Source organism: Gymnodraco acuticeps, unplaced genomic scaffold, assembly GCF_902827175.1.
Source record: "Gymnodraco acuticeps unplaced genomic scaffold, fGymAcu1.1, whole genome shotgun sequence".
Lineage (NCBI taxonomy): Eukaryota > Metazoa > Chordata > Actinopteri > Perciformes > Bathydraconidae > Gymnodraco > Gymnodraco acuticeps.
In genome coordinates this window covers 181708-325886 of record NW_022991397.1, presented here as the reverse complement: position 1 = coordinate 325886, position 144179 = coordinate 181708, and the positions used below count along the sequence as shown (strand labels likewise).

The window sequence follows — 144179 nt, the reverse complement described above, 5'->3', positions numbered from 1 at the left end:
AGGCATAATGTGGCGCCGGGCGTCCCCTTGCCCTCCATCTCCCCTCTTCACCTCCACTCTCAACTTCCTCGGCCCCGGATCCCCTTTCTGGAGGTCGAAGGTCGTTCATTAGGATGCCCTCCGATCCTGATAATACACACATACACACACATACACACAGAGGGTTAGAGACTCTGCCCGAGGTTGCAAGGGCCGGAGAGAGCTGACAGCTACCATCAGTCTTTAAACAACCCCCAAAACGATACCCAACACACACACACACACACACACACACACACACACACACACACACACACACACACACACACACACACACACACACACACAGACAAGACTTTGCCCCCAGGGGTATTAGTGTCCTCACGCTGCCCTGAAAGGGAGTTGCACTGACCGGTCACACTGATGACAGAAAACGTTACGCAGCATCGGTCCAGCGCCACCACCGTCTCAAACTGAAGCTTTTCACACTGATTGGGTGTTAATGTTTACATCTAACATTTCTATGTGGAGCGCTAATCAGTCTATGCAGGCTTGAAAATAAATAAAAATGATTCATACATTTTGGGCAAGCTGTTATTGCGATATCTTTCTGTGGACCAAAGCGTTGGTTAAGTATTTCATTGGAAGGCAAAAAGCAGATATTAAAAATCTGAAAGTATTTCTCTGGAAACGTCTGCAGTGGAAACGGTCACAGCTTTGCAACGCACATACAGAAGGTCATTACCAGCATGAAGAGGGATAACAACAGTTTATGTTTGCCCTGTTTACAGCATGTAAACATCTAATACAATCCCAAACACACACTTACAGTATTCTACTTAGTTTGAAACTTTCTCTTACTTTCTTTCGTCCAACACAAACACAAATGTGCCGGGATTTAGGAAGTTCCTTGGAACAAGTATTTACTCAAGTTCCAGTAAAAGTCCATCCGCAACTCTTGTTGGAGGGGAAATAGAAGTAAACACATACAATGAAAGTTAAACGTTACAGTATATAAACATTTAGAAAAGGGATGAGGGCAGTCTATAGTTTGGACAGTCCGCCCTGTGACCTTCCATTACACCCCACAAAGAAAGTGAAGGCACACAAAACATGATGTTTGTTATTCTTAAGAGTTCTCCCAGGTGTGGAGTTTGACTGAGGGCGTAAACGATCCCATCACATTTGCTCAAGGTAACATGTATTACTCTTGGGAGCATCTCTTCCCATTAAATGTACACATTCTCCGTTACAAACAGACCTTTTAAAAAGTACGTCCAAGGGCATCCGAATAAAAATATTGAATATATTCAAAGCAAATTCCATGGCAAGCTTTACTTTAAGCATGCTGGTGAGCTTTTGTTGAGATATCTCCCGTTGGACCAAAGTGAAAAACACTGAATGGTCCCAACTTCTCACTGGAAAAAGTTCAAGTTTGATTCTCATTTCAAACATGACATTTCCTGGCAATAAGAAACTAAATTGTTCAAATCCCACTCTGCTAAAAATGTACCAAACATTAACTTTGATTATATCTGTGAGAAGGCAGACAACTCTTCTTCTTCTGGCCTTTGTCTTTAGATCTCCCGCTCCATTGAGGTGAGCACGGTCAACTTGTCTATCTCCATCAGACCTTGGTATTCACAGACCGAAGACATCTCTATGGCCGATCTCCAACACTGGGAAACCTACAGTAAAACAATCTATATTGATGACTAAGATACGTTTTGTGTTGAACTGTTCCTTGGGCTTTAAGGTCATATCTCGTCACACCCCACCTACGCCTAGAACCTGCCATTAGTCAATTTAAGGATTTCCTGGCACGATTGAAAAAGATGAAAGTTGAAATATAGCCTCAAAACGTCCCTTCAGTGACACATGGTGACATCACTCTCAGTACGTCAATTTCACCCTTGACCTTGAGCCAGGTATTGAACCTCTCACAGCTCAACGGATAGTCAACATTCCAGGTAGCCAACTGCAGCCTCGGTAGTTAAACAATAACAGAAAAAGGAAAGTATTTACAGGGCAGTACGCTTCTAATCATCTTCCTCTGGTTATTTTATGAGCATTTCATCCAGCATTCACACACACACACACACACACACACACACACACACACACACACACACACACACACACACACACACACACACACACATACACACACATTAAACATCTGATTGGGACAGCGTGTACAGGTCATGCAACTTGTTGAGAAATCTTGAGTGACGTTGCACATCCGACAATTTAAGTATAGCCTTTCTGTTTCTCTCTGTGTCTTCTTTTTCTTCTTCTTCTTCTGTGGTTGCGGAGCGCTGCGTGCATTGTCTGGGATCATTGTGACAGTTTGATGAGCCATTAGTCCACATAATTTATCTGTGTGTTCGCTCTGGCTGCAGACTCTCTGTCTGCTACGGGACGGCGTGCCTATGTCCTGACTGCTGCAAGGGGCTGGGCCGGGGGTTTGTCACACACGCACACACACACACACACACACACACACACACACACACACACACACACACACACACACACACACACACACACACACACACACACACACACACACACACACACACACACACACACACACACACAACACACACAGTATATGTACAGACACAGTCATACACCTATGACGTAAATAATGTGATATGGCATGGTGTTACCAAAGTCTTAAAAGTTCAATATCATGTCCAACGATGACGAGTCAGTTCAATAAAAGACTCACTATCTTAAATGTGTCACACACTTTTACGACCAAAATAAACATGGGCAATCACTGTCAATGCTTTAGTTGTTCTCTTAATGACATTTTTCTGATCCGTGTGTTGGTTCAGTAAAGTCGTCGTAGATACCACTTTGGCCAAGGCTCAATAAAGACGGACAGTAGAAAGTTCTTTAGGTCAAAAATAAAACTTTGAGGAACAACTTTCACATAAAACAAACACTATGTCTCATTTTGCGAACGTCAATAGCTACACTGGATATTTTGAGTCCATAGGTGTCGAGAAAAATATGGCAAAATGCAGTTAAGTGTTCATAACGGTCAAAAAGCTGAGTTTAGAACTTGACAATTACATCTGTCAGATACCATAGGGTCCAGATAATTCATCCTGATGTTCTATATGAAAACATAAAACAAAGAGGTCTTACTTAGTCCTCAAGGTTCCAAGTCATCAAGATTCAATTATATTAATTATTTATATTAATTGTAACTTGGTCAATGTTTGGTCGATGGTTCTGTTTGTTGTCTTAGATCATAAATATGTGCATTCATGGTTTTGGGCTAGGGGTGTAATACCTGGACACACAATCAGCAAATGGAGTATAAAGGTAAAAAAGGTGACACTTCAGAAAAGAGACAATCAAACTTGTGAAAATGGGGCTGGAGGAAGGTGTTGCTGTAGTGGATGTTTATGGAGCATTTCCACTGCAGCGCGTAGCCCCGTTTAAGCATCCTTAATTGTCTTCAAGCGGCCAGGCCAGTTTTTGGTGGCCTTTCCATGTAGAGTAGCCCCGGCTAGCGGGTACTTTTTCCCTCTTTTTCCGGCCCCATAAAATCGTGGTTCTATCAGGCCAGGGCTGAACTAGTGACGTCAACACTCTCGACTGCTGATTTGTCAGAGAGAACCGTCACAAGATCGCGCGCGAGATCATCCCCAGCGTCGCAAAAATGGCAACGTCAAAGAAAAGCACACCGTGGTCGACCGAGGAGGTGACGACGTTCCTACATCTCATTGGGGATGATCAAATCCAGCGGGAGCTCGACGGAACAACTCGAAATGTGAAGCCGATCGCCCCGTCTACACTGCGTTGCTACCCCAGGTCCTAAACTGTAATGGAAATGCGCCACGGCCTCGGACGGCCAGCGAGGCAGCCCGAGGCCAGAGCGAGGACACTTAGGGACGCTTAAACGGGGCTACCCGTTAGTAAACTCTGAAATACACTTCTTATGATTAAGTGAGCAAGCAAAACGGAAGGTAATTTTGTCAAGTTACGGTAACACTTCATCCAGTTGGATTGTTTTCATTAAAAGAAGTGATCGGATGTTGACAATTTGATCAACCATAGATAGAAACATACTTCAAAGTGAAGCTTCACAGCTGAATGAATTGATTGTTTTTTGAGCAAACAGAGGGCAACAGTTACGCACATGTGGCCAGAAAAAGAACATGTGTACGGTCCTGAAAGGCAGCTTGTCCTGAAACATACATGATGCAGAAAGAGAGATGTGATGAAGGATAGTTGAAGGCAGGGGTGGAGGGGGGGCTGACTGTGCCCTGCGACCTCTGACCTTTAGGGGGGGATCGGACAGCGGTCATGGCGATGACAGATCTTCACAAAGGTTGTATGCTCTCAAAAAGGTGGAAACATGATCCAACATCTAAAAACTCCACCAGTTATTACGGTTAGGTATCATTTAATAAACTGTGATCATCCGCCAAGTTTATTCACCTCTGATAGTTTGGAGGTCTTCAAATATTAGTTGTACTCTTGGGGTTTTAGAGCTTCTGATTTTAACCAAATGTCATGCATTTTCTAGCCAGTTATTCACTATACAACAAGCATACTTAATGGACATCATACAACTAGTTTTGACATCTCTTCAATGTTGGTATTTCCTTTTGAATGACTCAAATTGAAAGGAAACGGTTGTATTCTCTCGCAGAATGTTGGTACACGTTATAACTTATATGAATCATGTCTAATAACCAAGCTTTTTACCTTCTGTCAGTTCAGAGATCTTAGAAAAAGTACTGTTCCTTTTTTCGAACCTCTGAATGTAACCACAGCTACTGACAGTAATAGACTTGATGTATATCCTGTTGAAGGTTAAACTTGTTTTGAATGACAAAGGAAAGACAAGAGGGGAACAGGCAGAAGGAGAGGAGAGAAGAACATAGGCTGTAAGTTACATTTAGCATTAGAGTACATTTTTCTGATCGGGGTCGCCAAGGCAACACATGTTCCCAAGCGATTGCCCTTCAGTCCCAGTCTCTGCCTGCTGTGGAGTTATCTGTAACGTCATTGGCGTCTTCTGTTTTGTGGTTTAGGTTTCATTTCATCTGTTTTAACTGGTCTGTTGTTGCCCTGAAGAGCAGCGAGGAAACACTGAGGGGAGCGGCGAGGGGCTTTCTGTCTGGGCGGAGGGCAAACTCCCAGCCCGATAAGAAAGGTGAGAGGTAAACATTTACTTCAGTCCTATCGCTGCTCGTCCAGGTCCATCTTTCACTGGAGAAACTGTGCAAACAGCAGGGATGCACTGATAACTCTCTTTCACTCCAAGCAGTAAACTTTAAGGTCTGATAACGAGGCGGCACAGATTCTACCTTTGCTTTAGGTTGTTAGCAAAAACAGTGTTTCCATCTTTCCAAGATTTCGTTAGTGATAACTAGGGCTGTCAGTCGATTACAATATTTAATCGCAATTAATACAATGTACAATGTCCCACTGTCTGGCTTCCTGCATAAAGTCAAGTGCTCGGCGCAGTTGTCGGCGAAATGTCGCTCCTCTGTTTTCATTGAAACAGCTCCTTATATCCGTTAGCGCAGCTAGCTAGCACCAGATGCTAACAACAACAATACACTTAAGGTGTGCCCGTTCTCTCTCTCTCGCTCGCTCGCTACACACACCCTCCCGGTAGGCCTACTCCCGATGGCCAGTCGGTGCCTGCCGGTGAGCGTGGAAGTGTGGTCTGCCACAAGCGGACGGCAGGAGCGGGGCTGTCAGCATCAGCTTGTAGATGGTATTTTAAACTCGATGCGCTCTGAAACTACGGGGCGGCCGAGGACAAAAAATACACATGCGTTAATTGCGTTAAAATAATTAGTGGCGTTAATTTTTTTTTTTTATTAACGCGTTAATTCAATTCAATTGAAAACCTTTATTTATCAGGTAAAATCCCATTGAGATCAATGATCTCTTTTTCAAGGGAGACCTGCAGCAGTAGGTTCCACAAGAAGACATAAAAACATAAACAACAGAACAACAAAAGGACATCATACAGCAAAATGTACAGGGATTACAATTTACATATCTAACCACATGTACAGGTACCAACAGCATCTGATTTTGTAGCATCCAACCGAGCTTTAAAAACATGTAGTGGTACTAGCTTGGTAATTTTCCATTCTTTTTGCAGACTGTTCCATGTTAGTGGAGCTGCACATCTAAAAGCTTTCTTCCCTAAGACAGTCCTAGCACTTGGCAAATTTAATAAAACCACAGCGTGCGATCTCAGGCAATAAGTACTTTCAATTCGCAGAGAGATCAGGGAGCAGATATAAGATGGTAGTTTATCCAACATGGCTTTGTAAATGAAAAAGTACCAGTGACTGAGCCTCCGTACAGTAAGTGATGGCATAACCACCTTGGTATACAAAGTACATTGATGCGTAAGTGCTTTACAATTTGTCAAAAATCTCAGTGCACTGTGATACGCAGCATCTAACTTGCTCAGGTAATTGGCAGGTGCATTCATATATAACAAATTACCATAGTCCAGCACAGGTAAAAAGGTCACAGAGCCTTTTCCTGGCCTCAAGCGAGAAACAGGACTTATTTCTGTAAAAGAAACCTAGCCTAACCCTCAGCTTTTTAAGCAGGTTATTGACATGAAGTTTAAAAGTGAGACAATCATCAAGCCAGATACCCAGGTATTTGTAACAGGTAACCATTTCAAGTTTTATTCCTTGCGTAGTTACAATATCCAAAGCAGTCTCCGGTGTATTTTTAGCTTTAGAAAAGAGCATTACCTTGGTTTTATCCACATTTAAAAGAAGCTTAAGTTCAGAGAGCTGAGTCTGAATAATGTTAAAAACAGCCTGTAATTTAACACCAGCCTCCTTAATCGAGGGACCTGCACAGTACATAACGGTATCGTCCGCATAAAAATGTAAGGTTGCTCCTTCGACATTTTTCACCTAAACTATTAATATAGATAGAGAATAATAGCGGACCTAAAACTGAACCTTGTGGTACACCATTAGTGATGTTTAACCACTCAGAAGACAGCCCATCAAACTGAACACATTGGGACCTTTCAGAGAGGTAGTTTACAAACCAACCACTGCATGGCTGGATATGCCTATACTGGCTAGCCTCTGCTTTAAAATGTGATGATCGACGGTATCAAAAGCTTTGGATAGGTCAACAAATAGAGCTGCACAACTCTGCTTATTATCTAAAATACTCGTAATATCATTCACCACTTTCATTGTGGCAGTGATGGTGCTGTGTTGCTTTCTGAAGCCTGACTGATGTTTAGACAGGATGTCATTGTTACATAAAAACACCTTTACCTGTTCACTCACTAGGCGTTCGAGCACCTTCGCCAGAACTGTCAATTTAGAGATGGGTCTATAATTGTTTAATAAGGTGGCCTCCCCTCCTTTTAGTAGTGGCAGGACATAAGCTGACTTCCATACTTTTGGGATTTTGTTCGTGCTGAGGGAGAGGTTAAAAAGAGTAGTAAGAGGTGGCGCAATAAAATCTGCAGCTATCTTTAAAAAGAAAGGTTCTACGTTGTCCGGACCAGCCGGTTTCTTAGGATCTAACTTGGTTAAAGTCACCGACTGTGGTGTTCACAGAAGCATAATTAGAAACAGAATGAAACAGAGAGCCACAGGACACAAAATGCTCATTAAAACAATTTAACATGGTAGCCCTATCCGATATAGTGCCAGATGCTGTGGTAAGGCACGGAGGTAGCTCATTACGGATATTACCGGTGGATATCGATTTTATGGCTTTCCAGAATTTTCTAGGGTTGTTCAGGTTCTTTGTGGTTAACTTGACGGCCCTAGTGATAAGCCATTACTGTTGTAACAATCTTTAATTGTGGGTCTTTTTTCAGCTTCTTCAATGTTTTTTGATCCCGAATTTCCATGCAATCATCATTCATTGTAGTCGTGTGAATCATGATTAGTCGTAGAGGCCGAAGAAGTGAGACGATGTTAAAACGTAGCTGGAAATAGGGGTCAATTTACTGTATATGTTTGGGTCCTCAAAGCATGTGACTTCGGCGTTGTCGACTGTGTTTTGCATCCCGTATTTACTTCCAAATTATGTTGGTTTCCCCTTGACAAAGATATTCCCCTACCCTTTATCAATAGTTATTGACAACGATAGCAGAGGTAGTGTTTGGACATGTCATGTGAAATTACTGCATGCACTATCATAATATTTGGTTAAGATACTCATGGATTTAGGTGATGAATACCCTGGATTGTCCGTTTGAAAACAGGACAAGAAGAGGTCTCCTAAGCCCTCAAGGGGTCCTAGTCATCAAGAGCCAACCCAGGACCTAAGTTGGCCAGGTCCAAATTGTATTTGTTGTGACTTGGCCTATGGTAAGGTTTTGCTTTGTTGCCTTTAGTCTTGCGTTTTTTTATGGGCTAAGGATATGGCTAGGGTTAGGGTTAGGGTTAGGGTTATGGGTTAGGGTTAGGGTTAGGGTTAGGGGTTAGGGTTAGGGTTAGGGTTAGGGTTAGGGTTAGGGTTAGGTTAGGGTTAGGGGTTAGGGTTAGGGTTAGGGTTAGGGGTTAGGGTTAGGGTTAGGGTTAGGGTTAGGGTTAGGGTTAGGTTAGGGTTAGGGTTAGGGTTAGGGTTAGGGTTAGGGTTAGGGGTTAGGGGGTTAGGGTTAGGGTTAGGGTTAGGGGTTAGGGTTAGGGTTAGGGTTAGGGTTAGGGTTAGGGTTAGGGTTAGGGGTTAGGGTTAGGGTTAGGGTTAGGGTTAGGGGGTTTAATACCTGAATGGACATACAATCAGCTATGATCATGAACTGTATAGGGACTTGTCCAAGTGAAATGTAGGATAGATGAGATGTATTGTTGCTCCTTCATATCTCTACTTGTCTGTCCAACACTTTCACAATCTTCTCTAATAGTCTTTACGGCTTCTTCAGAATTGTTGTCAACATTTCTGGAAAATGAATATTTTGCGTGTCTATTTTCATGGGTTAGTTTTGGACCTGTAATGATGTTTTACTTAAAATTGGTCCAAATTACCAAAAATCACTGATTTAAGTCTGTGCTGATTGTATACAGCCTTGTGTTGGATCAGTATGTTGATGTTTTTTCCCGATCAGCTCCAGTGGACAGACAAGTTGGAAGCAACTGGAAAACGAATAAAGTGGGAATGCAGTAAAAACCTCTGAAAAAGGTTTTACTTCAGTTCAAACAAAAAATAAAGGTAATACAAGACAACCCATCTGTTAATGTCTAACTGAATCAGTACACATGGCTTCATGCACGCCTGAAAGCAAACATATGGATGTGCACATAAAAAGGCATTTGTACACACATGCGTTTCCATAAGATTGAAATGGCCACTCCATAATAGCATTTTCCAATTAGGTCGGTTTAAATCAGTCTTTCTCTGAATGTTCACATTTATCAATTACATGTTACAAAGTGAAATATTTTCAGTTCACACATTTTCCAGATACAATTCAAATATTTGCAAGAAAAAGCAACGACTACCCTAAAGTATGTATGTGTGTAATTGGCCACAAGGTTGGTTTAACATACGACTCTTTAAGTACAGCTTTATTGCACCATAATATCAGAGAACACACATTCATGGATGCATGTGTGTAAACACTTTCTATCAATTGGCGCTGGGAACATGAGGTCAGGAAATTGAATCTCTCCTTGACTCTCACTGTTAATAAGATCCATACGGCACATTTCCTGTCCACCTCGGTCATAAACACACCGCCAGCCTGCTCACACACGGCATGGTCGTGTTTGACTATAGGTCTGTACATGATGCCAGCTATGTCCCATTTAATGGACCGGGACCCAGACAGCGAGTGGATGAAAGAGACACTTGTCATTTTAAAGGTCGCCTATTAAACTGTTTTTCATCAATATATCACAGGTCTCAGATATATACAGAACATGTCTCTGATTGGCTGAAACACCAAACAGATCATTGCAGCATTACCCATAATCCCCTCTGTTTCAGCCCTGTTTCCAAAGTGCTGATTCTCTGTCTGTTACTTTAGATGAAAATAAGGAGCCCCTCCCCACGCCCCACATTTGGTTACAAATAACTCAATGGTGCTCTAGGAGGAGATTCAGGTGATAAGGTGGGGGGGGGTTACCTTGGTTGCTGATTGGCTAATGGTTACACAAGACAAACAATCGTTATGACATCATAAAGTGGCCAAAATCTGATCAGCTCATTTTCAGACAGGTTTTTATAGAAATAGATCAAAAAGAGAGAGAATCTTTGTTCCTGAAACTTTCAGAGTCTCTTTCCACAGAGGGGACACATGTTGATGTAGAAGAGACATGAAGAAGAGGGGACACATGTTGATGTAGAAGAGACATGGAGAAGAGGGGACACATGTTGATGTAGAAGAGACATGAAGAAGAGGGGACACATGTTGATGTAGAAGAGACATGAAGAAGAGGGGACACATGTTGATGTAGAAGAGACATGAAGAAGAGGGGACACATGTTGATGTAGAAGAGACATGAAGAAGAGGGGACACATGTTGATGAAGAAGAGACATGGAGAAGAGGGGACACATGTTGATGTAGAAGAGACATGAAGAAGAGGGGACACATGTTGATGTAGAAGAGACATGAAGAAGAGGGGACACATGTTGATGTAGAAGAGACATGAAGAAGAGGGGACACATGTTGATGTAGAAGAGACATGAAGAAGAGGGGACACATGTTGATGTAGAAGAGACATGAAGAAGAGGGGACACATGTTGATGTAGAAGAGACATGAAGAAGAGGGGACACATGTTGATGGAGAAGAGACATGAAGAAGAGGAGACACATGTTGATGTAGAAGAGACATGAAGAAGAGGGGACACATGTTGATGTAGAAGAGACATGAAGAAGAGGGGACACATGTTGATGTAGAAGATACATGAAGAAGAGGGGACACATGTTGATGTAGAAGAGACATGAAGAAGAGGGGACACATGTTGATGTAGAAGATACATGAAGAAGAGGGGACACATGTTGATGTAGAAGAGACATGAAGAAGAGGGGACACATGTTGATGTAGAAGAGACATGAAGAAGAGGGGACACATGTTGATGAAGAAGAGACATGGAGAAGAGGGGACACATGTTGATGTAGAAGAGACATGAAGAAGAGGGGACACATGTTGATGTAGAAGAGACATGAAGAAGAGGGGACACATGTTGATGTAGAAGAGACATGAAGAAGAGGATTTTGCATAATAGGTGACCTTTAATACAAGTTTCAGAGAGATATGGACACATAGAAACACAACATGAGTATCCAAGAACCACAGGGGGCTTAAAGCCAGGTCCATGAGAGGGAATTATCATTAGTGTATGTGTATTAATTGGTGATACAAATGCAGCCACGCTGATATTAAACTTGTCTCATGCTGCTGCTAATCCCTGCGCTATCTTCCACTTCCACCAGAGGTCCCTACCTGCCTCTTTGCCTGACAGAAGTTCTCACTTTTCTTCAGACTCTGTCCATTTTGCATAATCATGTAATGACAGAGGTCTTGCTTTTAGTTTTGTCTTGGCTTGTCCTCAATTTAGTTTATTACAAATAGTTTTTGTGCTGTATCTTTACTTGCAACTGCTCAAATTAAACGTTTCGAATAACTGTCTGTTTCAGAAAATGTATTAAATAACATATTAATAACAAAAAGTGTCAATATGTGAAATGACACATCTCTAATGCACCAGACACACACACACACACACACACACACACACACACACACACACACACACACACACACACACACACACACACACACACACACACACCTGAAACAGTGACAAGGGTTTCACTTTGAAGTCTGTGTCTCCACCTGCTGCTCAGTTGCTGAACTGCATGTTATGTCGAGTCCGGGCTCAAGTAGTCCACACCGTTAAGGATGCAGTTTTAACCAGCTACAAGAAAATATGGCTTGATTGGTTTCCTCTTGCTACATGTCATTTGTAACATGCCACAGCCTCCCATGTGTGTGTGTGTGTGTGTGTGTGTGTGTGTGTGTGTGTGTGTGTGTGTGTGTGTGTGTGTGTGTGTGTGTGTGTGTGTGTGTGTGTGTGTGTGTGTGTGTGTGTGTGTGTGTGTGTGTGTGTGTGTGTGTGTGTGTGTGTGTGTAGCAGGAACTACCACGGAGAATACTTCAGCCATGTGCTTTTATTCACGTCTGTCCATGGAAAAGGAATTTTAGCGAGAAAGTGTCACAATTGTGCAAGAGCAGTTGGTTGACTGTTGCATTAAAACAGGGGGGTCAAACTCAATTTCATCGCGGGCCACATTAGAAGTATTGTTGCACTCAAAGGGCCGGTTGTAACTTTAAAACGATATAGATATGCATTTGCCTCTGCACTGGATTATTATCGGATATTTTAATAACTTCATAATTAACTACATCTGAAAGCAGAAGTCTAGGGGAAATACTTTGCAAGTCCCTTCAGTGTGCCTGTCACAAAATGAGATGCATTATGGGACATGTCGTTTATGGGCAACATGCTGCTTGAGTTTGACACCCCTGCATTAAAAGATGCGGCCTCCTTAATTCTGTGTTTTGAAGTATTCACAGGTTTTTTTAAAGAAATTATTTGAAAATTACATTGTTATGCATGTTTTAATAAATGTGTGACTCAAGCAACTGCAGGAATCTTTCTGTGAGGGTCAAGGAGAAAGATATTAAACACTTTTTTTGTAAGGCAACAAATCGTTTTCCATATATTACATTTAAAATGATGTTTTTTTTACTTTTTTCTCAAGACATTGGGAAGTCTTGAAACAGCATGATGTCAATATTTTTGGACAGGATGTGCTAATATATGAATAAATGGGTTACTGTGTAATCATGTAAACAGCTTCTTTAGGTTAATCAGTTAATGCATATATATTTAGGAAGAACAGACGTGGCACTGAAGGTCATTCAAAGATCTTTTTATTGACTCTCATCCGATCACATGCGGAGTCCCTCAAGGATCAATCTTAGGTCCAAAACGGTTCCTGATTTATATTAATGACATTATCAACACCTCAGACATGTTAAAATTCATTTTGTTTGCCGATGATACCACCATTCTCTGCTCCCATCATAACCTTGGTGATCTTGTTAAAATTGTTAATGCAGAATTAGAAATACTATGTAACTGGTTTGCAGTTAATAAATTATCCCTTAATGTGGCCAAAACAAATTACATGTTATTAGATACAAAGTCTGAGAGTAGAAATGACTGCATTATACAGATTTGCAATACTGAGATAGAGAAAGTTGGTGCATGTACATTTTTAGGACTCATTGTTGATGAAACTCAACTGGAAGCACCATATAAATTATGTACAAACTAAACTGACAAAAACAATAGGTATTTTGTATCGTACTAAGAACATTCTCGAGGAAAAAATACTCAGAACTCTTTATAACAGTCTATTCCTCCCTTACCTTTATTACTGCTCCGAAATATGGGGAAACACGTACGCAACAAATCTACAAAAAATAATAACATCTAAAAAAAAGTATTACGAATAGTCTGTGGTGTTGGTAAATATGAACACACAACTCCCATATTTAAAAAACTCAATCTACTCAAATGTGTTGATATAGTACAGCTTAAAACAGTACTGATTATGCACAACATTTACCATAACAAAATGCCTACTAACATTCAAAAGCAGTTCCAAACCACAGTCAGGAAATACCCAACCAGGCATCCTAACTGGTTGTGTAGCAAGCCCTGTAGAGCAACCATCAAATCACAGCTGATCCATGATCAGAGTTAGAACGTGGAATGGACTTCACCCAGACCTCTCAAGTATTACTAGTCATCAACAATTCAAAACTAAAGTAAAAACAATTATATTTGCAGATTACTCCAGCTAACAAGTATTTGATATTCCTAGTATTACTTATATATGCATTTACTTTTTTCCTGGCCCTAACTTTTTTTTTTTCCAGTTTTCTTTTTTTTTGTTGTACTCCTTAATTCTATACGTTTTTGACGAAATAAGTGCAATTTTTATATTGATGCTAATGATGATGCACGGGAGGGCTACTCCCCATAAGCTATGCTTCAGCCCTCCCACTTCTACTAATTTTGTTCATTTGTGTGTATGAATTATACGTTTTTGTTTTTGTATGATTTTAGTAGAATAAATAAAAAACTAAAAAAACTTTGGCATAACAAAAATGCATTCCATCATTTATTAAAGAGTTGAGACTTCTTGTTTAATATTCAGAGCAACCGTGTAATATTTTGGATAAGTCAATCATCTAAAGTACAGGATGCTTTCATTTCCCAAACGATTTCACCGAAACATTGAAGCGAAGAAGTAGGGGTGGCCGCACATCATGAGCTTAGCGGCCATGGAGACAAACTCCTGAAAGTCGACCCGGCCATCTTGATCTTCATCCTGACCCGTCATGATCTCCGCCAACTTGTGAGGGTCACCGGTTGCCTTTGAGGGGAAAATGAATAAAAGAGAGTGACAAATAATTATTTAGAGAAAACCATCATATTTTACCATTATATACCATTGTAGGGATTTTTAACTCTGAGCTCAGGATTAGCTAAAAAGAGTCCAGGAAGCTTATTTACAAGTTAACAGCATTTAATAAAACAATGATACGATGATACAAGGACATTGCAAAAATGGTGGCTCTCAATGGATCAGCTGGGAAAGAGACCGACTTCCAGCTGGCTTCTCCTTTTATATCTGTAGTCTTCTCCTATTGGCTTAGAGTTGACGGGGGCGGGTCCAAGGCATGTCCTGTCGTTTTCTGATGTTAGTTTTACAATATTCTAATATCTGTTGGTCATTTAAACATTCCCTAATAATAGTATTGCAGCGTTAATAAGTGAGGGTTAAAGACAGTGTGTTTAGTGTGCAACACCACTTGTCATTTATATTTTAATTCACGTACACAAAACGTAATATTAGCTACATGCTAATGCTAACCGGAAGTTGACGATATTTACTCGCAAATACCAGAAGTCGAGTGTGTGAACATCCAGTTTTCAGAATAAAGCAGCTTTAAATTAGAACAGTGTTTAAAACGACGCCATATTGATTTTATTCCTTACACCATTTAACTTATTTCAAAATCCCAGAGACTCTTGACGGTAAAGTTCCATCATCTCCCTCCGGCTCAGGTGAAGATTGTCTCCATCCTTATGAGCGCGTGTTTATAGAACACATCCAGAATGTGTTGCATGGCTGAATGCAGAGAGTTATATTTTACTCCGCACGACTGAGGATGGAAATGCAAAACAAATATATCTATCTATCCATCAAAGTTATTTATATAGCCCAATATAACACATTTTACATTGTCTCAGTGGACTTTACAGTTTGTGCAGAACATGAATATGACACACTCTGTCCTTGGACCCTCACATTGGACAACGAACAACTTCCAAAGAAACCTCCCAGTTAAAGAGGAAAGATTGAAGAAACCTCGAGGAGAGCCACAGAGGAGGATCCCTCTCTCAGGACAGACGGACGTGCAATAGATGTTGTGTGTAAATTAAAAAGATAAAACATTTACAACTTAGGCAGTCCAAATGCTTGAAAATGCATGTGTCTATAAATAAGAAGACTTTGAATCCAGGTGGATCATTTAGACACCAAAACAAGGTACAAATCCTAATCCTTTTTAAACTAATAACATCTTATGAAAATGTTTTAATGCATTTAAGGCTGTTACAGGGAGACAATGCAGTTTTGAACATTTGACACATTTTTGCTTAATTCTCTCAAAAGGTTACTGAAAGATACGCTTTTATGGATAAAAGCTTAAAACTAGAAAATGAAGTACTTTGTGAGAGTACATTTTTGTTAAGAATGTGACTCTTAATGGCACATTGTGATGTTGGCGCTATTTCATTGAAACAAAGCATTTTTTCAAATCTGGAGTTTTCATACAAAAGAATATTAAAATAAACTGTTAAATCACTCTAAACCCTCCTGTGAAGTAATGGCAAAAGGATATAGGACATTGGAACATTAAAATTGCCATTACATACACTGTTGCCCATACAGTTTAAATAATTTTGTTCGAAGACAAATTCCTGTTTATTATCAGGTGTAAGTAGTAGTGAATGAATGTTATCAAACACCTGTGCATATGTAAGCCCAGAGATCAAAGGTTACCATGGTGACAACGTTATCAAACACCCCCGTAGAACCGGGCCTGCACAGGTATGATCCTAAGTTAAAACATATGAGGTTATCATGATCAGGCCCGGTTCTATGGGGGTGCATAAGGGTGCATTGCACCCTCAGTTGAGTCGTTATGCACCCTCATTTGAAAAATGAGAAGTGAAAAGTGAAAAATATTACATATATAATAACAATAATAATAATAATAGGAGTAATAATAATAATAAGAAGAAGAAGAATATAGTTGAAATAAAATAAATTGTGGTTAAATAACATTGTCTGCTGCATTTATTTGGTCAATTTAAACGGTAAGTAACGTTATTATGTCAGGTGCAAAACTGCACGTTTCAGAGTGGCCTTTTATTGTGGCCAGCCTAAGGCACACCTGTGCAATAACCATGCTGTCTAATCAGCATCTTGATATGCCACACCTGTGAGGTGGGATGGATTATCTCGGCAAAGGAGAAGTGCTCACGATCACAGATCTTTTCAGATTTGTGAACAATATTTGAGAGAAATGGTTATTTTGTGTTTATAGAAAATGTTTTAGATCTTTGAGTTCATCTCATGAAAAATGGGAGCAAAAACAAAAGTGTTGCATTTATATTTTTGTTCAGTGTATTTAAGTGATGGTTTGACCTGTATTACGCAGAAGGATTATGTGTTAGCGGCGCCATGGTAACACCTAACCAGCACCGACATAAGAGATCAACTCTTGAAAAAGCAATGTCTACAGACCAATCAGAGCTTGTGCACTGAGTTTAAATCCATATGAGGTGATATTCCAGGCTAAAGGAAACACTGTTTGAATTGCTATATGTAGGAAGGACGTCTGTCAGCAATCGCCAACTGATAGAATATAATATAATATAATATAATATAATAATATAATAATATAATATATAATATAATAGAATATCAGCGTGCATCTCCAGAACATCTGACTTTAATTACATGTATAACAATGTAATTCAGAGCAATGCATATACTATATATATACATATCGGCACTGTAAGTGAACGACGCCAAGGTGTGGCACTTATCATTCATATCCCACCATCATCTTATATATTATGTTGTGCAGCACGTCGTATATCATACATTCGCTTGTCTGTGTTCCTGATCAGTTGCTGTGCATCACGCAGGAATGGCACTTATCTGCAGACTGTATGTATTTTACTACAGGTTACATACTTCTATGTCTCCAGTGAGTGATTATAAGATAGTAAAACGTTTTTTGCAAAGACAGACAGGTGCTGGACAGAATATTATTTAAATGGTTAGAAGAGATTTTATTCATAAAACACTGCTGTCTTTTAAGATATGAGAGTAAGCGTAAGCCCGCTTACCGTGTTTACTTATGTTTTTATATTCGTTTTGGGGGGTTAATAAAGTAAACTATATGCTGTTCTATACACATGTATCAAGTCAACAAGTTAAGTAGATGCAATAATCAAATGTAACTGAAGTCAGATCCATTGCTGTCTTAGATAGAAACGTAGGTATAAGCACTATCACATGATGAGAGCTCAATTTTCTTTATTTTTGTTCAATAAAGTCCAGGTTAAAAGTCCATTCTCCTAACTCACTAGTTGTTAGAAAGGCCCATCTTTTTGACTGGGTGAACGTACATATCATCACTATCCAGGGATTGATGTGCATATCCAAATGTACCACTAAACTAAATGGAAATCGAATGGGTTCATTGAAAAAGAAAAGCCCCTGAAATAAGAGATTATGAAACATGTGAACATCTTCACAAGACAAACGTCTGTTCCGATAAGATGCCTTTCTGAACAGTCTCGTGACTCCAGAAAAGTGTCAATCAAGACAGTAAGACCAGACCTGCCCTGATGTGTATCCATCACTTCCGTTTTATGCAAGATAGCCTACTGCCTTAAAAAATGTGGTTGAGTAGATAAGTATCAATAGACAACAACAAGTACAGCCAACCCAGGTGTTACCTTTGAACTTGGCTGAACCCTTTATAAAGATCAAAATGAGTTTAGAGGTAAGTGTACTGTACAGTATGAATGACATAGCCTCTTTTAGGAGAGTATTCAAAACCTCCAGTAAAATAAGCGATTCCACAGTCACGTGCCACATGCAAACACTAGATGGCACTGTGCATGCGTGGCTGGGAGCTGCTGATGTGTTGTTATGGCCGTTAGTTTTCCGCTTTGTATTGCCTCTCCTCTCTGTCTTGAACCAACAAACCATATCGCTGCTTGACATTTCACAGTCTCTGCTCCCGGCTGCAGTATCATGTCACCACAGCGCTGTCAGACAAGCTGCTGTTACATCATTTAATAAGTCTTTTTAAGAGCCCCTATTGAGTTTCCCCAGACTGCATTGTGCGCAGTTCTTTTGAGGGCCGCATTTAACCTAAAATGCTTTTCCTCTCATGTATGTGATAGTGAAAACCGTGGATGTAGGCTATGACATAGCAGTTTAACCTCTGCCTAATAGGAATGTGTGTAGTTTTTGATGTTTAGAGTATGTGAGCATCATTAGGCTCTCTCAGGAGGAACCCCAGATTAAAGAGGCCTTTTTTAGTTTATGGGGGTTGACCCTTTCCTCTAATGTGTTATGTACTTTTTTGTGAACGTAAATGGTCTCCAAAGGCTTTGTTTACTTCCGTGCACTTACGATTCTATTGGCTAGTGCTCCAACAGATCTTAAACTATAGGCTAGGGGGCGAGACATCTAAGCTGGTTGACCAATCACAACAGAGCCGGCCAGCTAACCAATCAGAGCAGACTGGGCTCTGGTTTCAGACAGAGGGTGAAAAGAGGTGCTGAGAAAAATAAAGGGCTTTTGGAACATTAAAGCATGGAGACAGTAGAGCAGGCATCCTCAAAGTCCGGACTCCGGTCCGGATCCGGACGGAACCACAACTGTCTCTGGACTCTGAGCAAATTATACTTTTCATATGTATTATCTGTGTTATCTGCGAGATATCGCCACAACGCAAAGAGTCCAAATGATCCGCTATGTCCATAGACTGCAAACTGTATTCCACTGTCTGTGTGTGTCTGTCAACGCATTGGTCCAATCACATTCAGCATCCCGTCAGCGTTTTCCCCCCCCAAACAATCTGCGAATCAGAGGCACAGTAGGGCGGGTCTTCGCGGAATGAGGGAGGGAAAAATGTGTGTCTCGTCTCTTTCAACCTGTCTGAGTCAGAGCGAGAGTTTAAAAAAAATAAATTCAGAGCGAGAGTTAACAGCTCATCTAGTTCCATCTGTACTGTAGCTAGTAGCCTAGTTTCACCTACCGGGGTGGCAACTGACACCCTAAAAATAGGCCTTGCCACCCCAGCTGCCACCCCAGTTGGCAGCTTTGTTTTGAAAGAAAAGTTGTGGCTCATCGGACATTTATGAGAGAAAGTCTCTAATGTCCGAGTGCAAGTGAATGCAGCACAAGATGCACGTCATGTAACCCCTCCCCCGGTCCTGGTGCGAGCGTGGACATACGATTGGCGGCGATTTCATTTGAACGGGACGGCGCAAAACGAGAAGCCTTTCGGACCCAAGCACTGAAGGAATGAGGTATTTGCGGTCTACAATGACAGAGAAGAGACTGTCAGTGTGGCTGTACTCAGCATTGAATCAAAACGCACTACAGCTGTTGATCTTAATACGTTTGTGAGGCGTTTTGCTGAACAACATGGTAATCGCCGCATTCAGCTGTAATAGACATGTCAACTTGATGCTCTGCTCACGGATGAGCATACACAACTGTTAAGATGATGACCTTACGTTTGTAAATATATTTTTTTCTTTGAGGGGGTCTGCCCCCAAAAAACTGTTTTAAGTCCTGAGAAAGTCAAATAAGACGGTGTGTAAAACTTCACTGCCCAGCCAAAATAAAGTAACCACTTTGATTTAACTAGGCCAGTAGGTAAGGACCTTCCACTGGATAATAACTGCAGTATAAAGAATGCATGACTGAAGTGATGGAGACCATGTTGAAGGCAAACAAAAAGAGGAAATAACAGGTCAAATCAAGCAAATCCCCTCTCAGATTCCACAGCAACCAGAAGAACATAAATACTGGCTGGTGATTTGATTAATCAGCTTTGTGATGGAATAAAAAATGCACAGTGCATTTCCTTAGCTGTGGGTGAGTCCACTGACACCACTGACAATGCTCAGTTGCTGGTGTTTGTGAGTTTGTATGATGAGGCAAAGGGGGAGTTTGTTGAAGATGTGTTGGGCCTGACGAACCTCAGTGGACACACAAGGGGGCAAGACATTTATAAAGCAATAATGGGAATGCTGAATGAAAGAGGGTGCAGCTGCCTTTATTCATAACTGTGCAGCTCTTACACTGCGACTCTGAGGGGTCAAGCACAGACACAATAACAATGAAAACTGCTGCATACAGATTATTTTTGTTTTTGCAACCTCGTGTTAAGAATCTTGTTGCAATTGTTTAAAAGTTTAAATGACCGTAATAAACGGACCTTTGTCTTATTGAAACATTTATTTTGGACCTTTAAGATTTGTATTTGAGTACCCCTGCAGTAGAGGCATCAAATACTAATATGAACCTGAAGACAAACATAGGGCCACTTAAAACCTCTCTCTCCTCTCTCATCTCTCTAATCTCTCATCATCACTCCCTCTCATCTCTCCTCTCTCCTCTCCTCTCTCTCTCTCTCTCTCTCCTCTCTCTCTCTCTCTCTCTCCTCTCTCTCTCTCTCTCTCTCTCTCCTCTCTCTCTCTCTCTCTCTCTCGTGTTTTTCTTTCTATTTTAGAGAGACCATCTTACCATCTGACCATCTCCCTTTACTGGAGATATTTTGGTTTCAAAGCGATATGGCAGATGGCTTGACTGTGACTGTACACTGTGACTGTGACAGGAGGGTGGCCCTCTCTCACTTTAGAGAATACAAGCCTAACAAAGCCTACTTCCCTTAGTATATATTTATAAAGCTCTTGTGAGAAAATTGTATACCAACCTTGAAGCTCTACTGCAGTATCTGGAAACTGCTTTAGATTTCAAGTTTGTCTCAACTCAGAGATCTCACAATTCAGACAAAAGTATTTTCACATTTCTTCCATGGCAGGTTATAAAGTCCATCACTAACTACCAATAACAGACCGATTTGGGTCAACTTCAGATCTTTAAGGTAAGCTTGGCCTTTGTCCTGTTTTTTTTAATGATTTGATCTGCAAATGAGAAAAAATACAGTTGCAAAAAGCAAACGTTATTACATTACATGTCACATGTTAGACGCTTTTATCCAAAGTGACTTACATATTCAATACTGTGGGCAATCCCCACAGGAGCAATTTGGGGTGAAGTGTCTCAGGGACACAACGACATGCTGACTGCAGTGGGGTTTGAACCTGTGACCCCCTGAACCCAACACCTACGGACTAGTCCACTGCCTCTGTTAGAATGGAAAGATTTATTGATTTTGGCAGGTAATAGACTGTGAGGGGAAACATTTTTGGTGCTGCATCGTTGATTTATACAACTTTTAAGAATATTCATTGTGACAGTGTTATGGAAGTACAAGGCTCATTCTTAATTAAAACAATTAGGAGAGTTTAACAATCTTCTCATAACTTAATGCAGGAAAGATTTATATCTAATTCACAATAGATCTTTGCATTACAGCCTCACTGAAGATGAATGAAAATTGCCCTAAAATGTGGAAACTGTGGATACGTTTTCTAGCTTTTGAATAAATGATAATATATCCACACTTTTTTTTTTAATGCTTCAAATATATTATTTATTCTGCATATCCTCATGTAATAATAATATATAAGGATATGCAGTATGAGTAAAGCATATATTTTTCACAAGATTCACATTACAGCTCTGTCATTTTGATCCTTTAAGTAGTGCATGCATGATTCAATCTGTAAAAAAGGTCAAATCAGTACATGTCGTGCAATTCTATCCACAGACCAAGAAAAGACCATTCAGAGAGCAATTCAATGCTCCTATAATCTCATTAAAGTCTGTGTTGCCTGCATTATGTTGCTTCAATTTCAGATGTATCTGCTTGTCAAGGTGACCGTACAGTTCTTCTTTCTCTGAAATGAAGAACCACGGAGAATCGGATGAAAGAAAGTGGATGTCTGAGAGCTTTTGAACTCACTTCCAGCATTGTTACCTCAGTACAAAACAGAAGGAGCACAGAATCAAACACAGGGACGTGCTCAAAGTTTTTTTCAAGTAGTAGGCCTAATAAGCCCTTCAGTGCTTTTCATCATTTTAGAGACATAACAAATATCTTCAAAATGTGCCTGGTAAATATGTTTTTTTCATTTGAAACCTGATGGATCTGCACAGCTTTGACGTATTAGAAGACAGGATACTGACAGGATGTCTATCGGATAAATACAAATACATAGTGTTGTGCAAAACATGCCTGATAGTTGCATCTACTCAAAGAACGTCTCCTTACAACCTATTACAAGTCGGTCAAGCATTGGTGCATTTTCACTTTACAAGTTTGAAATAAGACACAACCATTTTGTATCCATCGTGAATCTGCATACAGGGTGAGATCATGACATAAACAACTGTTAGACCAAAATAAAACATAACCTACAGTATCTTCCTCAAGCCTCTATTGCCGAAGCCGCGGCGGGGAGCTGTGGTCTCAAGGTCCTAGGTGCCTCAAGGGGCGGTTACCCTCGAACCTTCTGGTGGACACCGGTGGTCAGGGAAGCCGTCCGACTGAAGAAGGAGGCCTTCAGGGATTTGTTATCCCGGGGGACTCCCGAGGCAGTTGCAAGGTACCGACAGGCCCGAAGGGCAGCAGCCTCATCCGTGGCCGAGGCAAAGCAGCGGGTGTGGGAGAAGTTCGGAGAAGACATGGAGAAGGACTTTCGGGCGGCACCAAAGTTGTTCTGGAAAACTGTCCGACACCTCAGGAGGGGGAAGCAGGGAACCATCCAAGCTGTGTACAGTAAGGATGGGACGTTGTTGACCTCAACTGATGGAGTGTTAGGGCGTTGGAAGGAACACTTTGAGGAACTCCTGAACCCGACAACTCCGCCCTCTATGTTAGAGGCAGAGCTGGAGTATGACGGGGGATCAACACCAATCTCCACAGTGGCAAAGCCCCGGGGGTGGATGAGATCCGCCCGGAAATGCTGAAGGCTCTGGGTGTTGAGGGACTGTCATGGTTGACACGTCTCATCAACGTTGCGTGGAAGTCGGAAACAGTACCGAAGGAGTGGCAGACCGGAGTGGTGGTTCCCCTTTTTAAAAAGGGGGATCAGAGGGTGTGTGCCAATTACAGAGGCATCACACTACTCAGCCTCCCCGGGAAAGTTTACTCTAAGGTACTCGAAAGGAGGGTCAGGCCGATTGTCGAACCTCAGATTGAGGAGGAACAATGCGGATTCCGTCCTGGTCGTGGATCCTGGAGGGGGCCTGGGAGTACGCTTATCCGGTCTACATGTGTTTTGTAGACTTGGAGAAGGCGTATGACCGAGTTCCCAGGGAGTTACTGTGGGAGGTGCTGCGGGAGTATGGGGTGAGGGGGTCTCTACTCAGGGCCATCCAATCTCTGTACTCCCAAAGCGAGAGCCGTGTCCGGGTCCTCGGCAGTAAGTCGGACACATTTCCGGTGAGGGTTGGCCTCCGCCAGGGCTGCGCTTTGTCACCAATCCTGTTTGTAATATACATGGATCGGATTTCGAGGCGTAGTCGTGGGGGAGGGGGTCTGCAGTTCGGTGGACTAAGGATTGCACCACTGCTTTTTGCAGATGATGTGGTTCTAATGGCTTCATCGGTCTGCGACCTTCAGCACTCACTGGATCGGTTCGCAACCGAGTGTGAAGCGGCTGGGATGAGGATCAGCACCTCCAAATCTGAGGCCATGGTTCTCAGCAGGAAACCGATGGACTGTCCACTTCAAGTAGGGAATGAGTCCTTACCCCAAGTGAAGGAGTTCAAGTATCTCGGGGTCTTGTTCTCGAGTGAGGGAACAATGGAGCGTGAGATGGGCCGGAGAATCGGAGCAGCGGGAGCGGTACTGCAGTCGCTTTACCGCACCGTTGTGACGAAAAGGGAGCTGAGCCAGAAGGCAAAGCTCTCTGTCTACCGGGCCATTTTCGTTCCTACCCTCACCTATGGTCATGAAGGATGGGTCATGACCGAAAGAACGAGATCGCGGATACAAGCGGCCGAGATGGGTTTTCTCCGCAGGGTGGCTGGTGTCTCCCTTAGGGATAAGGTGAGAAGTTCGGTCATCAGGGAGGGACTCGGAGTTGAGCCGCTCCTCCTTCGCGTCGAAAGGAGCCAGTTGAGGTGGTTCGGGCACCTAGTTAGGATGCCACCTGGGCGCCTCCCTAGGGAGGTGTTCCAGGCACGTCCAGCTGGGAAGAGACCAAGGGGTAGACCTAGGACCAGGTGGAGGGATTATATCTCTTCGCTGGCCTGGGAGCGCCTTGGGATCCCCCAGTCAGAGCTGGTTGATGTCGCCAGGGAAAAGAAAGTTTGGGGCTCTCTGCTGGAACTGCTACCCCCGCGACCCGACCACGGATAAGCGGGAGAAGATGGATGGATGGATGGATCTTCCTCAGATTCTACTAACAGTTACTTTTGTTGGAAGCATGAACTGGATACTTTGGTTTGCATACTTTTTGATTAATATTGAAGCACCTTGAAAGACATGAATCAATACAGACAATGATAATGAGATGCTGCTTTAATTTGGGCTGAAAAGTTAAATGAAATGTGTGAAATTGTCAAAACATCTGGAAACATATGGGGAAACTTGTCGCGAAAGAGAAAGTGGTACATTCCAACAAAATGTCCTGTGTGTGAATAAACTGAATTTGTAGTTGTAATAAGTCGTATTCTTTCAAAACACAAACTCTATTTATAAAATGAATTACAATGAACGTAGATCAAAGGCAGGTCGATCCAGCTAGTAAGCATTACAGGAAATGCATCAGTATATCACACTTAAAGGGGAAAACATTCAAAGCATAACCTTGATAATTATAACCCAACCCTGAGACATATCCAGAGAGGAATTCAAATGGCTTGCAAATGCTCTCATAAATGCACAGAAGCCTCTGTCGTCTGCAGTGTGTTCATTCGATACCTGTCTGTTTGATCAAGTGACTGCAGTCTCTCTGAAATGCACAGCCAGAATGTTTCTGACTGACATCATTTATTGTGCCAATGTTTTCCATCAGATTAAAACAGAGCTGCTGGATGAGATGACGTCAGGCTGACATGATGAAGTACCTCCATCGGCCACTGGGTGGGGCTCAAGGTTGCCAGTAAGCTGGTGAAGTGTTTCAGTCTGGAGGGACTTCTTTTTGGATAAAAGAGCATTTCTGTTTTTTCTACTTTATTTAGAATTGTTCTTTTAGTTACAATAAAGCAAAGACATGCACAATATACAGTAAGTAGGCACCTGAAACCTTTACATGGCGTACAGGGAAAAAAAGGAGACGTTGGGTATTGTGTTTTTTCTTTTAATGTTTATTTTATTATCTTTGCTTTTTAATGACTGTTTTTAAATGTCATTTTCTTCATGTCTTTCATTTCTGTAAAGCACTTTGAATTGCCTTGTGTTGAAAGGTGCTATATCAATACACTTGCCTTATTGCCTGAGAATATTCTAAAGCTGCCAGTCGACAGCATCGTAGACAAACAAAAAGGTCAAGGCTAACCCACTCAAAATACAACAAAAAATACTGAAAGGAGGAAAAGAGAAAACAAAACAAAAAAAAACATTAAGAATTACGTAATCTTTACAGAGTAAGTAAAATACAAGCAGCAGCCGAGCTCTTTAATGAAATGAGACCTGTTCCCAAAAGAGAATGGCTTGATACATGCACAAGATGATAGAGAAGTCAATCATGTTTGATGGATGTATGACGGCAAAAGAGAGCAGAACAGATTCAAAGTTTGACGGCAATACGACGATTGGCTGTTGGAGATTGTGGCAAAATGTAGTTCAATCAGGAGAGACAGTTTTGATGTGATGATACATATTTAATGCGCAGATACACAAATGAATGTGACAGTAGTTTTGTCGATTAGACCCTGTTGTGCAGGAGTATCATTCGGGAGGGTAGAACCGATCCGATGAAAACCCCCCGGGGTCTAGACACTGGTGTAGTGATGTGTCGGTCGCGAACGAGCCGGCTCTTTTAAGTGAACGACGGGAGCCGGCTCTCGCCCGCGAACGAGCCATTTTTGCGGAGGGATCTAGATCGGCATGAAGGCATAATGCAATGTGCACATTATCCCGCTTATTACATGGCCACATTCTCAACAAAGTAACGACATGACTCCCAATATTAATAGAAATGCTTTTATGGATTTTGAAAATGATTTTATTGATTTAAATTGACATGCATCCGCTAAGAAAAGTAGTCCGTTGTTACTGTTTGAACTAACGTAGCAACGGCAGGAACTGCTTCGATAGTGTTTTTGAGGAGCTTTTTGATTACAGATTTGAAAACATCGTTGCTTGCTTTAAAAGTAGCACAATTCATTATGTCAAACCTTGGAAAGTATCTAGATATCCCTGCCCTAATGCCAAAGGAACTGCCAACTGAATATGTGTCACCGTTTGATGTCTATGTCTGGACCGCTGCGTAAAAAGGAGGGTTTCTGCCCCGTTACTTCTCTTCTTACTTCTATAAGAATAAAACACGGGGGACTGAGATCTCTTTTTCTCCCCCTCTTCTGACAGCCCAGCAGCTGATCTCAGAGCACGCTCTCCTCTCCTGCAGGGGGGCGTGGTCAGCTGCAGCTCACAGAATCAGCCCCTGCAAAAACAGCGCTAGAAAGAGCAAATAGAGCGAAATGAGGCATGGCTAAAATGCAGGATCTGTTTGGTATTTTGAAAAAAAAACCTATATTTATATACTTTATATAAGTCGATACAGTACCCCCTTTTTTTTAAATAGTTTTTATAGGTGTTGCTATCTGTTTTGTGTAGCGTGGTTCTACAAGCAAGTCAATGCATTCATTGGGTGGTATCAGAGAGTTACACAGGTCTGTAAATGCAATGAAAACAATTGGCCACAGCAGATCATTTATATTAAACATGTAATTTTTACTTTTTAATACTTCAGTGCAAAGGATGTATTGAATAATTTAAGTGATATATGTGTGTACACATATAAATCATTAGTCAAAACAGGGCCACATTTGATTTAATTAAAAGGTATAATAAGTGGTAAACTGAAGAGCCGTTTGGGAGCCGAAAGAGCCGGCTCTTCTTGGTGAGCCGAGCCAAATGATCCGGCTCACCAAGAAGAGCCGTAATTCCCATCACTACACTGGTGGTGGTGAATGGATAGTTGGGTCGGTCTGAGGAGGAGTGGTTTAGCTTGACCCTGGATTCAGAGGGACGGGAGGCGAAAAGGGGTGGAGGAGGGTTGCGTCGAGTCACCTGAAATGACTGTCAGAGGGGAAAGAGCAGAGTTTAAAGGGTGTGATGGCACGCTATGATAGGCTCTTGGGAATAGAGCGAAGTGATTGGCTAAGCTGAAGAGTGACGCCCCCGGTCACTTATTGAGAGGAGAGAGAGTAGAAACATGGAGATAGAAATACATGAATGAGTAAAGACGGTCTTGGTTGAACTTGCGCTGAGCTTCATTTGTGGGATGTATTAGGTGTTAACTTATAATCATCTAATTCGAGTTAGCTGAGGAGTAACAGAAATATTTGATGGATGTGTAAGGGTAGGCTTCATTTCTTATGAGAACGGGTCTCTCATTACTCAGGTGTCATAGCCATTGGAATTGATTAATTTCTACCCGACGCCATTGTTGTTATTTTCCGTGGCACCTCGAGGCTTTCTAAAACCCCCCTGGATCCTCCATGTTATATATGTTGACATTACCTTCTATGTCATTTGGATTGTCTGTTATAATATCATTATGTTGTTTTATTCTTTAACTTCATGACCTCTTTTGCACGTCTGTCGGTCCTTCCCTTTCTTCGATTGATTATAGGGATTAGTTATGTGTGTGTTGTACTGTAAGGGTCTAATGACAGAGGGTGTCAGATGCTGTCTTTAAAGCTGTGAAACACACGGTTGTCTTGGGATATGTAAATACAAATGTCATCTATATGTATGTTTAATTTCTGCCATAGTGTTTAAAATACATTAAGCAGTCCAGCTTGCTTCTTTAAAAAAGGACACTTGTGTAAAGGATGACATCTTTATTGAGGTGGAATACTTTTCAAGGACAAAAATAAAATATCAGAATCATGACATTTAGTTTGTAGTGATTGAAAGTTCCACAAACTATAATATAGTTTGGATCTTAATGATGTAAAGGAGGGATTGGGGATTTATTCTGAATGCTCAGACTTTCTTAGAACCCTGATCCTTCATGTCTTGGAAGAATTCATTGCAGGTCACAGTCAGCTCAAAAACCAGAACGACAAACTCCTGGAAGCTGATTTCCCCGTCCTTGTCTTCATCCAGCCCGCTCATAATGTGCTCCAGCACCTGGGGGTCCTTGCAGCTCTGAAACAGAATAAAGAAAGTAAAACCGGGAAGAATCTATTTTTTCCACTCAAGATCAATTGTTGATGGCAAATGCACTTGAAAGCTTTAAAAACCATGGGGTGTTAAGATACCCAGACACTATAGCACTGCCCAGATCTGCTATTGTTCACTAACAGACCGTTGCTTAGGGTCTATGTCACATGTGTCAAACTCAAGGCCGGGGGGCCAAATCAGGCCCGTGGTGGATTTAATTTCGACCCGCAGGATAATTTATAATTCCTATTAGATCTGGCCTGCCGGTATATTGCACGCACACCTTCACTCCATCCTGAGGGTCTCCTCAGCTCAGAGTCTGAGCCCAAACATTGATGACCTTGCACCCAAGATGAGATGCCAAGTATCTGAACTAGCATCACAGAGCAGCACACTGAGTTTAATGGATGTTTCTTTCTGCACGTCTTCTCTCACGACAACAGGACATGCTTGGTTTGTTCTTTGAGGTAAATTGCTTTTTCTAAACTGCTGTTGACCTGTGGTAAAATGTACTCATAAGAAATGACTCTGGAAAAGCTGCAGATAGAGCCATAAGAAATGACTCTGCAGATAGAGCCATAAGAAATGAATGTAACTGATTATTTCATGTTTAATGTTGTTTTTATAGGCAATAATTTAAGCTTTGTTAGTTCCAGGTTTAATATGTGCAATAAGTCAATAGGAAGACAACACAAGGGTTAAACTATTGTTTTCCTCCGTTTGAACACTAAGTACTCTTCGGAAATATTCATTTTGTATTTGTGGAGAGCGCAAAACTTTGGATTCATGGTGACTAAACTGTCCCCATAAAGAAAAGGAAAAAGAGGACAAGAAAAGTAAAACAGGTTCAAAGACAGAGTGCTGGACGTCACTCAAATCAATAGAAGAAGACAGGCAGGAAGTAAACACTAACGGGAACAGTAGAAGAAGACAGACAGGAAGTAAACACTAACGGGAACAACAGACGAAGACAGGCAGGAAGTAAACACTAACGGGAACAGCAGACGAAGACAGGAAGTAAACACTAACGGGAACAACAGAAGAAGACAGGCAGGAAGTAAACACTAACGGGAACAACAGAAGAAGACAGACAGGAAGTAAACACTAACGGGAACAGCAGACGAAGACAGACAGAAGTAAACACTAACGGGAACAGCAGACGAAGACAGACAGAAGTAAACACTAAATCAATGCGTTTAGATACTATTACAGCACAATACGCAGTTCATTTAATTTTTAGGGACATTTCATATCCATAAAAATAAATGGGCTGACTGCAAACCAACATTTGAACATTACTATCAAGAACTTAAACAATGCATTAGCACTATTAAAAACATCAGGAATAAGAAAGCAATTCAAACTATTATGGTATTTAAAAAATATTGAATCTGAAGTATCAAAATGTATTTGTCCTTCTTTCTTTTCTTTATGTGCTTCCTGTAATGTCATGTTGCTTTGCATGTCTGCCCCTGGACTTGTGTATGTTGTTCATGTATGATATTGAATAGATGAACAAAATAATATTACAGCACAATACAAGTTTGACAATTGTACTATATTAAAGGTCACCTATTATGCAAAATCCTCTTCTTCATGTCTCTTCTACATCAACATGTGTCCCCTCTTCTTCATGTCTCTTCTACATCAACATGTGTCCCCTCTTCTTCATGTCTCCTCTACATCAACATGTGTCCCCTCTTCTTCATGTCTCTTCTACATCAACATGTGTCCCCTCTTCTTCATGTCTCTTCTACATCAACATGTGTCCCCTCTTCTCCATGTCTCTTCTACATCAACATGTGTCCCCTCTTCTTCATGTCTCTTCTACATCAACATGTGTCCCCTCTTCTTCATGTCTCTTCAACATCAACATGTGTCCCCTCTTCTTCATGTCTCTTCTACATCAACATGTGTCCCCTCTTCTTCATGTCTCTTCTACATCAACATGTGTTCCCTCTTCTTCATGTCTCTTCTACATCAACATGTGTCCCCTCTTCTTCATGTCTCTTCTACATCAACATGTGTCCCCTCTTCTTCATGTCTCTTCTACATCAACATGTGTCCCCTCTTCTCCATGTCTCTTCTACATCAACATGTGTCCCCTCTTCTTCATGTCTCTTCTACATCACCATGTGTCCCCTCTGTGGAAAGAGACTCTGAAAGTTTCAGGAACAAAGATTCTCTCTCTTTTTGATCCATTTCTATAAAAACCTGTCTGAAAATGAGCTGATCAGATTTTGGCCACTTTATGATGTCATAACGATGTTTTGTCTTGTGTAACCATTAGCCAATCACCAACCAAGGTAACCCCCCCCCTGAATCTCCTCCTAGAGCACCATTGTTTGATATATTGATGAAAAACAGTATACTAGGGGACCTTTAAGTGTTATAAATTGTATTCTAATTATAGTGAGGTGTCAAACCTTTGCTTTCAGTCCATTACTCACCTTCATGGAGTCACCAAATTCCCCCTCCAACAGGTTCTTCAGCTCCGATTTGCTCAGCTTGTATTTGTCACCTTCTCTTCCAGAATATGAGTGGAAGACTTTAATGATGCCTTCAATGGAGGATTCCAGGTGGGAAGCCATATTTCAGTCGTGTAGTTAATGCCTGCAATGACAAATCAGTGCATTACATTCCATGCCACTTGTTAGACGCTTTTATCCAAAGCGACTTATATACATTCAGTAGCGAGGACAATCCCCACAGGAGCAATTTGGGGTGAAGTGCTCAGGGACACAACAACATGCTGACTGCAGTGGGGTTTGAACTTGCAATCCCCCGATTCAAAGTTCAGCGCACTAACCACTGAGCCACAGCCCCTAATAAAACACCAACATTGTATTACAAACTAGTTAAACGCTAAATACAAAAATGGTGCTTCAGCATTTCTGTGGATTTGATCCGGTTTTCAAAGACGTTACTTTGTGGTGTTGTTATTGTTCAGTTGATTCCTAATGTCCTGGCACACAATATTCTGTCTGCACATTTTCCTGAAGGTAAATGTCATTAATGAAAAGTGTTGTTTTCTTTTGGCTTCATCTGTTTAACTTCTGTCAGTAAAGGATACCTAAGCCGTTAAATGATGCAACGCAGGGAAACAAATTGATTGGATATTAGGTCCAACTTCTAAGAGCTTTTTTAAACGTTACTTCACTTTGATAAACACACACATTCAAAGTGCAGACGAAATGATGTCTGTTGAATGTCTCTATCCTTGCATCCTTTGTTTGTCTTGATGTAGCTGCAGTGATGAAAGAAACATGTCAGACTTTATGTGACCTTAAAGTATTATCGTATCGTACGTATTGTTCTTATAGAGATAGCATGCTGTTAAATTATGCAACGCGGGAAAGCAAATTGATTGGTTTACTTATATGGTCCAACTTTTAAAATCTTTTAAAAAATGCTTTGTATTAAGAAATTAAATTAAGACATTTTAATAACAAATTAAGACATTTGTTATATAATAAACAAAATAAATACAAAAATGTGACTGTTAATAAATGTCTCCATCTTGTATCCTTAGTTACTTTATCTTTCTTGATGTTGCAAATGGAGCTGCTGTGATGCATGAAACATTTCAGACTGAAATAATAATAAATTAAACTTATATAGCGCTTTGCTAAAAACTCAAAGACTTGATTAAAACACTGATGATTTGAGCAGATTTGTTCCACATTGAAAACAAAGATTGTTATGTTTAAATTATTCATTGTTGTTGTAAGATAAGAACTTTATTGATCCCAATTTGGGAAATGTGTGTGTTGCAGCAGCATAAAAAGACACGGCGTTGTACAATACAAATTAAAAGACAAGAGACAAACAAGAAAGTTGAAATGTTGAATTTACAAATGTACAATAACGAGATACAGTATAAAGCAAGGTATTATATATACATAAGTATGTGACAGATGGAGTATTAACTGAATATATAAATGTAAAATGAACAGTGAAGAGAGAAAACGATGGAAGATGTCCTAAATTTAGCCGAAAGCCAAATAAAATGCAGGTTAAAAAAAGGCTTAAAAACTGAGTCTATTAGACACATGAGACGCTGCTTCGGAGGGGCTGAGTCAGGTCACCCCCACCCTCCACGAACACAAAGGACAGACCCCCTGCTGGGCAGCATGCACAGGTGGCTCTCCTTACCTCAGAGAAACGACCTGATGCCTCAGTGCCGAGGCTCGGTCAGGTTTCATCGTTTGAATGTCTGACGGTTCTTATCATTATGAGCAGAGACGTGCTCGAGTTAATAATGCAGCGCTGCTCTATAGAAGTCTGAGAGAATAGCTCGCTCTCGATCCACGGTGAGAGAGCCAGAAGTGCCACATCACTTTTGTGAATGTCGCGGCGTCACATTGCTTTAATGAGTCTCCATGATTGCCGTTAATCATTCCCTCCCGCTGAGATCAGGGAGCTAACTCAAAGAATGCCAAATGCAAAGTGTGTTCATTAACTGAGACGAACACTAAAGCACGAGTATTTGGAAATGTTAGAAACCGACTGCAAATGCTACTACGAGATCAAATAAGATTTTTCAACACTTCCCCCCTCGCCAGGCTCTGTTATTGAACTCTCATGACTGTTCAAGGCAAGTTTATTTATATAGCACCTTTCAACACAAGGCAATTCAAATTGCTTTACAACAATGAAACACATTAAGAAAATGTCATTTAAAAACAGTCAAGATAATACAATAAATATTAAAAGACAAAATACTTGAATAAAAGTTACAGTGAAGTCTAAGATGTGAATAGTTCAATTAAAAGCAGCGACAAAAAGAAAAGTCTTCAGCCTGGATTTAGTCAGGTTTCTGGGAGTTTGTTCCAGATATTTGGAGCATAATAACTTCTCCATGTTAGTTTGACTCTGGGGACAGAAAGCTGACCCTTCTAACCTTGATAGCTTCCCAAACTTCTGTTATAAATAAAACACACAACTCACCTGATGCTGACAGATCTGCTGCTGGATGTGGCTTCTCCTCCGCAGTTATATGGCTCCTCTCACCTGTGTGCAAATCAGTCAGGATCAGGTAGACGCCTCCCTCCAGCTGCAGAGCCTTGTAAGGCAACCACAGGCGCTTTATTAGTCCCTACCATGTCATAGCAGGAGAGGCATAACTGTTATCAAACCAAATGTGACCATGTATGTGCCTGCATGGAAGCTAGCATGATTAATGCAACTCTGAAGCCACATAAGGGATCATATTCATGACAAATGCTGAGTGCATTTCACAAAAACAGCTCAGTGACAATTAGCCTCATATCAACAAGTGTAGCCACTAGTTCTGTTATAAAGTTTAATTTCATAACTGGACACACTGTACATTTTACATTCATATTTAATGTAATATTCCATTCTCTACACGTACATAATATCCTGTTTTATATTGTGTCTAAAGCCCTAAAGAGTTGATATATGTTTATGTTCACGGTCTACATTATATTTCCTACTTTTTAATGCTGTTTTAATTCGATTTTTTAATTCTTTAATTGTTTATTTCTACTCTTTAATTTCTACTTATGTGCTTTGTTTTGTTTTTTATGCTGCAGCAACGCAAACAATTCCCAATTTGGGATCAATAAAGTACCTCTTATCTTATAATCTTTATCTTACAAGTGTAGCTAGTCAGGGTTGAGCGAAGCAGGCAGGACCCACATGCAGGTTTAACAGAAAACACCTTTATTTCAAGGCTACAAAGACAAACAGCAGAAGTCTCTCCCCCGTGAACACAGTCAACAACAACAAGGATCTCACACAGACTGACGGAACAAGCAGAACCTAAATGCACACAGCACTAATGAAACAAACAGGACCCAGGGGAGGAGGGAGGAGAACACACAGGTGCACCAGGTGAACACAATCAGGTAATCAGGTAGGAGAACTCAGAGCCAGGAAGCAACAGACGAGACGGGGAGGGGGTGAACACTTTTCAAACTGAAACAGGAAAACAAAGACAGACAGATCGTGACACAGTTCTGTTATGAAGTGTTATTTACAATGGCTTTACAAATCCCAAATGCGCAGAATCACTCTCTGGATTATGAACAATAATGCTGTTATGATTATATGAATGTTGATAGTAGCAATAAACACAACTTGTTGACACAACTGTCTATTCAATATTTGTTGAATAGTTTCTCGCAAAAAGCTTCCTGATTTGTATTGTTTTTCTGTCAACGACATGTTTGTTGTTAACATCACTCAAAGAGAAGACAACATGTGGAGACACGCTGACTGCAGGGAAGCCTCCTCCATCATCTTCAGCTCCAGCAGTGGCTGTGGTCTCTGCAGGAGGCTAGCAGGACGCTAACAGGAGGCTAACAGGAGGCTAGCAGGAGGCTAGCAGGACGCTAACAGGACGCTACGCCGTGTTACTGCTGAGCTGCTCCTGCAAAGTGTTTTATCTGCAAGCTCCACCAACATGTCGAGCACAACCGGATTGAGGAACAGTTGTTTACACCAGGCTGAACTCTCTCCCCTCTCCCCTCCCTCCCCCCTCCCCCCTGCCCCCACTGGACTATAACTCCCCACACACTCAGACACTCAAATCCAGCACAAGACACTTTTTTTACGCCGCTATGGACAATTTGTAATAAATGCACATTTTATGGACAATCTTGCACCAAAGTTATTGATATTGAAGAGACTGTTATTGTGTATATAATAATAATGCATTACATTTTTTATTAGAGCGCTTTTACAGGTGCTCAACGCGCTTTACAAGTACACATTACACATACATGTAAGAGCCATTACTGTGGACATTACCCACAGGAGCAAATGCGGGTAAAGTGTCTTGCCCAAGGACACAATATATATTGATTGTTGTGTTTTTTTTATCTTAATGTGTGCATATGTGTAAATGTGTCTTTTGATTGTGTATATAGGATTACCATATTTTATACATATTTTATACATATCTGTAGGCTGTATAATTTTACATTCAGGATGTTTGGAAACGTCATTTGGATCTCACTGTCTGTAAACACAAACTGAGATAGATTGACATTAAAGTGGACTTTGATGTTCTGAGTTATTGTAAGTGTGGATAAGCATCTATTTATAATTGTAAATGTATATTGTATGTATACATTTAGATGTACATGTTGTTAATAATGTAGTGTTTGAGAGAAGGGGATTAAATAAGTGTAAACTTCTCCCCCCCTCTTTTTGGATGTGTAAGTAGATCATTTGTTTATATAATGTGTCAGTCAGTCATATTTTGGTTTATCAATGTGATACTGCTTACGTTTGTACAGTATCATAATTATCTTGTTTCATTTCGTTGTTATTATAATTGTTTGTATTATTGTTTTACACGTTCGAAATGAATCTAATCTAATAAAATAAAATAAATAAGAGCAAATACTTTATACAAATATAGCTTTTGAGTTCGATGATCAAAATATGTTCAGCCCTACAGCGAAACATTCCTGTTCATTCTTTAAATGTCCATATTTGTTTACCCTGACCTGCCAATTTAAATACATTGTTTGCGCACAAATACTTGATCACTAACCTTCTGATGATGTAACTGTTAAGCTTAAGCTATCTCCCTTTTCCTGTCATCGCCTCTTCTGCTCGTGCTCATCCCTTTTCATGCTTACTAGGTGCGACGAATGCTTTCCTTCGACATCATTTGCTATTAAGGGAATGATTGTACTTGAATGACGGGTGCAATGCAAATCAAGCACAGACAGGCAATTCAATCCTCCTTTAAATGAATGATTGACATCAGTATCTGCAGGTGGCCATTGTGAAGGCTTTGTAGAGATGTGCATGCTTTCCTTTTCCCCTTGCTCATAGTCAAAGTCTGTCTGATACTGCAAACATTCAAAAAAGGTCACACCAGTGAAAGTGTGAGATCATTGAGATGCTTCTCAGATCCATATTAAGGAGGGACAAGAACAAAATGCAATGTCATAGATTGATGGCTTAGTGGGAAATGAGTTCAGCTGGTGAATTCAGCTGGTGCCAGTTTAAATTGAGATTCAAAGATGTCTTTCTTTTGTGGAATGGCATTTCGTCAAATTCAACATTTAGCTATTAATGTAATCAGAGACGGATTTTCTATTCTTGGTTTGAAGTAACGTCAACACTTTCTCAACTGGGACCAACTAGATGTGAGAAGAAGAGCCTCTCGACTATCTGTTATTTGGGAAACCAAAGCAACCAGATCTTATTACTTTATTTAAAACACACTGCAGAGATCAATGAGTGGAGCAGACCTGAATCCATGCGAGGGCATTTGATATTGAAGGTGGGACCAAGTTTAAAATAAAAGGTGGTGTGGACACATCAGTTTATTTATAATCTTATCCCGTTACTATACCTATACCATGTGTTACTCTAAACACACGCACTATTCTGATGCTTTTTATGCACTCTAGCCACTTGTTTACATGCACAGAACGCATGTCTCAATCATTGAAAAAGTAAAATGTGTAACCTCACCACAAACACACATGTAATTTGAAGATTAAATATATATAATGCGTTGTAAAAAACGTTCAATCTGCCATATGTCCTTCCTCTTCTGCCTGTCTCACTCAGGGCTGACCACACACACACACACACACACACACACACACACACACACACACACACACACACACACACACACACACACACACACACACACACACACACACACACACACACACACACACACACACACACACACACACACACACACACACACACACACACACACACACACACACACACACACACACACACACACACACACACACACACACACACACACACACACACACACACACACACACACACACACACACACACACACACACACACACACACACACACACACACACACACACTTTTATTTCCATGCAACTCTCTGATTGGTCTGGTGTCTTGCCTCTGTTGCATTCACTGAACACGGGAAATTACAGTCCTGCCGTCCTCTCTTGTGTCATGATGAGGTGTTCACGTAAAGCACGGTTAATGTATTATATTATTAAGGTAGAATTGTCCGGGGCAACAGAAAAAACATTCGGGGCAGGCCAAAATATTATTTTACCAACAATGTGGAATTTATTGGCTACATATTACACAGATTATGCACAGCGGGAGGCTGGAGCAGCAATAACCGTCAAATAATAATTCAGGCAGGGGAGCTCCGCACCCCCTGCCTGCCGCTAGGGGGTGCTGCAGCGCCCTCAGCACCCCCCTTCCCGCGCCCATGCTCAACCGTAACACAGTTTATGTTTGCTAGGATATAACAACAATACACAAAACGAGAAGTATAAATGTCCAGCATTTCACAAGTAATACAAATGGGGCACATATTGTACTTTACATATTACGGCAACTACGGAACACAGTGAGCTTCGAAATCCTAGGGGACAAAAACATGTTTGTCTAGAATATGATAATGATTATGCACACAACATTTGTAACACTGGTCTCCTTCATCTGTAACTCATCTCTCCCTCTTTCTCGCTCTCTAGGACATCAACCAAACCAAGGTCAAGGGTGTCATCTGCTGGCCATTTGCCATTTCTACAAAAGGTCTCTACAATTGTTAAAAGTGACTGCGTTTTAAGTGTTACATAATACTGATTCATGTACTGCATGTGAAAGTGAAAGCTAATAAGTCATATCAAGTTATTTTAAGAAACATTCATCATCATTGTATAGCACAAGTGCGAGCTCAAATGAACTCAAATCCATCAATAAAATACCACGTATTGAAAACACTGACATTAACTTTACACTATAATATATTGAAACACTAGAGGGTTTGTTAAAAAACACTTTGAAATCACGAGCTGTGTCAGTGCAACACATTGGTTAAATACAAAGGACAGTCAATCAAATGTGTGTATGTTTAACATTTGCCAAGGATTTAACTAACCACTGAACATTACCCATCGAGCTAGCATGGCGTGCTAAATCTAAATATCTACCAACATTCATAAGGGATTTCAAAATGATATGTACCAGTTGAACGGACGCATTCCTGTTATATCGCTATATTTAGGCCATTGAATTGGCCCTTGGTAGTGTAGTGTCTTCGGCCATCCTAAACTGAACAAATATTTGTTTCTCCGAATCGAAGGGGGAAATTACAAAAGCATTGTACACAACTTAAACCAATCAATGTTGTGTAATTAACAAGGATAAACTGGTGTTTTTGAGTTGATGAGTAGTGCAGATATCACTGTAAAATCAATCGACAGTAAAGAGAATACTCACTTCCGGGTGTAAAACCCTCCGTTATCCAATGGGAATGGACGCTCACATTGCTCTCCGTAAAACAATAAAGGGGACAGGATCAAATCGGAATATAATGTTCTTTTAAAAAACGTTAACTAAAGGGAACAATCTATTGGACACAGCTGAAGCTCTGGCCTTCCTTAAAAACTAACTAATTTAATAAAAATCACAGTTGTATTACACACAATGCACTGTTTTTTGAGAACACAAATGCGTAACTAATGCACCATAATACATTCTGACGAAAAATAAAAATGATTATGATTACAAATAAAATAAAAGAAGCCTCCCGCGAGTTACTACAAGCTATAAAGTAGATTTTAAAAACGTTTTATAGAATAAAAGCTCACTGCAGGACGTTGTAGAAATGCGTGTGTGCACCACGACAAAAGAGCCTCATTCACTTTACATTGGGGTTGTTTGCGTGGTGCAGACACGTAAATGTAACAAAGTTCGTGACTCCACCACGCAATGCAGTGTTAAGGAGTCGTGGTGGAGTCACGCATTCTGGTGAGATCAGGTTGATTAGCATAGTCCTTTCACAGTCAGGCTGCTGTCACCATATCTTCATGAAACCACGCTTGTTACTGTATCGCAAAAGGAGAAATCTTCAGCTTGTGGCGTTTCGGAGCCTGTCAGCTGGCCTGTCGTGGAGCAGGGGGCATCTCTGGGTCCTCGGGAACACACGACAGAATGACATGGGCTGTCAAAGGGTAATGTCCTTCTCCTCCGAATGAGACGTTGGCTCCTGCTCCCAGCTTTTACATACATCATTTCCAAAAGGTTACCTGAACTCAGTTCTTTACTTGACTATCCATTTTGTCAGAGTGCCACTAGAGGAATTTGTCTTTGATTGGAAAGTTCACAATTGTTCCTTTTTATGATCTCATCTTTTGGTACTGCTTCGTTGTCTGCATTAGGTGTTGCTCCTTCAGGCCTGGTATCTTCGATGGGGGGCCCAATCACAGAAACTTCGCCCACAGATAACGTTCTGCTCCTAACGCTGTGCCTCTCCTCTCGGGTCATTGTCGGCTTGCCCAGAACACTCCTCAGCTGTGCCCAGAAAAACGCCTGCAGGTTGACCTGCTGGGGCCACTCCAGGTATGTCTTGGTGCTGAGCATCTTCTTCAGCCGGCAGTACTTGCTGGGAATGGACCTGGCATCCATGGGCTCCATCATCACAAGGATGACATCCCCAAAGGTCTTTCCCATTGCTCTCTGCTGAGTGAAGTACAGCTCATAGTTGCACCACTCGCTGTTCACAAAGTGCCGAGAGAGGATGAATATTACCTGAGGATGGAGACACAACAAAAAAAGGAAAATAAAACATGAAGTACATTGCTTTGTAATATTTTTGTGTGTTGTATTTTGCCATGTAAAGAAAAACTCAATGTCGGTACCTTACGGCTGCTTTCAATGTTGTCAATGATGTTATCGATGATCCACTTTCCTGGCATGAAGTCCCTCTCATGAATACACAGACGGTAAGGGTTCTTGTGGTTCTCTAAACTGGGTAAGAGCTGTTCCCTCACCCAGTCTGCATCAGAGTGGCTGTATGATATAAAGGCATGATAAGTACAATCCTCCAATTCCCCCGCCGCCTTTTCCTTGTGATATCTGTATTTGGCCCGGATGATCTGATACGTTGCTTTAGTGTACCACGGCAGGTCAAAAATATAGCAAATCAGCATTAATATCAAGATCACTGCTGCAGTGGTCACCACACAGATGATGATCACTAGTCTGGTGTCACAGGCTACTTGATTTGGGAAGAATTTGGATATGACTGTGTTTAGCAAGGCCTCTGGATGGTAACACCTGTAGTTCCAAGGCCAGTCGGTCAGGTTAACCTTTGCCTTTGAAATCGTATCCTGGACGAACGCATGGAGTTCACAGGTGCAATGGAAAGGATTGTTCCCTGCCCTCAGCTGAGATAGTTGAGGCATGTCCTGGAAAGACGCCTTGCTAATGAGACCGAACGAATTCCCATCCAAAGATAGTGACTGCAGTGACTGACTTTTCCACTTACATGGTATATACTTGATTTTATTTCCACTTAACAGGAGCTCTTTCAGGTTGGTGGCTTTCTCAAAGTACATCAAGTCCAGCTGGTCGAGGTCGCAGTAGGACAAGTCCAAGTACTGCACCGTGGTGGGCAGACACTGCAGAGCTTCACTTACAAATGGATTGTGGTGAGCTATAATCCTGGTGATATTTATTTGCCAAACACAGTCCTGACTTGTTCCAGCAGATCCCATCTGGTTGAAGCTAAAATCCAATACATGCAGCTGCTTGAACTCCTTTGTTAGCATTGACAAGTCTCTTAAACTGGTCAGGACATTTCTGCTCATGTTGAGGGTGTGAAGATTTGGCACGGCGCCCCTGTAATCACACTGTTTGTTAAACAGGAACTCATTATTGAGACGATTATTGGAGGCATCCAGTATCTCCACAACTTCCATCTCAACCCAGGCATCGCAGGGAACGAAGTTGAAGTACACATGCTGAATGGACAGTTCCTTAACTTTGTTGAACCAGGTGAAGCGCCAGTCAAATCTCAGGATATCAGGGTTGCTGATGTACCTAAAGAAATAGAGATTTGTTTTAGCATCCATTTATTTTACAGGTAATTGTGGTAGTATTCCAAGTCAGCTGTAAACATGATGCAGTATGCTACATAAAGTGGTTCATTTTAGGAAATATATTTAAAAGGGTTCAGTTAGGGTTAGGGTTAGAGTTAAAGACTTGGTCGATGGAGCTACTTATGAGAAATCTAATTAAATGAAGGCAAATTAATTTAGCATTGTGTGCTATTTGACTTTTGTTGCACACTGGCTATTTAAAGTGGACCTATCATGCTATACTTGAAACATATATTGTAGGGCCATACCTATATAAAACATGTCTGTGAAGTTTTTCTTTCAAAATACCAAACAGATCACCCGTTGTAGCCATGCCTCATACTGCTCAAACCCCTCTTTTGAAGCCCTGTTAGAGAAACACGGATCTGGGGTCCTTAGCTTGAAAAAAAAGAAAGAAGAGGAGGCGGAGCTAATGCCTGATCAGAATTCTACCGGAGATAAAGTTAAATTCTGCTGTGATAAAACGCCATCCTGTTCTAAACCACGTCAAGGATTATTCCTGAAACAGTATGGAGCTCAAATGCTTTTTCTCTTGCGGGTTTATCACAAGGTGAGTTATTTTTTTATTTCCTGCTTTTTAAACACATGTGCTCTACAGTACAGGTTAGCTCTGAGTGTTAGCGAGGCTTGCTAACGTAAACAAAGACGAGATTACGTCCAAAACACGTCAGGCATTGTTTCTGATAGCAACTCTCTGTGGGTCCGCCGACATCACAGCGGATGGAAATCTGTATCCGCTCGTTGTAAACCCGTTTTTAGAGATTTGGGTACGGAGGAAAAGAGAGAGGGTTTTATTTTCTGACGCAGCGTGAGTTCCCCCGACGCACCGGGGACACATATTTATGGATAAAAGACATTTTGCATGATAGGTCAACTTTAAGGTTGCATCTAATTGTTTTTGCATTTTGTAAAATTGTCAAAATCTATTTCAGCTGCATTTATTATTGTGGTGAACAGTCTGAAGGAGTTTCAGTTTTAGCACACATTTCTTTTCAATGTCAATACCTTATACATATTGTGAGTTTTGGTTTGAACCTACATCAAGTCAGGTAATTGCAAGTTTGTGAATTCCTGATAGACTTCAAACTTAATAATCTCTTTGTGAATGCAGAGTAACTTAATAATATGTAAGCTTAGAATTGTTGTTGGAAACTGCATTTTTATGACATCATTCTTCAAGAAACATGACATTATGACATTAGCATTGGTTAAGTTTCAAACCATATGATTTGTATTGTTTGCGAGGGGTGCCCCGTAATACGGAGATACTCACCAAAGCTCCAACTTATCCAGTGCCAGGTCGGTGATGCTGGAACCAGCTCCGCTATCAACAAACGTGGGTGAACGGGCAAAGTCGATGTACTGAAGTCTCAACCTTTTGATGGGGGCGTCTTGTAAGTTCATCAAAGCCATACTGAGGAGATTCTCATTGAATTTGCCTCTGTGAAAGACGAGCTGTTGGGCTGTGATGTCTTTTAAACCCTTGAAAATGTCCTCATCTTCCATGTAGTACATGAACTCAAAGATGTTTCGGAATTGGATGGCCCTGAAGGTCTTGTTGGCAATGTCCTGTAGCATGTAGGGAAGAGCATGTGGCAGTTGATCTATGGCCATATCAAAGCCCATATCTCTTGTCTGGATGACTTCTAAACTTCCAGGCTCGTAGTAACTGAGATCGGATGAACATTTAATTGCAAACTCCTGTAACTTAATGTTCTTCAGGGGCTGAAAATCAGCTTTCTTTAGACCCATCACCAGAGGGCCACCCATAGACAGAACTTTCAGTTTGACACATTTGGAAAAGCTATGAGCCAAAGTCGCACTTTTGTAAAGGTTATTGGACATGTAGAGCTTTTTCAGATTCAACAGAGTAGACAAAGCTGCGGCAGGAATTTCCTCCAGGGAGTTATTGAAGATGTTAAGATGCTCCAGCAGCGTGTTGTTTTTAAAGGCATCTTTGTCAATGTGTGAAATGTTATTGTACTGCAGCTTTAGGGTGTGAAGCTGAGGGAGGCGGAGGAAGTCGTCAACACGGACAGCTTGAAGTTTATTGTAAGAGAGATCTATCTCTTCCAGTGTGGATGGAAATTGTCTCCACGGGATATGCTCGAACTGTCTTCCCAGACAGTCTGCTGAGCGGCCAGATCTGTAGATGTGACAGGATTCTCCGTCAGTGTTAGTGGTGCGTTGGGAGGATAGAGCTGGGGATGCGAGTGCTCCAAGAAGAAGAGCACTTAAATGAACCCATCTCCATATCATGGTGGCAGACTTGTAAAAGAAACAAGAAAAGGAGAGATTAGATGTTGACATTTTACTTTTATTTACAACATAAAAGCGGCAGAACATTGACCCACATTGTTTTTAGAAGCATGGGTTTACTTTCAAATAAAAAACTATTTTCCATCTTCTCCACCCTCTTGGACCCTCCAAAAGCTCCTCCCCCCTCCTCACTTCTGTCAAGCGACTTTGTTACCCACTTTGAAAAAAAGGTTGATGATATTCGCTCTTCTTTTTCTGACTCACCTTTACTCACCGCTGGGTCACCAGACCCTCCTTCCCCAACACACTAACCTCCTTTTCCCCTCTCTCTCCAAGTGAGGTTCTTACCCTCATTACCTCTGCCCGCCCTACCACCTGTCCTCTGGACCCTATCCCTTCAAACCTCCTTCAGACTATCGCTCCTGATATTCTACCGTTTCTCACCCATTTCATCAACACTTCTCTAACTTCTGGTCACTTTCCAAACAGTCTCAAGGAGGCAAGAGTAAACCCTCTCCTAAAGAAACCCACTCTCAACCCGTCTGATGTTATAAACTACAGGCCTGTCTCTCTCCTCCCGTTCCTGTCTAAATCACTTGAACGCGCTGTCTTTAAACAACTCTCCTGTTATCTCAATCAGAACAACCTTCTGGATCCGCACAAGTCTGGTTTCAAGGCAGGTCACTCCACAGAAACTGCTCTCATTGCTGTCACGGAGGAACTGCACACTGCCAAAACTGCATCCCTCTCCTCTGTCATCATCCTGTTGGACCTGTCTGCTGCATTCGACACGGTGAATCATCAGATCCTCCTTCGCACTCTCCAAAAACTTGGAGTTTCAGGCTGTGACGGGGCTCTATTTGTCCGTTCAAAAAACACAAAACACTGGCCTAGTCGGTTGGGTTAAGCTCCACAACTTTATTTACAGCAACAAAACAAAAACGGAACCAGCACAATGTAAACAACAAAAATAAAAGACAAAAACAGGCCGTCCATCACTCATTCAGAGTAAACGTGTTCTGGCTGTTGCCTTCTCTGCAACAAACCCCCGAACACATCCCAGCTGTTGCCTTCACTGCAACATTCTTCGAGTGACACAGTCCGCCCCCACAAGGAACCAACACCGTCCCTTTTGAACCAATGGCCCCTCCCACAGGCTCACCGTCAACAGGTGACACAATCAACTCCAAACCACATTGTCAACATAAATGTAATTTCCTCCAACATGAGGAAACTATCTGCACCAAACATACACAGGTTAACTACCTCTTAACCGTCATTCCCCATAATTAACAAAAGTAAAAATAAATAAGAAATTGCATGGTTCATTTTTAGGAATTTAAAACACGGAAGTGATGCAGCTCCGTCTTTTCTCCGAAATGTTTGGTGTGTTGTGTGTGCGTGTGTGTGTGTCGGCTGTCAGTGGCGGAGTGAGTCACTCATGTGATCCGCTCCGTCACACAGGCTCTGCACTTTCCCTCCTCACCTCATACCTGAAAGACCGTACCTACAGGGTGACTTGGAGAGGGTCTGAGTCCGACCCTTGTCAATTAACTACGGGGGTCCCTCAGGGCTCTGTTCTTGGTCCCCTCCTCTTCTCCCTGTACACAAACTCGCTCGGATCAGTCATTAGCCCGCATGGTTTTTCTTACCACTGCTACGCTGACGACACCCAATTAATTCTGTCCTTTCCCCGCTCAGAGACCCAGGTCGTCGCACGCATCTCTGCTTGTCTAGCTGACATCTCTCAGTGGATGTCTGCTCACCACCTCAAGCTCAACCTTGACAAGACTGAGCTGCTCTTCCTCCCGGGAAAAGATTGTCCCACTCTTGACCTGACAATCAACACAATCAATCAATCAACAATCAACATCGGCACCTCAGTTGTTTCCCCGACTCAGACTGCAAGGAATCTGGGTGTGACCCTAGATAACAACCTGTCCTTCACTGCAAACATCGCTGCTACAACCCGTTGCTGCAGATACACGCTTTACAACATTAGGAAGATACGTCCCCAGCTGACTCAGAAAGCGACTCAGGTTCTGGTCCAGGCTCTCGTCATCTCACGCCTAGACTACTGCAACTCCCTCCTGGCTGGTCTACCTGCATGTGCCATCCGACCTCTGCAGCTCATCCAGAATGCAGCGGCTCGTCTGGTCTTCAACCTTCCTAAATGTTCCCACACCACTCCGCTCCTCCGCTCCCTTCACTGGCTTCCGGTAACTGCTAGAATCCACTTCAAGACACTGGTACTTGCTTACCATGCTGCGAATGGATCTGGCCCTTCCTACATCCAGGACATGGTTAAACCGTACACCCCAGCGCGTGCACTACGCTCTGCATCAGCCAAACGACTCGTTGCGCCCTCGCTGCGAGGGGGACCCAAATTCCCATCGGCGAAAACACGTGGGTTTGCTGTCCTGGCTCCAAGATGGTGGAATGAGCTCCCCATTGACATCAGGACGGCAGATAGCTTGCACATCTTCCGGCGCAAACTGAAAACTCATCTCTTTCGACTCCACTTCGAGCGTTAGAACTATTAACGAAGCACTTTTATACTAATAAAGGACTGGATTACCTAAAGCCAGTTGAGTAGCACTTGAAATGTTTGGCTCTATGAAACCTGATGTACTTATATGATTCTGTTTTCTTCAAGGTTGTGTCTTCCTGGTCGAATGTACTTATTGTAAGTCGCTTTGGATAAAAGCGTCAGCTAAATGCAATGTAATGTAATGTAAAAAGTATAAACATTGCCTTAAAGGTCTCCTATTATACTGTTTCTCATCAATATATTAAAGGTCTCAGATATATACAGAACATGCCTCTGATTGGCTCGAAATACGAAACAGATCATTGCAGCATTACCCATAATCCCCTCTGTTCTCCGTCTGTCACTTTAGATGAAAATAAGGAGCCACTAATTTAAAACAGGCAATAGGGAGTGCCATCAGTTTGAAGCTTGATTGAAGGTCATTCCAAGACCAAGGAGCATAATAAAAAAGACTCCTTTATCCAGCCTCGGTCCGCACGGCAGGTACCCGGAACCTACATCAATTGAGGCATCTCTGATGTACACACACGCTATGGTTCTCTCACACATCACCTACTGTTTAACTACCTGGTCACATGCCAGTACAACAACATTAAAACCACTGGAGTCATTGTACAAAACAAACACTCAAAATACTGGACAAAAAATCTGTTTTTTCGCATCACTGCCCAATACTAAAAAAATACAACTTGCTAAGCTGAGAAAACCTCATTAAACAAATGCTTGCCTTTTCTACAAGATTGTCAACGGCCTAACCTCACCTCCTCTTAGACAGTTTATTAACATACGCACAACTGCAACTAGGGTAACAAGAGGTGCAGCGAGAGGAGATTGCATTATTCCACTCAGAAAAAGTTATTTCAGTCAGTCTTCATTTTCTGTTAAAGCTGCTCAGCAATGGAACTCAATCCCACCTCCAATCAGAGACCAGACCACATTCACTTTATTTAAATCAAAACTCAAAATATGGTTAGTGAGGAATCAGCTCTGCCAACACTGACCCAATCTTCTGCTCCTTACAACCCACCGCCTGTGTTTTAACATGTTCTTTTGTTTTGTTTTAATGTTCTGTATTTTAAATTGTTTTATTTAAGTATCCCAGTAATGTGTGTTGCATGTTTTAAATGTATTGTATTTACTTGTTTAAAATGAAATGTGTTTTAGGTTGACTTTTAAAATCTGTCCAGGGACTACAGATGAAAAATAGCCTCTTGGCTAACTCTGGCACGTTTACAGAAATGTTCATTAATGTGCACTGTCCCTCTTAAATAAATGAATAAATACAAATAAATAAACCGTATACCATACGTACCATATATGATCACGTGAGCAGAAAGTGTCACGAACTTGGATACTCAAAGGTAAGGACTAAAATGCATGACCCGGGAGCCAGAGGTAAAGTATAATTAATATACTTTATTTCTTCCATAACAGATATACAAAAGAAAAACACTCTTACGAGGTGACAAAAAAGGGTCCAAAAAGGTACAACAAAATACTGCTCACAACGTGAGGAATTAAACTTTCAATACGTTTCAGAAGCATAACGTAGGCTTGAAAAAAGACGCAATCGACGACGAGCAGCGTAGTGGCATGAGGACAGGACAAGACGAACTGACAAAGAACACATGGGAGACTGGGGAAGGATAACAAGACAGGTGGGGACAATCATGGGCGGGGCGGGGCTGATGAGGACGGGAGACACACACCAGGACAGGAAGTGGTTACAAAACATGAAACATGACTAGACTTAACATTTCTGTCGGTGCACAACAGAAAGGAGGAGATGTGTTCATTAAGCATGTTATTTGGTAAATATCCAATGTCTTGATCTTACATTACCTCCCAGAGCCTCCTCACGTACATCATGCCAAGTGTAAAGGCTTTTCAAAATATAAATGCACGAATATACATTCTTTCCATCAAATATAAAAACAACATTTCATCAGCCCCTTTTTCTTATGCTACAGCACCAACGTTACACAGTACTCACCCTCTTAAGACTGTTTTCCTGCCTGAGGCTGTTATTGCAGACTCTTTTAAATCTCCTCTCTTAAACCTTTAATTATATTACTGGTCCAACGCTACACTGTTTTTACCCTCTCACATGGATGAGCCATCAAGCTTTATATCGCCCGGTAAACAAACATTGTTAGTTTCAGTCCACAAGTGACGTGATTGAATAAACATCTATATGTGCAGAAAATGGGAAGTGTAAGAATATATTGTTTCCCTATTTATTTTAAGTAATGACAGCTTGGAAAACCACCAGAATAAACCGGTGTCTGCAATCAAAACTTTAAATGTAATTTTGGTTTGAGTTAGAATGTAAAGTACATTAAAATGACTTCGCAGCAGCCGCAAAAACAATGATATTTAACATTGTTTGGAGCTTTTCCAGAGTTAATGAATCGTAAAATAAAAACCTGATGTGTAGGAAATACGTTTGTTATATCTAACATTTCCAATAATCAAAACTCCCTAAGGGTTTGTTATTCAGATGGATATGTATTGCAGATGTGTTCAGCCAATAGAACGATAAGGAAGGAGATGAAGCACAGATTTATTCTCCTCCCAACATGCGTTCATTTGGTATTCAGCCAAGCACTCCTCGCTCTTCGCAGGTCATCAGTCATCTCAATGACTCATCGTTAATACGTTTTTTTCTAGGTAAATAAAAGACAGCAAATGAGAGATTGTATTCTTTGAATTAATTAATGTCACCCTGTGTTTGCTCTGTGGCTCCCATGCTTGATACCTAAACATGATCTAGGTGAGAGAGCAGCAGTCAGAGGTGATACTTCTGTCCTACATGTTATTGTCTGACATTTGTTGGAGCATATGTCTTGTGATCGAGGACCATCGTTTCATACTAAAGCCCAACGTTTGCTGTACAATCTGGCTTTCTGTCAGTAGCCCATGTCTTTTCAACCATAGCATTCACCATGGTTCAGTGCATCAAGCTTTAAACACACAAAAGTATGTGATCTGCAAAGACTAAAATCCACCCGGAGGGAGTTTCTCTCCCACACACTCCTTTGTTTTGTCTGTAACATAATAACATCACTATTAAACGCTCACGCTTCTATTGGCTAGCACTCCAACACATTTCCAACACATCTGTAAGGGGTCACAACAGAGCCGGCCAGCTAACCAATCAGAGCAGACTGGGCTCTGGTTTCAGACAGAGGGTGACAGAGGTTGTTGTGCTCCCTATCTCTGTTTCTTGTCCTATATCTAATAGAACTGCTCGGGTCTTGATAGATTGAGTGGGGAAGTTCATGAGATCTTTCTAGAGGGTTATCAAGAATAACTTTTATCCAATGACCTTCTCCCTCTCTGTCTGTGTCTGTGTATTCTCTTGTTCCGATTAACCCAGCCAAATCTTTTTTCTTGTTTTGTATCTATCTCTACGCCGGGATCCGGAGTCGAGGCTGATCCTCTTGCTGTAGTCCTGTGTCTTGGACCCTCTATCCTGAGTTCTGGATTAAGTCGTGGACGTTCGGGACGTGGCTGAACCTGTCTCTGCGGTCCTGCCATGGGTCTCGTCATGCTGCTTCCCTGATGGCTTCCACAGGATTGTAGCTGACATCCTCGTGGATTCATCTTCTTATTACAGACACATGCATTTCCTAACATTCGGTCTATATGCTGTAAAATGTATTATCTCTTCGATTTACACACGGCATCTATTGCACGTCTGTCCGTCCTGGGAGAGGGATCCTTCCTCTGTTGCTCTCCCTGTCGGCAGTGTAAACATCTTTGTTACATCTTTTGTCAAATGGATGTGTGTGATCTGCAGACTGGTGGCCATTGAGAGTTTGTTTCTGTAGTTTTACAACAACTTTACAGATTTTACATATTTGGCACTGGTTTTAAATATGCAAAGGCCTCTTGTCACAATCTTAAGGAGAACCCAAATGCAGCACTCGAGAAACCAAGGAGAATTGGTAATAAACTTTATTGGAGATTCCACTGGATCTGAGGAATACCAACCGAGCAGTTTAACGCACCGGAGGACAGCGGGCAGAAGGTGAGTCAGGGACAGGCAGAGAGTCAGGGAGTAAGCGAGGCGGTCAGCGTAGATACAGGCAGGGTCGGATAACAGACCAAACAGCATAGTCGAGGGACAGGCAGGATCAGGGAGCAGGCAGATCGAGGACAGGCAGGGTCGGAACCGGGTAGGCAATCTGGTATCAAACGCGGGAAAGACAAGCATGAGGCAAAGTACAATCTGGCAAAGAGTGTGTGTAAGGTGCGGGTTTAAATACTGGCAGAAGCTAATGGGTGGAGAAGAGAAAGAGAGTGAGCTAACGAGTGGGTGTGGAAAACAGGTGAGACAGGTGAATGGAAAACTACTGGTGAATGATGGAGCAGACTATGACAGAACCCCCCCCTTAATGGACGGCTCCTGACGTCCCAAAATGCTAATCTACAGAGGAGGGTGGGAGGTGGGATTAATACTCATCTGAAAAAGTTCTTTCGGCCTCCCTCTCCTGCCCCCTGTGGGAATCTGCGTCCTCATCAGAAGCCGGCCCCTCGCTGTCCTCCTCTGAAGAGCTGACGGTAAGAGGAGAGACTCTCCCTGTGTCTCTGCCCGTCGACGTGACGGTCTTAGACGGTTGCTCGGGATTACGCCGATGGAACTCCCTGATGAGCCGGGGGTCCAACACATGACGATCTGGAACCCAAGCCCTCTCCTCAGGGCCGTAACCCTTCCAGTCCACCAGGTACTGGACTCCTCTTCCTCTGCGACGGGAACGAAGAAGTCGTCGGAGAGTGTACGTAGGCCCGCCGTCAATCATCCGGGGGGGTGGTGGGGGAGGGACCGCAGGAACCAAGGCACTCTCTCGGACAGGTTTGATCCTGGAAACGTGGAAGGTGGGATGGATCCGCAGAGTCCGAGGCAGTCTTAGCCTTACTGCTGCGGGATTGATTATCCTGACAATCTCAAAAGGTCCAATGAATCTAGGTGCAAGCTCCTTCGAATCCACCCGTAAAGGAATATCCCGGAAGGAAAGCCATACCTTTTGGCCCACCTGGTAGACAGGTGCTTTGGAACGTCGGCGGTTGGCAGAGGAGGCGTACCGGTTGGCCGAACAAACGAGAGTTCTCCGGGCTTGATTCCAGGTCCGTCGACAACGACGGATGAAAGCCTGGACGGACGGACAGGTAACCTCCCTCTCCAGGGCCGGAAACAGAGGTGGTTGAAACCCGTAAGCACACTGAAATGGGGACAGCTTGGTGGCCGAACTGACCAGCGTGTTGTGGGCGTACTCGACCCAGAGCAGTTGTTTAGCCCAGGCCGCTGGGTGCTTGGAGACTATACAGCGTAAAGTCGTCTCCATCTCCTGGTTCTTTCTTTCTGTCTGACCGTTGGATTGCGGATGGAAACCGGATGACAGACTGACCGTGGCCCCAAGGAGCGTGCAGAATTCCCTCCAGAACACAGAGGTAAATTGAGGACCACGATCGGAAACCACATCAGTAGGCAGCCCATGGAGCCGGAACACATGGAGCAGGACCAGCTCCGCCGTCTCTTTAGCTGAGGGGAGCTTGGGTATCGGCACAAAATGCAGGGTTTCCCACACATAGACTATACTTGGGTGGGCCGCCCAGGTATATTAACGGCCGCCCAAGTATATTTCGCGACCCATTTAGTTTATTATTTTTTTAAATATATATTTTTTTTATTCGTCCGTGACCACGACGCCATCTGCGATCGATTAACTTGTAGACAATGATCCCTCGCTCCCTTGCTCTGATCTCGCCTCCTTCTGGCCTGTTAAGTGGCCTGCCTCACACAGGGTGACTGGCTGTCCACATGATGTGGCCTGCCGACAGGGCCGGACTGGGACAATAATTCAGGCCGGGAATTATACACCCAGGCAGGCCACTACCAGTTTTCTTTTGTGCCATTTTCCTGGATTTATTTGTCAATATTTACAGCGTTGCTGCCCATAGTGATAGCCCTCTAAATCTACTACCCAAAAATAAACATATGGACATGGGTCACTATTTAAAAAAATTTGCAAATCTATTTAGGAACGTATGTGAACAAATTTTAAGTGGGGGTGGACCTCAAATCCTATAGGAGGGTCCGGGGCATTTTTTTGTTTAGATGTTGGACTTAAATGCATCAATCTGGTGCATTTTGAGGGGGAAATAAAGAGACTACATGCATATGAAACATAACTGTATACATTTAAATAATCATAAAATCATAAGAACATGGCCATAACCAATAACATACTATATCCAATATGAAAAACACTGAAACGTGTTTATTTATTTGTTTTTGGTTCATTTATACAGTAGTTGTGAGTGTGTCTGTGCTCCTGAATCAGCCTCTCCCGTCTCCCCCTCTCCCCCCTGCTCCTCTTTGAGGCAGCAGCAAAGACTAGTTTTAGCTCTCAACAAGTTTTAATAGTTTATCTTAACTTTTTTCACCTAGTTAACGTTTTTTAAATTATTATTCATGCATATTTCACTAATCTCACTCCCCCCTCAAATGGAAATATGTGTTTACATAAATGGTGACCAAACCGTTTGAGACCCACTGATACGAGGAGTGAAGCAGGTAGGACCCAAACGCAGATAACACTGATAATACCTTTATTTCAAGGGCTCTTATCTTAACATATAACATGGACAAACAAAACACTCCACGGTGAACTCAGTCACAAACAAAAGAAGCACCAACACTGAACACAGGAAGAGACAAGACTAAATACAGGGAGGGGTAATCACAAGACGAGAAACAGCCGGGCAGGGGAGGAGAAACACAAGGGCCACAGGTGAACACAATCAGACAACTAGACACACCAGGGAAACTAACGACAGGGAGGAAAAACCCAGGGAGAGGGACTAGATAATACACAAGGAGGAAAACATGACAGAGAGAACAGCAAAAACACCCAAACCTAGACATAGAAATGTGACATGACATGAGAATCGTGACACCCACTGAGATAACTTAGACTAAGTTAACTATCTAAACACTCAGAGAGTCCTTTACCTCACCTGAGCTGTAGTTATCAGTCTCTCAGTCTGACAGGAGAGGACTCTCCTCCACCTTGTTGTTGAAACAGCTCCTTATATCCGTTAGCGCAGCTAGCTAGCACCAGATGCTAACAACAACAATACACGTAACCGGTGCGCGTGCTTTATCTCACTCGCTCGCGCCACACATAACACACACACCCGCCGGAGCTTGAATGACACACAGAGACCAATCGAGGGTATTAGTATGATCTGTATGAAAGTGGACATGTGGGCAGGCCACATCATGTAGACAGCCAGTCACCCTCTGTGAGGCAGAGTCAGACCCACATTTGCGCAGCGTTGCGTTCACAATACATACATTAAAAAAAAAATCCTCAGGCCAGCAGGCCACTTAGCAGGCCAGGCCATCGGGAAACCTCCCGGTCCTCCCGATGGCCAGTCCGGGCCTGCCTACCGACATGGCCACTGTCATACAGATCATAAATCAAAGCCCTTGATTGGTCTCTGTGTGTCATTCAAGCTCGGGATAACCTCAGCTCAGGTGAGGTAAAGGACTCTCTGAGTGTTTAGATAGTTAACTTAGTCTAAGTTCTCAGTGGGTCTCAAACGGTGTGGTCACCATTTATGTAAACACATATTTCCATTTGAGAGGGTAGTGATTGGTCTAATGGAGAGTGAGGTGGGCTGAAGATCGGAAGGCTGTGAGTTCAAATCCCGCCAGGAACACCACCACTAGTGTGCCCTTGAGTAAGGCACTTAGCCCTTAGTTACTCCAGGGAGAATGTCCCTGTAATCGGTCATTATAAGTCGCTTTGGATAAAAGCGTCAGCTAAATGAAATGTAATGTGATTAGTAAAATATGCATGAATAAATAAATAAAAAGTTAACTAGGTGAAAAAAGGTAAGATACACTTTTAAAACTTGTTGAGAGAAAACTAGTCTTTGCTGCTGCCTCAAAGAGGAGCAGGGGGAGATGATGGAGAGGGGGGAGAGGAGGGAGACAGGAGAGGCTGATTCAGGAGCACAGACACACTCACAACTATAAATGAACCAAAACTAAATGAATAAACAAGTTTCAGTGTTTTTTTCATATTGGAAATGGTATGTTATTGGTTATGGCCTTGATTTTATGATTATTGAAATGTATACAGTTCTGTTAAATATAGGTGTTTCCATAGATCTAGTCTCTTTATTTTCCCCTCAAAATGCACCAGATTGATGCATTTAACTCCAAAATAAAAAATAAAATCTTACCGGGGGGGCATGCCCCTGGACCCCCCTAGAGGATTTGAGGTCGACCCCCACTAAAAATCACATGGATAGGTTCCTAAATACATTAATAAATACATTTATTTTTTTTAAATAGTAACCCATTTCCATATGTTCATGTGTGGGTAGTAGATTTAAACTATAGGGCTATCATTATGGACCCTGCCTGTACCTGTACCTGTTCGCTCTGCCATCGCGTGAAGGGTCTGCTAACAAGCGACCAACAGAAAGGTTAATGTTGTTGCACGTCACCTCAACCCCCCCCGCTACCACCACCCCCCAAAGTATATTTCAGATCTGTGGGAAACACTGGCAGTTAATGGACCAGCACCAGAGGCATTCCCATACACACAGGCGTTGGAGCTGTTCTTCATGAAATCCCAGAAGGATGAAGTGCTCTGACAAACAGTGCCATCTTTGCGCAAAATGATTATACCGGAATGAAAAGTCAATAAATAATGTTGTTAAAACTTTTTTTAACAACATTAAAAATGTTGCCACCACCCGCCCAAGTATATTTCATATCTGTGGGAAACACTGAAATGAGCCATCTTACTGAATCGGTCTACCATCGTCAAGATGGCAGTGTGTCCGTTGGACGGTGGCAGACCAGTAACAAAGTCCAGAGAAATGTGAGACCAGGGGCGATGAGGGATAGGCAGAGGTCGTAGGAGACCAGCAGGAGCTTGGTGAGAAGACTTGTTTTGATTGCAAACAGGGCAGGCATTAACAAATTCCCTGGTGTCCTTCTTAAGTGTTGCCCACCAGAACTTTTTCTGGATTACCTCCCATGTACGTTGGATCCCAGGATGGCAGGTGAGTCTGGAGTTATGAGCCAACTGGATAACATCAGACCTCAACGTCTGCGGAACGAACAGGCGGTTCGGAGGACAGGCACTGGGTCCCGGCTGGTCCTGCTGGGCGGCCTTGACCCTCTCCTCCACCTCCCAGATGAGGGCGGCGACGAGCTGAGGAGTCGGAAGGATGGTGTCCAAGCCCCTGGGAATGTTACCTCCCTCTCCAAACTGACGAGAAAGAGCGTCAGCCTTAATGTTCCGAGAACCAGGGCGGTAGGAGAGGGAGAAATTGAACCGAGTGAAGAAAAGGGCCCATCTAGCCTGTCGGGAATTCAGTCTGCGGGCCGACCGGATGTACTCCAAATTCTTGTGGTCGGTCCACACCAGGAAAGGTTGACTGGTCCCCTCGAGCCAGTGACGCCACTCCTCCAGAGCCAACTTCACTGCTAGCAGCTCCCGGTTTCCCACATCATAATTTCTCTCCGCTGGAGTCAAACGCCTTGAAAAGAAAGCACAGGGATGGAGTTTTTGGCTGTTCATTGATCGCTGAGACAGGATGGCTCCCACCCCCATATCAGAAGCATCCACCTCCAAAACAAACAGGATCTTACAGGATCGGGTACTCGGAGGATGGGGGCGGAGGTGAACCTGGCCTTAAGGTTCTGGAACGCCTCCTCAGCCGAGGAGGACCACTGGAACATAACCTTAGAGGAGGTCAGGGCTGTGAGAGGAGCGGCCAAGGTACTGTATCCACGAATGAACCTCCGGTAGAAGTTGGCGAACCCAAGGAACTGTTGTAGCCGCTTCCGGGATTCTGGAACCGGCCAGGAAGTGACTGCATCAACCTTGGAAGGATCCATCTCGATGCTCCCCTGTCCCACGATGTATCCCAGAAAAGAGACGGAGGATGTGTGAAACTCGCACTTCTCCGTTTTAACAAACAGCGAATTCTCGAGCAATCTCCTGAGAACCGCCTGGACATGGTGCACGTGTTCTTTCAGAGTCTTGGAAAAGATCAGGATGTCATCCAAGTACACAAACACGTGTCGGTCCAACATGTCTCGGAGCACGTCATTTACCAACGCCTGGAATACTGCAGGGGCGTTGGTAAGCCCAAAAGGCATGACTAGGTACTCGTAGTGCCCCGAGGTGGTGTTGAAGGCGGTCTTCCACTCATCCCCCTCGCGAATACGTACCAAGTGGTACGCGTTACGCAAGTCCAGCTTTGTGAATATGGTTGCTCCCTGCAGCAACTCGAATGCAGAAGAGATAAGAGGCAGTGGGTATCGATTATTGATCCTAATGTCATTAAGACCCCGAAAGTCGATACAGGGCCTTAGGGTCTTGTCCTTCTTCTCCACAAAGAAGAACCCTGCGCCAGCAGGTGATGAGGACGGGCGAATAATCCCAGCCGCCAGAGAGTCATTGATATAAGTCTCCATGGAAACTCTTTCCGGAGCAGACAGGGAGTACAATCGACCCCTGGGAGGGCTGGTGCCGGGATGCAGGTCGATGGCACAGTCGTAGGGCCGGTGTGGTGGTAAGGAAGTAGCCCTCGACTTGCTGAATACTTCCTTGAAGTCCAGATATTCCGGTGGAACCCCTGTAACATCTGGAACTTGGCTGGGGTTCACCGAACGCTGTTTCAGGCAGATCAGATGACAAGAAGGACTCCAACCCAAAATGGCTCCAGTCTCCCAGTCAATGTTAGGGTTGTGGCGGCAGAGCCATGGATAACCCAGGATCAGCGGAATATGTGGAGACCGGAGAACATGAAACTGAATAGTTTCGTGATGGTTCCCAGACAGGAGCATGTGAACGGGTACAGTCTGATGAGTCACTGTCCCCAGCAGGTGACCGTCTAAGGCGTTGGCTGGAACTGGGCGAGACAAAAGAACCCGGTCTATCCCCAACTGCAGCATAAGCTTCTCGTCCATAACATTCGTGTCCGAACCAGAGTCAATAAAAACAGCAAGAGCCTGAGAGCTATCTGGTAATAGCAGCCTGGCGTGGCTCAATGGTCTCTGAGCGGGAACAAATCTAGGGGTTTGGCTCACCAGTATGTTCCCCATTACTGCTGAGCCTTTTACCGGGCAGTGAGAAACAAAATGGCCGGCCCGGCCGCAGTAGAGACACAGGTTACGACGTCTGTGATGCTCACGTTCCTCCAAAGTGAGGTTGGTGCGACCCACCTGCATGGGCTCATCCCCCCCTGGTTGCGGCTCTGGAGTGAGGTGAGGAGTCGCAGCCAAACTCGGACGTCGGGGCGCCCAGGCATGTTGAACTCCCTCCGATCGTCGCTCCCGTCTCCGTGTCTGGATGCGCCGATCCATGCGGGAAGTCAGTTCAATCAACCCATCCAGTGAATTGGGCAGATCAAACGACACCAGCTCGTCTTTAATGTAATCCGCCAAACCACGCAGATAGGCGTCACACTGGGCTGCAGAATTCCAGTTGCTGAGGCGGCTCCGGGTGCGAAACTTGGCATAATCCACCACAGATCCATTACCATGGCTCAGGTTCAGTAGTCCTCCTGTAGCGTCTGGACCCACAGACACGGGTCCAAACACCTTGCGCAGCTCCGCAGAAAAAGTGGGGAACGAAGAACAGGCGGGTGTTTGTTGCTCCCATTCTGCTGTGCCCCACTGTCGGGCTTTCCCAGTCAAATGATTGACCGTGAACGCCACACGAGCAGCTTCAGAAGCGAAAGTTTGTGGCTGCAGCGCAAACAGAATAGAACAGTTCGTAAGAAACGGGCTGCAGCCCTCCGGTTCCCCGGCGTAGCGCTCCGGAGTTCCCACCCGAGGCTCCGGGGTAAATCCCATCAGAGGTGATGCAGATGCAATCCTACCTGGAGGGGAGAGAACAGATGGTGGAGGTAAACGGTACTCTGTCCCCTCCCCTCCCAGTGAGCTGTGGTGTTCCACAAGGAAGCATATTAGGTCCGTTACTGTTCCTAATTTATGTAAATGACATGTCATCAGCATGTGACTGCAACTTGTTCCTGTTCGCGGACGACTCAGCCCTGCTGGTCTCTGACAGGAACAGGTTGCAGGTTGAAAAAACCCTCAGCTCCGAGCTCGGCAGAATCTGCACCTGGCTCGCCGATAATAAATTATCATTACACCTGGGTAAAACAGAGTCCATTCTCTTCGGTTCGAAACATAATCTCAGCAAATCCGACGACTTCTCAGTTGCAGTGGGCGACATTATTGTCACAAGTAAGAAGGAAATTACATACCTAGGATCTATTCTTGAGGCAAACCTCTCCTGTGACAAAATGGCATCCAATGTAATAAAAAAAGTCAATCAAAGAACTAGATTCCTATACCGGATCTCCTCTCTGGTAAACAAAAACACCCTGAAAACTCTGGCAAGAGCACTCATTCAAGGGTACTATGACTATGCTTGCACGTCATGGTACCATAGCACCTCCAAGGCGCTAAAAATAAAACTTCAAACATCGCAAAATAAACTGGTCAGACTACTGCTTGACCTTTCATCTAGAACCCACCTCACCTCTGCCCACTTTGACAACCTAGGATGGCTTAGAGTAGACGACAGAGTACAGCTACTTGCAATGGGCCTGGTCTACAAGATCCACTACACCTCTATGGTACCCATGTACATGTCAACATTCTTCCCAAAGGTCAAGGAATACCATGATCATAACACCAGAGGGAGCTCCACAAATCATGTGAAACCCAGATTTGGCACAAAAAAGGGGGAATACACGTTTCGCAATTATGCCACATCAAGGTGGAACGCTCTTCCCACAACTGTAAAGGAAAGTAAAACTATACTTACCTTCAAAACCTCTCTTAAAGAGCACCTTCGGGGGAGAGCATTGCAAAACTGGCCCCGGTAATGGTACAAATCTCAACCTGTCGTTCAATGGACAGCTTCCCCCCCCCCCCATCTATGTATATACTCGCATTTTAGACTCTGTTACTAACTGTATATCTGTAGACTTGGTATGTCTTAAATGTCCGGTTAGGATGTATTAGAACGAAATCTAAAAGGAAAATTGTAAACAAGCAATCTGTATGTAAAAAAACCACCTGTATGTAAATTGTAAATAAGCCATCTGTATGTCAAATATGTCTTAAATGATATGATGAATTGGAAATGGGGGACCCTGATGTAAACAAGACGAAAGTCTTTCTCTGGTCTGCATCCCCTTAACAATTGTATGTTTTGAGCTGTACTGTACTGTACCCAATATACAAGCTGTTAATACACTTTTCAATCAATCAATCAATCAAGCGGGTGTCGACGGCATAGGAAGATGCGCTGGAGCGGCCACTAGCTGCTGCACAGTAGCCGTTAGCTGCTGTAGCTGCGCAGATAAATAGGTTAGCGTCTGGTCATGTGAAGAGCTAGCATGATGAGCCTCGGTGGCCAGGGCGGCTATCGAGGCTTCCTGCCTCTGGAGAGCGTCCTCAACTCTCTCGAAACGGTCTCTAGGTGAAGAGGAGTGCGCTGGGTCCATGTTCTGGCCAGATTGTTCTGTCACAATCTTAAGGAGAACCCAAATGCAGCACTCGAGAAACCAAGGAGAATTGGTAATAAACTTTATTGGAGATTCCACTGGATCTGAGGAATACCAACCGAGCAGTTTAACGCACCGGAGGACAGCGGGCAGAAGGTGAGTCAGGGACAGGCAGAGAGTCAGGGAGTAAGCGAGGCGGTCAGCGTAGATACAGGCAGGGTCAGATAACAGGCCAGACAGCATAGTCGAGGGACAGGCAGGATCAGGGAACAGGCAGAGCAGGCAGATCGAGGACAGGCAGGGTCGGATAACAGACCAAACAGCATAGTCAAGGGACAGGCAGGATCAGGGAGCAGGCAGATCGAGGAAAGGCAGGGTCGGAACCGGGTAGGCAATCTGGTATCGAACGCGGGAAAAACAAGCATGAGGCAAAGTACAATCTGGCAAAGAGTGTGTGTAAGGTGCGGGTTTAAATACTGGCAGAAGCTAATGGGTGCAGAAGAGAAATAGAGTGAGCTAACGAGTGGGTGTGGAAAACAGGTGAGACAGGTGAATGGAAAACTACTGGTGAATGATGGAGCAGAATATGACACCTCTAACTTCGATGTGATGGCAGCATGTATTTGCTGTGTCCCCATGTCCCATGGTAATATGGCTAATGTGTTTATTTATTATTTGTGGGGCAATTTAAATTTGTGTTATTTATCTTTTTTTTCAAGATTGAAATGAAGCTCAGTGCAAGTTCTTTCAGGAAGACTGGGTGTAATACATTCACTCCACAGCTGCATATAACCAGCTCATCACAGGCGTTCTCTTTAACCTATTACATTTCACCTCATTCTCCAGCAGCCAATCAGCGTGCTGCAGCCAAACTATAAAATGGTTCTCCTCTCTCCTGCAGTCAGCTGTGATTTCAGGTGTTCATGCACCTTATCATACTGTGTGGCATGTGTCCATACATGTTCAAACAAAATGAATTCTCTCCTGATTGAAACATGTGTTGAAATAAACAACTGCAGTTCAAAAAGTGAATTGCCTAATATTTTTGTTGTGTAATTAATTTATTTCTTTAAAGGCAAAAGCATGAAAAAGCTAAGAAAAAAAACTATTGAATACAATATATTTGGAGCAACTTAATTTATAACTTAACTTAAAAACGTGTGTTCACAATGAGGGTAATTTAGTACATACAACTTAAAATTCCTTTTAAGTCATGCGGTAAAACTAGTCGGAACAACTTGATCTTTGGAGTAATCAACTTCAAAACTTGTGTTTATAATACCAATTATTAAGTAAGTGGTAATTAAAAACACCTCTGATTGTAGAGGAAAAGCCGTCTCCCCTAACTCAAATAACTTTGTTGCTTTAAGACAATTTCATTAGAAGTTGCCTTAACTCAATAAAAATCGATGCAAACTGTTGCCTTGATTTTCTTTGTTGAGCCAAGCATTTGTTTTTAGAGTGTGCCTCTGCCTCGCTATGCTGCTGCTGCTGTGTTCACTTGCTGTTGCTACGTTCATGTTCCTGCTGCTGTGTTTCATGCTGCTGCTCGCCTGCCCCCCCACCCCCCCAGCTCCCACCTGTAGGCTCGGGGGATAGTTATCTAATCATCACTCAATGTTCTTTGTAAATCTGTGGAGTGATGAGGCCCGAGCCTAGACGCCAAACTCAAACTGTATGCTGCTTCTAATAAACATATTAAGAACATGTGAGTTGTCTGACTGAACTTGTGATGAGCTGGGAAAACTTATTTTGAACTATATCTTACCAGGATCGGTAAATGTTGTGTTACAAAATAAGCCTGAAATGCTCAAAAGTTTTCAGTTTTCTGATGTTAGTTGGTCATTTTTAAATCAAGTAAGATGTATTTGTTAAAACAAGATGAACCATCGTTTACAAAAACAGCTTAAAAAACTTCCATTGTCTAAAAACAAGACCTTCTATCTCACTGCATTGTTACTTTTTCAGTTATGTCTTATATCGAGCGTAAAGACTTATTCTGACTAGAAATTATACAAATATACTTGGCAAGATTTTGAGTTTTTACAGTGCGGTCTTTCTTTTTCATTATTTGCTTCAGAAGTTAGTCTGTTGCAATCACTTCAGCACACATTTAAGTTTAATTAGATTATTAGTTTATACAACTCTAAAAGCTCCACAGCGCCTCCTCTTCCTCCGCAGGCTGAGGAGGTTCAACATGGACTCCAGGATACTCTGCAACTTCTACAGGTGCACCATAGAGAGGATCCTGACTGGCTGCATCACGGCCTGGTACGGCATCTGCACCGCCCTCAATCGTAAGGCTTTACAGAGGGTGGTGAAAACTGCAGAGAACATCACCAGGACGGAGCTGCCGTCCATGGAGGACCTTTACTCCCAGCGGCTCAGGAATAAATCCCTCAGGATTATAAAAGACCCCCATCACCCCAGCCACAAACTGTTCAGTCTGCTGCTGTCTGGCAGGCGTTACCGCAGCATCCGGACTGAAACCACCAGACTCAGAGACAGTTTCATCCCACAGGCAATAAGACTGTTAAACACCTGAACTGTTGAAACAACATCCATAACATTCATCTGCTTAGTCATTATTTATCTATTATCTAATATATCATTCCAATAGCTTGCATATAGACTCTTATTTCACTATTTCACTTTTTCTGAACTATTTTTCTTTTTGTGTTTACTTTGTAATATTTACTTGTACTACATTTTTCTGTTTTTCTGTATTATTGTGTTGCACTGTTGGAGAACCTTGTGACCTAAGATGTTCATCGACATAACTCTGTAGCTACAGTATGTTCGTATGACAAATAAAGAACCTTGAACCTTGAAATGGCTCACTGTGTACACACTATGTTGATGGGAATAGGGCCATTTGTTTTGTGTCTATAGATTACACCCACAAAGCATACGGCCCTTTTCCTGGTTCGATATTTGTAACCCATTGCCAGGTTAATTTATTTCAAGCTGTAAAGACAACTGGAAAACCCCTCGAAAGCATGACAAGAGGGAAAATATTTGTTTTCTGCATCCGATTGATAGCTTTCAAAAATCCTCTTTATAGAGTGACACTGCTTGGCAACAATAACAACTCAGTGAAATAGTGGTGTTGTGACACAAGGAAGCAAATTGAAACTTAATCTTCCCGAGTCAGGCTTTTCGTAAGAAAAGTCAAAACAAAACCGGAAGCAGACAGACCACAACAAGGGCCAACTGTATTCAATCAAAATCCTTGGCAATGCGCAAATACAGCTCAAGTCGGACAGTTTAATAAATTAAAACGATCAACATCAAGGCAGAGAGATATTGCCTTTTTGTTACAGACAGCTTGCGCCTACATTACCCACAATGCACTGTGGCCAAATCAGATGTTTTGGTGTGATATGCTCAAAGACACCACAATGCAAAAATGTAAAATCTTGCCAAGTATATTTGTCTAATTTCTAGTCAGAATATGTCGTTACACTTGATATAAGACGTAATAACTTAAGTCTTGTTTTTAGACAAAGCATCTTAAGCTTCTTTTTAAGTCAAAGTCTTATTTTATAGGAAAATCTCCAACTAACATCAGAAAAGAGAAAATGTCTAAGCATTTCTGGCTTTTTTTGTTACAGATTCCCTAATTCTGGTTCAAAAATAAGTTGTCCTGCTTTTCCTGATGCTCTAAGCGCTTATTTTATCTTATTTGACTGAAGCTGCGGATTGAAGGTGGGTGTCTCTGTGTCCCAGATTCAGGTATTGTTGGCTTCATGCACCACTGAGCAACTCTCAGCGAATGGAGTCCCGCTTCCAACAAGTTTTCTTTATACATCCATTCTTAAAACGCTGTAGAATTGGGATGTGTTGTGTTTAAACATTTCCCATTATGTGGCATATTGAAACTTCTAAATAACGCCTTTAAACGCTGAAACTCTCCAACGGCTGTGGGTGTCATACTTATCATTAACCCTATATTTTCAGGCACACAGGAGTACTGCATAGAGTCAATAGGAAACCAATCCAACGTTCATGCTGCACTCTAGGCTCCATGGTAGTCCAGCACTGAATAAGCAACCTGGCAATGACACAAACAATACATGGCTCTATCATTGATTACACCATTATATCTGTCTCGAGCTCCATGAATGGCGTCATCCATGGACTCCAAGCTCTATTACTGTGTGTGATATTTACCCAGCAGTCAATAGTCAGTGGCAAACAGCTCTTTCATTGACATGCTGGCAGCACTGTGCCTGTACACGACACATTCATCTGGCAGCAGACTTGATTCAGTGATGATGAGTGTTCTTTACTCCGGTTTAATGATGCTTCGTGTTTACGTGCGACTCACAAACACAGCTGCACTTGTACTCGAGCTCATGCTCGTCCTCCACAGCGACAGACACTCCACATGTGTTCATGTCATACATCAAGTTTACTTTCTAAAACCATTTTCCCACTCACACTTGGAGCTATTTAACAGGACAGTTGCTATTTGTCCAGGTTTTCTCTGACCGTCTCTGAGATTTATGATAAAGAATGAATTTCATGACTGTTGTTAGAAGGGTTAGAAAAAGGAAGTGTCTTTAAAGCAGGTTTGTCTCTATGGGGTCCAAAACAACCTTTTAATAAACTATACTAACCTTTTAATAACAGTTTCCTGTAGTATCTTTGACTTGTTATTTGAATTATCCAGAATATTTTGTATTGTTTTCTTTATATTGTTTATTATTTAATATAACAAAAATAATAATCAATAAAGTATGTATATATCCATCAATCAACCTACCTACCTACCTACCTACCTACCTACCTACCTACCTACCTACCTACCTACCTACCTACCTACCTACCTACCTACCTACCTACCTACCTCTCTCTCTCTCTCTCTCTCTCTCTCTCTCTCTCTCTCTCTCTCTCTCTCTCTCTCTCTCTCTTTCAATGGGGCTACCTGGTTAAATTCTCTGACGATACCGCCCTCTTGTCCCTCCTTAGCGGCTCAGAATCAGAGTGTGCTCTTGCCGATTTTATTTCCTGGTGACAGTTTTCAGGATTTAAATGTCTCCAAAACCCAGGAATTGATCATTGATTTTAGACGTCACAAGAATGTTCCTAAGGAATGCATCATACACAATGACAAGGTAGAAATTGTCACATCATACAAATACTTGGGCACCATTTTCGATGAGGACCTCAAATTTGATGTGAATACTGAGTGTGTTGTGAAGCGGGGTCAACAGAGAATGCACCTTCTTCTCAAACTGAACTCTTTCTCTGTCAGGCCCTTCATTCTTTGTCGTTTTTACCAAACATTAATTGAGAGCCTTATTTGTCTTTCTTTTATCTGCTGGTTCCATAGCCTTACACTGAAAGACAGGAACAGCCTGAACAGCATTGTTAAAACCTGCTCTAAGATCATCGGCGTGAAACAGAGAGACTTAAATTCCTTCTGTAACCAACAGATTCAGCGGAAAGCAGAGAGCATTCTGAACTCTCCAGGTCATGTTCTTTCACATGAATTTCGTCTGTTGCCATCAGGGCGTAGCTCTACCTGCTCAAAGGACTAATCGCTTTTCTATATCATTCATCCCTTCTGCACTCAAACTTTTAAATTCTTGAAAAGGCTTTTAACTTGATTATTTATTTATTTATTTATTTATTATTGTGATGCTTTGAACTATTTATAGTGTAAATTAGAATGATCCACATCTGTGCTCCCGGGTGTGTCTGTGTGTTTTCTTCCTGTATGTTCCTGCCTGTGTTCATGACATAAGCTGCTGCTCATAACCAATTGCCCCTTGCGGGATTAATAAAGTTGTTGATTGATTGATTGATTATTGGCATGAAAGTTAAATTAAACAATGTTGCCAAAGCATCACAATATAAAATAAAATAATTAACAATATTAACATACATTTCAAATGTTTACATATTATTGATGATATATATATACAGTGATACAATTACATTTCAAGACGTGTGTGTGTGTGTGTGTGTGTGTGTGTGTGTGTGTGTGTGTGTGTGTGTGTGTGTGTGTGTGTGTGTGTGTGTGTGTGTGTGTGTGTGTGTGTGTGTGTGTGTGTGTGTGTGTGTGTGTCTCATTCACTGTCCCTCAGGTTGTGGCATGTGTATACATATTGGGCAGCAAGATGTGCCTTGTCTCCTTCTCCTATAGTACTCTCAGTCTTGAGAGGTCATCAACCTCCTTGAAACCTGGGATTACAGAGTTCAACTTGTTCCAGTAAACGCTACTTGCTTCGTTGAATGTTTGGCACTTCAGGAGGAAGTGCATCTCTCTCTCTCTCTCTCTCTCTCTCTCTCTCTCTCTCTCTCTCTCTCTCTCCCTCTCTCTCTCTCTCTCTCTCTCTCTCTCTCTCTCTCTCTCTCTCTCTCTCTCTCTCTCTCTCTCTCTCTCTCTCTCTCTCTCTCTCTCTCTCTCTCTCTCTCTCTCATAAATATAAGAAGTAAAGGTCCTCCATTTCTAACACCATGTAAACACTTTGGACAAGATCTAAGAGGGCAAACAGCAGCAGGGATCTTGTGACTTCAGTTTACTAACACATCCCCAAAGAACCCACTGGAGCGTTCGCTAAACTTGACTCACTGTAAATAAATCCCACAGAGCCTCTAACATGGTTTATCCTCCCAAACACTGGTACAGTGTTTGTAAGTGCTGTAGAAGAAACACCACAAACATTATCAGTCAGGCAAAACTGCCTGAAATGACATATTTCACCGTTGGAGATTCACAGGTGCCAACCATTAAGCAGGCCCATAGAGAGGGTTGTGTTAGAAGATATCACTGGTGTGCATATTTCTTTATAATATCATCCTTAAATCCTGTTATGATTGCCCAACCATCAATTTGGTTTTAATATAATGCAACATTAGCCAAAGTAATGGGATGTCATTAGTTTTACAAGCATTTGGTCTATGATTCAGATTCAGATGACTTTATTGTCCATTTCATTTTCATAAGATAAGATTTACAACACAACATACACAGTGACTTTTAGACTTTACCATTAAAAAGTGGAAGTCATAATGCAAGTGCTAAGTGGATTGTTCTTCTGCTGGCGTGTACAATGTCACGATAGCGCATGATACTATAGTGTTGATGGTATCAATACATCGATTATTATCCATTAAAATAAGTGGGGTTGGTGATAGTGTTGGTGACATCATGTCCTAAAAAGCCTCATTCATGCTTGGAAAGGGGGTTTAGGATTGATATAAGGTGTGTGTGTAAATAATTGAAACATTTACAGGGTGATGATGCCAGATTAAAAGCTTAAGGGATCGCTAAGGGATTGTTTTTAAATGCCATTTTCTGAATGTCTTTCATTTTTGTAAAGCACTTTGACTTGCCTTGTGTTGAAAGGAGCTATATATAAACTTGCCTAATTATTGCAATGTATTCGAAATGCCTGGCAATCTGTCCACTATTTGTCAAGGTATTTCAGAGTTACCGTATGAACAGACACCCAACAATGCTATTACCACACCACATACACATATAGCACCAGCTATCAGAGCCTGTTTATCCAAATGACATGTTTAATTTGTGACAAAGCTGCTACTGAACCAACAACATAAACCTGAGTGGGGGAAATAAATGAGGCAACAGGTAGACTGTGGTTAAATTGGGGAGTGTTTAAAAACGGACACTGAAACTATGAAGCCTGAAAGAATCAACCAATAGGTAGTTTATCCCAAAACACTTTGACATGATACTATAAAAATAGCATGGATGAAAAACATTGATTTCTAAAGGAGATTTGTTTCCTGATACCTATATCTCTGCTCACAGTGGCATCAATGAACAATACAACCTTCTTAACCTACCGATCCACTTCAGTCATGTCATCATGGACACCAAAACAATGAGTCATGAATGAGTCACGCTCTGGGATTATGTTTTCCTTGCACTCAGTTTTTTTCTGTTGTCATTTCAGGTCTTAAAGGATTTTATCTATTATTTATTTATCAGTTTTTAGAGCAAAATGTCCTTAAAATGGTCTTTTAATCTTTTAACCTATTATAATCATGACATTTTTAGTACTAGTATATTTTTATGCTTGTTGTACCGATATGTTTAATTTATTTTATAGGGTTTCATATTGTTGCATCACTTAGCCTCTTATTTGATTGTATTTTACGTGTTATTATCATACCTTTCACCTCCTTGTATCTCTTAAATGTAATATGTTGCTGGATGTATCTGTAAAGGTCTTAACATCTGATCCGAGGGGAATTTCATGTTGTTTATTTTTAACTTGTGACATTTTGTAAAGCACTTTGAGCTGCACATGCTGTATGAAAAGTGCTGTATAAATGAAGCTTTATTATTATTATTATGTCCTGTCTTTTGCATTCAAATGTTCCCTTCTTTTTACATACTCTATACTTAAGCCTGTCCCCGCAAGTTTGTATGCATTTCTGGATACTTTGTCCTCAAATGACTGAATAGACGTGTGAGCTAACTTTGTGAATGCTGCCAGTATTTCCTTAAGATCCTCCTAAAGTTCTCACAACAACATCATTCAAACTGCAATCGACTTGCCTAGAAGCAAAAACATTGGATATTAAAAACACACATTTGGTAATAAATCTTTCAACTCACCTTGAGTGAGGCGGTCGGATAACACTTCTTCACCAGTTTTACTTTCCACAAAGCATTTGAACCTGTGTGTTGGACACCCAGGGAAGAATTGACTCAACATGGATGAGTTAGCTTGTTGTAACTCAGCCGAGTTATTTTCTCTCTGTCTGCCCTCCCACTCTCTCTTTGCCAAGTGTGTGTGGGGTGTGTGTGTGTGGTGTGTGTGTGTGTGTGTGTGTGTGTGTGTGTGTGTGTGTGTGTGTGTGTGTGTGTGTGTGTGTGTGTGTGTCGCTCAGGAATGTGAAATGTCAGTGGAAGATTTTCTTCTGCCTGCCTGACATCTTCTCAGTTGATTGCAAAACAACTTTCGGCAAAATAGAGGGGAAACTGTCTCTAGTGTCTCTTATAATGATGCCATGAGAATATTGCTGAAGAGACCTCGATGGTCTAGTGCAAGTGAAATGTTTGTGGCTGCAGGAGTCAATACTCTACAAGCTGTTTTAAGAAATATTATGTATAAATGTATTTGCTGGCTGAATGACTCTGATAATGAAATCCTCTTGGCCTTATCGAACATAAGGTTTAGTACACGCTACCAATCGCAGCTGTGGAGACATTGGTATAGTTGTCTCTTAAACTATGAATTATTTTTATGCTGTGTATGTAATTTATTATATGTAATGCCTTGTCTTTTATCTGGACCCTGAGTCTGTAATAAAGTTTTCATTCATTCTAGTGTCAAGACTGTTTTTGATTAATTCTGCGCCGCCATTCATCTGTTAAGGTTTTGAGATGAAGTTTTCCCCTTAACTCAATAAAATGAAGGGACATTAACTTTGAGTGATCGCAAGATAAACAATTGACATCTAAAAAAAGCAACATGTCTGAAAGCTGCAAGTAAATGATAGATGGTGGAATAAAGATAACATGTACATTTACCCCATACTCATATCAATACTTACTGTCCACTTCACAAAAGTGCTGATTGTAGAAAAGTTGGCACCTCCAGATCATCCTAAATAATGAGTGAATGTTTCCTCTGTGTCGTTGCTCATAAAATACCCTGCCGGCAGTCAAGCAGGAGAACATCATCTTTTGAGAATATGGAAGCTGTCTATGTCTCTGCCATTTTCACATTCTCTACCTGAGTTTTTTAAATCTTTTTATTGTATCAGGTATTTACTTCCCTGCAGTCACGTGCCCTTACAGAACCCTTAAGCACCACACTCGATACGGTCATGTGACTGGTCTGACATTAACAAACTTGATGCAGGGGGGCTTATGTTATGTCAAAGTTTGTTTCTGCATCAATTAATGTTACTTTGACATGAGCTCATCTACTCAGTCCCCAACTACACTGAACAAAAATATAAACGCAACACTTTTGTTTTTGCTCCCATTTTTCATGAGATGAACTCAAAGATCTAAAACATTTTCTATAAACACAAAATAACCATTTCTCTCAAATATTGTTCATAAATCTGAAAGAATCTGTGATAGTGCCGAGATAATCCATCCCACCTCACAGGTGTGGCATATCAAGACGCTGATTAGACAGCATGATTATTGCACAGGTGTGCCTTAGGCTGGCCACAATAAAAGGCCACTCTGAAACGTGCAGTTTTGCTTTATTGGGAGGGTCTGGGGGGTCCGAAAACCAGTCAGTATCTGGTGTGAGGGGTAGGGTTAGGGTTAGGGTTAGGGTTAGGGTAATGTTGTGAATTGAGTGGCCTGTGTTTGTCGTCCATTACATACGCCTGCCCATACCATAACCCCACCACCACCACGGGCCACTCGATAATGTTGTGAATCGAGTGTTATTGTCTACGATGCTTAAAGAGGCCCTGTTGTGCTTTTTGGGGTTTAACCTTTCTTTTAGTGTGTTATATATTTAGTTGTTTGTGCATGTACATGGTCTGCAAACGCTAACATCCCTGTGTTCCCTCCAAAGGCAGTTTCTCAACCCTAACCACAGAATATTTTGCAGCAAGTTTCCTACTGTTGATAATGACTTTATTTCTCCGGGTTAAGATCTTTTCACAACACTTGGCAAAACCGCAAGAAAAGGGAAGTGAGACGTGTTGATATATTTGGGTGTACCCTTTGCAACATTATAAGATTGCGTTATTTGTCATGCTCACATTACCTCATTGGTTCATTGGGACATACAGTACAGTGTAGCATCTGGAAATAATTGGAATAAGTTATTTTTCTTGGCATGCTTGGTTTAAAATCTATTTCTGTGTCTGTTTTCCTTCCAGCGCAAACACTGAGAAGACATGGGAACTTCTTTGCTGGATATGTCTTTGTTTTTTATACAAAAGACTGTGTGTGTGTGTGTGTGTGTGTGTGTGTGTGTGTGTGTGTGTGTGTGTGTGTGTGTGTGTGTGTGTGTGTGTGTGTGTGTGTGTGTGTGTGTGTGTGTGTGTGTGCTGCAGATAACTGCAGAAGAATGGATGTGCCAAACCAATTGAAAAAGAAAGGAGGAATTATATGTAATGGCTTCCGTTGCGCTAATTTCAGCCAGTAAATATGAAAAGAGTTGATAAGCAGACATGTGTTGGGCTTGCAGAGTGAGATAGAGACTCATATAGTCTTCAATAAAAGCTATTATTTGTTCCTGAGTAAAAAGCTCAGAAATTGATTTCTGCTTTTACCGTTAAAGGATCTGAAACGCATTATGCAAGAGTGGTATCGATTTTCACTTCACACCCTAAGAAGTACGAAATTGAGCTATGGTTCGAGCTGATACCAAATGGTTAATGATAAACTGTCGACTATGAATCAATATTTTTCAGCACTCAGAAAAACCTTCTCTGCTAAATAACTTAAATGAAAATACTCCAAGCTCTCATCTGTCAAAACCCTGAGTTAACTGGAACACTGATTGTGTATTCGCTGTGTATTTCTAAAACTTTATTTCAAAAGCATAATCTGGAGTTTCCTTACAGTTTAAGGAATAACTGTCTGTGGATTTTATATTCTGAATCCACTTGTCAATACACCAAAGGTTGTCCAGCAGATGGTGATGCAACCTTGTCCTCCATTTTGTGGTTTCCTGCAGATTTCCATAATATTGTTTAAGAGTGTAAATGCACCTTCTTATCATTATCAAAACGTTCATTTGAAAAGGCAAAAACCCTTAACCCTCCTGTTATCCTGGGGTCAATTTGAACCCATTCAATGTTTGACGTATCTAAAAAAATAGTTCACATTATTTGTTTTGCATAGTATTTCATGACTTTTGCTAATTTAGTGAGGACTAATGGGTAAATGCAAATGTATCAATGTAAAAAAAAACGACCCTCTGCTTTAGTTATTGGTGCTTTATCAACATCCTTTAACATTTTATTTCAGTCAGTGAGATTTTATGGTGATTTATATATTTTCCGATAGTCACATAATAGGAATTCTGGATGTATAAAGGGGTCTGTGGGGGGGAAGGTTGGGGTAATGTTTTATTGAAATGGTTATTTAGGTAGTCAACTAAGATACCTAAAGCACCAGAGACATACATGTTGGTTAACATTTGGAATATGATCATTGTCTTGAGTTTTAAACTGCAAATTGAGTCAATCTAAGGATAACAGGAGGGTTCAAATGTATTTCAATAGGCCTTATTTAACAAATTAAATATATGTAATTCATATATTTATTAGAATATTTGACGCATCCATTTGTTTTCAGTTTATTAATATTACATATTTTAATAATACAATTATATTTCAATGTATTTATTATTATATTATATTTATACAAAATATTTTTTTATTTTAATGTATTAATGTTTTGCATTGCATGGATAATTAAAACATTTTTAAAGAGCAACTTCCCTTATAATACAATTAATACCCTTTATTTGTAAAATGAATGCCCTTGTAAGTGAATGGATATAGTGGATTATTCACCTTTCAAAAAGCTGTATAAATCACGTTAATATACTGCATTACATTGAATATTTCCGTAAAGATGTAATTGAATACCTTGATACATTGCTATTAAAAGGTAAATAAGACTAGTTTCCTTCAAATAAACACAGTAACTCATTTTTTTGTAGTTATATTTTATTAATTTTCACCGCACATGTTCAGGGAAACACATGTCAATATGGATTTGTTACATGAATATCTATTGCACTGTAGATAACTGGTTTTTTAAAAATACATGTAATGAGATGGCATTAGACTGGCATGGCACCAATATAAATCTCTCTTTTTTTTCAATAATAGAGTTTGGCATGTTCCTTTAAAATAAGATATATCAAGACACATAATTGCGGGCACACATCATGTACAGTACTCGACACTCAAACACCCCAGAGCAAACAAAACGGCGACCCGCTTCACTCGACGTTGATTCGTTTACATCAGATAGCTTGATCCATTAAATTGGTTTCCTGAAGGCAAATCAAGAGCTTGCTTTGAAGGAGATTAGCCTTTATCGGACCGGCTGACGACGGCGGTTGCGAAGGAGCGATTACCGGATTCCGATAAAAAACGACCGTGAGAATATCCATATCAAAGCAAGGACTTGAACGGGGAGAAAAAAACGGCAACTGTTGGTAAATGCTGTAAATGCTATAAATCTTAATTCCACGCATTAGCTGGAAAAGTGTTGATACTGAAGCAAAGCCTTGTGGTGTTGAGCGGGATGACTTAGGAAGGAGCGGGATGAAGAAAGCCTGATTTCACCTGCCTGCAGCGCCGCTCCTCACGAAGAAATACAATCAGCTCTGCACAGCAACAACGACCTGTTAACACTCGCAAGGGCATCTCTCCCGGTGAGAAAACACACCCTGCAACCAACACTAACATAGACATGCTCTTTTGTACAATATGCATCTGCAAAATTATGTGTAGGCCAACTAAAAGTACTTAGTTAGGGTGAAGTAAAGAACACATTTATGTTTAGGGTTAAGCTGCATTCACATTATACGTGATTTGCTCACCGCTAGGTTTGGCGCCATGCTATGAAAACAGCCATATAAGTTTCTATTGTTACGTCCCCTGCTAACTTGGGTTGTTCACAAAGCTGTCATCTGAGTGGTTGCGCGTCGTAAGGTCAGCGTTGGAATAACATGAACTCGAGCGGTGCACAGCGCTGAAGGTTTACGAAAGTCAGGCTGCTTTGCTTTCTCCATTCAAAACACAACGGCAACAACAACAACAGCGCAGAGCTATTTTACCCCGTCTCATGTGAATGCAGCTATAGGCTGTGTCAGGGTTAGGGGAGGAGAATGAGCTCAAAAATGTTCCTACCCCATCCATCATCCACCCACTGTTAATCTATGCATTTTGCAGCACTACTACTTTCTTGGAACTTCCACCAATGCCTTGTTGGCATGAGATGCAATTTTCCTCTCCTCTCAAAGTGGCTTGCCTTCGCTATTGAATCACAACGACACTTACTCAGCAGTTATTTTAAGGGATAAAGGAGGTTTAACAGGACTATGTAATGAGCATGTCTATGAGTTGTTTTACTGCCAAAGGTCTCCAACAGCCTCTCTAACAGCCTCTACTAAATGTTTACCCGCTCTTAGCCGTTGTCTGTTGATATGTTCCCTCCCCGGTGGTGACACAAAGATGATTAATACGCATGTTGCACCTACAGAAGGTGTGTGTGTCTGGCTTAAGAAAGGACCAAACACATACACAGAGTCACTTTGGGGGAACAGATAAAACATCAGGTAAGGAGCGAGGGATAAAGCAAATGAACATAAGAAGCGACGTCGGGAGGATACGGTGGCTCAACATAGCTTTGTTTTTTCTTTTTGTCTTTTATTGGCACAGTGAGAAGCCAGTTTCAGTGCATTACAGAAAGCGAGCAGATCCCAGAGCAGCAACACACAACCGAGCTGAGAGAGAATCACGACACCACCTCGAGGTTTTCACAGCTGAGAACATGCCCGCTGCTCGACGGTGTAACATCAATTCTTTAATAAGGTGCATGGCGAGAAGGCTCCATTGTCTAATTAGCTATTAATGACATGTCTGCCAGTGAGGACGGCTCGGCACGGCCAGCTGTATGTAACACTACTGAATGATAATTCTCAAAGCTCAGGAGAACATGCTAATCCGCTGCATAATTCATCACCGCTGAAGCCTACTTCTTCAGTCAGCTGATCAGTATTCATTCAACGTTTACTTTTTAGGGCTATTTAACTCGCATCTTTTCTCTTCTAAACACTCAGCTTCAACTCTCGTCTTGGTCTTAATGAAGTTTGAGTTATTAAAGGAGAGGTAGCGTGATGCTAGCTATCGTTGTCGCCGCTGGTTGTGGATGCTGCTGTGGGAAGCAACTTGAGTCTGTCAAGCCTTTTGTTTCACAGCATAGAGATACAAGTATTACCAAAAGAACCATGTTCCTGTCTGTTTGCTCTGATGTCCCTGCATGGGAGAGAGGCAAAGCAGTCGGTGGTTACACTTCACGTTCTAACTATGGCATTTAAACCCAAACAATCAAGACAAAGAGTCACTTACGTAGGCAGCAATGGTAGAAATCAGCATCTGCAGAGCGATAAAATACAGAACACACTTCACGTATCTAAGTACAAGCCTATAGCAAACTAAAATACAAGCTTAATATGCAGTTCCTTTTAGCTTCATCCGCCCTTATGTGTATGTTAATGTGTGTTTATTGAAATTGCTATAGCACAACACCTTGTTCACATCTTCGCATTGTCGGGTTGACAGATATTGGACGTCAGTTAGCCGTTTGTCCCTCTCCCCGGGTCACGTTAAGAGCGAGATCTTTGTTTCTGATGCTCTGGGGAGGCGGCAAGACCACAGAATGTAAAAAACGAAACAATGGACAAAGCTGTGAACAAGGCGTAATGACGATGTCTGATATCTAATATGCAACGTACTTCCTCGCCTGAGAAGGAGGTGCTGACACAGTGATGTTCCGAGAATGAGCTTTTGCCCATCTTCCTACTTCCTGTCAAAAAGATGACACTTCCTCCCAGCGATGTTGTTCGACTCAGCCGCAATAATCATAGCGCCAAGTCTGCCTCAAAATTGTGCTTAGGAGTTAATGTCCAAGAAGTGTTAAGGCTTTTCAAATCTCAATACCAGACATTTTTCTACGTTCTAATGAGCTATACCAATGAAGTCTAACAAGATGAATGATCAGATTTAAGAGCGGTATTAAAGGTTTATATATTCACAAATAAGCACAGTCAAGTCGATTTGAAATAAAGTAGAGAAATGGTAAAAATAATTGGCCTGGTATCGGTGTTTTTGCCCAACTCATACGATATGTTTTCAGTCAGAGAGGAAAGGTTCGCAAAGCACCTAACTACGGTTGATCGAACTTGCAAGATATGTCAATTTCTGAACTTCTAGTTACTTTGCTATGATAATGAATGTGTTTCCCAGTTCGGATCTTATTAAAACAGCTGCTGATATGTTGCTTTATGCAAAAAATACAGACTTTTCTGGAATCTTTCTCTATAAATTGATATGGAAAAAGGATTTTCACGGTCCAACACAACCATGTACTTCAATGCTCTGCGAACCTAGCCTCCTAACAGAGGCTCCGTGTATTCCTGTCATTGGGAGCCAGTAAGGATGAGGGGTTAGCATTAGCGGTAGCTGCAGTTAATGGAGCCACAGGGTAGCCATGGCTAGCAGGAGCGACGGGCCCAAGGTGGAGGCCAGGGAGGCGGCCAGGAGCCTGCCGTCGTTCACCAGCCTGAAGGAGATGACCTCCACCTTGAATCCGTCTTCGGTGGCCATGCAGCGGAAGACGCCATCCTTCAGGGGCGTTCTGACGGCCGGCCCCAGCACGCAGAAATCCCCGGAGAAGAGGCAGGGATAGTTCTTGACACAGTTGTCTTTCTCCCAGCGGTACGTAGCGTGGAAGGAGCGCACCGGGCACGGGAGAAAGATGGAGGTGTTGGACACCACCAGCACCTCTCTGGGAGAAGTGCGACGCTGCTTCAGAGCTGTAGGGACGGAAAATATATTCTTTATCCTTTCTTATTGCAAGCGTAAATGTTTATTGTACTTATCACCAATAAGCTGTACGAATTGTTCAGTTGTTGTTTTATAATATATTTCTCCACGATATCAGCTAATGACTAAGAGCTGTCAACGTTTTAGCATTAACGCTCGCAATAATCTGGAAACTTTAACGCATTAAAACAAAATGTATTAAAACACCTCACATGGAGTTGAAATACATATAATACTAGTATTTTAAACTTCTGATCAATCACAGAAAATGATTGGGAGGATCGTGTGATGCGATTACAATTTTGTATCGAATGAGAGCACTAAATAAAACACTTTGCTTCTCATCTTTAAGTAATATTTTCTGGAGTAAAGACATCGGTGACACAACTAGAAACACATGCCTTGTTAAAACCAGATCATGTTGGAGATAGCTGTCCCCACAGAGATGAGTCATTGAGGTTAACCTGGGTTTGGGGCTTTTAGGCATAGCAAGCCATCATGTAAAAAAAAAAATAGAAATCTCAGCCAGCAGGTTTTTGGACTCAATTATATGATAATCATCTTTTTAGTGAAGCTGCTGCAGAAAGATTCCTATGTTGGTTTAATTAAGATACAAAGAGAGAGTGTGATAAGGGCTCACCAGCAGCTTCCCCACAAACCGAAGAGTTGGACTGATCCAGGTTCTGAATAAGTGTCCTGTTGGAAAATAACAGAGAGGACAAATCAGCAGCAGTAAATAGTTTCACTGACAGCTTGTGAACCTCCACATCAACCTACTGTTCCCCGCAAATGAAAACATGCAGAGACAAATCATTCACGATGTCAGGGCGGACGCAACAAAGGAGTCAGAGGCTAATTACAGCACATGATTGATGTTCACAGTCGCTCCTAAAATTGGAAATGCACGACATTAATTAAAGCCAAGGTAATTTGCAGTGTTAACTCTACGTGCAACCTTTTGTGAATGTCATGTTTTTCGTTGAACTGCAGTGTCTTGATAATTAAAGCAAGTGTCATCACCTCCCTGTCAATGAGTGTCAGTCAGATCATGATGTGATTTTCTTTGCAGATTCATGCCTAACATCAGCCAGTGCTCACGAAAAATATCACTCGTCACCGGCTTGAGCTTCAATATCAGGGTGCATGTATTTATTAACCTTGCAAGAATGGAAGTAGTCATCACATACAGAGCTGCATGGGACACAATAGTTCCCCAAATAGTGTCCTTGACCAACCCAGTCTCACGGCATTTCGTGTTCACCAACACGATTTTTAATCTATTGATTCATGTTCACCAACACGATTTGCCCCTTTTTTTCGTGTTGCACAGCACGATTTTAAAAGCAATGTATTTCTACTGCCTGCAGCACGTCTTTTTCTCCGGTCGGGTCGTGGAAGACCGGAAGCTGTGTGGTTCATAAAAACATGTTCTTACTCAATATCAAGCCACAGTTATTGCTTTTATTTTAAATCGTATAATTTCGGACTTTTGTTGCCGTCTGTGAGGAAAATAAATGGGGCTCAGAGCCTCAGGATACTGAAATCTGTATTTTTAAATCTTTTTTTCCTTCTAATTTGTTATTCTTTTCAAAATAACACACTGTTATTTACTCACCAATAACACACAATTATCCTTGCTTTTATTTATTGGTTTAATTCCATAATCTCGGGCTTTTTTGGCGTCCGTCAGGAACTGAATTTCAAAATAAAAATAACCGGAAACAGACGTAGGCATTTCGAGCGATTACCCAAGATCCTCAGCTATGGTTTTAAGCTCGCTTATTGGATGTTTTAGCCGCAATGCATGCTGGGATTTGGTGTTTATATTATATGAAATCCGGAAAACATTTAAAAAGAATAAAATAATACTTAATTCCGAGCACTCTTGCTTTTCTCTTTGAAAGTCATCACATAACGGCATTGTAATACACGGTTCGGCTGCATTGTATATTACAGATCTGCCGTAGTTCTTTATTTATAGAGCCCTGATGAGAAGACCTTTGGAAAAACTGAGAAAATGCCGCCGAAACTGAATACTTGACGTGGATCATAAATATATTCAACAATTAAACAACATTTTCAATTTATCTTCACACAATACGTCTCCTTGCAGTATCAACACTAATTCGGCTGACTTTTACATTTGATCTAATTCACAGATAGGTTATATTTACACCATAACGGTGCACAGCTGATATAAAAGGACTGTAGTTTTTAAAGATATTACTGATTTTCTTTGAATGTAAGAATGTAAATACTGAGTCTGAAATAGTATAGCAATATGCTGTAAAATTATGTGAAAGCATGCATAAAACTACACATTTTCAGATGTTGTACGAAAACACAAGTGTCCTACACTAATAATACAAAGTTATTATGGCTGTGTGTACCTTGTGTGCACCTCCTAGTGGTTAAAGCATGTTTTGAATTATTTTTATATTTGATTAAAAACATATTAAGAGTACATACTTTCATAGGGGGAAAGTATAAATATAGAATATAAAAAATCAAGAAGATACTCTAAGTGATCTCTACAATAAAACAGTTTAGTGCAGAATGTACAAAGATATTAATAGGAGGAGGTGCAAAACAGAAAAACGAATGAACCTTTATTTAAACATTAAATAACAGATTAAGGTCTTCTTTTAAATAAGAAAAAAACTTTGGGGGTATCTATCTACAGATAAATATTAAGCCTGACAAAGTACTTAACGTCTAATATATTGCTTTCCTGCAATGTTAACTATGTTGAAGCACTTATTTTAACTGATATTATACATATGAATTATACTCTTATGTGTGTAGATATAATAAGAAATGTGCAGAATATGACAGTTTAATGGTGGAGGTACACACATATTGATAGATGTCTTGTAATGTACTGTTGAGGAACCTGTGACCCAAGTGTTTCATTAATTGCATAACTACACCGTAGTTGTGTATATGATATGTCAATAAACCTTTGAAAATCTTGAAAGGGATGTGCAAAATAGCCATAATATACAGTCTTTAATGAACTATTAGTAGAGAATAATGAGTAATGAATATACTTTATTACTCGTTTCCATTCATGTCAATTGCAGATACATGTTTAGTCTTCTCAAGCACCAACTATCAAATATCTCTCCTGATTGTTGGCACTTGACAATCACCGTACCTGAATTTTACTGTAACTAAAGTCTGATTTAAGGGTTGTTTATATTTCACATCATTAATCAGAATCTGCAAAGTAACTCAAATAAGTGTAGTGGAGTAAAAATACCAGGTTAACCTCTGAATTGTAGTGGAGTAGAATTACAAAGTAACAATGAGCTGTCATGTGGGTATTAATGCTGAGCATTATAGACACAAGCGATTTTCACCCATTTATTAATTATATGTTTTATATTTGATAACACCAATGTGTTTAATACTGGCAACTTCTAATTGTGGGAAAAACGAAAACGTTCAGTAGAGACGTCCCATAGAACATTTTGCGAAACACAATAGCCAGCATGTGTAGTTCTGGGGGGGCGTTCGATTCCAGTTTTGGATAGTCTGGCGTGGTTTCGTTCCATTTCACACAGCTGTTTGACGCTCTGCGTAACCTTACGGGGGACTGTAGTCCTAAACGATAGCTGGGGATTATGGGTAGTGTAGTGTCTTCGGCCATCCTAAACTCAGAAATGTTGACAATCGCAATGATGCTCGAAATGTCCCTTATAGGCCTACGTCTGTTTCCGGTTATTTTTATTTTGAAATTCAGTTCCTGACGGACGCCAAAAAAGCCCGAGATTATGGAATTAAACCAATAAATAAAAGCAAGGATAATTGTGTGTTATTGGTGAGTAACTAACAGTGTGTTATTTTGAAAAGAATAACGAATTAGAAGGAAAAACATATTAAAAAATACAGATTTCAGTATCCTGAGGCTCTGAGCCCCATTTATTTTCCTCACAGACGGCAACAAAAGTCCGAAATTATACGATTTAAAATAAAAGCAATAATTGTGGCTTGATATTGAGCAAGAACATGTTTTTATGAACCACACAGCTTCTGGTCTTCCTCGACCCGACCGGAGAAAAATACGTGCTGCAGGCAGTAGAAATACATTGCTTTTAAAATCGTGCTGTGCAACACGAAAAAAAGGGGCAAATCGTGTTGGTGAACATGAATCAATAGATTAAAAATCGTGTTGGTGAACACGAAATGCCGTGAGACTGGGTTGCCTTGACATGCTGATATACAAGAGAGTGTTACAGTCACAAGATGGAGGAATACCGGTTCAAAGCAGGCTTCAATGTTTACTTCAGATTAGCTAAAGCCTGTGTAAGTAATAAACATGACAGGCATATGTCTCTCTCCATAGAGGCTGAATCATCATGTTAATCACATAGCTATCATATGCCTCAAACAGTCCTGATGCTCTTCTAGGTAATCACACATCCTGTCATGTTCACAGCTACAGTTGGGATACCTTTGTTATCATGTGACTCTCATGTTGGAAGAGGACATTAAAAAAAATTAGAGCGCCAAAACAGACAATAGCTCAGCAGCGATGACATCATATCTCCTCTCACCCAGTGGTGATGTTGTATCCGGGCGGGATGGCAAGGCACCTCCTCCTCGCCCTGTCCCAGCCGCAGTAAGGATCCCGAGAAAGGATGCAATCCCTGCATGTGTCGCCATAGCGATTGCAGTCAGCCAGCGGCAGCCGTTGGACTTCCATCGCCGTGCCGACGTACATGTGACCCTAAGGAGGAAAACACGAAATAGACTGTGTGAGCACCACAACTGGAATAAATCAGTCACTGTTGTGCAGGGTATCATTCAAAACTGCTAACATTACCTACTGCGAATACAATGTTATTATAACATGTCTAATGTGTGGTCCTTCAATAGTGTTTTTTATCCATTCAATAGTGTCACAAGTTAGACACATCTATTATTGTTTGTTTGGTGGCTCATCTAAACTCTCCTGTCATTTCAGATCCCGCCTTCCTCCAGGTCCTTGTAATCAGCTCACTTCCCTCACCTGGTCTCCCCAGCCCTTCCCCTCACCTGTTACTCATTCCCTCATCACTCCACAGTGTTTATACCACCTCACTATCACTGGTCCTTTGACAGAGTGTCTTGTCGTTTCCGCCAAGCTCTCCAGTGAGTGTTGTTCTCTAGCCTAGATGTTTGTCCTGCCCGGTTTTTGATCCCTGCCTGCCTGTTTACGGATCTGGAGTTCCTGCCTGCTCCCTGTCTGGTTTTGACCCTGCCTGTCCCTGACCTGAATAAACTGAACATTGCTATACACTGGTTGTATCTGAGTCGTGCTATTGGGTTCTGATCTGTACCTGTGATCGTGACAAGAGTTTATAGATACTACTTCTATTTTATTGTATTTACTTGCACTATTTTATCTGTTTATTGTGTTGCTCTGTTAGAGGAGCCTGGGACCTAAGATTTGCATCGACATAAGCTGTAGCTGTGTATGAATGACAGCCTTGAATCTGTCTACTGTATATGTTCTACTGTTTAATTCTGCTTTAAATCTATTTTGAGATGTTTAAATGATGGTATTGTTTCTACTCTTTAATTTATACTTATGTGAAATGCCTTGTTTTGTTGTTTTCTATGCTGCTGCAATGCAAACATTTCACAATTTGGGGATCAATAAAGTACCTCTTATCTTGTCTTTATCTTAATGTTGTTGTATTATATAACAAGCTACTTCTCTTAGGATCTACACAGCTTTCCACTTTCCATAGCAATACTGCACATATTTGATTGTAATATTCTGAGTACTTTGCATACTGTACGTAGTTTCGTTTTTCATGTAAAAACGTTCTACATCCTAAAGCATTATAGTTTTTCTTAAATAGTTTTTTATAATTGTTGTATATATGTATTCCTTACTTCTTTAACATGTGTCTTTGCATGTGTAAACCTAAACCTGTTTCTGATTCTGAAATGAATAACATGATGTTTTCTGAGATTTGTAGTATTTGAAAAGGTAGCAGAGCCTCTGAAACAGCTTTTAAACACGGAACATCATCTATTCGCAGTGGCGAACCGTCAGGGTCTTCAAGGTATTCAGAGAGAGATAAAACAAAATCGATTTAATTATATAAATAAGATGTATATAAAATGAATAAATGAGAATGGTATCTGTGTTGTTGATCTGTAATATTACAGTGCTACGTTGATTTTTTTGTCCTTCTCGGACCATGCACTACGCATTTCAGTGGTTTTGTGTTAGAAAAGAAAGCAACCAATCAGATCTTGTTCTGGGTCTCTGGGTAGAATATCCTTCAACAAGGTATTCTACATCCTTGATCGAAGGCCCTGGCCGTTGCACTGAATGAGAGCGTACGTTTGGACTGACAGTTTGATCAACCAATCATATATTGATTTGTAGCAATGGGCGTATTATTTCAGAGTTCCCCTCGGTTCCAGGGTGTTCTAGAAGGCCCGCTAGTTCACTGGCTCGAGACAGAGGATCTAGATCAGTGCTTCTCAAAGTGTGGTCCGCATACCACTGGTGGTCCGTGAGCGCCCCCTAGTGGTCCGTGAGTATATTGGTAACATTTCACATTTGAAATAAATAAATACATTAAAGTTTTCCGTACTCTCACGGGAATATCTCCGCAATGGAACGAGCTTAAGTTTCACTTTCTATTGCATGATCAAGCCCAGGGCAACACCTTCGTCACACATGTTGTCACTTGTTTGTACCATTTTCAGGCGATTTATAATCTGTTCTAGAAAAACGATGTGTTTTGCACTTTGAATTGCCTTGTGTTGAAAAGTGCTATATAAATAAACTTGCCTTGCCTTGCCTTGGGATATTTGTGGAGTTGGGTGGTCCGCGAGTGTTTTTTTATTGGTTAAGTGGTCCTTGGTATGAAAAAGTTTGAGAAACACTGATCTAGATGAATGTGACGAAGCAATTCATGCCGTTTTATTGTTTTTAACGTTGAAATGACAAATGCAACAGGTGAAGAGGAAGTTGTTGCAGACTTGTTGTGAGTACCCTTTTCAAGACGAAAATTCAGTGAAAAGACGGACATTATAACGCCGGGGGGGGGGGCGGCGGCGGGGGGTGTGTGTGTCTACAGAAGGTCCAGTTGTGATGGCCACGGTTCGCCACTGTCTATTCGTATGAAATGACTAAATGAAAATGTAGTATTTTCAAAAGGCTAGTTTCAAACTATACATACATACATTATTCTCTGGGTAGAATATCCTTCAACAAGGTATTCTACATCCTTGATCGAATGCCCTGGCCGTTGCACTGAATGAGAGCGTACGTTTGGACTGACAGTTTGATCAACCAATCATATATTGATTTGTAGCCAATGGGCGTAATCTTTCAGAGTTCCCCTCGGTTCCAGGGTATTCTAGAAGGCCCGCTAGTTCACTGGAGAGAGACAGAGCATCTAGATCAGCGGTGTCAAACTCAATTTCATCGCGGGCCACATCAGCATTATGGTTGCACTCAAAGGGCCGGTTGTAACTTTAAGACTATATAAAAAAACATATGTAAATATTTAATATATGTAAACGTATGTATTATATTACATTATTGCCTCTGCATTGGATTATTATCGGATAGGGTAATAACTTCATAATTAACTACGTCTGAAAGCAGAAGTCTAGGGAAAATAATTGGAAGTCTCTTCAGTGAGAATGTCACAAAATGATTTTTTTTTAAAAAGCCAAATTGAAATTTTGAACAAAAAAGTCAAATTTTGAGAAAAAAGTCAAATTCTGAACAAAATTCAAATTAGAGATATATTGTGGGACATGTAGTTTATGGGCAACGTGCTTCTGTTAATTGGCATGTAACCGTATAATAAACGTATCATATTCTTTCAGAGCTCTTGTGGGGCCACATTAAATGAAGTCGCGGGCCGGATGTGGCCCCCGGGCCTTGAGTTTGACACCCCTGATCTAGATTAATGCGACGAAGCAATTCATGCCATTTTATTGTTTTTAACGTTGAAATGACAAGTGCAACAGGTGAAGATGAAGTTGTTGCGGAATTGTTGAGTACCCTTTTCAAGACGACAATTCAGTGAAAAGACGGACATTATAACGCCGGGGGGGGGGGTGCCTACAGAAGGTCCAGTTGTGATGGCCACGGTTCGCCACTGAAATGACTAAATTAAATGTAGTATTTTCAAAAGGCTAGTTTCAAACCTAATGGAAAAATAAACATCCATCCATTCAATGAAAAATAACTTGAAATGACCACGAGAAACTCAGCAAGAAATGTATAAAGATGTTTCCAATATTTGCTCTTCTATCCTTTTTCAGATTCGTTCTTTCTCCAATAGATTTGTCATTGGGTTTCCTCCTGGCTATACATGACTTGAATACAAGCCTCATTTAGTTGGAGTATTAAGTATGGAAAGTCGATCGAGGTTGCACTACAGCGACTATCTGACCAATCCACCGCTAATGAGAGCAATGGATTCTGAATAAAGACTCAAAAAGATGAAACACAGATTAATTAGATTGATTCTGAAAGCAGGAAGGCCACTGAAATCACACTCTACCAAAGGGTAATACATTATTCCTCATACCTTTTGGGAGTCGATAGCCATCTTAAGAATGGGGCCCTCGTTGTGAAACAGAGAGTACTGAGATATGATGAAGACCCCCCCGCTGGTGTGAAGAACCTTGAGAACTTTGCCTTGTTCTGTGGAAATAAAGAAACAGGAGAGATTGTAAATGGTGTCGAGGGGAAGGATTACAGGTCTTTCAAACTGCCCTGAAACATCACACACATACGAATAAACCCATGTGAGAATGTATGCATGTAGGTTTCCTGTCTTTTGCCTGAGCTGCAGATCCTTGTTGTGCTTTCCAAAGGATTCTATAAATACATGGATCTGTCTTGGACACCTTCCATTCTTAGGGTAGGCTGGAAGGCAACATGGTGGACTCGGGTTTTAGAGATGTCTTTGAACAGAGAATTAGTTGTACCTGTTTAACCTGAACCTCTTGTGATTTGAACACCAAACCAGTACCATAGAGTGAGTCTGTGTATCTGATTAAAGGATACGGTTAAGAGGTGGAGCTCTGCAGAACTCCTCGAACACATCCAGCAGTGAAAATCAAATCACTTTTGGATTTTGGGTCAATTTTGGATCAATCACAGCACTGCAAAGCCAAAGGTTGTTCCCCGCTGGAACTACGGTGCATCCAACGTCCGGAATGATTAATTATTGTTTTCTTTTCTCCATAGCATGCAGCGGATGAGTAATGCACGAAACAAATGAAAAGAGATACCTCTGGGGCCCAAGTGTTCCAGGTCTGCTGCATATCAAATGATTTTGTGCGAATAAAATGTGCTGTGAATTCTGTATGCACCACTAGAGCAGAATACCAACTGACATGATGTAAGCCGTGAGGTGGATTCAGCTTTATTCGAGCCCTGTGTCCACACCTAGCCTCCAGACACTCATTACCCTCACGGTTTTGTGCTTATATGTTGCTCATTTCTAAATTGAAACATGTTTAATTAAATTATTACCATGCAGGCTTGGGGCCAGGCAGAATGCAAGCGTAGAGACATATTCTACAAGAACAGACTGTGAGCAGGAGACACTGGAGAGGTCCTCAGATGATTAGGTTATCCTGGGTCTCGGGCTTTAAAGGGGACCTATTGTGCAAAATCCACTTGTTCATGTCTCTCCTACATCAACATGTGTCCCCTCTTCTTCATGTCTCTCCTACATCAACATGTGTCCCCTCTTCTTCATGTCTCTTCTACATCAACATGTGTCCCCTCTTCTTCATGTCTCTCCTACATCAACATGTGTCCCCTCTTCTTCATGTCTCTTCTACATCAACATGTGTCCCCTCTTCTTCATGTCTCTCCTACATCAACATGTGTCCCCTCTTCTTCATGTCTCTTCTACATCAACATGTGTCCCCTCTTCTTCATGTCTCTTCTACATCAACATGTGTCCCCTCTTCTTCATGTCTCTTCTACATCAACATGTGTCCCCTCTTCTTCATGTCTCTTCTACATCAACATGTGTCCCCTCTTCTTCATGTCTCTCCTACATCAACATGTGTCCCCTCTTCTTCATGTCTCTTCTACATCAACATGTGTTCCCCTCTTCTTCATGTCTCTCCTACATCAACATGTGTCTCCTCTTCTTCATGTCTCTTCTACATCAACATGTGTCCCCTCTTCTTCATGTCTCCTCTACATCAACATGTGTCCCCTCTTCTTCATGTCTCTTCTACATCAACATGTGTCCCCTCTTCTTCATGTCTCTTCTACATCAACATGTGTCCCCTCTTCTTCATGTCTCTTCTACATCAACATGTGTCCCCTCTTCTTCATGTCTCTTCTACATCAACATGTGTCCCCTCTTCTTCATGTCTCTTCTACATCAACATGTGTCCCCTCTTCTTCATGTCTCTTCTACATCACCATGTGTCCCCTCTTCTTCATGTCTCTTCTACATCAACATGTGTCCCCTCTTCTTCATGTCTCTTCTACATCAACATGTGTCCCCTCTTCTTCATGTCTCTTCTACATCAACATGTGTCCCCTCTTCTTCATGTCTCTTCTACATCAACATGTGTCCCCTCTTCTTCATGTCTCTTCTACATCACCATGTGTCCCCTCTGTGTAAAGAGACTCTGAAAGTTTCAGGAACAAAGATTCTCTCTCTTTTTGATCCATTTCTATAAAAACCTGTCTGAAAATGAACTGATCAGATTTTGGCCACTTGATGATGTCATAACGATGTTTTGTCTTGTGTAACCATTAGCCAATCAGCAACCAAGGTAACCCCCCCCCCCCCCCCCCCCCCTTATCACCTGAATCTCCTCCTAGAGCACCATTGAGTTATTTGTAACCAAATGTCTCTCAGAGGGGCGTGGGGAGGGGCTCCTTATTTTCATCTAAAGTAACAGACAGAGAATCAGCTCTTTGGAAACAGGGCTGAAGCAGAGGGGATTATGGGTAATGCTGCAATGATCTGTTTGGTGTTTCAGCCAATCAGAGACAGGCTCTGGATATATCTGAGACCTGTAATATATTGATGAAAAACAGTATGATAAGGGACCTTTAAAGCTACGCATGTGTTCACTCTGTCTCTTCCTAAAGCTTACCCTGCATTACTCTCTTTTGGTTGGCTTCCAAGCACATGAACCAACATCCCTGCACTGTTTTCATTTAAATGCTATTTTATTTCTATTGAGATATTTACATTTTGGAATGTTTATTTCTCGTCTTTTCATTGTTATTGTGCCAAATGTGCCAACTTGGGTTCAATAAAGCACTTCTCATCCTATCTTGTCTTATTTCTGATCTACCCACATCCTTGTTTGTTTTGGAACCAATGTCTTCTTCCTTGTCACATTCCCTGAGCAGTTTGTCACGTAGGAACGAACGAAAATATCTTGGTAATTGGGCATTGTGATGACAATGTCATGTGGGACGGTGTGTCATGCATCGAATCCATTCAGACATCTATTTGTTTTTCGTGGCTGACATTTAGTCGAACATGTACAAGCAGATGTGTGTGATCAGCAAGTGCAGTCAAGTGATCACCGCTGACAGAGGTTAGAACCACAGGATAGACCCTAACCCCAAAATACTTGTTGCCCCCAGAGGCTAAATTGTTGTCAGACCAATAGCTGATTGTGCTAACGGCTATTTATCCAATACTGTATGGTTATACAGTGTTCCTGAAACGACTAGCGGCTAGTAGCTAATCGTTAGCAACAACCAGGTGTTGCATGCCTGCACTCCAGTTTCTGCTATTATAAAGAAGAGAAGTCAATACATACAATAGATTGTTGGTTCATCAAGTCTATCTCTTCAGGTAAAAATAGCCTATTACTCGTCTTTTGGAACTTGTGTTAAAGTTATCAATATGGAGGAACATTTGTCAGCGTTGCACAAATGAACACAATACACCAAGTCTGTGTGAATGTATGCTCCGACTATCATTTGGTCCAAGTGAAGTCTAACTCATGAATATTGTTTCCTGTTTTCCAACTGTTAGAGCAGACTCCCAGGCCTGATGGGATGATACTTTTGCCAACATTTCACTGTCGTTGAATAGTTCTGTCTTGCATTTTAAAAATCCTTTGTGTCCATGTCGCTCCAAGCCAGAGGTCGCGATAACCGAATATTTTCCGTCTATGACGTTTTTTTTTAAACAATGACGGAAAAATCTGAAAGCCGTCGTCATTTTGACAGATTAGAACAAACTCAGAACAGCGCCAACGTTTCCGCGCCGCGAGGCTCCGGTGTTATTATGCCGTGTTATTATGCATGCCTTCCCAAAAGGAAATGATATCGTTTCCAAACCTAATTGCCGAACAGATCATTGAAATGTCTGTGAGTACAAGCTTTACGCTGCGCTCCCGCGAGGTGCAGTGGGCATGCATAACACGGCGCTAACAGTTCACGAGCGAGTGTGCGTGTGTGTGTCGGGAGAGTTGTGTACAGGCCCACGGGTTATAATGGATTTCGACGGAAATGTTACGATCCTGTCCGTCAAAATGACGGGCAGCGAAAAAGTCTAGCGCAACCTCTGCTCCAAGCCATTGCTCTCTTCACTGCAACAGGCAATAACACTCCTGGACAGCTAAGTGCAGCATCGCTCTCAGAGACCCAGACTCTCTGCTCAATATTTCTTCATTGCCTACCTTTTTGTTGCCGAGTCTAAGGAGATTTAATTCGACTAAAAGCCCATGAAAATGTTCTTCTACCTTTTACCATTTCCATTTCCCTAACTCATTTCCGCCAGACGATTCCAAATAAATCAACTATTTAAAGGCTCCCTGCAGAAAGATGTCTTTTTTCACGTCTGAGATTATTTTGCCTTCCCCACTGTGACAATGTGATTACAGTGAGACCTTTACATCTTCATTTCCTGCGTGCTCCCTCCATGACGCACCTTCAAACTTGTGATTAGGCCGCCAGCATGGAGCTGTCACTTACACTTATTTTGTCCTAAAACTGTCTCTTTTTCATAAACTTCAAATCTTTTTTGTTTCTTGTTGAAGTCAAAGATAACATTCCCCATTATATCTACTTTATTCTCATAGGATTCTTTATTCCTGTCTACAGCTATTTGCAGCTCGTTTATCAAAAACAAATAAAGATAGCGGCAAGAAATACTGACGGGGGGGAAAGGGTGTAAGTTTCTCCAGTTGCTTACAGTTATAATCTCAAAGCAGTGAAGGTTGGAAAGAAAGCCAAGAGTCAATATTCATGTTTCCATCTGGCATAAAGGTTCAAACTTGCCTTCCTTTTTGAACATATATTCTTCTCTTCCCTCTAAGTGCCGTCAGTCACATCCCAAAGTCCTATTTTCCCACCGCTTGGTTCACCATAACCTTTAAGCTACTGCCATCTCGCATGTCATACTGTGAAAGCAAATAGCTTCTGATCTCAAATATAAAGTCAACTTGAAAGTGTTTCATTCTGACATTTCCCTGAGGCGATCTTTTTGCTGTGTCGCCTCCATGTGTGAAAAAGTCTAAGCAGCTTCACGTCTTCTGGTGATCAATCTGTCACTGAAGGAAAACACGACTTTCACTTCTGCTTGTTCTTTTGTTTCAGCACTCACCAGTGATAGCCAGAGGAAACTGGAGCAACGGTCTACAACCTGTCATGCGTCCTTCGCAGCTCTTTAGGGTCCGGACACAACACACTTACACCAGCTTTAGATCTTGCAATGTGTCCACACTTGCCAGCACAGCCAAATTCATGATTTAGGTTTCTCAGAGCTTCCTTACTTTGGTTTTCTTCTTTACCAAGTCACTCACCATGGGCCAAGGCATCACACATGATCTTCAATTGTATTCTGAGCACAGATCAGTGGTATGAAGGAAGCCAAATAAGTTCGTTTTGGTTAACAATAAAGACTATTGGCTAGTTGTTCTCCACAGACGTATCACATACCTGGTGATAGGGTCACTTGTGTCATAGGAATGAATTTGCCTTGAATGACTCTAAACTGGTTTTCTAACGAGGTCTATGACTCAACTCCGCTTTCTTTGAGTGCTGTCTAGAAACATGGTTTTTACAGCTGCATCTATATCTGGCAATGTCAGCTTCACTTTAGGGTCCAAAGGGACTCCGATGAGTAAAACTGGAGCAAAGGTCTCCACACTGTCAAAGCTCCGTTGCAGCTCTTTAGGGTCTTAAGACAACACACACTGTAGATCTTGCAATGTGTCCAACACCGTTTTATCCAGCTAACACTTGTCAACGGACCAAACTGACTTAATTTGACCCATTTAGGTTTTTCCGAGTTGTCATGTCCAGCTTTTCTTTTCTTCATTGACAAGCCAAACACCATGGGCCAAGGCTTCAGAAATGATCTTGAATTGTATTCTGAGCCCATAACAGACTATCAAAGATAATTGGCATAAAGGTAGCTACAGGATTGTGGTTCTCCCTGGTGATAGGGTTACTTATTGATAGGAATCAATTACTCTAAACCAGCTTCCAACCAGGTCTACGACTCAACTCCAATTTTAAATACTAGGGCTATGTCGAGACGTGTAACTGCATCTATTGCTAGTAATGTTCGATGGACTTAAAGGTGGGGTAGGTAATTTTGGAGAAACCAGCTCCAGTGCGCTAGAATTTGAAAATACACAGCCGGAACAAATCTGCCACTTCCTTACAGAGCCCCTCCTCCAACACACACGAACGCGCACATGACCAATGAGGGCACGAGATAAGTTTGTGCACAGATGGGAGGCTGACAGGCAGGTAGGCCATCCAGTTATTTTAGCCGGGCCGGCTATCGGGATGTTAAGAGCATTCCATGGAATATAACAAAAAGTGTATCTCGAGCCGGTTTCTCAAACTTACCTACCCCACCTTTAAGATACCTAAGGGACTCCAATGAGGAACACTGGAGCGAAGGTCTACAACCTGTCATAGCTTTAGGGTTCTGACAAATGCTTACGCTGACTGTAGATTCTTAATGTGTCCACACTGTTGGCTCCAACACTTGTCAGCAAAACTGATTTGCAGCTAATCCGTGATTTACGGTAAACTGTTTAGGTTTCTTGCAAGTTGTCACATCATGTCAAATATGCTCGGAGAAAGAAAAACAAACGCTCACTACCTGCTCAACACCCCAACACCAACATGCTCACGTTTGGAATTAGCGAAAGATGAAAAAATACATCGGGCTGCTAAAGATATTTGATAGAATCCAAACTTTTAGGACCATAGACAATGTATTTTATTATTTCATAAGCAACACTTTGATTGTATTCTAAGTATATAAGAAAAACCTTTCACAGTAGTTTGTTTTGGATTAAAAACCCTATTGAATACTTATCCCCACCTAGATTTTTCAGGTTTAACAAATCCAATGTCAGTTTTCTCTCTGGTGATAGTGCTACTCAGTATCTCTCAGTAACAATAGAAGAGATCATTTTGCCTTGAATTAGTATAAACTGCCTTTTAACCAGGTCTACTAATCAACTCAAATACAGTGCTCTCAATGTGTTTTTGTACAGCTACATCTATTGCTGTAATTATCGGCTGTACTTAGACACTTCCGACCAAAATAGACTCCACTGAAACTGAGGAAAAAATGAAATACCAAATGGAACTGCGACATCAAACCCTGCATGATGGAGGAGGATAATTATGAGAGAAAGGACATATCTCCCTAACAAAGAAGCTATGAAATGAAGAGTGTTGTCTATAATAATAATAATGTCACAATCCATTAAATATTCAAAGAACTTCAACTAGTTCTTTTGGCCCAAAAACGGTTTAGTGCAGTTTATTTTTGCATCTGTTATAGGAGTATAAAAGGAGTTTTGAAACTGCTTGGAGGTAACACGTTTTTTGTCATGTTCAGAAGTAGCTGGTTGACATGTGCCACATTTTCTGCTGAATTAACATGTTGCCTGGCGATCAAAAATAACTAAAAATAAACTGAGTCAAAACCTGCAGCTTTCTGTCAGCCTGCATCACACGGAGACGTCCCACGAGACTAGTTAGAACAGGTTTAAAACACGAAGTATGTGGTGAGCTATTTATATAATTAAGACTCTGCATGGCATCGCCCTGTCAGTTTGTTCTAGGTCAACATTTCAAAGTGAATTCCTTTAGCCTACAAATGACTGCGAGCAGTAGAAACAAGATGTGTGGTGAAGTAAGATGAGTCTTAGTTGAATACTCAATTCTGTTTTGTCAATTTGGATATTTCAGAGGTCGTTAATACTCGCTTATACGCTGCCTAACATGACAAGTGCAGTCATATCAATCCGTAAAAAGAAGTCCGATGGATTTAACATCAGCTGTGGACAACAAACATAGGTTTTTGTCCATCAGAAAATACTGTGAAAAACGTTTTAAATATTCATTTTTATATTTGCGGAGAGTGCGAATCTTTGGATTCATGATGGCTAACCTATCAATAGTAAAGAAAAGTACAAGAAAACAAGTTAGAAGTTAAAAGACAGAGAGCTAACATTGGAGATATCAGCAGAAGAAGAGAGACGGGAAGTAAAGACTAAAGGGAACAGCAGAAGAAGAGAGACGGGAAGTAAATACTAAAGGGAACAGCAGAAGAAGACTGACAGGAAGTAAACACTAAAGGGAACAGCAGAAGAAGACAGACAGGAAGTAAACACTAAAGGGATCAGTAGAAGAAGACAGACAGGAAGTAAACACTAAAGGGAACAGCAGAAGAAGACAGACAGGAAGTAAACACTAAAGGGAACAGCAGAAGAAGACAGAAAGGAAGCAAACACTAAAGGGATCAGTAGAAGAAGACAGACAGGAAGTAAACACTAAAGGGAACAGCAGAAGAAGACAGACAGGAAGTAAACACTAAAGGGAACAGCAGAAGAAGACAGAAAGGAAGCAAACACTAAAGGGATCAGTAGAAGAAGACAGACAGGAAGTAAACACTAAAGGGAACAGCAGAAGAAGACAGACAGGAAGTAAACACTAAAGGGAACAGCAGAAGAATACAGGACGTAAACACTAAAGGGAACAGCAGAAGAAGACAGACAGGAAGTAAACACTAAAGGGAACACAGTATGCATTGGTACGCCTTGGACTATTTTCTTTTCACCTACATAACAACCCTCATCAAGGTGCCATTGAACACACAAAGTCAAGTCACTCTGAATCTGTAAAACTACCCAGGATTATTCGCTTTGATCATCTGAATATGTAGTATTGTTGGTAAGATAACATTTTGCACACAAAATCAAAGACGCATGAAAAGAAAAAGAGGGTGGAGATAAATATGCAATTCTGTGCATGTTTATCTTATGCATAGGTATTTTGTGAAGATAAGTATTGATCTCCATGGGATTTTTTTAATCTAGAATTATTCAGCAATGCTAATCTCTTTTTCTCTAGCTTCAACATTTATTGTTTCCATTTCATAATCCCCGGCGTATGAACAGTGATTCGCAAGAGTAGCTGTGGAAAATACAATCAAGAGGACGCAGACATGACGAGGAAAATAGCTGTCGACATCGATCCAAATTAAAGTGAATTCAATGTGGTTGTTTAGTCTGCCTTTCAGAGTGACATCGGCATGTATTGCTAAATGAACCGAACCAGAATGGAAATATGCACCACGGTTATATTCAAGCATAAATAATTCATGTTTTCTCTGGTCTTCTTCATCGAACTCATCCCTCGCATTGATATTTACCGTCGGAACACTCTGTATTTACCCTCCAGGCTATCACACTAACATCAGCCATTACTCAGACTTGCATATAAACGGTGCGGCTTGTGTCTCTGTGCTCGTCTTGGTGGAAGATATTTATTGAAGTTTCCATCACCAGGGGAACAATTTTTTCCCAGGGCTACCCAAAATGCATCTGCTCTGATTTCACTGCCACTGCTCCAGAGGTGGACCCTGGCTCGCCACAGCTCCTCTTCTGATTGGTTTACACTGCTCTAATGTTACGATCCATCAGAAGAGTGCGTGTGTGTGTGTGTGTGTGTGTGTGTGTGTGTGTGTGTGTGTGTCTGCTCCACTCACTAAAGATTAGATTATTTCACGTCCTCTCCATCATTTGTACAGATACAAGGGCGTGTTTGGAATACATTATGCAGATAGATGAGTTGCCTCGACAGATCCTGAAGTCCTACATTGAATCCATTTGAACAGTTTCCATGTTATGTTTATATGCCAGTCCCCCCTGTGAATTCACTGGGTACAATAGTAAATATAAGCAGCTGTTACAGGAGTCCAGCAGAGTGACCTTTCTGTGCTGCATAACAGGCAGATGGGGAGTCCATGCTGCAAAACCAATTGCACCTCGGGGACAAATAAAGCAGAAAGTGAACTTTGAATTGGAGAATAAATGAATTCAATGAAACCAGAATACATAAAACAAATCAGAAGAAAGAGCCTGAAGCCATCAGACTGTTTAACCCGTCCCTTGGAGCGTTAGGCACAAAATTGGCACTTTCTTTTGTATTTAATATGTAATCTTCATTGGACATATTACTTTAACTTGAATTTGTCCATTGCCTTTTTGGGATAAACAAGCACAATTTACTTTTCAATCGCATCTGGACAATTATTTTATTTCTTCTCTCAAACAACAAGCGTCTATTCATCGGTCAGCCCACGAGTGAATCACAGAAAACAGACTGAAACAAATTGATATCGTGGTCACTACATCTACTATTTATCTATTATGTCATCTATCTAATGTGTATATATCTTATCCTATTATTGCACATTCTTATGTTTATACAATTAATAATATTGTTTTCTTTCGTTCTATTTAAAACAAAAAAAAAGGCACGACCGTCACAAAAATCTAATTCCCCCTTGGATAGTTAAAGTATTTATGATTGTTATACTGACTCTGAATAGTCAAAGATCATCGCATTTATTATCCCAAATGAAAAACAGAAAAACAGAAATGTTCATGAGGGATGGCCAGCACATGTTCTTTTGCACACCTCCTCTTGACGATTGCAAACATCAAACAGAATATCTCCAGTGCAACCTCTTCCTCCGTCCTCAGATACCACTGCGACTAAACTGCTCTAGTTCTTTTTTAGGCCACCTCAGAGACCCCTGGCTGTTCACATCTCTCCATCCTCTCCCTCCTGTCACTGACACAGCCATTAAATCCCACAGCGAGCGGCCGTTCTGTCATTTTTAACACTTTTTTTTTGTGTCTGCTTTTAATAGAAACACCCCAGAACAGCCGGGTGAATGACAGTCACATATACTGAGAGAAATTGCACTCAAAAGAAAGATGACACTGGCTCATCTTTTCCCATGAACTTCGTTGTGGTGAGACATTCGTGCAGACTCGAACATATGACTTGTGATGGTTGCCATAGTAATCTCCCTGAGGCACAAGGCAATATTCGGAGCAACGGCTATGAGCAACAGCAGTTGATGAAATAGAAACAGTCGTGTGAAGGCCAGGCATCGCTTGAATAGGCTTTGAACAGAATATATTTTGACTTCTGTCAATTTTCAGTGACTAAATTAAGAATGAATGCAGCTGTACATTTTGTATTCAATCATTATTTGCTTTACATACATGCCTGTTCTTGTTTTCTTTATCCAGCTTGCTAATAGTGGTGTGCTGCTGAACTCATACAACATTTAGTTACAGGATTCATTTACTCTTATATATGAGATATACGAACTGATGAATCAAATCAGTTGCAGAGAACAGGATCCAACCCTCTTTATTTATATGTATTGCTAGAACAACCCAACAGAAACACTGCAGCAGGGACATAAGCAAGACACTTTATACAAAAATGGGTCGGGCTTGAAGTATTGTTTCTTATTTTTTAAGTATTTGCCATCCTATGTTTTGCTGCTTCTACTTCAGTCCCATTTCCAGTAGCAGCAGTCAGCAAAAATGGTCTTGAAAAAAGAACTACCTGCTCAGCACGTTAGCAACTTGCTGAGGATGAAAATTAAACATCTGGCTGCTTAAGAGACAGCTATTGTTTTTAAACCCAGACCTTTTGAATCACTGTTTTAGGAGGAGACCAAATCAGAGCTAAAAGAAGAAAAAAACACAAACTTGACGATAATGTCGTACTAATGGTATCCAAATATTGTTTGTCAAAACGTTAAGGCAATAATATGTCACGGCTGTATGTCCAACACACTCTCACTCCATAATCGTCCAGGAGCGACGTTTGGTCAGTGTCCGTGGCGTGCAGTTGTGACGCTCCTAGGCTCCTTCAGCTTCATAAAGGGACGCAAATAGCTTTCAACTGATTGCAATGTATTCCCATCTGCGGCGGGATTTGACGCTCATGGAAGCACGGCATTCGTTTGTGTCGGCTGCCCTTAAAGGCAATGTGAGCGTCCATTCCCATTGGATAACGGAGAATTGTACACCCGGAAGTAAGTATTCCCCTTACTGTCGATTGAGTTTACAGTGATATCTGCACTACTCATCGACTAAAAAACACCAGATTATCCTTGTTAATTACACAACATTGATTGGTTTAAATTGTGTGCAATGCTTTTGTATTTTTCCCCTTCGATTCGGAGAAACAAATATTTTTTCGGAGTAAAGGATGGCAGAATACACTACACTACCCAGAATCCCCAGCTATCGTTTGGACTACACCATGTGCTCTGTTTGACAAACCCCGTTTTTTTTCACCATTCATTCCAATGGCTGGCGTCTATGTCACGTGATCTTCACATTTCTCCCTGCAGAAAAAATAAACATGGCCGAACTTCGTTTTATTCTCGATGGAAAATGCCTATTTTAAAGTTAGTTTGGCCATTACAATGCGTTTTGATGTCATTTGATGCGAGAAATATGAGTTGTTATTTCAGACTATGTGTGCAGTGGATGTACATGATCTTTAGTTTGCTAGTTATTACGAAGATTACTTCAGGAAATTGCGTCCATAACGTTTTCATTGTTACCAAGGTGGTTGCTAGGGACGCTGCTATCGATATTATTTCTGTTATGTTGTGTAACTGTTTAATGATGTTATCTTAATTGCTACCCCCTTCCCCGTCAATGTATAGTGTTGGTCCACAGCGCAAACATATTAGTTTAACAAAATCCGCATCTAAAGATAGCCTACGTTATTTTCCCCTGTGCAATTCCAGTCTCACATCTCACATCACATCGTCATTAACAAATACCGGAAACAGACCGAAAACATTGAAAAAAAATAATAATACTTTATTCCGAGTGTGCTTGCTTTTCTCTTTGGAAGTCATCACATAACGGCATTGTAATACACGGTTCGGCTGCATTAAATATTACATATCTGCCGTAGTTCTGTATTTATAGAGCCCTGATGAGAAGACTTCTAGACAAACATGAGGAACTGAAAACGTGACGTGGATCATAAATATATCAGCCATTAAACAACATCTTACATTTATTTTCACACAATACGCCTCCTTGCAGTATCAACACTAATTCGGCTGACTTTTATATTTGATCCAATTGGTAGATAGGCTGTATTTACACCATAAAGGTGCACATCTGATATAAAGGGACACCTAGTGGTTAAAGCATGTTATTGCATTTCATTATTTTTATTATTAGATATTAATAGGATCCCTATAAAGTATATTCATTACTCGTTATGCTCTACTAATAGTTAATTAAAGACTGTATATAATTACTATTTTGCACATCCCTTTCAAGATTTTCTAAGGTTTATTGACATATCATATTCACAAACGGTGTAGTTATGCATTGAATGAAAAACTTGGGTCGCAGGTTCCTCAATAGTGCATTACAAGACATCTATCAATATTTGTGCGTACCTCCAGCAATGTTAACTATGTTGAAGCACTTATTTTAACTGATATTATACATATGTATTACTCTTTTAAGATGTATGTAGATATTTCATCTCCGGCCTTGTCAGGTATTGAACAATCAATAAATAAAGAACACAGAATTATTAAATATAAAACACAGAATTTGTGTGATTATACTAAATGATTTACAAATAAACACCACTGCATATTTACAACTGTTACACATGCTGATGTAACGCAAATGTTCCAACTTGAGATCAATAAAGTATATCTTATCTTAAGCTGATCGATGGCTATACTGCCATATTTGCAAAATGTGCCTCTGAACCTTAACAAGTGCATGTTTCAGGCTTATCAATTAATGTAATGTAATGTTATCAATTAACAACAGGGGTCACAAACATAAGACCAGCTGTTAAATAAAGCTCTTCTGACCTTAGCTGGCATGTGTGTATATATATATTAATGCTGCCCATTATGGGCACAAGCAATTTTCACCCATTTATTAATGATATGTTTTAAATGTGAGTGTTTCCTATCCCCTAAACCTCCAGGGATGTACACAGTTTAATACTGGCAACTTCTTATTATGGGAAATACGAAAACGTCTTTTAAAACTACAACTCCCAGTAGAGACGTGCCATAGATAGAGAACATGTTGCGAAACAGAATAGCCAGCATGTGTAGTTCTGGGGACGGGGTGGGGGAGGGGGGGACGCGGTGGACCCGTTCAAATCCAGTTTTGGACAGTCTGCCGTGATTCCATCCCATTTCAAGTGCTGTTCGAGGCTCGGCGTAACCCTCGGAGCACACTCTCCAATCACAGAGCTTGAGGACTATCACGGGGTTTGTCAAACAGAGCACATGGTGTAGTCCAAACGATAGCTGGGGATTCTGGGTAGTGTCTTCTGCCATCCTTTACTCCGAAAAAATATTTGTTTCTCCGAATCGAAGGGGAAAAATACAAAAGCATTGCACACAATTTAAACCAATCAATGTTGTGTAATTAACAAGGATAATCTGGTGTTTTTTAGTCGATGAGTAGTGCAGATATCACTGTAAAATCAATCGACAGGGAATACTTACTTCCGGGTGTACAATTCTTCGTTATCCAATGAGAATGGACGCTCACATTGCCTTTAAGGGCAGCCGACACAAACAAATGCCGTGCTTCCATGAGCGTCAAATCCCGCCGCAGATGGGAATACATTGCAATCAGTTGAAAGCTATTTGCGTCCCTTTATGAAGCTGAAGGAGCCTAGGAGCATCACAACTGCACGCCACGGACACTGACCAAATGTCGCTCCTGGACGCTTAGGGAGTCAGAGTATGTTGGTATGTCAGTGCTGTTCTGTTTGAGGTACTCTGCCCTCTAGTGGCCAGCAAAGGATAACATGGGTCGTTGCAAACGTGACTTTAAAACATGGCTCAAGTAAAGATAAGAGTGAGTGAAATGGGATTATAAATTGCAGTAGAGAACATGTGCATGTATCCGTTATAGGCACCCAAGCACAACCAACCACACAATAGCTGCTGCGGAGACGCCATTTGAAGATGAAAATCACCCTGATTGGTCAGCTTAAACTGCATTTATTTTGGAATTGATGTTTTTAATGCCAGTAGAGATTTCTTTTGAAAAAGAGGCAAGCATTTCCTAATGTGAAATCATTACGATCGCATTAACCCTTGTGTTGTGATCAAAAGCTGTTACCGTTCATGGTGTTCGCAGCTCAATTTTGACCCATGATTTATCTCAGTCCACCGGGGTGGCATGGGGTGGCAACTGCCACCCTAAACAATAGCCTTGCCAACCCCAGCTGCCACCCCAGTTGGCATCTTTGTTTTGAAAGAAAAGTTGTGGCTCATCGGACATTTATGAGAGAAAGTCTCTAATGTCCGAGTGCAAGTGAATGCAGCACAAGATGCACGTCATGTAACCCCTCCCCCGGTCCTGGCGCGAGAGTGGAAATATGATTGGTGGTGAATTCACTTGAACGGGGGGACGGCGCAAAACGAGAAGCCTTTCGGACCCAAGCACTGAAGGAATGAGGTATTTGCGGTCTGACAGAGAAGAGACTGTCAGTTTGGCTGCACTCAGCATTGAATCAAAACGCACTACAGCTGTTGATCTTAATAAGTTTGTGAGGCGTTTTGCTGAACAAAATAGTAATCGCCGCATTCAGCTGTAATAGACATGCCAACTTGATGCTCTGCTCACGGATGACTCGATGAGAATAACAAACTGTTAAGATGATGACCTTGTATGCGTGTATAGTTTTTTTCTTTGAGGGGGTCTGCCCCCAAAAAAACAGTTTTAAGTCCTGAGAAAGTCAAATAAGATGGTGTGTAAAACTACACTGCCCAGCCAACAGAAAGTAACCACTTTGATTGAACTAGGCCAGTAGGTAAGGACCTTCCACTGGATAATAACTGCAGCGATGTTTTAGCTGAATACACGTTTTTTAACCCTAACTGATGCAGTTAGTCACTTCTTTAATGTTTGTTCTTTCTGATGTAAAGTCAAGGTTGTAACTGTATATCAATAATGATATAATTACTTGTTTTTCAAATTTGAAGGAGGGTGAGCAAGCATCTTGATTAACATTCATCATTAACTCCTCCAAAAAATATAGTTTATTCAATAATAAATGAATATGTGAATCGTAACAGTTCTTCACTATATATGTAAAGCGTCGTAAAAACGCTAACAAATTAAATCTATTATTATTATTATTTATTAACAGTGATTGACAGCTGATGGGAATAATATGATTGTTAATATTATCATATTCATTCAGACAAACATCGATGAGACAGTTAATTCATGTACTTATTGCAGCAGTCTGCATAGATTTGGTACCCCTGCTGGTCTAAGAGTGAGACAAACTCATTCAGTTATTGTTCAGTTAAAATTCATTAAATTACGTCTGCCACCTTATATGTAAGGCTTTACTGATGTGAATAATATCACCTATGTGATTGAGTTAAAATATTAAAGGGATAGTGGAAATCCGAGAATTTTGGGTTTAACTTATGTATTTTTATTAAAAATAAGCATAATAAACAATTTTTTTTAATTTCATGCGCCTAGTTTCATTTTATTTTCAATTTTACTGCGCCCTCTCAATGAAACGAGATACTTCGGGAATCGTCGGGAATCTTCGGGTGATGACGAGAGCATAGGAAGACGGGCACAAACAATGGCGGACATTCAATAGCATTTGCATGTGAATAGCCGACCTTTATTATGGTACTGAGTATATTGCCATAAATATGATGATTGATTATCAGTAAAAAATTCTACGTGACACAACGACATTGGATTAACCTTGAGATGCGTTTTTATTCCGTTGAACACAACTTTTGATCACAAATCAAAAAAGGTAAGACGTAATTATTGTAATATTTTTGGAACCGGATGTTGTTTACTTTCTCTTTTCTGGCTGATAGCTCCAGGAATTCGAGGTCTTACAGTGATGACATTACATGTGTGGAATCTGTGGAGTCTCAGCTTTAAATCGTATATCTTGTTTGTGCAGTTAAGATAGTAATAAGGGCATTTCTACCGTGTGTTGTGTGTAAAAAAGCGTTAGCATTAGTTAGCATTGTTTCGCTCAATGCTAATTCAAAGGCTTGGTATTACTCTTGTGTTTTTTCTAGCTAACAATTGTTCTTATTGTCAGTTAGCGGAGTTTCTTACCTTTAAAAGGGTATGAAACATTAATAGTTTCATAAATGTTAAGAAGCCCTGAGACATGTGAGAGGAAAAAAACTGTGGGAGGGGTCCACTGGGGGGACCTTCGGGCTTAACTGGTTAACAATGATTAATATTTGTAAAGGCTACAGGTGATCTTAAGATGCGTGAGCTATGCTTAGGGACCTACCAGTCAAGATTATTTGTTCGTAGGGGTGCATCATCTGGCGCCTGGTCCTGGTCATCCTCGCCATTGCCCATGCCGTGAACCATCACCTCGGGCTCGGGCTCGAACAAATAAGGACGTAATGGTCCATCGTCTGGCTCAATATTGTCACCATCGTCGCTTACTGAACCGGATTCAGATTCAGTTCCTAAAACGACATTTTCGTAGGAAAGCCGAGAGGATGTTTCTGACTCGCTATCATCACTGGATACCTCGTACAATCCTTCTTCTTTGTCTGGTATATTTGCCCTTCCACGTTCATTCTGCATAGACGCCATGGTTTGTTATCGTATCGTCTTCCTAAGTTTTCGTCACTTCCGGTTTGGCTGAGTCGAACATTTCGTTTCTAAAAAACTTCGGGGAAGCTGCAATAAAGTGCTTCTAACATGCATAAGGCAATTATTATATTTTTTTAATCAGGTGTGATTGTTTTGGTACGTAATTATGCTTGTATATAAGTTAAAACGAAACTATTTGAGGTTCCATTTCCACTATCCCTTTAATATTGTGGCTTTCCAAGTAAACATTGATTGTAGGGGTGTAACGGTTCACAAACATTTCGGTTCGGTACGTACCTCGTTTTTAGGTCACGGTTCGGTTCGGTACGTTTTCGGTACAGCAGAAAAAATTATCACAAAACATTAAATATATTTTTTTAATTATTATTAAACTGACTAATGTATTCAAATAAATACAAAATATAGTAAAATAAACATTAAGGTGCAGCATTTCGATGAACTGAAATAATCTGTATTTGAACTGTACTAGTACCTGAGCAGCCAGCTTGACATTAGGACTTGCTTTTCATTGTATTTTCATGTTGTTTAAAGAAAGATGAACTTGTCCACATTGCTTGCTGAAATGGCAGATCTGCTGGCACTAACAATGTCTCCTGCTGTGGAGAACACCCTCTCTAGGGACAGAGGCAGCAGATACAGCCAGGTAGCGCTTTGCTAACATGGCAACATAAGGATACTTGGCGTTTGTAATAGCTTTGGCTCGGTCTGAACTTGTTGCGAGTGGTGGAGGCTTAAATGCTAGCGGGAGTTGGGTTTGCACTTCAGTCTTTTTTCTTTTGGTACCGGTGATATTCACGTTCGGGTGATGCCTTTTCAAATGAGTGTGATGTATTGCCAGCCGCGTAACCAATGTTAGTTGAACAATGTCGACAAACAGCTTTGGTTCGGTCCACCTGTCTTTGTCCGTCATCCTTGTACGTAACTGCGAAACCAAAATGTTCCCAAACCGGAGACTTCAATGATGCTGGAGGATTTTCAGCTCAACTTTATCTGCGTTCGCCATTTCGACAGTTCCTCAAATTACTGACTACATTTGAACTCATCCCTGTGACCAGCTCTCATAGTATGCCTCTCGTCCAATGAAATGACTTGGTCTCTCTATGATATATACCTGAGATTATTTCCAGAAAGTTGTTCTCAATTGTTTACGTTTAACGCTATATTCGTTCGGTACACACGTGTACCGAACCGAAGGGCCCGTACCGAATAATTTCAGTACGAGTACGTGTACCGTTACACCCCTAATTGATTGATATGATTGCGATTTCAATCAGCATATACTTCTGTCAGGGGATGCCACCCCTCAAAATCTCCTGCCACTCTCTTGCCACCCCATGAATATTTGTCTAGATCCGCCCCTGGTTCAGGTTCAAGTGTTATGGCGCGTTTCCACTGCAGCGGGTAGCCCCGTTTAAGCGTCCTTAACCGTCCTCAAGCGGCCAGGCCGGTTTTTGGTGGCGTTTCCATATAGCCTAGTACCGGCCAGCGGGTACTTTTTCCCTCTTTTTCCGGCCTCATAAAATCGTGGTTCCCTCAGACCAGGGCCAGGGCTGAACTAGTGACGTCAACACTCTCGACTGCTGATTGGTCAGAGAGAATCGTCACAAGATTGCGCGCGAGTTCATCCCTAGCGTCGCATATATATCTAGAAGCAAGCTTGCAGCATTTTTATGATGAGCTACAAAAATGGCTACGTCTAATAAGAAAAGCACACCGTGGTCGACCGAGGAGGTGACGACGTTCCTACATCTCATTGGGGATGATCAAATCCAGCGGGAGCTCGACGGAACAACGAGAAATGTGAACAAAAAAAAAGCCGATCGCCCCGCCTACACTGCGTTGCTACCCCAGGTCCTAAACTGTAATGGAAATGCGCCACGGCCTGGGCCGGCCAGCGAGGCAGCCCGAGGCTAGAGCGAGGACGCTTAGGGACGCTTAAACGGGGCTACCCCGCTGCAGTGGAAACGCGCCATTAGTGTACTCTTTGAGAAATGTCGAGTTCCCGTGGGGGGAGGGGGGCAGAGGGAGGGGAGGGGGCAGAGGGAGGGAAGACCAGGTGCATGTTGCCAAACAATTATTGTTACAGTGTATGAAGGGGGAGGGGCGTCTAAAGTCAAAGATGAATCTTGATTGGGCCAAATTTGACATTGAGTCACCCAAAACAATGCTGCTGGGTCTCCCCAGACCCCAACACCAAATTATACACTTTTCTTTTTAGAGACCTTGAGACTTGGCTAACATTTTCAAAATCTGTTTGGTAGTGTGTTTATAGCTGCTGTGGAGGAGGATATCATGAAGCCTTGTTCTGATAAAAAAACTGTTTTTAACTTGACGGGAGACCCGAACACAACATAAGGTTTAAAGCACAAAAAAGGAAGTGGACGCAGATACTCCATGACAAACACCTGAAGCTTTAACACACACATAACAAAGCACACACACACCTGTTCCGATGTACAGGACGCTGTAGTGCTCGTCGTTGACCGCCATCACGATGTCCGCCACAGTGTGTGTGATTTGGTCGTCGTCCATGGGCAGGTCTAGCGGAGCCACACCGACCGGCTGGATCACATCCTCGATCTCCGGGTGGTATCTGATCACCCCGAGGTTTTTGATGTCGTTGTGACCTCCTGTTGTCGAGTTTTTGCGTACGCACTGAGGGGGAGAAGTGACGTAATCGATTCAGACCAGGCTGAACAAACAAGATGCCCTTGGACAAAGAATTTGAAATTGCTTCTCTTTTATCAACTCGTGCCTTTCAAAAAATAGCATTTTCATCCGTTCACCTCTGCAACAAAAGGCTGTCTCATGCAAACATTTTTATCGCAATGCTGTTTTTCTCAGATAAGTGTGACAGAAAAGGAAATTAAAGATTGTTTTTTCTTACCATCCCAGGGCGAGAGCCAATGAAAGCGCTGCTGTAGCCCTTCAGTTTGGAAGTGGAGAAAGCCACGTCAATGTCTTCGATGGAGTAGGCACAAATCACTGTTCTGCCCCTGAACAAAGGCAGAGAAAGGAGTAATTACATATACAATACAACTAGGACGAGTTGTTATGAGGGACTCACAGGGACAGAAGAAATGCACTCATCCATGAACAGAAAACAGTACATAACTATGAATGCCGCCTTGAGAAGTGGAAGTCTTGGAGCAAACCAATATTTCAAACTCTCGCATTAAAGGAGACTGCATTTTGGGTGGGGTAGGTAAGTTTGAGAAACCGGCTCGAGATACACTTTTTGTTATTTTCCATGGAATGCTCTTAACATCCCGATAGCAATGAATATATTAAATGCTTTGACAAAAAAATCCATAACAAAAATGTCATCTGTGGAAGCATCTGTGCACAAACTTATCTCGTGCCCTCATTGGTCATGTGCGCGTTCGTGTGTGTTGGAGGAGGGGCTCTGTGAGGAAGTGGCAGATTTTCTCCAGCTGTGTATTTTCAAATTCTAGCGCACTCGAGCTGGTTTCTCCAAAATTACCGACCCCACCTTTAAATGTGTCTTGTTATTATGTGTTTATTTCACATTCTCCTTTTTTTCTTTATTGTACGATTACAGCAAATGAAATCAGCTTCAAGCTAACGTTGGTGAACTGCATAACACGTGTTTTCAATATTTAAAAGTGTCCCTTGCAAACGGATCCAATAAAAAAACATGTTTTGTCACAAGAGATCCAATTCATTGATCTCTCTCTTTTCCAAACAAAGCTTTTTTATGAGAAACACACAGAATAATAAGCCAACCATCCACGCTTGATACTGTATGACACTGTTTGTATGTCAGTGTGACAACTTTTTAAATGTCTTTCAAAATGTCTAAATATGTGCAATCAGTATTTCCTTTGGTAAACAATTAGGTAGATTATTGGCAAACAATGACACCACAATGTTTTTGAATTTGTTGTATGACAGCTGATATTTTTGCAGCATGACTTGCAACATTTGGGAACAACTGCAGTATATGGCAGACTCCACAAAAAATAGATTTTACAGTCAAATAAAACACTGATAAGACACTTGTTTTAAGTCTGAAGGAATGGCAAACTAGAGTGTTAGGTGTGTTTATAGTGAGTGTCAGTTACTCTGGTTTTCTTAAGCTTTATAATATATTGTGCGATGAATGTACCTCTACCATATTCTGTGTGACTGTTGCAGCTGTGCCTTATCAGATTTTGAGGAACAGACATGTCCCAATTTTAATTTTAAATAAAAATCCGGAAATAATTTAAGATTTCAATCATTTACATAAAAAGTAGGATTTAAGATATTTCTGCTGGTTTTATGCCAGTAAACAAAGATGTCATCTGCATTAACATGTTCACATAACATGTGTCTATTAGCTTCCAAGTTACATATAATCCATATACCTGTATTGCTATGTATTTTTTGGGTGGGGGGCTGCTTGGAGTTTTTCTCAACACATTCACAAACATTGTCACAGTCCCTCATTCTTTGGTAGTTTTACTTTCCCTTTTATCTGACTCTCACAGGTCCCTCTGAGTTGATTGCAGGTTATTGAGATCACCTGTTACACAGTGTGTGGGCCCATACACCTGATTAGTAATTGAGAGCAGCGTGGTGCATTTCCCCCTTTGGGCCAATCAGAGTGAGGGGGGGGGGGGTCTGTCTTTAGGGTTTAAGAGAGGCAGAGATTTGCAAATCCAGGGCTTTCTGAACCTCGAGTGACTCGTAATGTGAGCTCATTTCAGCAGGAGCCAGAAACCTTCTTAAGAATCTCCCGCTGCCCATAAGTGCTATTGGATTTATTGTGTCTTTATCAAAAGCCCTTTATGAACAATGTTCCCGAAGAAGATCAAATAACGTTTATCATTAAAGAAGCATTTGTTGAAAATTGAAGAGGCATTTATTTCCTTGAGAAGACATGATGTGCAATTTTGTTTCTCCCTGTTGAGATATATATAGATATATTTGTTGTTGTTGTTGTTGTGCTTTCCAACCGTTCTCAGGCTTCTTCCAAACAGTTACAATCTGGGAAATCAGTACTGCCACAAGTTGTTCTTATAACCGTGTTTGCTGCATTAGACAACCCATACATGCTCCAGCAGCTAGCTTTACACAATGAGACAAAAGAAGAACTGAGAGGCGTGAATGGGGAATGGAGAGCAGGCCAGAGTCTGAGGATCGAAGGGTACGGGACGGGATGTATGGGTGGAGGAGATCTGTGAGGGACTGAGGGGAGAGGGCATGGAGGGATTTGTAGGTGAGGAGGAGGAGTTTGTAGGTGATGCAGGACTTGACCGGGAGCCAGTGGAGGTTGGAGAGAGTGGGGGTGATGTGCTGCCAGGGCTCGGTGCGTGTGAGAACCCTGGCAGCTGAGTTCTGTATGTACTGGAGCCGGTTCAGGGTTCTGCTGGGAACCCCGGACAGGAGTCCGTTACAATAGTCCAGGCGTGAGGTAATGAATCAGTGTATCAGCTTCTCAGCAACAGAGTCGGACAGTGATGGCCGGAGTCTTGAAATATTTCTGAGGTGGAAGAAGGATGATTTTGAAACGGATTTGATGTGGTTTTGAAATGAGAGGGTTGAATCCAAGACAACACCAAGGTTGCGGACCTGAGGGGATGGGGAGATGATGGAACCGTCGATGTTGACTCCAAGCTTCCCGAGCAGTGCCTTGGGGGCCACAACCATGAGCTCAGTTTTATCACTGTTTACTTTGAGTAGCTTGGTGGTCATCCAGGTTTTAATTTCGTGAAGGCAGTTGATTAGTGACTGAGGGGGGAGATGGGCAGAGGGTTTTGTGATGATGTACAGTTGGGCGTCGTCGGCGTAGGAGTGGAAACATTATATATATAACAGTAGTGTTTCTTCTCGAGGCTGCATGTAAGCGGATACAGGTTGCTCGCATGGCTATTCCTTAATCACCTCTCTTGTCTTTCTTTGTTTTCATCTCCATTTGGAATCTGTCTCCATAAAGAAGTACAAATTAAGCAATCAACACTTCAAATCCTCTGCTAGCCTGTACAACCTATGGTTACCCCAAACACCATTCTCTGTTTTGTTTCACCAAGATGTTCATACTTGTCTTCAGAGACCCGTAATTACAGCTTCATGCATCACGACGAAGCTTCTTTGTGCATTCTTTAATTTACATAAGCATAACATCACACCGTTTACAGGGTCATTTCCCTTAAGCTGTATAGACTGTGTAGAATCTGTGAAGCCATACTAGTGGGTTATCCATTTAGTTTCCAAAAGGAGGCATAACTATTTCTGTGGCCAATAGTTGTCTACATTGGCACGTGTGGTATCAGCAGAAAAGGGTCATGGAAACTAGAACTATTTAAAGACCGAGGAGACAGAGGTCAGTAGGAGTTCAACTACGCATCTGAGATTCCCTTAGACTATTGATTGCTTTGTTGCTAGGTAATGTGTCTCTTTTAGTGCTGTACAGTCATATAATATTTGGGTAACACTTTATATTAAGATACACTTATTCACCATCAACTAGTTGTTAATTAACATGGAAGCTGTTACACACCAAGCCAATTATCGGCGTCGTTAGATGTCGGGCCGTCGATGAGCGTCGTGTCGCTCTACTCGGATTGGTGTGTACTGCACCGTCGTGTCTTTTCGGCCGTGCCGACACCTTCCGCCGCCGATTCGACTTGTTGAATCGGGAAGCCGTCGGCCAAAGAAATCACTCTGATTGGCTGTTCAGCTAGCGAATCAGTGCATGAGAAGCGAAACGGAAGTGAGGGACCCAAACAAACTATTAAGAAGGCAAATCTGACATTTCCTTTACCTCCAGCTCTCGACACAGGTTCGTGAGCTTCTCGCTGTAGAGTGAAAATGGAACGCACACGCTATTTGTTGTTTGTTAATATCACGCAGTCTGTTCTTCTTCTCTCGGTTATCACGCAGTCTGTCTTCCGGTTGCCTCTTTTGAATGACGAATACACACTACCGCCGCCTGCTGGTAAGGAGAGTTATTGCCACTCGCGCATGCGCACTTCGTACGTGCTTCTTGGCCGTTGGCTGAAGTCTTTGCGGTGTGTTCCAGTACGACACATGGCCAAGACGAAGGAGTCGTGAGGAGTCGTGAGGAGTCGTGAGGCGTCGTGAGGCGACGTGAGGCGACGTGAGGCGACGTGAGGGGACGTGAGGCGACGTGAGGGGACGTGAGGGGACGTGAGGCGACGTGAGGCGACGTGAGGCGACGTGAGGCGACGTGAGGCGACGTGAGGCGACGTGAGGGGACGTGAGGCGACGTGAGGCGACGTGAGGCGACGTGAGGCGACGTGAGGGGACGTGAGGGGACGTGAGGCGACGTGAGGCGTCAGTTTGGTGTGTAGAGACAAACTACTAGCTTATTTGTTATAAACAAGACTTCACTTTAAAATTGGGAACATATTCTGAGTTAGAAATACCACATTTTTTTGTTATTTTGACTCAATTAACACTTGTAGTTTAATTTCTTGTTACATAAGAATAGACCACATGTGTTAGGTGTTATTATGGGAGAATTACTATTCTTGTGGTACTGCTGCCTTATTAGGCCCATATTGAGCATATTAAGACCAACACTCATGTACAACAGCTTCCTTACTTCCAATACATAAGCTCTAATTAGAGGGATATTGAGGAACAACTCTCAACTAATGGCTTATTACTTATATGGTCATGTATAGGGATGCACCGAATATTCGGCCACCGAAAATTATCGGCCGAAAATGGTTAAAAAGGCCCTTTCGGCCGAAAGGGTTTTAGCACCGAAAAAATATCACCGAATGTCAGAACAGGCTTACGTTGGTAACCTGGTGTGTTGTTGTGATGACGTAATAAAGACGCGGCGACCATGCTCGAGGCTGGCTCACAGGGGGGGGGGGGGGGGACATTGACCTTTGTCATGAGATTGCCCGCCCTGAGCCTTTAACAAATCGTATTAAATAATCTGATGACAGACTGTAAACAGAATAGATGAAATTTTAACAAACTAAATAACTCAGTTTCCTCTAATCATTAACCCGTGTTTGTATCATGTAGTTAACTCCGTGTGTTGCTGCTAGCATACATAACACCTGACGTGGAAACGTTACTCGTGGACGGGGCTACAGAGCTACTAGAAAGACGGTCGAACCCGGTACATTCCTCCGTCTGCATGCGGTGCACTTTTGCTAAATGTTTAGACAAATTGCTCGTGCTTACATGCTAAACTCTTATTGCACTTATGGTAACAAGTATTCTCCACATCGAGACGGGTAAAGTTTAACCACACCTCGGAGCGCGTTCTCTCCGCCATCTCCGCAGTGTGCTCCGCTGCATGTAGCAGCTGCGTGTGTGTAAACTGCCCCGCCCCCTCGCACACAGACGGGGGAGAGAGATCTCGTCTGATCGAAAATACATCATAGACGCATTTGTTGTCTTTGCATATTAGAAACGAGTTGGCGACACTAAGAATGCGATATAATGTTTTTTAGCAATAATACATGACATATATAAATGTACTGTATGCATTCAAAAGTGCTGAATAAATGTTTTATGGACCCATAATAGTGATTATTATTTAAGTTAAGTTTTGCCATAATCATGTCTATTTCCATAATCAGGTAGCTGAACAACATTGGTAAAAAATGTATACATTATATATATATATTTTTATTAATCATTTTCGGCCTTTCGGCATTCGGTTTTCGGCCAACTGTTTCCTATTTTCGGTATCGGTTTCGGCCAAGAATTTCCCATTCGGTGCACCCCTAGTCATGTAGAATAAGGCATTAATAAGTGTTTTATAATGACTAATAAAGAGCCAATATACTGCTAATACGCATGTTAATTAACAACTAGTTGATGGTGAATGTGTGTACCTTAATATAAACCTTTGTTTGACTTCAACCATCTCTGTGTCTGTGTTTTATTGATTCCTCTTTGTCTTATTCTTTAATGTTGTGAGCGTTACATCGAATCCACGACAACTGTGTGGGCAGTCGATGTGTGTGTATGTTCCTGCTCACCATGCGTTGGAGAACAGGCCGTACAGGACCCCCGCCCTCTTGTCCTGCGCCGTCAGAACCACCGCCTGCTTCAGGTTGTTGTACTGCTGGTGTGTTTTTCCTGCACCACACATCATCCGGGCCTTCATGAAGGTGGTCCACGAGTTCTCCAGCAGTGCTTTGATGCCCCCTTCATCCACCTGGAAACAAACATGAAAGGATTGTGACAACAAAGTCATAATATGGCAGCGGCGTTGCCAAATTGATTTAGAATTATACTTTGAGTCCCCCGCAAGGATGTGACTCTGACCCTTCACCCACAACACCAGTTATTCTCCCTCATAGGAGTACTCTGACATTTAAGGGGAAATACAAATGTTGCGTGTCTTATCTTTGAGTATTAAGTACATTGATGTGTGCAGTGTAGCTCAATCATATGTAAATCTGCCACGCAGCAACTCTAGAGTCCAAAAATAAATGGATCAATGCAGTGTTTCCCCCAGGTTTACTGCTTTGGGGGGGGTGCTGCCTGAGCAGGGGGGGGGGGGGGGGGGGCATTGGGATATATATTTTTTAAATCCTCTGGAGCAGAGAGAGGAGCTGTGGATTATTGTTATTGATGAGTGCATCAGTGTTTCTTAGGGTCAAAAACACTAAACTCACAACTTAAAATGAAAGCGTTTAGTTTATTTAATAAAAGAGCACATGTTCAATGTGAAAAGTGACAGTAGTTATAGATTATTTGCAATTTGGTGCTATATATATTTTTAAAAATGTTGATAAATTAATTTAAAAAAAATAATTATAATTTTTTTTTTTTTAAACACCTTGAATTTCAGGGGGGCGCGGGGCTGCCTTACAAGACAATGGTAGGGGAAACACTGATAGAGATACACATATTATACACATTGTACATTTATATAATCTGTTCTATATTTAATATTCCATCTGTCATATATGTATTTATGTATGTATGTATGTATACATAATACCTTGTTAATTCAACATGTATATTTTCTACTTTCTTGTTTATTTCTAGTCTTTGAATTTTTATTGTACAATGCCTTGTCTTTTTTATGCTGCTACAACGCAAACATTTCCCTAATTGGGATCAATAAAGTACTATCTTATCTCTTATCTTATCTTATATAAATGATTTCAGTAAAAAGTTATTTATATGTAATTAAGAGCATTTCTAGTGTTGTGTCTCAATGCACAACCTTCTGTACTTTCACTTTCTGTTTTGAGTTTATAACTGTGTTAACACTAATCATTCAACACAGTCTCACGGCATTTCGTGTTATAGTCACGAAATGAATCTATTGATTCGTGTTCACCAACACGATTTTCGCATTTTTGTCGTGTCACACAGAACGATTTTAAAAGCAACGTAAATAATAACAAATTTGAAGGAAAAAGAGATACAAAAAAACACAGATTTCAGTATTCTGACACAGAACGATTTGAGAAGCAATGTATTTATATTGGTAGTATGTTTCGTGCCTGCACCAAATAATAACAAATTAGAAAAAATACAGATTTCAGTATTCTGAGGCTCTGAGACATTTATTTTCCTCGCGGACGGAAAAAAAACTCCGACATTAGACAATTTAAAATAAAAGGGATAGGGTTAGGCTTAGGGTAAGATATTGAGTCAGAAGATGTTTTTATGAACCACACAGCTTCCGGTATTCCAAGACCCGACCGGACAAAAAGACGTGGTGCAGGCACGAAACACACTACCAGTAGAAATACATTGCTTTTAAAATCGTTCTGTGTGACACGAAAACAAGGGGGAAATCGTGTTGGTGAACACGAATCAATAGATTCAATAGATTTTGTGACTATAACACGAAATGCAGTGAGACTGGGTTGAATCATAACCCTAAGGCTGGCAAAGTGCAGTCCTGTTTCTTCACTCATGTTGCTCAAAAAGTTGAGTGTTGATTGTCTTTATTTAGCCTGTATTGAATTGGTACTTCAAACTATAACTCTGCTAACTAGCTTGCAAGCTAGCTTACAAATTCAAATTCAAAACCTTTATTTATCCAGGTGAAATCCCATTGAGATCAATGATCTCTTTTTCAAGGGAGACCTGCAGCAGTAGGTTCCACATGAAGACATAAAAACATAAACAACAGAACAACAAAAGGACATCATACAAGCTAGCTTACAGCGTTGGTTGTTTATCAAGTGAGCGCAAAACAGTGTGCAATTTTAAGGAAACACTATACCCTAGTAAAACTCATTCCCACAAAGTGTCCTGCATGGGAGTCTACGAATGGATGGCTGTCATAATGGGGCCATTAGCTAGCCAGCTGGATACATGGAAAGATTACAACACACAGAAGAAAAGTGACTTCATTTTTTGCTAAGAAAGACATGACTACCCAAGACATCTGCTAACTAACAGGTATTGTATTTATTTCATAATGTGAGGATCATTTTACTTGATTATTCAACTAGTTGTTTGTCTACAAATGTCAAAAAATGTTGATCAGCGTTTCCCAAAAGCACAAAAAGTGTGATTTTTACCGTGCAGATGCGTCCAATGCGGGCCCTGTACGGCTCCTCGTCCACTCGGGCTGTCTTGTTGAGCTCACTGAAGAAGAAGTAGATCTCCTCCTTGTACTTCATTGTGGACGGGATAACGGCTGCCCCCGCAAACTGTGGATCTGGAGATTAGATTTCAAATCGTCCATTAAGATATCGGCACTTTGCTCCACTTTATCTTGAAGATCTCCCTGAGTCTAGCATAACCTTTTTGCGCCAAAATGGCTTCTCTCAGTGGACTTGTTTGTGATTCCCATTAAACTGCTGTGAAGAACATGACCTGGACAAATAACAGTAAATAATCCTACATGGTATTTTTCCCCTGGGAATTAAAGTGGGATATCTACACCCACCTTTATGGCAAGCCGATTTAGCTTGTATTCTTTTCTAGAGGATATCAACAAATCTATTCTTACTAGTTTGAATGTTTATTTCTGAAATCAAAAATAGAATTGTAACTAGTTAGAAGTAACATTCTTGATATCAGAAATTCAATTGTAACTAGTTGTAATGTTTATTTCTGATATCAGCAATGCGATTTTAACTAGTGAGATTTGCATCGTTTCTCTCATTCATTTCAATGGGAGTTGGAATATGAACTAGTTCAAATGCCAATTTCAGATTATCAGTAATTCAATTGTTACTAGTTACAATTACATTTGAACTAGTAAAAATACCAATTTATGATATCGAGAATTCAATTTCTCAAGTCGAAATGCCAATTGTTGATATCAGAAATACAATTTGAACTAGTTCAAAATCCTTTTTTTGATATCAGAAATTCAATTGTTACTAGTTATAAATAAAAATGGAATTATAACTAGTAACAATTGAATTCCTGATATCAAGAATTTGCATTTTAACTAGTTAAAATTAATTTTATGACATCAGAAATAAACATTATTACGAATAAGAATTGCATTTTTGATATCAAGAATTCTTACTAGGAAGAATTGATTTTTTGATATCCTCCAGAAATGAATAAAAGATAAATCAGTTTGGCATACACCTTCTCCATATTCGTTAGTCTATATGTTGTGTGCGTGACTCTCCTCCTCCTCCTCCTCCTCCTCCTCCTCCTCCTCCTCCTCCTCCTCCTCCTCCTCCTCCTCCTCCTCCTCCTCCTCCTCCTACTCACTCAGCAGCCAAATGTTCTCCGTCTTCAGGAGCTTCTGGGAGCCAAACGTACGTCGAATGGAGCCGGGGTGACCTGCCACAGATGACATTGCCGAATACAGACTCCCATCTGAGAGAGGAGAGAGGAAGAAGAAAGTGTTGGTTTAAAAAAAGAAAAGGGTACACAGTTCAGAGGGAGAGGATGAGAGATTGAAGTGACACAGGAGGGGGGTTGAGTGAAACTGGAGGAGAGGAGGATACAGAGAGAGAACATTAAACAGAGAGTGAAGACAGACAAAGGGGGGGAGGGGAGGACTTAGACAGAATTAACAAAACAAGGGGGGAGGGAATCAAGAAGGAGAGTAAAAAAGACATCAAAGCAAAAGCTGACGAGCGCCATTCTTCAAACCCCACTTAGAGCTCGGTCTCCATAGAAACGAGCATTTGAAACGGTAGCAGTAACATCTTCATTAGGACTTATCGTTGTTAGAACGCTTCGCAACTCCAGACGCGGATCGGATCGTTGCTTCGGAAATCGATGTTGAAGAGCGTCCTGCAGCGGATACTAATTTCTGAATGTCTCCGCAAACAGTCCATCTGCATTAGATGGGTTAACAGAGAAACAAATTGTCCGTCGCTCATAACGAGCTTTGACCAATTTGGAAAGGATGTTTTTAACTCCTAACATCTCTATTTAGTTGAGGTGATTCTGCACAGCTGGATAACACACGTTCATATAATCACAAGTTCCCCGTGGAGAGGTGCAAGCAAACAAAGGCGTATTTGGGAACCTCGTAGACGATTTCCACATATTTGCTAGAAGACCTTTAATTTGATCAAAAACGCAACGGTTTGAACCTGGCACTGAAGTATATCACTTCAAACCTAAACATGATGTTCCCATACAATAAAATATTGTGAATCCAAACCAAACTACTCGATGAATTTAATGGAATAAAACTAATTGGTAAGATGGACTATGATTACAAACGTCAATGTGATGCATGTAAGAATAAAAAGTGGTTTCCTTTGTGATGAAATTGAGTATCAATTTGTTGTGTTGGGAACAAACCAATATGTCCCAACACATGCATATGGAGAACTGTCATGTGCTAATGAACATAATGAAAGTCTTGTAAAGAACCGAAACTGACAGTAGTTTGTGGATATCTAAATGTGGCCACATGTTTGGGAAGTAATCCAAACATGTAGGGCATACAGTACATATACGCAGTACTTATGGCACATACCATTTAAAGTCAAAGTCAACGTTATTGTCAATCTTTCAGCTTGTGTGTACAGACATCGAGATCGAAATACCGTTTCCCACAATCCCAAATATAAAAATACAATTATGTATGAGATGTGTGATTCAAATCAATCAAAAGACTCTCCTCACCTTGATCAAAACCACTAGGACTTTAAAGAACATTCTGATTTTTTACTCATTCTTTACTCTTTATCGTCCAGCATTCTGTAAATCTTGTGTCTGAGTTATTTCTAAATCTATTTGTGCAGTGAGTTATATAAGAGCTCAATGTTTAATGTGAATGTTTCCATGTGAAGGCACCACAGCAGATGGCTGACTGTCGCATGTTTTTCACTCAGCGAGGTGTGATCCCCCGGTGGTGTTGGACTTTGACGAATAACATGTTCGATATCTTTCTGTTGCATAGGAATTCATTCATTTCTCTTTTTAAGGTTTCCCCTTTTCTCTTTTCCTCTAAGACAGGGGTGTCCAAATGACGGCCCGGGGGCTACATGTGGCCCTCAGCAAATTCAAAAAGTTTAATAAAATATGTCCCACAAATGAAACGTGTGCTTGTCTTATATTGTACTTCTTAACTTCAAAAGTAATCATATATTACTCAGTAGTATTCATGTGTTAAAAAGACCACTTTTCAAATAAATTCAGTCAATTCAAGTTGGAAACATTTTCCAACAAATGTTAGTTGATAAGAAAAAAGCCCAATGACTTATTTACATAACAAGCTTGAAATAAACCCTTCCTATTTCTCCTTATTATAATCAATCTGAGGCTTCTGTTTTAAGGGATGAGCTGCCAACACTCACAAGCAAGGGCGCCGTAAGGGGGTGAAAAGTTAGGACGATTATAAGGGCCAGTGACTGACAGGGGCCCCAACTATTTTAGAACATTAAGAAAAAAATGTAACCAATGTGATATCTTTTCATGGGGCCCAAAATCGCTGCTTACAAGCATCATTTACCTACATTTGATTTTTGCTAACTTATAACTGAACTTATGAGGCGATACACCTCTAGTGAGCGGCCCAGCCCTTCGTATATTTCTCTGTGGCTCTCGATTAAAAAGGTTTGGACACCCCTGATCTAAGAGCTTTTTAAACTGGGGTTGATCATTCGTGGGATGGTGCTGTTTCATATCTAAATCAAGGGTCGATGGATAGAGGTTGGTTTTCTGTAAAGATTGTAAAACCCTTTGAGAAGCATTTGGGTTTAATACAATACAATTGATGCCTTTGCAGTTAAGGTTTAGACTTGCTTTGTCCAGTTCTTTTAAAAGTTGAATGTTGGCGACAGTCGCTCAGTCCGTAGGGACTTGGCTTGGGAAGTGAAGGGTCGCTGGATCAAGTCCCAAATGGACCAAACATACGGTATGTGGACTGGTATTTGGAGAGGTGCTGGTTCACCTGTACACTGCTGAGGTGCCCTAACCCCAACCTGCTCCCTGACGCCTGACAACCTGCAGCCTCTTCACTCTTCATCTCTCAGTAAATGCATGCGTTCGTGCATAGACCATATCTGTATAGGTCATATGCATGTGTGTATTTGTAATGTGTGTGTGTGTGTGTGTGTGTGTGTGTGTGTGTGTGTGTGTGTGTGTGTGTGTGTGTGTGTGTGTGTGTGTGTGTGTGTGTGTGTGTGTGTGTGTGTGTGTGTGTGTGTGTGTGTGTGTGTGTGTGTGTGTGTGTGTGTGTGTGTGTGTGTGTGTGTGTGTGTACAATAACCAAAAGAAACACAGAATTTTTATCTTACGTTACCTCATCTTATCCTATTTTCCCAAAAGTTGTTAACACAGTGCTTTCTGTTTTCATGAAGGTGAATTGTTGGTAGAAAAGGCTCAAACTGTGATAAACGAAGGGTCTCGATTCAATCGTGAAGTTAATTGAATCACTCACTCGATAACCTTCGTTTAACTGTGGCTCCATTCGTTGTCATATTGATTGAAAGGCTACTCAGACTTACAAAGGGTTTGTAACTTACACATGATTGACCTGAGTTTAAATCTATCCTTGTGTGATGAAGTGTATTTAAACACGTTATACACGCTTTATTAATACTAGCTCCAACAATATACACTTAAAACACAAGAGATTAACCTAGAAATTGAGCTATCAGCATGAAGCATTATTTTCAGTAATAGGATCAAATTAAATCTTGTTTAAATTCAAATAAATATGCTTTAGGCCGGTAATACATGGTTTGTTAACACACCAATCTTGTATAGGATGGGCTCGTTAAAATTGTGTTCTGTGGGTTCCTTTAGATCATTGCTTCTCAAAGTGTGGTCCGCGGACCACTGGTGGTCCGTGAGCGCCCCCTAGTGGTCCGTGAGTATATTGGTACAATTTCACATTTGAAATAAATAAATAAATAAAAGTTTTCTGCACTCTCGCGGGAATATCTCCATAATGGAGCGAGCTTAAGTTTCAGCTTTTGATTGCATGATATAGCCCAGCGCAACACCTTCATCACACATGTTGCCACTTGTTTGTACCATTTTCAGGCGATTTGTAATCTGTTCTAGAAAAACGATGTGTTTTTGATTATTTTTGGAGTTAGGTGGTCCGCGAGTGTTTTTTTATTGGTTAAGTGGTCCTTGGTATGAAAAAGTTCGAGAAACACTGCTGTAGATAAAAGCAACCTATTCATTTCCATGTTATGAATAGAGAGATAATAAGAAGAAGTCAGGTCGCTCCAGGGAGGCTGGGACTCTCACGTCTCACTCGGTTACTCCACACTCAAATGAGCAAAGTTAATATAAACGCAGCTTTGATGCAAAATAAGATATTTAAGAAAGTGACACTTTTCTTGGATGAGAAAAGGTGAGACTTACTAACTGAGACACTGAGGAGAAATGACTGGAGAATTCATTACTTCTAACTTTTATCTTTTAACACTTTGAATGTATTTAACCACCAGGCTTTTCTTACAGAAACTGAGCCCGACACAGTTTTGGTATCCAATTACGGTTGGTCCGAATATAAACAAGCCAAATTCTGTTTTTAATCTAATGCCGTTTTACACACTTTTAAGTTAAAATGTGGCTTTTTATGGCGTCCAATCAGATAACACTCATATGGGTCTTCTTTTTTTTTTCGAAGGCAATTGTGTATCTTTAAGACATCACGTTTATTGACTCCTGCGAGCGGAGCCGTATTTTCCTTTCTGAGTTTGTTACCTGCAGGAAAGCTGATGGACTTCTGGGAAGGGTAGGGCGGTGAGATGTCAGAGGCCGACGCGATCTGCCCGTTCCCCTGGACGTCGGTCAGCACCGTCTCATTGACCTGTCGGAGAGGGAAGAGCTGTTTCTGCCTGGAGGAAGTCTAGCATTATGCAGTAGAGGTGGGGGAAATAATCGATACAGAATAGTATCGCGATACTTTGCGTGGCGATATTGTATCGATACACGGATGCCAAGTATCAATATTTTATTATACTTTTTTTTTGTATAGAAACTGTAGCATATCCCTCCGAAAGATGGTGGTCTATAAAACAGGAAGTTACGTTAAGACATGTATACAACTGCAATGAAAGTAACAAAAACAATCTCCTTTTCAGCTTCTAATAACACAAATTGTATTATTTATTACATAAACTATTCATATTGCAAATACAGTTTTTAACCAGGAAGGGAAGACGGACATGGATATGACCCATGTGATTTGCAATATATCGTATCGCAATACTTAGCATATCGTAGAATCGCAATACTATCGTATCGTGGCTTAAATATCGCGATAGTATCGTATCGTGGGGAGCCTGGTGATTCCCACCCCTAGTAAGCAGTGCATGGACAGGGCTGAACAAGTCTTGCACTTCTTGAGATACATAGAGTCGTCTGAGTCTATATTTTACACTTTGCTATACCATGACCAGACACTTTCATTCTCATGAGAGAAAACATCCTCCTATAGGCAATGAGAAACTCCCGGCCTTCATCTAACAAGCCGGAGAAGTAAAGGAGCAAATGAGTGAATGCTAATTACAATCGATCTTGAGAATCTTTTTAAGTCGCAGCAGCAACCCATACAAAGTGTAATATGTGCAGTGGCTGCAAAATAACATTCTGTACCCCTAGCATTTCAAAATAATTTGTCTGAGAGGAACACTTACCAGCATCCAGCACCTGGGGCTCCCAGCATTTGTTCCACATATAATCATTGTGTCGTTTACTTTCTGAATGACGGTGATGAAATTATCACACTCCAGCTGTGAGAGAAAGAGGCAGTAAACGAGAGGGACAAAGGCAGAACATGAGGCAAAACCAAGAGTGAAAAAGGAGACAATTACACAGATTGTGACGGGGGAAAAGAGAACATGTGGAAGAGTGATTGGAGACAAGGGGCGAGAGAATACAAGACTGGTAAAACAAACAACAAGAGAGGAAGGTGGAATAAAGGCATAGTGAATCAAAGACAGACTGCAACACAAAACAGATTACGAGAGCAAAAGCGGATTGCTCAGAGAGGGAGAGATTTAAGGAACACTGGAGGTGATCCATGCTCTGAACAATTTTGGCAGACAGCACACAGGAGGCTTAGCCCTGCAGTACGGCACTGCTGCACTCCATACGCATCACTTCTTCATTATCGGAAAGAAATGGACTGCTTTCTCTACGGTATTACTGGAGGACGGAAATTAATACTAAATAAGACTACTAAACAGATCTGCATTGGCTCTCACGTTGAGCCATGTTTGTTGTAGTTTGTCTTTTAACAAAAAAAGAAAAAACACATACATTCTGATAAAAACGTGGATAAGTAAACAAGATGGAGGAAGGACATCTTGAGGTCCAAAAAGCAGGGCCAGAGCTTGTGTAAGTGTGTGTAGGTGGATGTGTAGGTGGATGTGTAAGTGTGTGTACAGTAGGTAGATGTGTAGGTGTGTGTGTAGGTGGGTGTGTAGGTGGATGTGTAAGTGTGTGTAGGTGGATGTGTAGGTGTGTGTGTAGGTGTGTGTGTAGGTGGATGTGTAGGTGTGTGTGTAGGTGGATGTGTAGGTGTGTGTGTAGGTGGGTGTGTAGGTGGATGCGTAAGTGTGTGTAGGTGGATGTGTAGGTGTGTGTGTGTGTAGGTGGATGTGTAGGTGTGTGTGTAGGCGAGTGGGTGAGCTGTGTAATTTACACTTTTTTCTTTCTGTTCTTATGTAAAAATACTTTAGAGTTTGGGCATGTTTGCAAAAAGTACGTACTTGTCTAATGCACACATGTAGGACTTAAGTACTATAATTTGTTAAAGGACATGTTTAATGTTCAAAAAGCTCAAACTGTGTTGGGAGAGAAAACCCCTCTGTCCTTTGCAGACCATTTACATGCACAATAACCTATAAAAAGCATGATAAGGATCCGTGTTATGCGGACGCTGTTGCAGACTTATCTCACTGGGACTAATGCCTAATATGAACCTTCAAAGCTGGTCCCAAAATGTATTAATGCTTCATGTTTTGTAGTTGTACTGTACTGCTTGGTAAATGGCTCTCAGCACTGACAACAAACATGTTCATTGGAATATCAGCCAAGTGTCCCGAGGAAAAACATTTAATGATTTCACCCGGATTCATGTCCGACATGCAGCCCTGGTGCAGGAAGCAGTGTGCCCTTCACAGAGCGGGGCAGCAAGTAAGGAAACTGAGTTGGGGTTGGTGTGCAGGCTCGTAAACCCTAAATCTTTCTCTAACCTTAAACATGTTGGAATGGACCTAAACATACTTTGAACATAATATAATATATGAATGTATACCTATTTCCTGTTGACACAAAGATAAGGATTGTTTGTGTATGTTTGGGTTTATATAATGTTTTGATTTGATTAGATTTATTTCGAATGTGTAAAACAATAATACAAAAATGTAACATGATAATTATTATGCAATACAAAATTATTCAGTGTCAAATTGATATACAAAAATATTACTGATTCTAAATTGTATATAAACAAATGATCTACTTAACTACACATCAGAAAAGGGGTGGGAAGAACACTTATTGAATCCCACCCCTTCTCCCAAAAACCAAATTACTAGCATGTGTTATGGAAATAATTATCATAAGACGCCAATTTGTAACATACAGGACAAACCTTGATGTCTGTTTACCTTCTTTAAGGACACAGGCGGCTTAGCCAATAATGTTATTGTTCCCATTCTGTGACCGGTCAATACTGGGATACAGATGGTCTGTGTTGTGGGTACACTGGGACACTTCCTTCTCTGTATTTGTGGACTCCAAGGTAAAATCTTCGAGGTCATAAGTGTCCGAGGCAAGTAGCTCTGTGTTCCCACACTGTTTAGGCTATCTCCTCAAATATGTTGTTTACTCTCTGCGAAACCAGTTAGATGGGCTGGCAAGAGAGAGGCTCTCCAGAATTGACGTGGCAACTCTACCGTGAAGTCAGAACCTCTGACTCTTGGATTTGTGATATGAATACTCTGGTACCAACTCCAAATAAATCACAGTGGTTTGACATCAAAGCTCCGACTCTTCCCGTGTCTCCTTCCTGAGTCGGTGACTCCACTGCATGCTACACAGAAGTTTCCTCTACAGCATGTATATATATTGTTTTTCTATATTTGTTATTGAAAAATGTAAGAACAAAACAAAAACATAAAACAGATGAATAGACAACAGATAAATAAACAAACAAATAAGTTGTCTACACTTTTGTTGGCCGATGGGCGTTCAATGGTACTGCGTTTTGACTGTGACCATCATGGAAACAATCAAAGCTACACCCGGCTTTTGTTCTGTCATCAATAATTCTAAAAAACCAGCAAACAGGCATTTAGTTATGTGCATATTATTAAGCGCCAATCCCTCGCAGGTGCACGACCCTCTTGGCTATGAAAACGCTGAAAGAGTAATTTGCCTTTGAGCTTTAAAATAATGACAGAGAATGTAATCATATCAGATGTATCCCATCTAAAGTAATACATTAGGCTAAGTAGGGACTGGAACATTAATTATCTTTGTATCTATTGAGCGAATGCAGAATGTTTGCCTTGAGAATAAATGGAACTTGATCACGTCAATGTTCCTGTAATTGCAATCATGAAAATGAGTGTGGAGATTATTAATTATTGAAAATTATCTTGGTCTTCAAGAATCTTTAAATACTAAGACTGTCTGCTTTTCTTTCCAGGCATTTCTTTGTGTCTTATTACAAGCCTCAAATCAGTCAGCATTGTGCCAAGGCCTCTTAAGGTTATTACTAACCCTCGGAGCATTTCGCATTAGGAGTAGCTTCCCCACGCTATCACACATATTTCAGGTTGAATATTGTATAAATCTCTCGATATCTGCTCAGTCTCTCTATGGAACCTCTTTAAATTATGCACTGCAATTATCAACCGCTCACTCATCTGTGTGTTTGTTTGAGGTGAAGCTGTCTCCTGTGCAACGTGATCCCGTCTGTATAAATTAACATTATTTATACATTTGTCTTTATTGCATCTGCTTGTTGGAATTATTTGCTCTTTAATATATCCTCGCAAAAAAAATAGAATCGTAATAGCTGAATTAAACTTGGGAAATCAGACCTCACTGATGTGCGACTGCAGATGATTATGATGGGGATGATGAAGATGATGATGAGGAGGAGGAGAGTGCTTTGCAGGAGTGATGGAGGTGCTGACTGTGAGGATGAGTTGCTACCTCGAGTGGTGCAGCCTTTGCCTTGCAGGTATCAATTGCGGTCTGGTCAGATGCCGCTGGGATCTGTGGGAGGAAGGGATGTTTAGTTAGTGCCAAGTTCTTTCACACTGCCTTGTTTCAGCAAGAACACTGCAACCTTACTGCAACTGCTACAACACAATGTTCACGGTACAAAGCTGCTGTCGTAGATAGATACAAGCTCTGTTAAATACATTCATTTACAATTAAGTTCATCATTTATGTCTTTGCTGTATATTTTTCTCCAACCTGACCTCCTGTGCTTTATATCCTTTTCAGGTGTATATCAGTATGTAGTGTCTCTTCTTTAAAGAGTCCTCTCCTGCTGATGTTCAGGTGTATATCAGTATGTAGTGTCTCTTCTTTAAAGAGTCCTCTCCTGCTGATGTTCAGGTGTATATCAGTATGTAGTGTCTCTACTTTAAAGAGTCCTCTCCTGCTGATGTTCAGGTGTATATCAGTATGTAGTGTCTCTACTTTAAAGAGTCCTCTCCTGCTGATGTTCAGGTGTATATCAGTATGTAGTGTCTCTACTTTAAAGAGTCCTCTCCTGCTGATGTTCAGGTGTATATCAGTATGTAGTGTCTCTACTTTAAAGAGTCCTCTCCTGCTGATGTTCAGGTGTATATCTGTATGTAGTGTCTCTACTTTAAAGAGTCCTCTCCTTCTGATGTTCAGGTGTATATCAGTATGTAGTGTCTCTACTTTAAAGAGTCCTCTCCTGCTGATGTTCAGGTGTATATCAGGATGTAGTGTCTCTACTTTAAAGAGTCCTCTCCTGCTGATGTTCAGGTGTATATCAGTATGTAGTGTCTCTACTTTAAAGAGTCCTCTCCTGCTGATGTTCAGGTGTATATCAGTATGTAGTGTATCTACTTTAAAGAGTCCTCTCCTGCTGATGTTCAGGTGTATATCAGTATGTAGTGTCTCTACTTTAAAGAGTCCTCTCCTGCTGATGTTCAGGTGTATATCAGTATGTAGTGTCTCTACTTTAAAGAGTCCTCTCCTGCTGATGTTCAGGTGTATATCAGTATGTAGGGTATCTACTTTAAAGAGTCCTCTCCTGCTGATGTTCAGGTGTATATCAGTATGTAGTGTATCTACTTTAAAGAGTCCTCTCCTGCTGATGTTCAGGTGTATATCTGTATGTAGTGTCTCTACTTTAAAGAGTCCTCTCCTTCTGATGTTCAGGTGTATATCAGTATGTAGTGTCTCTACTTTAAAGAGTCCTCTCCTGCTGATGTTCAGGTGTATATCAGGATGTAGTGTCTCTACTTTAAAGAGTCCTCTCCTGCTGATGTTCAGGTGTATATCAGTATGTAGTGTCTCTACTTTAAAGAGTCCTCTCCTGCTGATGTTCAGGTGTATATCAGTATGTAGTGTATCTACTTTAAAGAGTCCTCTCCTGCTGATGTTCAGGTGTATATCAGTATGTAGTGTCTCTACTTTAAAGAGTCCTCTCCTGCTGATGTTCAGGTGTATCTCAGTATGTAGTGTCTCTACTTTAAAGAGTCCTCTCCTGCTGATGTTCAGGTGTATATCAGTATGTAGTGTCTCTACTTTAAAGAGTCCTCTCCTGCTGATGTTCAGGTGTATATCAGGATGTAGTGTCTCTACTGTGACATGTCTCCATGCTTTAATGTTCAAAAAGCCAGAGCCCAGTCTGCTCTGATTGGTTAGCTGGCCGGCTCTGTTGTGATTGGTCAACCGCTTAGAGATATCCCGCCCCTTATCCTATAAAGTATAACATGTTGGAGCGCTAGCCAATGGAAACGTGAGTGTTACATAATGATGTCACTACAGTTACAGAAGTAAACGAGGAGTCCGATGGAGAGTCAGGCAGAAACTCCCGCTGGAGGGAACGTTAGGATTCTAGCCTTTACAGACAAAAACACAAAAACATATAACTACCCCCTTAAAGGAGAAGCGTGCACGTGATGTTCCCAGTACATACAGTATATGTCAAAAACAGTGACGAGCAGTTTAACAAAAAGCGTCACAGATACTCCAATCAAGAGTTATGTAACCCATTTAGGATCTACCTGCACTTACTCACACTTGCACCCGCACATATATATATATATTTATATACCTTCTCATATGTGTACAATTCGCTGTGAATTATCTTGTCCATACGGTAACACACTGTTATTTTTATCATTATTATCATTGTGAGAACTCTTATCTGTACCGTCCTCATTTCATTCTTAATCTGAGGCTGCTTTAACACAATTTACGTTTGGGCATGAATGAAGGTTTATAGTATCTCGTCTTAATGATTCAGAATGAACTTATCTTTTGGGAAATCTAAAAAGTGTTGCGCCCCTCAGTCAAACAAATATTGTTTCAACGTTGTGAAGTAAATAAATGTTGTGTGAAGTGTTAGGGATTCATTTTGTCTTTACTCCTAGACATTTAACCTTATTCTGTGTGTTGACATTTACGACCATCCCTGCTTCTAATCTCCCGTAAGGAATGTGTTAATGCAGTCGTATGTTGATACTAGGTTTTATGGCCTGACCTGCAGGGCATAGGGGGTTTTTACGAGTGTGAGAACGCTGGCTTTCTAAGCTGCACAGATGTGAGAGACATCTCCTGTGTCTGTAGATGTCTACGCCCATCCCCAATATGTGGATTTGACTCTCTGTAAACTAGTTAAAAGGTCTACCAAGATGCGAGGCGGATCAGAATTGACATGACAACCCACCCTTGCAGTCAGAACCTTTTGCTGCTGTGACTTGTGATATGAATTCTCCGGCCGTTGACTTGTAATAAACTACCAGTGTTTGACATCAAAGCTCCAACTCTCCTCGTGTCTCTCTGATTCCTAACTCTCCATTGCTGCAGAAGTTTCCCTTACATGAAGTAATACATTTGTCCCACTAGAATTGTTGGTATCACTAAAGAAGCCCTCAGTCTTTTTCTGTGTATGCTGTTTTTAAGAATTGAAATGATTCTTCTGTTATGCTCCGCTGAACTACCCTTCACTGGAAATAAGTTGTGACAGAATCTCACTACAGTGTGAGTGAGAGAATGACACCATCAAACATCAACGACATCTCAACCCCAGCAGTTGTTTACCCACTCGTCTTTTCCTCTCCACTGGAAAACCCAACACTAAGCCAGCAGTCGTTCCAAAAATACAAAGCGTAGTCATATTTGAATGAGACATCGAGACAAGCTTACAGTCGTTTCAATTTGTCAAGCTTGTCACTGCTGACACTGAAGCCCACACGGTGTGTTATCTTGAGCCATGTTGACATTAATAACCCAATGAATATTTGCTTTTCTCACAGAGAGATATATGTGTAGCTTCATCAATGTATGCATGACCCAACTCCCTCTGTCCTCCGCGGCTGAACTGCTCAGTGGTCGGTCAGTCGTATCATCTCTCTCTCTGCCCTCTCTAACCTCACATCAGGAGGGCGACTTTGTTTGTTATCCTCTCATAGAGTCCGGAAAACAGTAACATAACCCTAACCCTAGAGGCAGGGGGAAAGCAGCTGGCCATCTTTATCTGAAGTTAAAAAGAAACCTATTTTACCAACACCAAATTAGGTTTTTTAAACACAGAGAAACCTGCGACTCCTTTCCAATTATAAATCAGTCAATTCATATTAAACTGTTAATAGACTGCATTTATTTAGAGCTTGCCCAGTCTTTTCAACCCCTCAAAGCTCTTATATATGTCAGCCATGCCTTTGGGAGCAATTTGGGTTAAGGTATCTTGCCCAAGGATCCTTCGAAATGTTCAAAACAGTCAAAGCATTTCTTGTTATTCAGTCACATTTTGGAAACTCTCAAACCATAGTAGGTTATTTTTGGAACAGTTGAAAGACTAACACATATTTATTTTTGTTTTTCAAGTTTGAATAAAGTGTGTTTTAGACGATGGTACAGTTGTAATTTGGTATAAGTCTAAATTATTTAAGATATATTCATGTTTGCCATGCTATTGTATTTCCACACAGGTGCCGGGTTTCCATCACTGTTTATCACAGCTGGAGACGATCAATACCTTTGATTACTGCAGGTGTATTCACTCTTAATGCTGATTGTAACCTTTCCAACTATAAGTGTTGGTGTTTTTTTTTGAGAGGGTAAGGGAACCGTTTACATACTTTTTAGACAATATGAAATGTATAAAGTAACAGTTAGTTAGAGGTGGTTATTTGTTCTGACAATATCTTTACTTTTATAGACCAATCACCACTGTGTACAGGCCCATACAGTTCAGAGAGGAAGTTTCATCAGGCAATAGAAGTGAAAACACATGTAGGAGTACAACGGGTATGCAAGGACTTTAACTGTGGCTCAACCTTTAGGACTTGGCTAACTATTTTAGCTACTAGCTTAAGATATATGAACACCAATTGGTTATTGGACAAAGTGGTTTTGAAGTGGACCGATTTAACTGGTTTGCCCCATTTAAGATAAAAGCCAGATGTCAGTGGGTTTCGATGGGTATTTTGTCAAATGGGAAAGGGGCTTTGGCACGATATGGACACAGACCGTATTTTAAAAGTTAGATTTAGTTAGAGTGGGTTATGTGCTTCAACAATGTCTGTACTGTTGTAGATGTATCGACAAAGACACATGTAGGGTTATACAGGGTATGCAGGCCAATATTGAGGTCCCAGCTAACTATGTTAGCTGCTATCTTAACATTTATGTATGAACTGCAATTCCAAACATCGGTTGGTTGCCAAAGTGGACCTACTTAGAGACAGTAGTTAGTATTTAATATCGTGGTTGGTCATTTATCTTTGGAAATGTGGCAGCAGAGTGGTTCTCTATTACAAAAGACTGCCAGGAGCTGAGAGATAAATGCCCCCGAATATTAGAATGTGAAGACAGCAAAAGTCAGCTAGACGTGGAGTGTACCTGCACGTCGCGGACCCCTCTGTTAGCGAACGTCAACACATAGACCATCGCCTGGCCGCCAACGTACACCGTGTCGCTTCCTTCCTGGTGGTACATGCTGATGTAGTTCTCAGGTTTGTTGAAGTGGAACCTGGAGGGCTCTGTGGATCAAAACAAAGTGTATTAGAGAAAGGCAGGCAAGCGCTTTGAGTATTGTGTTGTTTGAATTGTTAAAATGATTGTGTTGAGGTTGTGAAATGAAAATGTGCCCTGAGGTTACAAAGTTACATTAATATAAATGAACTGAACTCTTGTCAAATCAAGACAAACAACACCTAATTCAGATTCAGAACACAACACTACTGCTTTTATCATTTGGCAATAATAAATAGTAGGGAATGACAAATACAAATGAAAAACAACACATACAGCATTTGTTCAGAGTTTGAAAAGCAATTTCCAGATGATTGAAATATAATCAAATCAACAGCTAAAGATAAAAAGAGATTCAACGTAATAGTAAAAGATTCATATAGAAAAGGTTAAACAATAACAAAAGGTCAATCCATTGAACGCAAATTGACTTAGAGGTTGTTTAAAAAGATGATCCAGATTCAGCCGGCCTAAGCTCCTCCAGCAGGTCGAGTGAAACCTTCGCATTTTAATCAACATTTATCCCGCCATCAAAATCGGAACCAACTCGAGGAATTCTGGATTCAAACTGGTCCGGTTTACCAAAGCACTCGATCTGATGATACTGCCCTTTGTGCTTTTAAATTAAACAAGGAGCCTTCACTGACACCTTGCCTTGGTGTTGGAGGAAAAGGGCATTCGGTTGGAGCATATATCTCACTGAAATAATCATGTGGGCAAATACCATCAACAGATGCTTGAATTACTCTCAGGACTCCCCCAGACGTCTGACAAGCACATGAGGCATTTCTGATTCACCCATCCATCCAGACTCACTTACTGTGTATATACGGCAACTCTGCCAGCATTCATATTCCTACGATTCCAAAAGCATGTGATGCATGCATAATATGTACTAAAACTAATTTTAAAGACATGAGTTCTACCAAAAAAAGGTGAATAACACATCAAAGTTACAAGCCTCTTAATGGGCTACCAGCTTGTTTTCCGAGCTTTGATCCAGAAGTACATTTCAGGAACTTTCACTTTAAAGAGCTTAAAAGCTTTGAAGCAATCCAACCAGGTGCCTGTTAAAGCTTGTGACAAAACTGAAGATTAAAATAGAGTCATAACGGTGAATCAAATCTGAGTAAGCTTTCATTTTTCCCTTTCATCTTTAACAAAAATACACCATGACATCAATATGTAATTCCAGACTAATGATGCATGTTCTCTGTGTCTTAATACAAGTAGATGAGCTAATAGTCACTAAACCTGATTCAACGGTCACGGTTGGTCACATGGTATTTGTAATGGTTTCTTCTCATCCCTGAGATTAAACAGAAATCCAGTTTGACAGCAGAGCAAGATGAAGTGATGGTGATCACTGATAACGGGTTGCTAGCCAACCAACTAAGTTTCTATGGAAACTGTGGCCTCTCTGATTCTCTGAATCTAGTTGAAGATGCTCGTTCTTCACAAGGAAATAAATAATGTACAAGAAGGGCCAATGTGACAGATGGTGTAGGTAACAACTTACATATTAGATTTACTGCCGCTTGTATCCCCAAAATAATGTTGGGTTACAATGGTTGAGGTATATAGTTGACAAATATTTGGAAAATATTATTATTTGTTTTCTATTTAGTGGATATACTGTATGGTGTATTTTCTTCCATAGTTGAACACTTTAAAATGAAATATAACCATTAAAAACATGTTTTTTGTTATGTTGAGGGTAGCTAACAGATTTACTTAATTTGGGTTATTTAAACAATGTTGGTTTCAAATGTTTCCAAAAGACAGCTTGGCTTTTGGAATAAGTTACAACATACATTTGACACAGTTAAATTGCTAATCTGCTGTTAGACGGACCTACGTTAAGTTCAAGTAAAAAGAAAAGTGGCTGGTTGCTATACTGAGTTATTGAGGTGTAGAAGGAATAAGTTGCAGTTTTCTTGCATATTTGACAACTTTAAAACACATCTTTGCCAATCCAACATAGATACTATGTAAACAATCTGGGTTTTAATGACGAACTAATATAATATATCCGTCAGGCCTCAAAGCATAACCGCAATAGTCCGAACACCACGGCATTTAGGTTAGCAACATTGAATGTAAACATGCACACACACGTTTTTTTTCTCAAGAAAACATCACAAGGAGCCTTCAAAGTCGCACCTTAGCTAAACCCCTCCCCCGCCTATGCTGTCCCAGTTCTCTAAAGAGCCAAAAGCACAAAGGAGGAACAGGATGTACAGTCTTCTTCATCAGCTTCTTACTCCATGTCTTTCTTGACTGCAAAAGGGTCACACAGACACACCTGAAATGTCACATTCTGGATGTAATAAGTGTGCTTCCTTCCCTCTATCTGTTAGCTTGCTTTTATGTTTCTGTTTTCCGTAGACATGTAATCATTGCTGGGTGCAAACCGTGAATTGTTTCAAAGGTCATGAAAACCTGCCTTGTTTTTTCCATTCAAGGGTTATAGAAGTTCCTTCACTCTGGAACAAACCACCCAAATCACGCACGTCCGCAGAAACGCTTACTATTTTTAAATCGAGACTACAAACGTATCTCTTTGGCTGCTTTTAATTGAGATGCTCGTATTCGAACTACAGTATGCCTTTTAAACATGTATTGTTTACCTGTGGTGTTTCTTTTTATTATTTGATAATCTTTGCTTTGTAATGTCTGTTGTAAAATTGTATAATGTGTTTTTAATGTATTTATTCCTAAAAAGTCTTTTAATTTCTTTTGTAAAGCACTTTGAATTGTCGCGTACAGAAAAGTGCTATACATAAACTTGCCTTGCCTTCATCTCAGAGAAGCATGTCATTCTCCAATGAAACCAAATTATTTTCCAATTAGAGAGTCACTTAATAATAAACAAAAGCCTAATTGCACTGAGAAATGTGCATGTTAAAAGGAATAGTTGTTGTTGTTGTTGTTGGGAGTAGTTTCAAACTTAACAAGAATAAAGCATACTTAAAAAGAGGCAGAGCTTTTGAAGTTCACCATCAACCGCTGCAATTTATAGAACATTTGACTGTAAAGGTGTTGAGAAGATGGCTATGTAACATAAGTCAGGCCTCTGGTTCAATCGGGTATTGAGGCGCTAGGCCTCCAGCTAGAGAAAAGGTCAACGCAAGAGATGCCTGCGTTGTTCTGATATTTAGGACACAGCCATAGATGTCAAATTAGTCTTGAGATGGATCTCTTTCAAATCCTTCGCTCACTTTCTGTCTCCCCATGCCTATCCTCTTAACACCCCAACTTTGACCAAACTTTCTCTTAAATCGTGATCTGAACATGAATCAAGATTAATATTACACACACTCTTGTTTCATGTATATGTTATTGGTTTAGAAGCTGAACTAATAACTCATTTTGTACTATTATGATTATCGACATCACTCTTAAAGCCAGTTTGTAGCCCTGCAGATGTTCCTTGTAGCTGTGCTCATCTAACATGCAAGGTGGGGACCATTCACTCGGTACGGACCTATGCGCTGTCCACGGTGCTGACATAACGCCAGCCGCAAAACAGCTGCAGATTATTGAGAAGGTTTTGCATTTAAGGCTCAAATTGTGAAGATAAATCCTTCTATATTTTGGTCGACTAAACTCTCTAAAGCAAAAACGTACAATGGTAGCCTTCAAAGAGGAATAATTAAAAGTAGAATGCTCCTCCGTTTTTTAAGTGATATATTTTCCTGTACTGCAGTTTTATACACTTATTGTAATATCTTTGGACGCATGTGTCCGCCAAATGAAAATGCAGTAACCATGTACGAAGCTCCTAAAAGCCATCACAACATTTCCAACCTTAAAGGTGGGGTAGGTACGTTTGAGAAACCGGCTCGAGATACACTTTTTGTTATTTTCCATGGAATGCTCTTAACATCCCGATAGCAATGAATATCTTAAATGCTTTGACAATAAATACATAAAACATGTCATCTGTGGAAGCCGTGGCGCTGTAAAAAGCACGACCAATCATCTGAGCCGGCTAAAGTAACTGGATGGCCTACCTGCCTGTCAGCCTTCCATCTGTGCACAAACTTATCTCGTGCCCTCATTGGTCATGTGCGCGTTCGTGTGTGTTGGAGGAGGGGCTCTGTGAGGAAGTGGCAGATTTGTTCCGGTTGTGTATTTTCAAATTCTAGCGCACTCGAGCTGGTTCCTCCAAAATCACCTACCCCACCTTTAAGCAAACCTTATTTCAACCTGCATCTTAAAACCAGTGGTAGCCCTGCAGAAGTTCCTTGAAAGTATGTGCTTATCTCACATGCAAAGTGGGGACCCTTCACCTTGTGAGGACCTCACTGCTTACCACAGGCTGAAATATAACCAGCCCTAAAAAAGCTCCGGATCATTATGAAGGTTTTTGCGCTCTAGTCTCAAACTGTAAAGAACAACATGTGTGTCTCATTCCTTGTCAATCAATAAGATATTTTTCATTGCAGCTCTACAACTGTTTAACATGTTGTCTATTTATGGGTATACTAAACCCTCTAAAACAGATTGCTTATACATTTAACATTGTAGTCTTCAAGATGGAACAATTAAACGTACAATGCACTTGTTTGTTTGGCAGGGAAACCGTCTTTTCACTCCTGCAGTTTTGTGCACTTATTGTAATAGCTTTGGACGAATGTGTCTGCCAAATGAATGCAAAGTCATTCATTCACTAAGCCCCTTCAAGCCATCACAGCATTTCCAACCTCAAATGAACCCCATTTTCACTGAATGTTAAAGCCATTATGTATCCCTGAGAAAGTTCCGTGAAGCTATGTTCTCATCTAACGTGCAACGTGGGGACCCTTCACCTTGTGAGGACCTCTGCGCTGTCCACGGTGCTGACATAAAGCCAGCCCTTCAGCAGCTGCAGATTATTGAGAAGGCTCTGCACTTCAGGCTCAATGTGCGCACTTGATTGATTCCCTCTGACAGTGTATTGTACCTGTGTGCGAGATAATCCTATCACTACAGGCATGAACAGCCCTCCCTGCCATTGCATAACAACGAGTTTGATTGATATGACTTGCACGTCCGGGGCCGTCATCTTGTGCGTTTTGTACTGTGTTCAACCGCGGGGAGGGGAGGCATACAGATCCATATAACTTGACACACAACCCCCATCTCTACTGATTGCTGAATACATTAGAGGTGTGTGTGTGTGTGTGTGTGTGTGTGTGTGTGTGTGTGTGTGTGTGTGTGTGTGTGTGTGTGTGTGTGTGTGTGTGTGTGTGTGTGTGTGTGTGTGTGTGTGTGTGTGTGTGTGTGTGTGTGTGTGTGTGTGTGTGTGTGTGTGTGTGTACAAAATGCGTGAGTGGAATAGATAACTAGGGGGTTGGCTTGGAATTTTCCATTTCAAAGCCCTCCTCTCCATTTCTCTCCATGTCTGTATATTTGTAAATGAACATAATGTATGTATGAAGGGTTTTACTCTATTGCAACCCTCTCTTTCCAGGTGCTGGACTCCAGTGCTGCAGTGAAGCAGCTGCTGTGTCCCGCATTGCAGCTCCGCAAGGACGCGGGAGCTCCACTGATTGTGTCAACCCCCAAAGAGTCATATTTCAAAGCAACGATGCTTTTCCGCGGTGGCACGCGGCTCTTTAAAAGGGTACAGCATCACAATGTTCAAGGCAAACCGGCGCCATATTACTCCAGGAGGGAGAGGAGAGGTTGTTTTTTATTAAAGTGCCTCTGGATGTAGTCCTCTCACTGCGCCTGGGGGTGCTGATGTGGAGGGACAGGCGCCAATAAAACCCCATGTGTGCCAATGACAGGGACGGTGCATTTATATAGATAAAAAAAGTGAGCATTCAGATACCGCATTGCACTGAGAAAGAAAAAGCCAGCACACAAGTTATCCAAAAAAACAAAGAAAAAGCCACAAGTTGTACAAATCACATCAAAATAATTAATAAATATGATGGAAATTGGAATCTTGGACTATAAATGAAAAAACACGAGGCTAAGGACACACTTAACACAAGTCTTAATACATGTGATATTTTAGTAATTGTAAGATAATAAAGCAGATCAGATTTGCTCCAGATGTTCATCCTGTAAAAGCCAGTTAACATGTGTGCCGGCCTGAATGGTGGAGCGCGTAATTTACTACTCGGTCAGTGGGGGGAGGGCGGTGTTTTAAGAGATTAACCCACAGCCCCGTCAATATGGCTTTATTCGTGCTGTTTGTGCATCTTTTGCAAAGGACAAAACATCACGAGGAGAACTGGGGTAAAAAAACTGGCTACATCACCTCGACTAACCTCTCACTGTGTTAATGCATTCATCCATCCAACCATTCAGCCATGCTTTGATCCATCACCTACAAAACACTTGACATCGCTAAATAAAACACCTAAATCGCATATGTGGTTTAATTACTTGTGACCAAAAAGCAAATATCCGGCAAATTCAGCTCTGCTTACCGTGCACAACAAATTTCAGCCGAGGTGCATTTCCGGCGAAAACCGTGGCAAAAAGCGACAGCAGAATGAAATAATTCATCTTTCTTGAAGCTCCTCCGTGCAGCTGGTTTGTAAAAAAGAAGAAAACCGTGCGAAACCCTCTAGAAAATCCTCCTTCTCTCCTTGCAACCGCCTGGTTTGTCCCTCTTCGATCTGCTGGTCCCAGATCTGTGCCACCGCCTCTCGGTCCTTGCCTGTCCGTCTGCGTTGCCGGCACTTCAGTTTGGAGAAGTCGGGGTATCAGGCTCCACCTCGCAAACAAAAGGCAGAGGGGGAGTGTAGCAGAGACGCGATGATGAAAAGTGGAATTGCAAAATAAAATAAATACAAATAAACACATACAATTTGGTTTACAATTACAGGCGTGTAGGATTACGCACTGTACCTGTTGCTGATAGTCAAATATGATTTACACTTGTATTTTTTTGCATCAAACTGTCCCGGTTTACACAATCACACTCTCATCGAAGCAGGTTCAAGCTTATTAAACATGTCTATAAAAGTCTTATTTTTCTAATGCAACTCAAATCAGTCCAGAAATGTACAATCATCAACCCAGTCCTTATGCATAAGCCCAATGACTCCATTTTCCGATTTCACAATCCTTTTGACATTCAATATGAGCCTCAAGGCCATTTTGCATTTGCACACAAGCATCACACCATCAACCAATAATGATATTACTAAAGCCCTTGCTGCTACTGTAATGTTAATCAATTTGTGTCAATAGTGCCTGAGTGCCTGGATGGGAATGATTCAGCACTTCGGCCCTGCTGCGTTTGCATTTGTGAAATTAATCGACTCAAATTTGAGAAAAAATGTAATCACTTTTACAAATGGAAGCATCTGTTTAGTTGCTTCCACTAAAAAGGCATTCAGGGGAGATTGCTTTCTTTGTGTTAGGCAGCATCTAAAGCCTCATCTGGGTTTCTATGTATCAGCAGTGAGCTTCTTGGAAAAATCCACATGAGGCTATTTGGACAAAGGAAAGAGTCATTCCTGTACTTCAAAAAGTCAGATGCATCCTTAAGGGAAACAAGCCTTTAGAAACTCACCCACTATGGACGCAATTTAGCTTTTTCAATATACATCAAACACCTTAATCGTCCCTTAATGTTACCCCTTAGAAAACCACCTTCCAGTTCAGTCAGGGACGTACATACATACTTAGAAAGTCAAGAGCATTCTCAAAGTTGTTGTAAAACTTACATCACACTCGTGCCTCAATAATATAAAAGCTTTAACCCTTTAATGGATAATCACATGTACATATTTTGGAAAATGAAATGGATTGCTATATTCTACATCACACCCATATAATACATGAATACACATCCATTATCACACCATATTACTCCATTATCACACCATATTACTCCATTATCACACCCATATTACTCCATTATCACACCCCATATTATTACTCCATTATCACACCATATTACTCCATTATCACACCATATTACCTCATATCAACACCCATATTACTCCTTACACACCATATTACTCCAGTACACACACCATTTACTCCTTATCACACCATATTACTCCATTTCACCCATATTACTCCTTATTACACCATATTACTCCATTATCACAACCATATTACTTCACTCTTATTACACCATATTACTCCTTATCAAAAACCATTTACTTCCATTATCACACCATATTACCTCCATTATCACACCTAAATTACTCTTATTACAACCATCACACCATATTACTCCATTAGCACACATATTACTCCATTATTACACATATTACTTCCATTATTCACAACCTATTACTCCATTATTACACCATATTACTCCATTATCACACCATATTACTCCATTATTACACCATATTACTCCATTATTACACCATATTACTCCATTATCACACCCATATTACTCCATTATCACACCATATTACTCCATTATTACACCATATTACTCCATTATCACACCCATATTACTCCATTATCACACCCATATTACTCCATTATCACACCATATTACTCCATTATCACACCATATTACTCCATTATTACACCATATTACTCCATTATCACACCATATTACTCCATTATCACACCCATATTACTCCATTATTACACCCATATTACTCCATTATCACACCATATTACTCCATTATTACACCATATTACTCCATTATCACACCATATTACTCCATTATCACACCATATTACTCCATTATCACACCATATTACTCCATTATCACACCATATTACTCCATTATTACACCATATTACTCCATTATCACACCATATTACTCCATTATCACACCCATATTACTCCATTATTACACCATATTACTCCATTATCACACCCATATTACTCCATTATCACACCATATTACTCCATTATCACACCATATTACTCCATTATTACACCATATTACTCCATTATCACACCCATATTACTCCATTATCACACCATATTACTCCATTATTACACCATATTACTCCATTATCACACCATATTACTCCATTATTACACCATATTACTCCATTATCACACCATATTACTCCATTATCACACCCATATTACTCCCATTATCACACCCTATTACTCCATTATTACACCATATTACTCCATTATCACACCATATTACTCCATTATTACACCATATTACTCCATTATCACACCCATATTACTCCATTATTACACCATATTACTCCATTATCACACCATATTACTCCATTATCACACCCATATTACTCCATTATCACACCATATTACTCCATTATTACACCATATTACTCCATTATCACACCATATTACTCCATTATCACACCCATATTACTCCATTATTACACCATATTATTCCATTATCACACCCATATTACTCCATTATCACACCATATTACTCCATTATCACACCATATTACTCCATTATTACACCATATTACTCCATTATTACACCATATTACTCCATTATCACACCATATTACTCCATTATCACACCCATATTACTCCATTATCACACCATATTACTCCATTATTACACCATATTACTCCATTATTACACCATATTACTCCATTATTACACCATATTACTCCATTATCACACCATATTACTCCATTATCACACCATATTACTCCATTATCACACCATATTACTCCATTATTACACCATATTACTCCATTATCAAACCATATTACTCCATTATCACACCCATATTACTCCATTATTACACCATATTACTCCATTATCACACCATATTACTCCATTATCACACCATATTACTCCATTATCACACCCATATTACTCCATTATTACACCCATATTACTCCATTATCACACCCATATTACTCCATTATTACAAATTACCACCATATTACTCCATTATCAAACCATATTACTCCATTATTACACCATATTACTCCCATTATTACCATATTACTCCATTATCACACCATATTACTCCATTATCACACCATATTACTCCTTATCACACACCATATTACTCCATTATCACACCATATTACTCCATTATCACACCATATTACTCCATTATCACACCATATTACTCCATTATCACACCATATTACTCCATTATTACACCATATTACTCCATTATCACACCATATTACTCCATTATCACACCATATTACTCCATTATCACACCATATTACTCCATTATCACACCATATTACTCTCTTCACACCATATTACTCCATTATCACACCATATTACTCCATTATTACACCATATTACTCCATTATCACACCATATTACTCCATTATCACACCATATTACTCCATTATTACACCATATTACTCCATTATTACACCATATTACTCCATTATCACACCATATTACTCCATTATTACACCGTACTTACACTGTTATAACACCCATTATACACAATATTACACCCGTGTTACACATGGACCCAGTATCAAATGACTGTTTCCCCCTACAGTAGATACAGAAACCTCTGTAGAGGTTAAAAGAAGATTATGATGCATTGTTAATACGACACAATACGCTGTTTAAGTTGCAAATGGAACTGCTTTGATGCAAGAAAGAAGTCAAAGGCAAATATGAAGACATTTAACATACTATTACCTTTACTGAAGACAAATATGTTCAAAACCCTTCAGTGTTCATTTGATCTGATTTAATCTAATTCATAGGATTGACTGGTGCCCAAAAGAGTGCTTCAGTTTAAGTTTATTAAACCACGGGACCTTGCTTCTCTCAATGTGTTTAGTTTCACCGTAGATGTGAGATAAATGAACTGTAAGTGCTTTTCTTTGATGTTTTTAGCCCATCTTCTTCTCTTACTTCATTGTGTAATCAGCCTGAATTGCTACTAAGCCTCGCTGTGTTTACTCTTTCAGTCGGTTGCACATATGACCACATTGATGTCATTTGAAATCATGCAGTCTCAGTTATAGGTGGGAGTATCTAAACCACAAGATGGCAGCAAGAGCAAGATTTTAGATCCTTGTTTCATCTCAGCTAATGATTGTTCGTCATTAATCATTAGCAGTGCTCTGCCCCCTCGAGCAGAACACTGATTAGATGTCCTTGGTGAAATTAGCTGCTGTGCTATTTCCCTTTGAGGTTACACTTCTGCAGAGCGAGAGGAAGATCACTGAATGCAATACTATGTTCACATTGCAGTAAGTGTTAATATTCTGTGTTTCTTTTTATCGTAATGACTGAAGGCAAACATCTCTATTCCAAATGTATTTCGCATTTGAATTGATTGACATGTCAGAATCAGAATCAAGTTTATTGCCAGGTACATTTACACATAAAAGGAATTTGCTGTGGTGTATTGTGATGCAAACATAATCAATCTAAGGACATAAGTTGTAAGACTAGGTCAAAGATTGAACGACAATAAGTCATTTTAAGAAACTATTTAGCATTTAAAAAAGAAAAAAGATAAGTATTAACACCAAATTGAAATATACTAAAGAACCTTAAAAGCAAACAAAAATAATTAAAAAACTTATGACAATGAATATATGACAATATATAACATGTGTGTTATATTGTAAATACATGTATTTTATTACAGGAAATGAAACAATTAGTACATCATCAACCATTAATTTCTAATAGTGTGTGTTTTTACATCAACAATGTTAAAAAACATGTCAGCAGAGCGAGAGGAAGATCACTGGATGCAATATATGTTCACATTGCAGTAGTGTTAATATTCTAAGAACATAAGTCGTAAGACTAGGTCAAAGTCATTTTAAGAAACTATTTAGCATTTAAAAAAGTATTCACACCAAATTAAAATGTAATTATACGGTACAAAAGAATCTCAAAAGCTAATTACAATATATGACAAACTACAGTGAATTATATTTCAAATATATGTATTTTATTATAGGTACTACATGCATGTACTGCACTTACATCAACAATGTTAAAAAAGAAAAGTGGAAATGAACGATACTTGTCAATTAACAGAATGAACTGTCTGAAGGGGAGATACAACAGAAACATGAAGCCTTTAAGACAACTCATTTAAAACCGAAATAAGTTCATTATAACTACGAGGAACAAAACACAACGGTATTAAATGTACATCTTAAATGGATTGTGAACCTTAAGTGAAAACATGACACTGAATAAAACCGTTTGTGTGTGTTTCTGTGTGAGCAGAGATAGAGACACCCTTCCTCTTTGTAATTAACTTCAGGCTTTTACTCTGTTATCCAAACCCAATCAGGCTGAAGCTATTTCAAGCTGATCCTTCCTGACTTTGATTTACTTACAAAACACTTAAAGATAATTCATGCAAATTGGTGCATGCTTGTTAAACAAAGTGAATTCCCTGAAGTTTAGCACTGCTTTCTGGTCCAAATCAATACACACCAAAAGACTGCAGGATGACAACGGGAAAAAACAACCAACACAGACGGCGTGTAAGGAAAACTCGTTTTATGTAAGATTATTTCAGGTGTTCAGCTATAAAGAGATGTACATTTAGACAGTACATACTGAGACACAAGTCACTCATTCATTTAGCAGGTGATACAGAATCAACTCTTTAAAGACATGTTTTGTTTAGAAACTATATCTGTGAATAGGATTACACTTTTTTTTGATGATCCTCTTTCACCAAGGGGTCAACATTTCCAATGATGTTGCACCAGATTACAAAACAAGGGGAATCAGGACATATTTACCATGACCTAAGGCAATGGTTCCCAACCTTTTTCAACTCAACTCCCACTTCAGAATCTAAAAAATGCTGCGGCCCACATTCAACCATAAACAATACGGAGGCTAAATAAAGTTCTCAGAGTACTTTTTATTTTAATCATGTTATGACCGGCCCGTTGGCCACAACAGAAAAACCAGGAGAGACGCTCAAAGTTTCCAATAATCTCGGCACTTTATTCGGCAACACCAAAAACAGCAGAGGGTGGACGAGGGGAAAGGATCACAGTGAGTTCCTCCGCAGCAGGCTTGGAGAGAGTCATGACGGGGGCCTGTAACTCCGGGCAGCTGGGCTTAAGTAGCACCTCCGGCCAGGTGTCCCCGATCACGCTGATTGGACCTGCAACAACATTCACACCCTCACAGGACCCAGGCTCTGGGGCCGTCACAGCCCCCCCCATAAAGTCAGGGTCCCCAACAGAACCCTGGCACCCAAATCAACCACTTTACTAAAAACATAGTGCCCACCACAATGAGAGAAAACAGGACACTGGAATGTTGTGACTATTTAACCCACACTAACATGGCATTACTCACCGGGGGCCCGAGACAATCCATCCGCCACCACATTGTCCCTCCCCTTGATATGGCGAATGTCCAAATCATAGGACTGGAGCATCAGAGCCCAGCGCATCAGCCTTTGGTTAGGGCACTGTAGAGAACTGAGAAAGGTTAACGGGTTGTGATCCGTTAAGACCACAACCGGTACCGAGCCAACATACATACTGAAGTGCTGTAACGGAGCTGGCCATCAGTAACAAACAGACATTTTTATTACACGGTTTATTTGAATACTCGATTCTGATTGGTCGATTCAGAACATGTGACAGGTTGTTAATCCAGTAGAACAGACCGCTGTCAAGGACTGTAATGTCCGTTGCTAAGGAGGATGAAGAAAGGAAAACAGGTTAAAATACAAAAAAATTGTAATAATGAAATATTTCCACACAAATCATAACGTTTTGCAAATTATTTGTCGGCCCACTTGCAATGCCTTCGTGGACTACTAGGGGGCCGCGACACACAGGTTGGGAACCGCTGCCCTAAGGCAAGAAAAATGACTGAAATGGATGACTGAGGTAGATTTATCCACCAATCACAGCGCAGATGTTCAATCTACATTTTGAATTGCCCCGACGAAAGACACTGGACCCTAAATTGATCAGCACTGTGCATGATAGCTTACGGTCATTTGTGTGTGAGTGCTTGTGGAAAAGGGAAAATGTATATACATGCAGCCAGAAACAACGACATAGCTGCACGTTATCATCCAAATGCACAAAAGAAAAATCTGAAAATTGGGATCATACAGAGGATATAGCATGGTCTGTCATCCGGCAACGTGCTTCGGCCGACATTAACTTTTATTTCCCCAACTATTGGTATGATATTAAGTCCAAGTATTATAATCAACGGGTGCGATGGAAGTAAAAAGTGAAGAGCTTCTTTGTCTGCCATCTTAAAATAGTCATTTGTTTGTTTTTCTTGCATCCATGTATCTTCTTGCGCACTTGAGTTCAACAGCCAATCACAGCTATTCGTTTTTGCCAGTAACGTCCGCTACGATTCAACATGTCAAATGTAGGACTCATTACAAAAGACCTAGCCGAAAGATGCTCCTAAACGCCTCCAACTCAACTGACAGCTGATAATCAGATAATTGGTGTGTCAAAGCTTTAAAGGTCCCATGTCGTGCTTTTCCGGTTAGTACCCGTCCCCTTGTGTGTAATGAAGGTTTTTATGCATGTAAACGGTGTGCAGAGTCAAAACTCTCAAAGTACACCCTGTAGCGAGTAAAACTCTAACACAGAAAAGACCTCCCCAAAACACCTCGTTGGAGATACGTCATTGTCCATTTGATTCTTCCGGGTCCAAATTGACCAATCCACGGACTTCCTCACACACTCAGATGAGTGGCTGTGTTTCGCTGTGTATCGCTAAACAAGGAAATCACACCTCCACGGAGCTCAGCGCGATTCACAACGTCCCGACTGGTCCCGACCAATCGGAGCACACTGGGCTCACAGGGAGGGGGGGGGGGGGCAAGAGCTGCAACGAGCCGTTTAGTGGAGAGAGTGAATACACGTAGTTTACAGAGATGCTGTGTGCGAAACCAATGTGAGTTTGGAAAATTGCACAATATAAATCTATTCTAGTAGACATCAACAATGGAACTATGATCAGTGGAAATGGCCATGACATGGGACCTTTAAGAAAAAACCTTTTGTCTTTTCATTGCACACCCATCAGACATTAGTGTGTTCTTGTTATTATTAAACATTACTGTCCCAAAGTGCTGGAACTATGACTGATAGTGATGTTACGGTCCCGAACGATCCAATACTGTTTAACGGCTCTTTGGTACAAGCGAAGGGAACTCACCTACTTGGTGAGTGCCGTTATTTTTATCGTTGGTCCACTGCCTGCTATAAATCCACTCGCCTTTACGGGAACTTGCTTTCCTGAATGCAAATGTTCCATAGATGATGGCATAATGATGGTCTTCCAACTTCTGCCCTCAGGGAGGCCTAT

The 144179-nt window shown here is 41.1% G+C and overlaps 3 protein-coding genes across 3 annotated transcripts; all 3 read right to left on the bottom strand.

Annotated features, from left to right (window-relative positions):
• Nucleotides 1-28289: 28289 nt before the first annotated feature.
• On the bottom strand, nucleotides 28290-33659 carry s100a1 (S100 calcium binding protein A1). The gene is made up of 3 exons (XM_034241386.1): nucleotides 33580-33659; nucleotides 31080-31242; nucleotides 28290-28614 (listed from the first exon to the last, which is right to left on the bottom strand). Exons 2-3 carry the CDS (start codon nucleotides 31218-31220, stop codon nucleotides 28450-28452), a joined length of 306 nt encoding a protein of 101 aa, XP_034097277.1. The 5' UTR covers nucleotides 31221-31242; nucleotides 33580-33659; the 3' UTR covers nucleotides 28290-28449.
• Nucleotides 33660-39252: 5593 nt separating this feature from the next.
• tlr18 (toll-like receptor 18) lies at nucleotides 39253-50541 on the bottom strand. The gene is made up of 4 exons (XM_034241387.1): nucleotides 50349-50541; nucleotides 42799-43793; nucleotides 40284-41466; nucleotides 39253-40173 (listed from the first exon to the last, which is right to left on the bottom strand). Exons 2-4 carry the CDS (start codon nucleotides 43782-43784, stop codon nucleotides 39706-39708), a joined length of 2637 nt encoding a protein of 878 aa, XP_034097278.1. The 5' UTR covers nucleotides 43785-43793; nucleotides 50349-50541; the 3' UTR covers nucleotides 39253-39705.
• Nucleotides 50542-72525: 21984 nt separating this feature from the next.
• On the bottom strand, nucleotides 72526-135687 carry si:ch211-113g11.6 (uncharacterized protein LOC559008 homolog). The gene is made up of 14 exons (XM_034241388.1): nucleotides 135408-135687; nucleotides 128848-128987; nucleotides 123946-124008; nucleotides 120411-120506; nucleotides 119476-119581; nucleotides 115057-115164; nucleotides 113901-114040; nucleotides 111387-111565; nucleotides 105296-105404; nucleotides 104853-105063; nucleotides 84993-85108; nucleotides 80994-81166; nucleotides 77075-77130; nucleotides 72526-76424 (listed from the first exon to the last, which is right to left on the bottom strand). The coding sequence occupies exons 1-14, from the start codon at nucleotides 135484-135486 to the stop codon at nucleotides 76078-76080; spliced, it is 1923 nt and encodes a 640-aa protein (XP_034097279.1). The 5' UTR covers nucleotides 135487-135687; the 3' UTR covers nucleotides 72526-76077.
• Nucleotides 135688-144179: the final 8492 nt, after the last annotated feature.

Bases quoted from the DNA above. Each gene is read 5' to 3' on its own strand.
- s100a1 (XM_034241386.1), bottom strand. From the start codon at position 31,220: ATGGCTTCCCACCTGGAATCCTCCATTGAAGGCATCATTAAAGTCTTC. The intron at 28,615-31,079 runs GTGAGTAATGGA...ATTCTGTTTCAG, and splicing joins AATTTGGTGACTCCATGAAG to AGCTGCAAGGACCCCCAGGT.
- si:ch211-113g11.6 (XM_034241388.1), bottom strand. From the start codon at position 135,486: ATGAATTATTTCATTCTGCTGTCGCTTTTTGCCACGGTTTTCGCCGGA. The intron at 124,009-128,847 runs GTACACTCCACG...TTCCTCCCACAG, and splicing joins GAGGGGTCCGCGACGTGCAG to ATCCCAGCGGCATCTGACCA. The intron at 81,167-84,992 runs GTATGAGGAATA...TTTCCTCCTTAG, and splicing joins TGGCTATCGACTCCCAAAAG to GGTCACATGTACGTCGGCAC.
- tlr18 (XM_034241387.1), bottom strand. From the start codon at position 43,784: ATGATATGGAGATGGGTTCATTTAAGTGCTCTTCTTCTTGGAGCACTC. The intron at 41,467-42,798 runs GTGAGTATCTCC...CTATTTCTTTAG, and splicing joins CTGGATAAGTTGGAGCTTTG to GTACATCAGCAACCCTGATA. The intron at 40,174-40,283 runs GTACCGACATTG...CTCCATCCTCAG, and splicing joins ACATTGAAAGCAGCCGTAAG to GTAATATTCATCCTCTCTCG.